At 53.5% G+C, this 105669-nt stretch overlaps 4 protein-coding genes across 7 annotated transcripts in view; 2 read left to right on the plus strand and 2 right to left on the minus strand.

Moving 5' to 3' along the window:
* The window catches only part of DDX54 (DEAD-box helicase 54), a 19159-nt gene extending 3903 nt beyond the window's left edge, over positions 1-15256 (plus strand). Inside the window, exons 3-20 of one of the 2 annotated variants that reach the window (XM_023733781.1) lie at positions 1745-1815; positions 2406-2594; positions 2715-2764; positions 4506-4547; positions 4665-4760; positions 6052-6173; positions 6276-6337; positions 6417-6548; positions 7777-7987; positions 8937-9071; positions 10082-10315; positions 10407-10480; positions 11103-11339; positions 11699-11841; positions 11925-12035; positions 12530-12634; positions 12798-12910; positions 14893-15256. In XM_023733781.1, coding sequence (XP_023589549.1) covers positions 1745-1815; positions 2406-2594; positions 2715-2764; positions 4506-4547; positions 4665-4760; positions 6052-6173; positions 6276-6337; positions 6417-6548; positions 7777-7987; positions 8937-9071; positions 10082-10315; positions 10407-10480; positions 11103-11339; positions 11699-11841; positions 11925-12035; positions 12530-12634; positions 12798-12910; positions 14893-15125 — 2360 coding nt within the window. In that variant the 3' untranslated portion in view covers positions 15126-15256. The remainder of the gene's footprint in view (positions 1-1744; positions 1816-2405; positions 2595-2714; positions 2765-4505; positions 4548-4664; positions 4761-6051; positions 6174-6275; positions 6338-6416; positions 6549-7776; positions 7988-8936; positions 9072-10081; positions 10316-10406; positions 10481-11102; positions 11340-11698; positions 11842-11924; positions 12036-12529; positions 12635-12797; positions 12911-14892) is intronic. The other variant, XM_023733782.1, reaches the window with a different exon arrangement.
* A 1367-nt stretch (positions 15257-16623) lies between these two features.
* CFAP73 (cilia and flagella associated protein 73) lies at positions 16624-21509 on the minus strand. Its single transcript, XM_004379058.1, has 7 exons — positions 21454-21509; positions 20971-21076; positions 20126-20230; positions 19613-19813; positions 18810-19031; positions 18372-18530; positions 16624-16686 (listed from the first exon to the last, which is right to left on the minus strand). Exons 1-7 carry the CDS (start codon positions 21507-21509, stop codon positions 16624-16626), a joined length of 912 nt encoding a protein of 303 aa, XP_004379115.1.
* Positions 21510-26402: 4893 nt separating this feature from the next.
* RASAL1 (RAS protein activator like 1) lies at positions 26403-54118 on the plus strand. Of its 3 annotated transcripts, none has more exons than XM_023733647.1 (21): positions 26403-26748; positions 30699-30755; positions 33123-33236; positions 33440-33501; positions 36488-36617; positions 38656-38737; positions 38837-38968; positions 40454-40542; positions 41107-41224; positions 41370-41523; positions 41887-41951; positions 42335-42447; positions 43782-43974; positions 46984-47121; positions 47703-47847; positions 49287-49459; positions 51235-51288; positions 51368-51503; positions 52514-52634; positions 53652-53716; positions 53979-54118. In XM_023733647.1, exons 1-21 carry the CDS (start codon positions 26684-26686, stop codon positions 54116-54118), a joined length of 2346 nt encoding a protein of 781 aa, XP_023589415.1. In that variant the 5' UTR covers positions 26403-26683. The 3 variants fall into 3 exon arrangements, with proteins under 3 accessions (XP_023589415.1, XP_004379181.1, XP_023589416.1); XM_004379124.1 differs by having other exon boundaries at positions 26547-26748; positions 51151-51288; XM_023733648.1 differs by having other exon boundaries at positions 26663-26748; positions 46981-47121; positions 51151-51288.
* A 1585-nt stretch (positions 54119-55703) lies between these two features.
* Positions 55704-93986, minus strand: DTX1 (deltex E3 ubiquitin ligase 1). Its single transcript, XM_004379059.1, has 9 exons — positions 93221-93986; positions 74461-75136; positions 61103-61164; positions 60461-60622; positions 59619-59680; positions 58581-58739; positions 58326-58487; positions 58135-58224; positions 55704-57022 (listed from the first exon to the last, which is right to left on the minus strand). The coding sequence occupies exons 1-9, from the start codon at positions 93477-93479 to the stop codon at positions 56798-56800; spliced, it is 1857 nt and encodes a 618-aa protein (XP_004379116.1). The 5' UTR covers positions 93480-93986; the 3' UTR covers positions 55704-56797.
* Positions 93987-105669: the final 11683 nt, after the last annotated feature.

Raw genomic sequence — 105669 nt, forward strand, 5'->3', positions numbered from 1 at the left:
AATCACAAAATGGAGGCCAACCACACAATTCTGGGAATCATGGCCCAGCCAAATTGATACACACATTTTTTGGGGGGACATAATTCAAACCATGACAGAGATTTACTGCATGACAAAATAGCATTGCAGACCAGGGGACAAGGTGGACTAGTTGGGCAGTGGTGTTGGGGACACCTGGCTAGATGTTTGGAAATAAAGCTGATCTTTCTCCCTAGCTCTTTACAGATCAGTAGTAGCTGGAGCAATGATTTGAATGTCAAAGTAAATATTTTTATAATCTTAGAAAGGAAAAGAAGGCCTTCTATGTGTGGGCACTGCTTAATCACACTTTTTTTTTTTTTTTTAATTAAGCACGCATTTGGCCCAAAAACACTATAAACAAAATTAAAATAAATGCCATATTTATAACCTGTGGGACAGACAAAGGATTGACATCCCTAATATACAAAGAGTTCTTACAAATCAGTAAGAAAAAGACAGACACCCTGATAGAGAAATGGGAGAAGGAAATGAACAGACAGTTCACAAAAGGAATCTATATGGCCAATTAATAAATCAAAAAACGTACTAAGCTTCATCCGAAATCAAAGAAAAACAAATAACATCTATGTATGGCAAGATTTTGCCTTTCTGAACGGCAAAGATGGAAGATTGATCAAAAAGTAGCTAAGACCGTGGTGCTTTCCTACCTCCAAGCTGTCCACTGTCCTCCCATCTGCACACACTCAAGTCATATTTAGTCTCCAAAGGCCACCTCCTCTCTCATGTCTCTCACTTCTCAGCACCCACACCTGCACCTGTCATGGGCCCTTGTCACTTAACACCTTTTTTTAAGTATATAGAAAATTTCAAACATTTAAAAAAACTAGCATAGTACAGTGAGTCTCCATGTACCCATTATCCAGCTTCAGCAGGTTGTAACAGTCAGTCTTGTCTCATGCATACCCTCCCCACCCCCTGGGTGATTCCAGAGCCAATTCCAGACACCCTACCATTGTATCCGTAAATTCTTCATACATACCTCTGAAAGATGCAACGCCTTGCCACACCTAAAACAAACAGTTCCAAAATTCCATCCAAGACCCAGTCTCTGTTCACAGTTCCCCGGTTGGTCACAACATTTTTAGACATTTCTAGCAATTTGATTGGATCAGAATCCAAATAAGGTTCACACAGTGTAATCAGTAGTTTTGTCTCATTTAATCTATACGTTTCTCCTTCCATCGCTTTTCTAAAGGGCCAGATGGTAAATATTTTCCGCTTTGTTACAACATTGTTGTGCAAAAGTAATCTCAGATAGTATGTAAGTGAATGGGTATACCTGTGTTCCAATAAAACTTTATTTAAAAAAAAAACAGGCATTGGATTTGGCCCTAAGGAACCAGGATGCAGGTGGGTAGGGAAGAGTCTGGGAAGTCCCCAAAGGCGGGAGGGGATTGATCCAGGCTTCCTTCCCTCCCTCCCCCTGAGGTTTGCTCTCCTACCAGGCCTGGCATCTTAACTAATCATAAAAACAGTTGACACTTAGCAGACACTGTGCTGCTGGAAACACTTAAGATGCCTCAACTCAATCCTCGCAGCCCTTGAAGGGAGGCACCATTATGGTCTCTAAGTTGAGGGCACTGAGACACAGAGAGGCCAAGCCACTTGAGTCGTATAGCTGGGATTCGAACTCAGGTCTGTCAAGGGTGAATGTTGGACGGGCTTCCCCAGGCCCCTGACTGACTTTTCCCATGTCTCCCAGGCTTGAGCTACCCAGTGTTCAAAGGCATCATGAAGAAGGGCTACAAGGTGCCGACGCCCATCCAGAGGAAGGTACGCGGCAGGGGCTCATTCCGGGGGAAGGATGAAAACCTGGCCCTCCTGTGTGGCCTCTTGACAGCCACCCTTATCCCAGCCGTCACATCTGTCACCTCTCTTACCTGGCTGAAGCCCCACCAAGTTTGCCCATCTTACCATGGAGGAAGGTGGGCCCAGCGTAGCAGAGGCTGAACCAGGCCTCTTTGCCCATCAAGCCTCCCCAGGGCTGCCTACTGCTGAGGCCCTGCCCAAGCAGCTTGCAGTGCCCCATTCTCACCCGGGGCTCACAGTTGCTGTCTGCAAACACTTGGTCGAGAGGGAGACAACGTTTCTCTGGGGTCCCAAGGACAAGGACTAGACAAGGAGGTAGAGTCTAACTGAATCTGAAGAATGTTCCAACAGTGGAAAGAATTGAGGGTAGTGAGCTACTCATCCCTGGAGGTGTGCAAACAAGCTCTTGCAAGAATGAGATCAGGGCTGGGTGACAGGCCCCTTCCCATTCACTGAGATCCCTAACTGGCCCACTTGAAGCTTTGAATCGTGGTGTTGGGTGCAGGAGCTGACCTCACCCCCCACCCCCACACCCTGCACTTGTTCTTCTCCAGACCATCCCAATGATCCTGGATGGCAAGGACGTGGTGGCCATGGCCCGGACAGGCAGCGGCAAGACGGCCTGCTTCCTCATCCCCGTGTTCGAGCGACTCAAGGCCCACAGTGCCCAGACCGGGGCCCGCGCCCTCATCCTCTCGCCCACCCGGGAGCTGGCCCTGCAGACCATGAAATTCACCAAGGAGGTGTGGGCACTGGGGTGGAGGACAGCTGGGCTGACTTGGGGACCAGTCAGGGAGCCCGGAGCAGGGAGGTGTGAGTGGGCTGTGTCATCTCCCCTTTAACTCGTCTCTCTCTCTCCACAGCTGGGCAAGTTTACAGGCCTCAAGACTGCCCTGATCCTGGGTGGGGACAAGTAAGAACCCCCCTGCCCCATTCCACAGTCACCACCATTCAAGCATAGCCCTGTACCACAAGGGTTGATGGAGCCCACGTTGCCTATTAATCATAGCAGCTTCTCTGCACATCGAAAACTAGTAAGGGGAAACACGCAATAATATATGAAAACAAATTGGCCACAAAGCACTGCAACTCAAAGATAGTGATGTTCCAGAAAGTGAACTGTGGGCTCATAGTGTCAGTTCAGCTTACTAGTGAGTAATTTAGTGTGTTTACATATATGTTTCTTTTTTTGTTGAGAATATACGCAGCAAAACATACACAGTTAACAGTTTGTACGTGTACAATTCAGTGACGTTGATTCCGTTCTTTGAGTTATGCAGTCATTCTCACCCTCCTTTTCTGAGTTGTTCCTACCCCATTAACATAAACTCACTGCCCGCTAAGGTTCCTATCTAATCTTTCAAGTTGTTGTTGTCAGTTTGATTCCATTAAAAAAAAACCACACCTGCTGCCATCGAGTTGATTTCGACTCATAACGACCCTATAGGACAGAGTAGAACTGTCCCACGGGGTTTCCAAGGAGCGCTGGTGGATTTGCACTGCCAACCTTCTGGTTAGCAGCCGAGCTCTTAACCATTGCACCACCAGGGCTCCGTATAGATAGTTCTTAAAAGAGCATAATATTCAAGGCAGACTTTTTTTACTAGTTTAGCTTGACTGTTACTTGGTTTTAAGAAGACTTCAAGGGATATTTTTGGTTTAAAGTTTAAAGATTATCTCAGGGCAATAGTTTCAGTGGTTTATCCACCCTCCATGGCTCCAGAAAGTCTGGAGTCCGTGAGAATTTGAAATTCTGTTCTGGGTGTATACATTTTAATACCTAATCGTGGGTTGTTTAAAAGTTGAATACACCAAAATTGAGGAATGTTTGTAATTGCTCAGATTTGCAAAATGTATTATTTCTTGACATGCTTGTACCATCCTTCCAAGGTAGCAGCTGCCACAGCTGTTTTACAGATCAGCAAACTGAGGAAGTGACGGGCCCAGGGCCACGCAATGATTCGGTAGTAGAGCTGAGCTCAGAACCCCATCTCCTGCTGCCCACCCCATACTTGTTCCACAGTTTCCCTCTCAAAGGACAGCCCTTCCTTACTCTTCTCTCAGAATGTCACTGTTGACAATCCCTCTTGATTCTGAGAGAGTATTTTGCTTCTCAGTGTTTATGTATGTACATTATTATTTATTATCTCTAAAGCTTGTGATTGTCAGGCCTCCCTGGTCTAGGCCTAGTCCAGGATTCTGGCTGCCACAGGTGTCCTGAGGATGTTTCAGAGGAGAACTAAAGTTAGGGGTGTGTGCCCAAAAGGTTTAATTAAGAACAAGCACCTAGAGATCCAGGGAACCTGGATTCTAGTTGGAGCCAGCAATTCCAGGGTTAGTTGCTAGGTGGCGCTGTGGGTCAAAGGCAGCGTTGTTGCTGTCTGGAAGAGTGGGATTGTGGTGGGGTTTGTGGCTGAGTTCACATCTTTGGGGAACTCTTTGTTGTAACCAATTATTTGTATGTTTCAACTTGTATTTCTTCTTGGGGCAATGCCTTTGCCTAGCAACTCACCTATAGCCTTTCCTCAGCTCCAAGCCTAGGGTCTGTCTTCGTGGAGATGGGCTATGGGGACTCACTTGGGCATTTGGTTATGGGATGGGAGAGAGACTAAAGACACCTGTCCTGTCAAGCTAACACCTCCTCTCCTTCCTAGAATGGAAGACCAGTTTGCGGCCCTGCACGAAAATCCCGACATGTGAGTTTGTGGATTAGGGATGATGCTCTGGGGTCCCTGCCCCAGATGGCCAATGGCCAGGGTGTGAGGGTGATGGCCCTGGCCCTGGGGTGACCTGGTCTGCCTACCCCCTTCCAGAATCATTGCTACCCCTGGGCGGCTGGTGCACGTGGCTGTGGAGATGAACTTGAAGCTGCAGAGCGTGGAGTATGTGGTATTTGATGAGGCAGACAGGTAAGGCTGCAGGTACACCTGTGCATTTGCATCAGCGTTGGTTACGAGGCCAAAAGGCAGAGGTGGGTGGTAGTGGCCAGGAGGAAGCAGCTCTGCCGGAAAGGACCATGAGGGCGAGAGCAAAGCAATATCTCCCCAGACGCGGGCCACAGACCACAGACAGTGCTAGAGCTGGTCTCTGGGGCTCCCTGGACCAATATTTTTTATTTTGCATTATTTTTAGGAGTATCAAAAAGAGTAATAAAACACATGATTTTTAAGTGATAAAAAATAGCAAAAAGCTAAGAGCACAGACTTGAGCCAGACGGGTGTGAGATCAAATCCCAGCCTTGCTACTTCCCAACTCTGTGAATTTGGGCCAATCACTGAAGGTCTCTGGGCCTTGGTTGCCCCAGCTATAAAATGGGGATGAAATAGCCCATACCTCATAGTGTTGTTGTGAGGATTAAATGAGCTCATGAGGATTAAAGGACAGGCAGTCCCCAGGTTACGAATGAGATTGTTCCGAAATCTGTAGGTAGCATTTGTAGGTGAGTTGGAATAGGTACATACAGTTCTTATTTAGCATCAGGTAGTCAGACGTTTCTCTTAGTATACAGTATGTATCTTATCTTTCTATACACGTAAAACACTTAAGCACTTCCAAACCATGCAGTGTTTTCATGAGGGTCACAAGGTCACTACCTTATTACGAACCATTGTATTTAACTCAAATTTTTAATATAATAGGTTTTATGGCAGTCATTTCTTAAGTACGAGTTGTTCTTAAGTTGGATGTTCGTAACCCGGGGACTGCCTGTACTTAGGACTGTGTCTGGGACAGAGTGAGTGCTGTTATCGTTTATTCTAATGTGAATTTGTAGGGAACGTAACTAAGACAACAGACTCAAGATTTCAAGGTTATTGTTGCTTAGAGGAGTCCCTGGGTGTTGCAAATGGTTAACCCATTCGGCTGCTAACCAAAAGATTGGAGGTTTGAGTCCACCCAGAGGCACTTCAGAAGCAAGGCCTGAAGATCTACTTCCGAAAAATCAGCCATTGAAAACCCTATGGAGCACAGTTCTCCTCTGACACACATGGGGTCGCCACGAATCGGAGTCGACTCCACAGCAGCCGTTCTCTGGTTTCCTTGCTTAGCGTGAGGTTGTCAAATACAGAGAGGGAACTGAATGAAAGAAACGTGTGAGGCCAACTACACGGGGCAGAAGTTGTGGTGGGACAGGGACAGGTGAGGCTGGGACATGGGAGCGGAAGCCCCCCTCCTGACCCCGTTCTGCCCTCTTCCCCGCAGGCTCTTTGAAATGGGGTTTGCAGAGCAGCTGCAGGAAATCATCGGCCGTCTCCCTGGGGGCCACCAGACGGTGCTGTTCTCCGCCACACTGCCCAAACTGCTGGTGGAGTTTGCCCGGGCCGGTGAGCCGGGGGGTCGGGGGAGACTGGGACCTGATGGGGGTCGGGGTCTGGGGGACTTGTCCCTCTGTCTCCCTCCCTGACCCTCCCCCGTGCCTACCTCAGGCCTCACAGAGCCCTCGCTCATCCGGCTGGATGTGGACGCCAAACTCAACGAGCAGCTCAAGGTGAGGGTCTCCCAGCCGCCCTTACCCAGGCCTGCCGCCATGACTCAGGAACCAACCCACACGGCCCTTCTCCCCACAGACCGCCTTCTTCCACGTGCGTGAGGACGCCAAGCCTGCTGTGCTGCTCCACCTGCTGCGCGCCGTGGTGCGGCCGCAGGACCAGACGGTGGTGTTTGTGGCCACAAAGCACCACGCCGAGTACCTCACAGAGGTGAGCAGGGCCCTGACTCTGCCGGGGAGCGGGGCGGGGGGTGTGCGGGGCGCTAGTGCCAGCTCTTGAGCTTGGGGCCGCAGTTCCACGTGCCGCCACCAAAGGGCAGCACCAGACTGCAACATGCACCTGGTCTCTACTTTTTTTTTTGTTTTTTTATCATGAAACATTTCAAACACATACTAAAGTACAGAAAATAACAGGTGAACTTCCAGCTACTTGTTATGCAGGTACAACGATTATCAGCTCCTGGCTAATCTTGATTATTGCCCCTCTAACCCCTCTATTTTGGGGTTCATCCCAGCCATCTTATCCTTTTGTCTGTAGATTTCCAGCATTTGATGTGTTTTACTTACTTAAATTGAGATAAAATTAGTGTGCAGTAAACCATGTAAAGTGCTCTGGTCTTAGCAAGTAGCTTGATGAGTTTTTCTACCTTTAGACCTAGAAGAAAACCTTGGCGATTGACTTATAAAAAATCAGCCACCGGAACCCCTACAGAGCACAGTTCTGCTCTGTCACGGGGTCACCATGAGTTGGAGTCACCGCCACAGTAACGAGTATATACGTGTGAGACCCCTCCTAATCAAGGTGTGGTGGGTCCCTTTCGTCGGTGCCTTCCAGCCTGGGTGAGCTACACCTGGTGTCTCTTATCTGCAGACACAGTTCACTGAGCTTCAGTCACTCGACACACATTTACTGGTGTTTCCTCTTTGCAGCTACTGGAGTCACCCACCAGTCAGACCAAAACCATCATTTTTAAGGAATAGTTAATGCTTCGCCAACGCTCCCCGTGTCCCAGGCGTTATTCTCAGCACTGTATGTATATTAACTCATTTAATCTTACAGCAGTGCTGCAGAGTAAGAACTATTACTCTTCTTAGTCTACAGATGAGGAAACGGAAGCACAGAGAGGTTAAGTAACTTGCCCAAGGTCACACAGCTTGATAGTGACAGAGTCTGAAATGGTTCAAGATGAGGCTTGTACCCAGGGGTGGCCCCTGTAGTTTTCCTAAGGGACTCAAACAGCCCTGCAGGGAGGTGACATAAGCCCCATGTGTACTGACGAAGACACTGACCGAGTCGTCCAGCAGAGCTGGGGTTCAAAGCCAGGGTGCCGGGCTTCAGGTCCGTGGTCTCATTTGCCACATGTGGCACCCCCTGCCGTGGCCCAGCCCCCTCTCTGCTCGTCTCCAAGGCTCTCCCTCACCTACCACCCTGTTTGCAGCTGCTGACGACCCAGCGGGTGACCTGTGCCCACATCTACAGCGCCCTGGACCAGACAGCCCGCAAGATCAACCTGGCCAAGTTCACGCATGGCAAGTGTTCTGCCCTCATCGTGACCGACCTGGCAGCCCGTGGCCTGGACATCCCACTGCTGGACAACGTCATCAATTACAGCTTCCCTGCCAAGGGCAAGCTCTTCCTGCACCGTGTGGGTAAGGGCCAGAGCCCAAACCGGGCGCCGATTTGTGGAGGGAGCTGAGGGCGCAGGGCTCAACCCTGGCCACTACAGATGGGTAAACTGAGGCCCAGGGAAGGGAGCAGTAAACGGGGGCTCTGAGGGATGCAGTCCAGTCATGATGCTAACAGGCGGCCGCGTGGCTCTGATAAGGGTACTCTTCGTCTCCTTGTGGGTTCGCTGGGCCTGGGCTTTATCTGTCACTTTCCTGCCGTGGTCCTTGCCCATGTGGCCCCTTGGCCCCCTTCTTCCTGACAGTTCTCTCCCTGAAGCTGCTTCTCTTCTTAGTTGCTCCCTTAGGTACCTTTGCGACTTTTTAAATAACATTTAAAGTAGTGAAGGCCCCGGGGTGGCAATGTTTGTGCTTGACTACTAACCTGCAGGTTGTCAGTTTGAACTCACCCAGTGGCACCACGGAAGAAAGGCTTGGTGATTTGCTTCTGTAAAGATTAAGCCAAGAAAACCCTATGGAGCAGTTCTACTCTGTAATGCATGGAGTCGCTATGAGTCGGGATTGACTCGATGGCGTGGGTTTGGTTTCTTGTTTGGTTTATGGTCACAGTCTAAATAACCAGCCCCCTATTGGTAGGCCTTTAAGTCATTTCTGATCTGGGGCTCTTGCCGTCAGCACTGCAGTAAACATCCTTGTGTGTGAATCTTTGTATCCTCGATTAATCCTTTTGGGAAAATTCCCAGAAGTGGGGATGCTGAAGACTTTTGATAACGATTGGAGTAATGCCTTGAACGTAGTTTTGCCAACTTTCCCAGAGTGCTGTGTGACTGTCAGCCCCCTTCCCTTTCGTAGATGGAGCCAGTGGCTCAGCTAGGTGGGGGCCTCGCCCCTGCCCACACCCTCAGGGTTTAGCACATGGGACTCGTGGCTGCGGGTGGGGTCCTTCTTGCCCTTGATCATCTCTTCCCCGCAGGTCGTGTGGCCCGGGCCGGCCGAAGTGGCACAGCCTACTCCTTGGTGGCCCCAGATGAGGTCCCCTACCTTCTGGACCTGCACCTGTTCCTGGGCCGTGCCCTCACCCTCGCCCACCCCCATGAGGAGCCCTCAGGTGAGTGGAGTCGGGGGCAGGGGTGAAGCTTACCCCATCCTGGCTTGGGGAGGAGGTGGGGGTGGATTTGAACACAGGAGCCTCAATTTTGTCATCTCTAAAATGGGACCATCAGAGTGCCTGCCTTGCGAGACTGGCAAAATGTTGGTAGTTGGTACTCCATTCTTTTTGCCTTTGTGTATTATCCGTAATAAAAAGCTAAAACAGCGAAAGACCACACAAAAGCGAACAGCAGACACTTTCCTTATAGGTTTGAGAGAAGAAAGAGATAATGTATTTATTTAGCACAGTGCTTGGCACACAGTAAGTCTCGATAACTGGTCTCTCCTGCTGTTACTGTTGCTCTTATTGTTGGGAAACCCTGGTGGTGCAGTGGTTAAGTGCTACGGCTGCTAACCAAAAGGTTGGCAGTTCAAATCCACCAGGTGCTCCTTGGAAATCCTGTGGGGCAGTTCTTCTGTCCTATAGGAGCACTATGAGTCAGACTCAGTGGCACCACAGAAGAAAGGCTCGGGTTTCTTTTTGTTGAGCCTGCCGCTGCCACGGACTCATTCGACAATCCTAGGGAAGTAATTTAACCTCTGTGAGCCTCAATTTTCTCATCTGAAAAATGAGGTTGCTGTAGAGATTCAAGGATCTAATGTAGGAGCCTACACACTTTTTCTTACAGAGCTAGATAATAAATATTTTGGGTTTGGGGCAGCTGCTTATCTCTGCCGTTGTAGCATAAAAGCAGCTGTAGACGGCACATAAACAGAGGATTATTGCTGTGTTCCAGTAAAACTTTATTTACAAAAGCAGGCAGCTGGCCTGTGGGCTGTAGTTTGCTGACCCCTGGTCTGATGATGCTGGCCGTAGGAGCCACCTCACGAGTGATGATTTCTTTCGTGGTCATGACTTGGTGACTGTTTCCCTAAGAATCAGGGGCCAGGAGAGGGCTGGGGAGGGGAGGCAGGGCCATGGACGGGTGGGCCGGGCCGGACGGCCTCTGACGGGCACTGTGCGGGCAGCAGATGCAGCTGGTGTGGACGGCGTGCTGGGCCGGGTGCCGCAGAGTGTGGTGGACGACGAGGACTGCGGCCTGCAGAGCACGCTGGCAGCATCACTGGAGCTGCGGGGCCTGGGCCGCGTGGCCGACAATGCGCAGCAGCAGTATGTGCGCTCGAGGCCGGCACCCTCACCCGAGTCCATCAAGAGGGCCAAGGCGCTGGACCTCACGGGGCTGGGCCTGCATCCACTCTTCAGTGAGTCCCTGCGTGGGGTGGCAGGTGGGTGTCGAGGTGGAGGGCGAGCCCTGCAGAGCCAAGTCGCAGCCTCATGCCTCCTCCCCACCAGGCTCGAGCTTCGAGGAGCAGGAGCTGCAGCGGCTGCGGCTGGTGGACAGTATCAAGAAGTACCGCTCACGGGCGGTGAGTGAGGGGCCAGGTGGGACCACACGCTGGCTTGGAGCAGCCTGGGGGCACAATGGCAGCTATGGTGCCTGTACTCAGATGGCGCCCCTAACCTGGGCTGGGATCGTGGGATTAAGCTTCTTAATCTGCATCCTGGGCCTCATCAGTGTCTTTAGAGACGCCCCTTGTTCTGGAACCATCTCTGCTGGCTCCAGCAGGTCCCCATCTGGGAGCCATCCCCACCATTTACAGATGGGTAGACTGAGGTGCGCGGGCCAGAAAGGGCCCAAGGCCTGTAGAGGCCTGACAAGCTGGCTTCTAATTGCCTCTCCTCCCTTCCTCATCTTGTCCCCCCAACCCACGGCACCTGTCTTGTGCTTAAGGAAGGGTACACGAGCTAGATCATTGTCAGGCGTGGGGCTAGGGGTCGTCCTAGCTGTGTGACCTCAGGCAGGTTATCACCCTCTCTGAGCCCCCTTGTTGTAGGATGGGGGTGTTGAGGGTACCCGCCTCGTAGAGCTGAGAGGACTTGGGGATCTCAGTGTAGCATCTGGCACCTGGTAGGCACCCGCGGAGCTGGTGAGGGTGGGGCTGGGGTGGAGGAGGCCCGTGGGTGAAGGACTCGGGGGTCTCCCTGCAGACCATTTTTGAGATCAACGCCTCTAGCCGGGATGTGAGCAGCCAGGTGATGCGCGCCAAGCGGCAGAAGGATCACAAGGCCATCGCCAGCTTCCAGCAGGGGCGGCAGGAGCGGCAGGAGGGTCCGGCCAGCACTGCCCCGAGCACCCAGGCCCCCAGTGTCCCAGCCATGAGCGACCCGGCCCTGGTGAAGAACAAGCCCAGTGGGGAGGAAGAGGAGGCCAGAGAGAGCGTGGAGGTACAGGCCCTGCCCTGAGGACCCGGAGGCCAGCCCTGAGGTTGCGGGGTGGGGTTGTCTCAGTGCCTTGCCTGGTTACAGCTAGGGACTGGACTGGAAGCCGGGGCTCGCCCGGTCAGCCCTGTCCGTGCCTGTCTCATCTCTGCTGGTCCTGAGACAGGGGTTGTGCCTCATGTGCAGATGAGGAAACTGAGGCTCCAACAGGAGACCTGGCCTCCCAGCTGATAATGGCAAGGCCAGGCTTTAATGTCCCAGGAGGCCTTGCCCCTGGCTGGCCCCTCGACTTGGCCTGGGCTGGTGGGTGGGGAGGCAGGAGGGCGCCTGGGGCTGCAGGCATGACACTGGGCCTTGGTGGTCAGGATGTCTTCACAGAGATTGTGGGCCAGAAGCGGCGGCGGCTTGGCCCCGACAGGGGAGTCAAGAGGCAGCGGGCAGAGGCCCGGCAGCAGGAACGGGACTTCTACGTGCCCTACCGGCCCAAGGACTTCGACAGCGAGCGTGGGTGAGTGGGGTTGGGTACCAGGGCTGGGTGGGGGGCTAGGAGAGGCCCTCATCTCCTCGTCATGCCTTCCCACCCTTCTGCAGCCTGAGCGTTGGGGACAGTGGGGCCTTTGAGCAGCAGGTGGCCGGGGCTGTCCTGGACCTGATGGGGGATGAAGCCCAGAACCTGACCCGCGGCCAGCAGCAGCTCAAATGGTGAGTGAGCTGGGGCATCAACTCCCCCTGGTGATACCACCCCCCGACTAGGACCCCCATCCCACCCCAGAGCAGGCCCTGTGAGATCACACACAGCAGGAACGTCGCCCCACCCAGCCTGTCCCTGTGAGACAGGGAGGATCCCTGTGCTGTCTGCACTTTTTTGCCGACTGGTGTTTATAGACAGGGCCTACAGCCCATTTTGCCCAAGAGGACTTGGCAGCGCAGATTAGTGATGGGACTCATTTGAGGGGTCAGAGAAGTAGCAGAGCAGGGATCAGAAGCCCCTACCCCTGACACAGGACCCCCAGCTGGTGCCAGTACCCTGTCCCCACACTGGAAGAGTGGAGAGAGGCAAGGAACAGGCCTTTATTGAGCAACTATTACATGCCAGCCCAGCCTTCATTTAACCCAGCCATCCAGGGAGTGGGGGTAGTGAGGACATAGGTCGCTCAGGCCCCTCTACTGCAGCCCCCCTGATTGCTCTCCCGCAGGGACCGGAAGAAGAAGAGGTTCGTGGGGCAGTCTGGACAGGAGGACAAGAAAAAGATCAAGACCGAGAGTGGGCGCTACATTAGCAGTTCCTACAAGCAGGACCTATATCCTCGTGGTCCATGGTCCGGGGAGGGGTGGGGTGGGGGTGCGGGAGCAGGGGAGGCAGAGGAGGGACCTGGCTGGGCTGGGAGGAGCCTGGCTGGGTGGGGCCTGCTTCCAGCCCAGGGCACAAGATCCCACAGGTAGCCTCCTTAGCGCATCTCCCAGCTACCAGAAGTGGAAGCAGAAACAGAAGATTGATGATCGGGACTCGGAGGAGGAGGGGCCATCTGAGCGGCGAGGCCCTGAGCGAAGAGGTGGGAAGTGGGGCCGTGGCCGAGGTAAGAGCAGGGTGGGGACTTGGGTGGGCAGGGCAGGGTGGACAGGTTGATGAGGAAATTGAGGCATAGAATTGCTAATGGCTCACACCCCAGAGTGTCTGATGGTGTAGGGCGCATCCCCGTGTATGTGGGTTAACTTCATTTCCCGTCCACACATACCTAGACCCCACCCACATCCCCACAGGCATCCCTCCCCGTCCCTAGGTGACATGGGCAGAGTTGTCTGGGGCCCAGGCATCCCTCAGCCTCAAGTCAGTTCCCTGTCCGGGGGTCCTCCCCTCTGCCTCCTTGTGTGCGGCTCCGTCTGTCCTCCTGTCTTTGATTTTCTGTCCCTTCCTCTCTCCAGGTCTCTCTGGGATCTGCCTCTCTCTCTTTCTGGCTGTTTCTTTTCATCTTTCTCTCTCATTGTGCCTATTTCTCTCTCACTGTCTCTCTTCTTCCGTGTGCCTGTTTCTCTTTGTGCCTCTCTGTGTCCTGTTGTGTGTGTCTGTCCCTCTCTCCTCTCTGGGTGGGCCCTGCCTCTCCCAGGCCCTCGCACTCGGCAGTCCTGGTCTCACCTGGGTGGGGCACACTGCACTGTGAACAGTGAGGGTGGTCTCAGATGAGGGGGCTGTGGGCAGTGCGTGCAGTGAGGGTGGTCCCAGGAGGTGAGGGGGCTGTGGGCAGTGAGTGTGCAGTGAGGGTCGTCCCGGGAGGTGAGGGGGCTGTGGGCAGTGAGTGTGCAGTGAGGGTCGTCCCGGGAGGTGAGGGGGCTGTGGGCAGTGCGTGCAGTGAGGGTGGTCCTGGGAGGTGAGGGGGCTGTGGACAGTGAGGGTGGTCCCGGGAGGTGAGGGGGCTGTGGGCAGTGAGGGTGGTCCCGGGAAGTGAGGGGGCTTCGTTGGGGAGACCAGCTGCTGCTCCTGTACCCGTTCTCCCTGGTAGTGTTTGTCGCTGTTGGGCAGTGAGTACGCTGAGGCCCAGGGGACACATCTGGGGCCACCTTAGTGATCATCTCTCTGGGAGCCCCAGAAAGGTCACTGTTGTGGGGAGGGGCCTGGCTAGGAGTGGAAAAGGAAAAAGCAGGGCTTAGTAGGGTGGCAGGGAGGCAGGTGGTAACTGCCCTCCCACAAGCTGGAAGAACAGGCTTACTTGGCACCCGCCTGGCTGGCTGGGCCAGGGCCGCTGACCTCATCACTGCCACTGTGCTGTGTGACCTTGGGCCAGGCCCTGCCCCTCTCTGGCCTTCTGTGATCTCTCTCCTGCCAAAGGGATGGTTAAGCGACAGCCTTTTTTCATCTAACAGGCCTAGAGCATGTAGTCCACAGAGACACTCACTGACTGTGGGATTCCCAGTGCCCAAAACAATCCCTGGCACATAGTAGATACTCAAGAAACCTTTCTTAGATGATTAAGAATAGGAGGAAGGAGCCCTGGTGGTACAGTGGTTAAGCACTTGGCTGCTAACTGAAAGGTTGCCAGTTCAGACTCACCAGCTGAAGCTGATGTGGCCGTCTGCTTCCGTAAAGGTGACAGCCTTGGAAACCCAATGGGCAGTTCTGTTCTGTCCCAGAGGGTCGCTAGGCAGCGGAATCTACTGGACGGCACCAGGTTTACACTTAGGAGGCACTGACTATGGACCAGGCCCTGTTCTGAGCGCTTCACATATATTAGCTTGTTCACACCTCATTAGGACCTCCTGAAGTAAATCCTGTTATTCCCAATTCACAGATAGGGAAAGGGAGGTCCAGAGAGTTAAGTAATTTGCTCAGGGTTCAAGAGGTCACAGGTGGGATTGGAACCTGAGCAGAGCTAGCTCGAGATTCCGCACTGTTGGGTGCTACACTAGATTGCCTAGCGTTTATTAAGTACCTACTGTGTGCTGGACACAAGGGCCACAGCAATGCACGTGGGGGTGGGGAAGCAGCCCAAGGAGCTTCTGGGAGGATGAGACATGGGGAGTCGACCCCAAGGCTCAGCTCACGGGATCCCTGTCCCTCCCACAGGTGCGTCCCAGCCCTGCACCCCGGGCCCCGCCGCAGGCCGTGTGCACTCTGAGCTCAAGACCAAGCAGCAGATCCTGAAGCAGCGGCGCCGGGCCCAGAAGATGCGCTTCCTGCAGCGTGGGGGCCTCAAGCGGCTCTCGGCCCGCAACCGCCACCGGGTCCAGGTGCTGCAGCAGGGTGCCTTTGGCCGGGGCACCCACTCCAAGAAGGGCAAGATGAGGAAGAGGATGTAAGGACTGGGACCTGGCCCTGAGGCCCTCATTCGGCTCAAGGTGGACTTCGGGAAACACTTCCTGAGCTTCTACTGCATGCCTGGCCCTGCGCTGGGCAGTGGGGGTGGGGGCTGCCTGAGGAGTCCTTGTCCACAGCAAGAAGTGCTGCAGGACCATTTCAGCAGGGTCTTGAAGGATGCCTAGGAGTTTGCCAGCAAAGCCAGGCAGGCCAAGCCCTGAGTTGGCAACTTGACTGCTGCTGCTTCCATGTGTGCTAGGTTCCAAGCCATGGCCACATGGTCTTATCCCTGAGTGCCTGAGCCCCAGGGATGTTTTTTAAATGTAATAAACCTTTATTGAGCACCCCTGGTGGACCAGAGTGCCCTGTCTACTCGGGGAGTTGGAACAGGGAGATACAGATACTAAAATTCCAGCTGAGGTTGTGGCAGGTAGTTGCAGAAGTGTGAACACACCCAGAGTGATCCCACCTGACCTCCCACAGCCTCCTGGGGTGGGCTCTGTTGGTGTCCCCATTTTGCAGATGAGTAAACTGAGGCTGAGAGGCTGAGGTGGTTGCCTCAGTGGGAGAGCCTGAAGCTGGTGGTCCCACTGCTTCCTGGGGACAGGCTGCAGCTGGGAGGACTGTAGGAGGGGGCAGCGTCTGGGGTCAGAGGGCACAGCGGCTCCTCTCTGGCCAGCCTCTGGCTGTGAAGGGGTTAACACTGCCCACCACACCCCGAGGTCAGAACCAGCCCTGCCCTCTCTCCTTCTGGCCTCCAGCTTGCTCCGAGTCCTCTCCTCCTATTTGGGGTCCTGGGAAGGTCAAGGGCAGCCTCTAGCGGCTGGATTTTCAGCACGGGGGCCCTGAGTCCACAGCGGAGGGGCCTTATGGGCTGGCACCATCCTAATGAATTTCCACACACCCTGACATGTGACCCTCCTGCTGGTCCTGAAAAAACCCCATTGCTGTCCAGTCGATTCCGACTCATAGCGACCCTATGGGACAAAGCAGAACTGCCCCACAGGGTTTCCAAGGAGTGGCCGGTGGATTCGAACTGCCAACATTTTGGTTAGCAGCCAAGCTCTTAACCACTGCGCTACCAGGGCTCCCCTGCTGGTCCTACTTATTTTAATTTGCCATGTGCCAGGTTCCATGCACCCAACAAATAACTAACTTGTTTAATCCCCCCAACTGTTCTGGGAGGGAGGGTATGGTTGGTCCCGACCCTGGTTTACAGGTGAGGCACAAGTAAGTCCTTGGTGCCAGGTCACGTGGTGGATTACGGGCCTGTAGGGACTGGCGCCCCACACGTACCCCTCATCATCACCATCACCGTGGGCCATGTTTATCAAGTACTTGCTGTGTGCCGGGGTCGTTTAAGCCCCACAACAACATGAGCAGGCTTAGCCTTCGCCCACCTCTCTGGTGAGGAAACAGCCCACACCCCACAGGAAATATGGGAACTCCTTTCCAGGGCCAGGTCCCCCATGGGGCCCTCTTCCCCACTGCTCACCTGGGTCAAGGTTCGGCCTTACGGAGGCTGGCCAGAATGCTGGAGAGGTCTTGGAAGAACTGCTTTACCTGGGGGACCCCGACAACAGCCAGAGTCACATCCCTGCGTCGCTGTCCAGTCCCCACCCCCTGGGAGTTGGACAAGCAGGGTTGGGAGGCTGGAGACCTGTTAAAGGACCAGCAGTGCAGTTCCCAGAGGCAGCGGTGAGGTCCTAGCCTGTATTCTGGGTTTTTAAAGCCTCTGGCCAAGCCTCCCAGATGGCCCTCGTTAGCAGACGTCTTGCAGGCTTTCTAGCTGACTCGCCTGTTCTAAGATGAATCTCATTTATATCAGTTCACTTTTTTTCCTTTTAATTAACTCACTCATGTTTGTTAGTTTATGACCTATCATCTTCTCTATGTCGGCCCTCTTTTGCTTTAATTAGCTTATTTATATGAGTTTAATGAACACCCTTAGACCCACTGCCAGGAACAAGGACTTGATGGGTAATTTACAACTATCTGTATGTTCCCCCTTCCCCAGTGTATCTGTTACTTAAATAACCATCTGAGAAGGAAATTGTCTCCACCAAAAATGGGAACAATAAAGATACACGTTTTCCTAAATAGGGGAGAACTGGAAAAATAATGCAATGAAAATGCAATTCAGCTGAATTCTAGCCAGCTGCTGCTCCCTGCTGGAAGGTGTGAGGCCCAGGTCTGGAGATGGAGTATTTCACGGTGACTAAAGGCATAGCTGGAGCCCTGGTGGCACAGTGGTTAAGAGCTATGATTGTCAATCAAAAGGTTGGCAGTTCAAATCCACCAGCTGCTCCTTGGAGACCCTATGGGGCAGTTCTACCCTGTCCTACAGGGTTGCTATGAGTTGGGAATTGACTGCAATGGGTTTGTTTTTTTTTTTTTAAAGGCATAGTCAAGAAGCCCTGGTGGTGTAACAGTTAAGCACTCGGCTGCTAGCCAAAGGTCAGCAGTTCAAACCCACCAGCCGCTCTGTGGGAGAAAGATGTGACAGTCTGCTTCTGTAAAGATAATAGCCTTGAAAACCCTAGGGGGCATAGACCTATAGGATCTCTATGGGTCAGAACGGATGGCACAACAATAGCAACAACAACAAAGGCATAGTTGACCATCTGTTAGTTGGTCGTACTGTGCTTATCGTGTGTTGCTGTGATGTTGGAAGATATGGCACCAGCATTTCAAATAGCAGGGTGGTCAGGTTTCAGCAGACCTTCCAGACTAAGACAGACTAGGAAGAAAGGGCTGCAATCTACTTCCAAAAATCAGCCAATGGAAACCCTATAGATCATAATGCAACATTGTCCAACTCAATTGCTTTGGACATGTCATGCAAGGAGTGAAAGCGTCGGGTTATTCAAAGTAAGTCTCTTAGTTTCTTACCAATGCTGCCACTGTTTGAGCTGTTGGATCCTGGGAGGAAAGAGGGGCTCATGGCATAACGTATGGGGAGGAAAGAGGGGCTCATGGCATAACGTATGGGATCCATCAGTACCTGCCCTGCACTAGGGAGAGCACCGAGACCCGGGGGGCACTTCACCTTCCTTCAGGTAGCAGAGTCACCGTCAAAATCAAGACTGGAACCCAGGACTCCCAGGTAGAGTGCCCCCAGGCCGCGGTGGCGCGCCCATATGTGGGACTGGAGGCGCTGGCCTCTGACCACAGAAGGTGCCACTCATGGTGGGATTTCTGGCATCGTGATGCTCCTGAGGAGGAAGGTAACAGAGAGGGGCCCTCACCTGCTCCAGCTGCCCCTCAGTGTCCTCAAGGTGCAGGGTGGGCGGCTGCCTCTGATGCTGGCACACTACTTGGAACAGGTTGAGCGCTGCCATCCTCGTCCGTCCCAGGAGCAGGGTCCTCTCCGCTGCTGTGTTCTGGATCTGAATCCACTTGGATTCCTGGTAGATAGCCCCCGACCCTTCTGAGGATCGAACTCGCGGCAAGAGGGCTGAAGCCTCATCCGCATCCACTTCTGGCCCAGTCAGATGCAGACGTGTGCTCAGGTTCTGAGAGGACCGGCCTCCGGTGCCCTACAGTGCTTTCCGATGCCTGAAATCCCCCCGTTAGTGCTGCTGCCCTCCGGGGTAAGCAATGCCCCTCCGTTCTCATCACCCCTAGCACTCCCTCGCGGTGTGAGGCTGGGGGTGCGGGAGCCCGCCGTCCCCTGGCGGCCGTACCCAGTGAAGTGTGCGCTCGCGGGCCTCTTCCAGGCGCTCCTGCAGCTGCGCGCGCCGCTGGCCTTGCTGAAGGACCTCCTCCTGCCAAGTGTCCTGCAGCCGCTGCAGCCGCGCCCGCGCCGCCTCCAGCTCCGCCAGCCGCTCGCGCTCCGTGCGCCTCAGCGCCGCCTGCGTGTCGGCCAGGTCGTCGAAGCGCGCCACCAGCTCGGGGACCTCCTGGAACTGGGGTGGTGGAGCTCGGAGGGGAAATCACACTGGGCAGTAGCACTCTGCCCTCCTCATCTCACTTGGCCCACTCTGCTCCTCCCAGCACCTCCTCAGTTAGCTCAACTGTAAAATGGAGGCATCGCAGGGCCCCTGCCCCGGAAGTGGTATTACAGGAGCCAGAGGGTCTGAGATGAGAGCCCTACCCTTCCCGACCAATCGAGACCAATTAAGCTTCACCACTTGTGGTTAATATTCATCCTTGATTTGTTCAACTAATATTTATCAGATGGCTGGGTGCAGCCCTCCCCACCTGCCTGCCTGTGTGACCTTGGGTAAGAGTTAGCTTTCTGCGCCTCAGTTTCCCCATTTGTAACATGGGATTGACAATAATAGGACCCACTCACTTCGTTGGGCTGTGGGAGAGGAGTCAAAGAGAGCAAAGCATGTCCCTGGCATACAGTTAGGGCTCAGTAAGCGGTGGGGCCTGCCATACATATAGTCAACGCTCCAGTAGTGTGCCCGCCCAAAGCCGTCCCCAAGGCCACCTGGCGCTGCACGGTGGCGCTGAGTTCCAACGCCTGCTGCCCAGGGCTCACCTCAGGCAGCTGCTCCAGCACTTGTTCCAGCAGGCGCGCGCAGGGCGCCAGGCGCTCCAGCCGGCGCTGCAGCCGCGCGCGCTCCCGCCGCAGCTCCTCCAGCTGGGCCCACAGCCGCCGCGCTTCGGCCTCCTGGCGGCGGGCGCGGTGCCGCTCCTCCGCGGCCCTGCACAACGCGCGGCTGCGCCGGGCCTCTGCTTCCTGGCATAGGGGCCAGAGGCGGCGAGCCTCAGGATCCGGAGTTTAGGAAGCTTGCCGCCTTCACGCCTCCCCGACACTGGCACCCGTTGCCATGGGTGGCAAACAGACAGCCTGCGGGCCACATTCAGCCAGGGCCTCTGATTTGGCTCCTTCACGCCTCCCCCTTTTTTAAGTGCTGCAAACTGTTAGTGCAAACTTCGTACCACTCCCTTTTGTATTACTAAGCCCACTTCTTTTATGTGACCTGTCTGGCCCTTAATAGGGTTTTGACTTTGTGACCCTTTTGATCCCCCCCCATCAGTCTCTACCTACCTGCAAGAACTTGCCAAAGCGCAAAAAGGACCCCTTTAGCTCCTGCTCCTTCTGTTCCAGCTGTTCCCAGCGCAGCTGTAGGGCTGCCATCGTGGTCTGGAACACCTGGGTGTGAGAAGAGGGGTGTCTGTTTGGAGGCTCAAGTTTGGAGGTTTAGGTTCACACTTAACCCCTCCCCTCTATTATCCCTGATTTTGTCGCTGCCCACCTGCTCAGACCTATCCATGCCCATCGCCCTCAGGATGAAGTCCAAGCACCCTCCTGCAGCCCCTGCTGCCAGGGTCCCTGCCCTTTGGGGCTCAGCTTACCCTTTCTCCTCTGATGCTGTCAAGCACTTGACCACTTTGCTTTGTCTTCACCTTCCAGACTTTGCACATGATGTTCCCTCTGTCTGTTTCTTCCTCCTCATCCTGTCCCACTTTGCTAGATAAGCTGATTTACCCTTCAGCAATTGGTAAGACATCACTTCCTCCAGGAAGCCCTCCTTGACTACTCCCATGTGGAGTTAGGGGCTTCCTCTGGGCTCCCACAGTTCCTGCCCAGTGCTTCCCCCATCATAGCAGTCACCACCAAGACGCTTGTCTGTCTCCCTCTCTAGACTATGATCCCTGTGAGGACAGCACTGTGGTGAGAACTCCAGAGCCCAGTAGGTGCTCACTGCATGCTTATTTGTATCAGTGACTGGTCTCACTTGATCTTTATTTCACAGATGAGGAAACCAAGGTTCAGAGTGCTAGTAGTTAGTAAGCTGGCTCTATCACTTCCCATTCCCCTTCTCACTGCCCAGTCCCCCACTCCCATTTTTTGTCTGGTTTCCCAAAGAATCTCAGGGAAAAGCAGTTCACCTCCTTCTGGGCCCGCAGGCCCTGGTCTGCAGCCGCCAGCTCCTGCCTCTTCTCCAGGAGCTGTAGCACTGGGGGGAAGTGGTGTGAATTCTGCTCTGGTATCTTCCTACAGAGGGGTGAGGAGGAGGTGGAGGTGAAAAGGCAGGAGTGGCTCAAAGACCCCACAGCGAGTGGGGGCAAAAGTCTTCAGACTAATTCCTTCCCAGCTTCATGTGAATGATTTCACCTCAGCTGAAAGTCACCTGGGTTGGGGTCAGGAGCAGGTTAGAGACCTGGGCTATTGTCCCAGCTCTGCACCTAACTTCCCTGAGAAAGCCTAGGGTTCCCCTCTGACCCTCAGTTTCTTCTTTGTGAAGTGGGGCAATAGTCTTCCATGAATTGTCCAAGGAAGCCAGAGGACTCAGGGGAGGGGACTAGGGGCTGGGCCACCCCACCCACTCCTGACCTTTCTCCAGATCTCTCGACCCCTTGCAGGCCACTCACCTCGGCAGCTTCTCTTGTAAGGCCAGTTGAAAATATTCCTCCCAGGGCACCGCCATACTTCCGTCTTTCTTTCTTCTGGCTGGGGTTTTGCACACGCTTAGGAGGGCCTGGGGGGCTCTGATGGAGGGAGGAGTAGCAGCTTGCTCAGTCCTCCCAGAAGGCAGCACCCAGCCCTGGTTGCCCGGGCAACCAGCGATACAACATTCCATTTCCTGGCTGAGGCCTGAGGAATCCACCCAGGAAGGAAAGGGAGAGGACCGTGGGGAGGGGAGCAGCCTCCGCCCCTCTGGGGGAAGCCTTAGATTCTGGATCTGAATTGGGGTGCAATTCAGACAGGGGTCTCTTGGCTAAGAATTTGCCTTGAGAGGTGCCCCAAGTATGGTCCAGCCCTGGGCTGTCACTCCCTGGAAAGGTGCTGAGGGTCTACTGCATTCCATCCAGCCCTTTGAGGTCCACACCCTGAGCTGGTGATGAGCTAACCTGCCCATGTCTCATGGGGTCCCCAGTCTGGGTAGGGCAGATAGAGGAGGGCCCTCAGTACCACCTAATGGAGATTGGCATGGAAGGGACAGGTGATCTGGACTTGGAGGTGGGGGCTACGTGCATGGGGAAGATGGGAGCGAAAGAGCTGACATAGTATCTAATTTAATCCTCGAAACAGCCCTGAAAGGGGTGGTACTAGGGAAAAACACTCAGAATAGTATAGCAAATACCTGTTGGTCTTCCGCCTGGAAAGGAACTCAAAACCAAACCTGTTGCCATCAAGTTGATTCTGACTCATAGCGACCCTGTAGGACAGAGTAGAACTGCCCTATAGGTTTCCAAGGCTGTGATCTTTACAGAAGCAGACTGCCACATCTTTCTCCCACGGAGTGGCTGGTGGGTTCGAACTGCCGACCTTTCAGTTAGCGCCGAACCCTTAACTACTGCGCCACCAGGGCTCCTTGGAAGGGAACAGCATGTGCAAAGGCCCAGAGGCAGGAAGGTGTGCCCCCCCCCCCTTGTTAGAAGGGAACAAAGGCCTGTAGGCAGGTGTGCAGAATTCTAGGACGATGGGGCAGGTCAGGGCTGGATGGGGCCAAGAAGGGGCCAGATTTGTGCTACAAGTGGCAGGCGAGGAAACTGAGGCCCAGTGGAGTTAAGTGGCTTCCCAGAGGATACCGGCTGAGAAGTGGTGGGGCCTGGTGTTTGTCTACCGCGCAGGCCTTGAGTACTGAGAATACTTGGAAGCTCGTGGCTTAGGGGAGAGGAAAAAGTCCCCACACTTGTCTTGAGAAGGCTAAAACTGTGGTTTCAGCTTTGCCATCAGCCAATCTACCCTCTCAGCCCTCAGTATTCCTCTCTGTTAAATGGGCTGTTGCCCCTTTATGGGCTCTGTCCTCCTGGGCTCCCTGCTGCCAGCTCAGCATCCTGACAGTCTCAGTCCCCACCTCCTGGGGGTGGGTTGGACTAGCTGCAGAGTGACAGCAGGACATGACTTCTCAGCTGGCCTTGCCCTTGGCCGCAAACCCACAGGCTCTGGAAATATCCACTGTCTCCACCCCTGTGTCTCACGCTTCAGTGGCTTCCCCCTTCCTACTTTTCCGTTCCAAGGAGCTGGTGAGGTGACCATCTGGGGGAGTAGGGCTGAGGAAGGAGGAAGCAGGAGTGTGGACTGACAGACAGACACTTGGTTTCCCAGCCGTGGGAGGAGGGAGGGGACTTAGAAGGCCCTGTTCCTCGGCAGCCAGCTTGCAGGAGGCGCTTTTGGAAATCCTGCTCGTTCCTCCCACTGCTGCCTCCTGTCCCACATGGCTCCCTGCCCAGAATCTTGCCTGCCCAGCATCACAAATGGAGCTTTGTGTTCCCAAGACAAAGAACAACTCCTCACCCCAACCTGGCCGGATCTTGGCTCAGAAGGGATCGTGCCCATTTCCCAAGAGGGGAAACTGAGGTCTAGAGATGGGCAGGTCTGTGGCACCAGAGGATGGGGTTAGAACTCCTGGTTTTGGGAGGTGAGTTGGCATAATTTGAGTCCTCATCCTAGGCACTGTTAGGGGAGAGGAAGGAAAGACGATGGCCTATTATGACAACGAGAGAGGCCAGCTTCCAGCTCTTGAAGGGAACTGAATTCTCTTTAACCCAGCAAGTGTGTTTTGAGTTTTACTTATGTGCCAAGCGGTGGGAGGCTTGGAATGAATCAGATATTGTCCCTGACATTTAGGAGATAAGATGACCATATAAATCACCATAAAACAAGGGAAGAAGACAGGTCACAGAGAGGGCCAATAGGGTGTGCGGGAGTGGGGAGGGGGGAAGGGGACAGTTGTCCATGTCTTCCCAGCACCTTGCTGAGGACTTCTCCAACGCCATGAGCAGAGCTAGTGGCGTTGCTGAACGCAGAGTTCAGAGGACCTGTGCCAATCGGCGTTCACAAGCTGGTAGGAGCAGGCTTCAGTACTCACTGCCCGTGCCCCCAGACCCAATCACCCCTCTCGGGTAAGGAGCCTTCTCTACTCCGAGTCTGTAAGCCCTGCCTGGGCCCCAGGCCAGCATCTCAGAGGAAGGGGGCCTTGGCCAGTCTCTGTGCCAGGAACGATGCCAGGTGCCTCAAACTGCTCTCTTGATTCATGGTCGAGACACCCCCTGTGAGAACAGTGAGACCCTTCCCACAGGGTACTCATGGTGCACCTTGTCCCTCTCCTGGGTGGATGGCCCCAGCAGGCTACACCGCTCTCTGGGCGGCTCTTGCCTCTCCTATCCCTCACTGGGGGGCTGACTTAAAAGACCTCAACCCCTTGCAGGTTTCAGGTCAATGCTTCTCAGACCAACAGGAAGTGGCCCGGCCATGCGTAAAATATGGGGAGTGTGGCCACAGCCCCAGGCAAACTGTGGGGTCAGACACCGGATATTTGACAGGTGACAGAGCTGGCTCCCTGGAGGTTGGGCTGGCAGAGTCGATAGCCTTGGTAATTCCTCCTGGGGAGGGGTGTTTGGGAATGTGACTTCCTGCTCAGTTCCTGAGACGCCTTGAGACAGCTGGTGGCCGTTTGGTTGGCATCCCAGGGGATCCCACAACTAGGCCCCCAGGTTCCACCAGGGGCCCTGGGGGTAGGGTGGAGCTGAATGGTTTGCCTGAGGCCTCTGCAAGCTCCCTGGAGAAAAAGGTTCAGCCAGCAACCCCCACCCAGGTTGGAGGAGGGTGCCAGACACCTGTCTTGAAGCCACAGCTACATAGCAAGTACCATTTTCCCTTTAGGTTGTACATTTACTTCGGGGAGGATCTAGGGCAACAGATAAAGATTACTGGGGTAGGGGGAAGGGGGAAGGTTTTAACTACCAGTTGAGGCCACCACTGTTCTGGATCCACCACTGGATAAGCCCTCATTCCCCACTGAAAGATGTCACAGTACTTCAAAACTTTGGGGCCTGCCCTGCTAGACCCATTTCCCAGACGGGGAAACAGAGGCCCAGGTCTCTCTGGGTCACAGGACACACCAGGCAGCGGTGAGCAAGGGAGAGAGTTTCCAGTTTCTGAATTCCTTACCAGGCTGGTGGGTGCATTGGGTGATGGGCCAAGGAGGGAGACTGGAAACAGGAGTTCGACCCTCTCTCAGAGGCTGAGCAGGGCATGTCTGGTCCTGCCGGTCTGGGTGTAGCCTCCTTCACTCATTTGGCAGGCGCCTTCCTGTTGGTGCCCAGCCCTGGGCTGACCCGATAGAGTCGGGCTCATTTCTAATCCTTCTAAGAGCTTTCAGGCAGGTAAACAACAAACCCATAGGTAGAAATAAGTGTGTGCAAGTGTCTGCCCTGGGACAGGCCCTCCCAGTCACATAATCTCATCTAAAACTTGGAAAATGTACCCACCTAGAGCTGTGGGAGTGGAGCAAAGGGAGGAAAACCATCTGTCCAGGGTGGGAGACATCCCGGAAGGCTTCCCAGAAGAGATGACATTTGAGCCATGCCAGGAAGGACAAGAATATCAAACACTTTCTGGTGCCTGTCACTTTTCTGAGACCTTAATTTGCATTACCTCAATTCTCTCTAAAGCCGGTGACGGAACAGCTATATGATCCCCATGGGACAAGTGAGAAAACCAAACAGAGACCCAGGGAGGTGAGGTGACTTGTCCAAGACCACACAGATACCAAGTGGTGGGAAGGCTTCAAACCCAGGAAGTCAAACGAATTACTAGCTGTGAGACCTGGCAAGTTATTTACCATCTCCAGAACCTCAGTTTCTCTCTCCATAAAATGGGGGTAACAGTACTTAGCCCATAGGGTTATGGTGAGGATGAAAATGAGATAACTGTGGTAAAGCGCTTAAAACAGAGCCTGGCACACAGTGTTCAAACAATTGTCAATGACTTGACGACTTCTATCATCGCTGTCGTGGCTGTTATCTTCAAGCCTCCCCTCCCCCTCCGGCCGCGGCTTCCTCCCCCGCAGAGCCAGCCCGTGACGCTGGAGCAGCCGCTTGCACAGTCTGGGTTTACTTGGAAACTAAAAGGCAAGGGAAGGGGGTGTTCGCGGCCCCTCCCTTGACTCGGAACGGACTCCAGGGAACGTGCGATTCTCTCTCTATAGCGACGTCTCCCGTCACCCGCTGAGACTGCTCCGGGACAGGGCGCGCAGGTCCGACCCGGGAGGCGGCGCGGGATGGTAGGCAGGAGAGGGCACGGGAGATGTGAAGGGGTCGCGGGGTAGGGGTGCAGGCAGGAGACAGACTGCCCTCTGAGCCCAATTCCGACGCTCCAGGAGCCAGTCGCCACACCCTTGATAACCACGAGCCCCTTCCCACCTCGCGGTCCCAGCCTCCCGCGCCTGTGGCTCCGTAGTGGGTGCGCTCGGACGCGCTGGGCTGGGGTGCCGGCAGAGGGCGCGCTAGGGGGCCCGGGGGTGGGCGGGGGACCCCACGGGAGGCGGGATTGAGAGAAGGGCCCTGGCTGCCCCCTCCCGCCCGCCCGCCAGGAGCTCCAGACGTAGAGGCAAGAGCCGGCGGCGCCCCCCGCACGCTTTGTCTGCTCTGCGCCCCGCTCCTACCTGTAGAGTCGTGGCGGGCGCCCCTTCCCCGGGCACCTGTCCCTTTCCCGCCTTCGGAAACCTCCCGCCCACCTACCCGCGTCTCGGACGGGTGGCGCTGGGACTCCGGGGCAGGGCGCCAGGGTCGCAGCTGGTGACATGTAGACGCCCCCGGGTCCAGCCTCGGAACCTGGGGGCCCTGCTGCCTGGAAAGTTTGGGGCTGGGCGCCATGGCCAAGAGCAGCTCCCTGAATGTCCGCGTGGTGGAGGGCCGCGCGCTGCCCGCCAAGGACGTGTGAGTACCCTGAGGCGCGCCGGGGGTGAGGGGCGCGCCGGGCATGGAGTGGGGTGGGTGGCCTTTCCGCGGGCCCAGACGGGGCGGTGAGGAGAGGTGGAGGAGGTTGGATCCTGTCTAAGCCCGGGTATTGGGGCAGGTCTGCGTGTGCCGGGCCCTAGCCCCAGGCCCATCGTTGTCTTGAGGGAGGGGGCAGATACTCCCCCACCCCTCCCGGGAAGAGAGTGGGGGTGGGGGAGTCTTTGCTCTTGGGATGTATTGAAAGGCGTCTTCCAGGGTTGAAGAGGGGATCAGACGGTCGATTCTGTCAGAGCTGGGGAGGGGGTGAAGGGGGACTTGCCTTAGTCCAGACAGATGTTGGAGATGGGGCTTCCCCAGGGCTGAGTGTGGGCTTATCAAGTGAACCCTGGGGAGAGGCCCCGGAGGGCCGGGAGCCAGGCGGGCCCCAGTATTCCTCTGTGTGCCTCTGGTGTTTCTGCTTGTGGAATGTCACCAGGTGGCTGGCCAGCCAGGCCTGCTGGAGCCTGGAGTCCTTTTGACCCAGAGGCTGAACCCTCAGTATGGGGTCTCCCAGCTGGGTGGGAGCTGTCACTGGATGCTAAACTGCTGGCGATCCAACTCCCCGTTGCAGCCCCTCCTTAGACGGGCATGATGGGGTTGGGGGGACCCTGGGCTCCCCTCAAAATGGCCCCTGGCTATGATTCCCCCAGCGCTGAATCAGCAGTTGCCGAATCAGCAGAATGGTGGTGGTGGTGGGGGCATCCCTTCTTGCTTGGCCTGGAGCCCAGAAGGGGCTCTGCGGCTGTCAGCACCTGGGTCAGGTGTGGGATCCTCGGCGGGATATTGATTGTGTGACTTTGGACCTGTTTCTCTCTGGGCTTCGGTTTCCCATCTGCACAATGGGAGCTCTGGGCTGGAGTCTCCAAGCTCCCTCCAGCTGTGAGGCTGGGGGTCCTGTTAGGATTTACCCTGTGGCCACGGTGAGCAGGAGCATGGATTTGGAGCCTTTGCCTAGGTTGGAGTGGGGCTTGGCCAAGCCCTGACCCCAGGCAGGCCCTGCTGGCTCCCAGCCAGGCGTGTCCTGCCTCTGGTTTCATGAACCCCCCCAACACTGCAGCTGTGTCAACGGTGGCTGCTTCGAGCAGTTTTAGCCCCCCATCCTCATCAGCCACCCCAGATAAACACGCACCTGAAATGGCAGCAGAGCTTGCTGTGAGAACGTAGCACCTGGAGAAGCCCCCTACTACCCTCTTTCTGAGATGTCCCCTTACAGCCCCCCAAAATCAGAGTCCCTGGGACTCTCAGGACAGTGAGGCTGGGGTGGGGCCTAAGGGGGTCCTTTCTAGAAACTGAGCTCCCATCTCACTGTGCTGGGCCAGGGGCCATGACGACTGGCTGTTGCGGCCCGGGCCGGATTCTGGCTTCTGGGGGGGTCTCTTGACCTTGGCCTGAGGGAGGAATTGAGTCATGCCTGGTTTCTGCACCTCTTGCCTTCCCTCTGCACTTACCCCCTGCCTAGTTCCTGGGCCAACGTGAGCTCTGAGGCGGCCCTAGCGCCAGAGCAAGGTGGGGAAGGGGCCGCTAAGCCCCAGTTGGGGTTCTGGCCACCTGCCTCGGTCTCCCAAGCTGTTGGTTTCTGTCTTCAAAGGGTTCTCCTCGGAGCATGCTGGGATCTCCAGGCTGGGGGTGGGGGTGGGGGGCTGTTCGAATGAGTGCCCTCTCCTCTCCCCCAAGGGAAAGGCCCTCAGACTCTGCCTGAATCTTGCCAGGTTTGGGGGGGGTCTGACCTGGCCTCAGCAGAGAATTTTAGAGTTAGTGCTATTATTAATAGCAGCTGTAAGTCATTGAGGGCTTACCATAGGCCAGGCCCTGTGCTTAGCATCTCATATGGGCCTGTTGGCATTTCCACTTCACAAATGGGGAAGCTGAGGCCCAGAGAGGCAAAGGTGTTTGCCCAAGGTCACCCAGCCGGGACTTGAACCCTGACTATTTCTACTGCACAAACCAGACTGGCCAGGTGATGGCCGAGGGGCCTGCTTTCCCACACTTGGGCTGGGGCAGGACCGTGGGAGAGAAGCTAAGGGTCTGGAGAGAGCAAAGGTCAGGAGGGGGCGGCCCCCCTGCCACCACTGCCCCTACCTGATGCGTGTCTGATAAGGCCCTTTTGCGTCACAGCCCCGGAGCTGATGGAGCTGACATCTGGAGCTCGGCTCCCATGAGGGGCCCAGGGGTCAGGCTCGGTTGGCAGGAGTGGGCGTGTCCCCAGCCCTTTGCTAGTGGAATCCCAGCCAATCTGCCCCCTCCATCTGCAGCTGGGGAAACTGAGGAAGCTCAGGGATAGAGAATCCAGACACACAGCGGGTTACTTGGCCACAGGGGCCCGGGGGTGGAGCCCAGATGAGGCTCAAAGAGTTACCCAGTCCAATGGGTTTAGGGTACAGCCCAGAAGGGGAAACTGAGGCCTGGGGCACCACACAGAAGGGAGTTCAGAGATGGAACCCAGAGAGGGATATGGAGACACAGAACATCACCCAGTCTGAGGGACTCCGTGATAGTAACTGAGCTGGAGGCATTGGGGTGCCAGCCAGAGAGGACTAAGGGAAGGAATCCAGAGAGGGAAACTGAGGCACAGGGCAGGGCTCACCAGCAGACAGGGCTCTTGGTGCCAGTGTTACTCTTCCCTGGAATTCCTGAGGCGTTTGAGTTTGCGGATCTGTGACAGAGAGAGGGTGGTGGAGGTAGAGAGGTGGGGGCTGGGGCATCTAGGGAGAGGGCCACAGTGAGGGGAAGGTGGATAGACAGGCGGAGGGAACATTGGTTAAAAGCATGCGCTCTGAGCCTCATAGAGCTGGGTCTGAATCCCGCTCAGCCGTTACTCCTTGTGTGGCAAGTACCGTCACTTCTCTGAGCCTCCCGGGAAACCACAACACAATCCTTCACTCAGAATATATCTGGAGGGCCTACTACTACATCCCAGCGGGGGCGGGGGGCAGGGAGACAGTGGTGACCAAGACAGATCTTCCCCCAAGAAGCTCACAGTCCGGAAGTTGGGAGGAGTGGAGACAGACTTTAGATGGGGCAGTGGTGGTCAGGGAAGGCCTCTCTGAGGAGGTGACTTTTGGGCTGAGATTGGAATGACGGGAAGGAGCAGGCTGTGACAAGATGAGGAACGTAGAGCCCTGGCAGAAGGAACAGCATGTGCAAAGGCCCTGAGGCTGGACTGAGCTTGGTGAAACACAGAGGAGGCCCATGAGATGGGGCAGGGACAGGAGGTGAGGGGCCAGGGTAGACAGCTTGGGATTTGCTGGTAACTCTTATTATGAAGAGGGGATAGAGGATGCAGTGGCTTGGGGTTTGCTGGCACTCTTATTATGAAGGGAGGATAGAGGATGCGGCGGTGCAGTGGCTACTCCAGGCTATCTTTCATCTCTCCTGTTGGTTGAGCTTTGAGGTCTGGGTCCCCTGCTCTGTGCCTGCAGTGAGAGGTTCAGCTAAGGTCCACCCCTCCTGACAGGGAGCAACTCGCTGGTCCCCTCCCCAGGGAAACTCCCATTGAAATGAAAGCTGGGGAGGGCAATGCTTACCCCAGAGAGTGGTAGTTAAGGCAGGTTAAGCTAGGGGGTGGTGAGGCCAGGGATGACTCCCAAGCACACGCTGTTGACTTTTGGGCTTCCGGGGTCAGGACTCTGGGCTGTCTGGCTGGCCTCCTGCCTCCATGTTCCATTTGTATGCGTGGAAGCCCAGAGAGGCCATATGTGGTGGGTCAGGCATGCAATGGGTGGGTTGTGCAGCCATGACATCTTCTGCTGGTCCCCTGGGATCCTGCCTCTCACCTGGACCTGCTGTGTGACCCTGGGCAAGTCCCCTCCCCTCTGTGTATAGTGAAGGTGGATTGGGCCCTACCCATTGCTGCCCTCTCAACATCCCCCTCCAAACCCCTCCTTCCGCAGGTCTGGGAGCAGTGACCCCTACTGCATAGTGAAGGTGGATGATGAGGTGGTGGCCAGGTGAGGAGTGGGAACACAGCCTGGGGAGAGGGGAGCACTTTTAAAAGAGGAGCAGGGCAAGGCAATGCTTACCGAGGGGGGCTTGTGGGTCTGAAAGAGGATGCTTTGTCCCTGGCCCCTCTGGGGCTGAATGGCTGGGGCTGCCACCTCCTCTCCTGCCCTGGCCCCATCAGCCGGCCGGTCACCCTCCCCCTCTGGACCCCACGATGTCCCTGCTGGCTCCCTGGGGCTGACTCAGCAGCTGCCAGCCCGTGCCTCCCACGGTGGCCTCCCTGGGGGCAGGCAGCTCACGCTTGGCTGGGCTGTCTGGTTCCGAGCCTGCTGGGTTCTGCGGGCACCTGGGTGTATGTGAGTGTGAGTGTGTGGGTGTTGGTGGGAACGCCTGTGACCACATGTGTGTGTCCCTGTGGGTGTACCAGAGTGACTGTGTGTGTGTGCATGCACATGGCTGCCCCGTACACACACGTGTGCATCGATGTCTGCTTATCTGGGCACACCGGTGCTGCTGGTGTGAACACATGAGGATGTGCAGATGTCTGGCATGTGAGTGAGGGTTGTGGGGGCACTGGGCTGGGCCGTGCTCAGCTCCCATCCCCACAGGCCGAGGGACGGCTCTCCGCCCCCACAGGCTGGGGGGCAGGGGAGCGGCTGAGGCCTCGGTTCCTATGGAGACAACAGGATTCAGGATGTTTCTGGCACTGGTTCTGGTCCAGATGGGAAGGGAGCTGGGGGTGAGGAGCCTGTGGGGGGCAGGGGTCCCCTATGGTTCTCCCTGTGTCCACACTTGTGACACAGTCCCCAAACCTGCAGTTTGAACTTCTGTGTGACCCTAGGCTGCTGTCTCTCCCTCTCTGGGCTGTGAGAAGCCTTCCAGGTTCCCAGCTGAGAAAATGTCGGGGTCGGGGAAGAGGGTGTTTGGGAGGAAGCTCTGAGGGTACATCTGATGGTGGTGCCCGTGGGCTGGGTGCAAGAGCAGGCAGTGTGTGCGTGCGTGCAAGTGCACACTTTGTTGGGGAGAGTGTGGTGAATGGGAGGAGGAAGGGAGCCAGACATTTGGGCGTGTCTTCGGTAGGCCAATCAGGTTCTTTGTTCCCTTTGGGTAAAGAGAAGTGCGTCTGCAGGGGAGTCAGGGCCGAGATGCTGTGTATGAGTGTCTGTGTATATGTGTAGATCCTGGGTGGTTTGGGACCCTAATTCTTCTGAGGTTCTGACTTGCCTTGCTGTGTGCTGTGAAGCTCTGAGTGCTCTCACGGTCTCCTAGCCCCCTACACTCCCCTTCCCCTTCCTGTTCCTCAAACTCACCAAGCTCATTCCTGCCTCAGGGCCTTTGCACATGCTGTTCCTGCCACATAGAATACTTGCCCTTATCTTCTCTACCTGCTTTGCCTGACTACCTCTTGCAGGAAGCCTCCCCTGACCCCCCCCATCCCCCTCTAGACCTAATCAGGGGCTGAGGTAACCCTATCACAGGGCTCTTCCCACTGTCTTAAGTCCAGAGAGCACCTGCCCCCTGAGGGGCCTCTGTGGGCCAGATATCTGCCCGGTCCACTGATTCCCCAGAGCCCAGCACACTTATGCAGTGAGGGTGAATGTTCTTGGAGTGAAGGAATGAATGAGTGAAGGAATGAATGGAATTGTGTGTGTGTGTTATCTGTGAAATTCCGTGTGCGTATATGTCTGGATCCCTGTGTATCTGCATCTCTCTGTATGTGAGTGGGTATGGGAGTGTGTCTGTGGGTCTCTGTGTGTGTCTGCATGTTCTGGGCATTTCTTTTGTCTGTGTTGTCTATCTGTGTGAATGTGTCTGTTTTCTCTGGGTGTGTCTGCACATGTCTATGTGTATATATATGTTTCTAGAAATTTCTGAGGGTGCATATGTATGCCTGTGTATGTGTGAACGTGTCTCTTTGTGTCTCTGGCTATGTGTGTCTTTTTGTCTGTGTGTGTGTGTGTGTGTGTGTGTGTGTGTCTGGGCCCTTTGGTGTGTATTGGGGACCTGGGTGTGTGTATGTGATTGTGTGTGTGTGTGTGCGTGTGTGTGAGTGTATTTGTCTCTATATCTGGGTTCATGGGTGTGTGTTTGTATGTCCCTGGGTGGATATGTATCTAGGTCCTGGGTGCGTGTGCTCATGAAGTCCTTGTCCTTGTTTTCGTGTGTGTGTGAGTATGAGGGTCTAGGTCCTGTGTGTGTGTGTGTGTGTGTGTGTGAGTGTGTGTGTGTGAGTGTGAGGGTCTGTGTGTGTGTGTGTGTGTGTGTGTGTGTGTGCGTGGGTCCTCCTGTGTGTGTGTGTGTGTGAGTGTGTCTGGGTACCCATGTGCGTGCCTGTGTGGTCCGAGGACCCCCAGCCCCTGCACCCCCTCTTACAGGACAGCGACCATCTGGCGGAGCCTGAGCCCCTTCTGGGGTGAGGAGTACACTGTGCACCTGCCACTGGACTTCCACCATCTGGCCTTCTACGTGCTGGACGAGGACACTGTCGGGTGTGTGACTGGGGCAGGTGGAGTGTGTGTGTTGGAGGCCCAAGACTGGGTCGCTGAGGGGAGACAGGACTGAGGGTCATTGCCCACAGCAAAGTGCCCACCCGCCCAGCCCTTGACGTCTATCCCACACCCCCAGCCCCAGGATTTGTGTGGGTGGGGCAGGGATCCCCGAATGGAGCCCTTACCCGTTGGCACTTTTGCAGACATGATGACATCATCGGCAAGATCTCGCTGAGCAGGGAGGCGATTGCCGCTGACCCCCGAGGTGGGTGGGGGACTCTGGCTCCCTGCCGGGCAGAGTGAGGAGGGGGTGGCTGTGTTAGAGTCCACGTGGGCATCTGTAGGGGCACAGCAAGTGTCAGGGGAAGCACAGAGCATCAGCGAAGAATCAGTTCTGCTGTTGTTTATGCTTTTAATTTTTAATTTAGTTCAATTTATTGAACGGTTAATTCATTTACATCATTCAATAGTCAAAAGGTACAATAAGCAGTGACGCTCTCCTTCTCACCCCAGCTACTCTGTCCCACTCCCCAGTGCTGCCAGGTTTTTTGTACGTACTTCTAGAGCTATTTTAAATACGTATATACAAGCAAACGACAAGAATAATAGCAGCAAACACTTATGTGGTGCTTACTGTATGCTGAACACTTTCTAAGTGCTTTGCATGTATCCACTCGCGCGATTATCATAATAACCCTGTGAGGCAGGTGCTCTTATTACTCTCACTTTACAGGTGAACAAACTGAGAGGCACAGAGGCTTAAATGACTTGCCCAAGATCACAAGTTACTAAGTGGTTGGACTGAGATTTGAACCTAGGTTGTTCAGTTCCAGAGTCTGTGCTCTTAACACAGTGCTATATGTTTTGTTTTTTCCTGTTTATACGAATAGGAAGTAGCCTATTACACTCACTGTTCTGTTTCTTGCCTTCTCACTTAATCATGTATCTTGGAGCTCTTTCCATATTGAGGTTCCTCATTCTTTGTCTGGCTGCATGTGGTTGGACCATCGTTTATTTGCCTAGCTCCCTATTGATAGGCACTTTCTTTGCCTACAATCTTTTTCTAGTTCAAACAATGCTGCAATGCATAGTCTTGTACCACATGATTTCACACATACGCAAGTTATAGCAGATAAATTCCAAGAAGTGGATTTGCTGGATTAAAGAGTACCCACATTTGCACGTTTGATACTAGTGTTAAATTACTCTCCATAAGAGGAGGTACCAATTTACTCACTCACACTCTTGCCAACAATTATCACAATTTTTAATCTTGTATCTGATAGGTAAAAAATTGCCTTTGAGTATAGGTTTATTTTACTTCTCTTTGAATAAGGTTGAAAGTCTTTTAGTATATTTAAGAGTCATTTTATTTTCTTTTCTGCTTATTGTCTGTTCATATTGTATGTGCATTTTTCCTTTTTGGGTGGTTTGCCTTTTCTTATTGATTCGTAGGAGCTCTTTACATATTAGGGAAATAAACACTTTGTGATGTTAGCTGCAAATGGTTTTTCTCTCTTGCCTTATATTTTGACTTTGCTTATAATTTTTCCAAGTATACGCATTTTTTCTTCTTCTGTAGTCATCTTCATTACATACATATTTTTTTGTTTTGTTTTTGGTTCTTGATTTTCTGTCATATCTTGAAGGCCTACCCAACTCTAGACAATTTTTTTCAAAACATGATTTCTTCTAGCAACAATTTGTTTCATTTTTTTACATTTAAATCTTTGATCCACTTGGAATTTATCCAGACATAAAGGATGGGGTAGGGACTGAACTTTATTATTTTTTATCTAGATGATTTCTAGTTGTCCCAACACCATTTATCGAATAATCTAGCTTTTTCTTCAGTGGGAATTAGTTGAGACCAACAATGTGCTAATCATCTTCGTATCATTGCTCCTATTTAATGAGGGCTTACTATGTGCTAGGAGCCCTGGTGGCACAGTGGTTAAGTGCTTGGCTGCTAACTGAAAGGTTGGTGGTTCGAACCCAGCAGCCGCTCTGCGGGAGAAAGATGTGGCAGTGTGCTTCCGTAAAGATTTATAGCCTTGGAAACCCCATGCGGCAGTTCTCCTCGGTTCTAGAGGGTCACTATGAGTCAGAATCGGTCGGCAAGGGGTTTTTGGTTACTGTGTGCTAGGCACAATGCTAAGTGCTTTACATTTAGTCCTTATAACACCCCAATGAAGTATGCACTAGAATTACCTCCATTTTACAGCTGATGGGAAGTGAAGCTTAGAGAGGCGAGGTGACTGCCCTAGGTCACATGACTAGACAGTGCAGGGGTGGGACTCGAGTCCAGGATGTGTCCACCTCCAAAATCTGTGTTTCTAACCTGCCCAATGAGCTGTAATGTGCCTTGAACATCTACCCAAGGGGGAAGAGTTAAATGAATGAAGTATGAGGCCTGGCTTCAAGGAACTCGATTGCAAAAGAAAAGACATTCACATAGAACAGGAAACAAGAAAAGGAGGAAACTGCCTGTGTGTCTGCAACTGTGTTGGGTGCTTTTTATTTTTTAAACAAGACTTTGATAGACTGGGACAGAAATGTGGGCGTGAGGGTATGTGGAACATGGCAGTGGATGAGGAGGAGAGGGCAGTGAGGGCTCGTGTGGTCAAGGAGGGCTTCCTGGAGGAAGGGGAATATGAGTTGGTCCTTAAAGGTGCTTTGGCAAAGACACTAAGGTGCATTTCTATGGATTCTCTTCTGGAGGCAGGTGTGGACCAGGTTTTATATGCCAGGCTGAAGAGTGTGATCTGTACCACTATAGCATGGGCCCTGGGGCTCTACTGCCTGTGTTCAAATCCTAGCTCTGCCGTTTACTCGCTGGGGGATCGTGGACAGGGCTCTTCCCTCCCTGTGCCTTATTCTTCTCATCTGACATAATTTCAGTCCCTACATTAGAAGGTTGACTGGAGAAGTCAGTGACTTAACACATTTTTAATCTTAATTGAATTTTTAAGTTACTACAATGCCTAGTTACATGGTAGGTGCTTAATAAATGTTAGTGTCTATGCCTGCCAAAGGAGCCCTGGTAGCGCAATGGTTAAGTGCTTGGCTGCTAACCAAAAGGTTGGCGGTTCAAATCCATCAGCAGCTCCGTGAGAGAAAAGACCTGGCAGTCTCCTCCAGTAAACATTACGGCCTAGAAAACCCTATGGGGGCAGTTCTACTTTGTCACATGGGGTTACTGTGAGTCAAAAATTGACTCGATGGCATCCAACAACAACAATGCCTGCCAGGGATCGACAGCTGGATCAACCTGAGCCGTGTGGACCCGGATGCAGAGGTGCAGGGTGAGATCCGCCTGTCGGTGCAGATGATGGACGATGTGAGGGGCCGCTGCCTCCGCTGCCACGTGCTCCAGGCTAGGTATGGTCATGAGGCGTAAGTGTGTGTTTGAGAATGAGCAGGGATCTCCTGGGTCTCCCCAGCTGCCCTTGTCTTTAGGACCTCCTTACTCCAGGGCACTTCTGGGCTCACAGCCAGGATCCCTGTGTGAGTAAACAGCTCCAGCCTCACCGGTTGCTACTTCCTGGGGGCAGAGCACAAGCAGATCTCCTTATCGAGTCCTCAGTAACCAGCAACAACAGGCCAGACGTTCAGGATGGCCAGACAGATGTGTGGAGGTTTATTAATCAAATTGTAAGTGACAAAAACGCAGTTCATACTGGCTTCAGCAGAATAACTAATTTATTGGCTCAAATGACTGACACGTGCTTCAGGCATGGCTGGATCCAGATGCTTGAACAGTGCCATCAGCAATTTGTTTCTGTTTTTTGGTTCTGCTGTCCTCTGTGTTAGTTTCATTCTTAGGCAGACTTTCCCCAGGTGGGGGGCAAAGATGGGCCCAGCAGGCTAGGCTGGCATCCTGCAAATTTAGCATCTCCAACTAAAAAATAACTTCTATTTCTAACCAATATCCTGGGGACTAATTCTTATTGGCTCAGTCTGGGGTGCATGATCATCTCTGAACCAATCATACTGACTCTGATTGGTCAGGCCTGAGTCACAAATCCATTCCTGGAGTGGAGGGTGGGGTCGGTTCACCTAAGTCAGGTGGTCTGGGAGTGGGGGAGGGGTAGGTACTGCCTCAAAGGAAAATCAGAAGGAGGAGGGATACAGGACCAGCAACATCCACAGATGTCCCCTCCAGGGGTACCAGCTCATGGGACATCCATCTTCCCTCTGGCCCACTCACCGCTCTGCAATGCCCTTCTCTCGTCCTCAGTATGCCCATCATTCTACCCCCTTAAATGCCTTCTTTTTTCCCTCTCATTCCCCCATCCCATCTGTCTGCCTTATTTTCTCACCTCACTCGCCCGATCCTCACTTTTAGGACAAACCTCGCCCAGGGAGGGGAGGACCTATATTTCTAGTTTGCTGTGTGACCTTAAAACCCTTCCTTGCCCTCTCTGTGACTCTGCCACAGTCTCCAGATTTCTTCTCCTAGCTTGAGCCCCAGCTGGGGTTCCCTGGAGTCTGGATGAGGGAGAGCCAAGGAGGCAGGGGACAGGTGAAGAGGCTCAGCACAAGGCAGGGGCTCCCTGTCTGCTCTGTGCCCACAGCCCCCTCCCCAGGCACGAGGCTGTGCAGCATCCTTGCAAGTAGGAGAGGGACTGATTGCTGTCGCTTAGCAACTAGGTTGGCTCCTAGGAAACCAAAGAAGGCTCTGGATGCCAAGCAGGGGTGGGAGAAGGGCAGGAGGAAGAAGCAAGCAGCCTGGGGAAGGTGTGTCCTTGGATTTGGGGGACCTCGGGAAGGAGGGGTGGGGGAGGCTGACTGGGGTGGGTCTTTTGGGTTGTCATGGAAACCAGAGTTAGGGGGTTCCTGCCTCATGACTTTGCTTCAGCCGTAGGCAGGGTGTAGGAATATGTTTGTTGAATGAATGACAGAGCCAAGAACTTGCTATCTGCCAGATGCTATGCTAAGCCCTTTACACACCTTATCTTATTTAATCTTTTGCCCTGTGAGCTTGGTTTGTTCTTACTCCCATTTTACAGATGCAGAAAACTGAGGTTCAGAGACGTGATGTGATTTTTCTCAAGGTTACCCAGCCTGGCATCCAGCCTCCTATCCAGGGGCTCCAAGGAAACTGAGGCTCCCTGCCCCCCAACTGCACCTTTGTTTCATGATGCAGGATTTGACTTTTCTGTGCCTCAGTCCCCTCATGTGGAAAATAGGGTCCTACTAGTGCCTCGCCATAGGGCAGATGTGAGGCAACAGGAAGATATCGGCTCTGGGTGGGCGTGATGACAGGGGCCCCTCACTGGTCCCCTGTGATGGAGCAGGTCATTACCTTGGAAACCAGCAGCATTTGAGTGATCTACTCTGGAGCCCCCCACCCCCACCTCAATCTTGGTCCCTGAGAGTCCTGTCTCCCCTCACCCCTTTCCTCATCTGTCTCCAGGGACCTGGCCCCCCGCGACATCTCTGGCACCTCTGACCCATTTGCACGTGTGTTTTGGGGCAGCCAGAGCTTGGAGACCTCGGTGAGTGGAGGCAGGAAGGGAGCCGGGAAGGGGAGGGGTGTCAGGGGTGGAGTAGGGGGCACCAGCGCCCTCCCTCACAGACTACCTCCTCCTCCCCAGACAATCAAGAAGACCCGCTTCCCACACTGGGACGAGGTCCTGGAGCTGCGGGAGCTGCCAGGAGCACCGTCCCCGCTGAGGGTGGAGCTCTGGGACTGGGACATGGTGGGCAAGAACGACTTCTTAGGCATGGTGAGTGCCCTGTCCCCGACACCCTCTGTGGTTCCCCCGTGCCCTCAAGGGGAAAGAAGGGGGAGATAGACTGAGCCTTCTGGGGCTGGGATGGCAGATGTGGATGCTGCCTCCTCAGGTTCTCCAGGAGTCCAGGACTGGCCAGGCCTAGGTGATGGCGCTCCATTGACCCATTGTACGGATGAGGAGACTGAGGCTGTCATGGGCCAGGGACCTGTCCAAAGTCACAGGGTGAGCCCAGATTCTCATTCTGGGAAGAGAACAGCCAGGACAGCTGTGTGCCTGCCCTGTGCTTCTCCAGCAGAACCTCATTTACACAACCCTCTGACAACCCTATGAAGCTGGGACTGTTGTTATTCCCATTTTACAGATAAGGAAACTGAGGTTCAGGAGGTCAAATGACTTGCCCAAGGTCACATGACTAAGAAATGACAGAGCTGGGATTTGAGTTCAGGTCTCTCTGATTCCAGAACCGAAGCCCTATACCAGGATCCACTGGGCTCAAGGCCTTCCTCTTGGAGCCTCAGCTTTTCCATCTGTAAAATGGATGTGATTTTTCCTGCCACTTAGGAATAGTGGATGTGAAAATGGCTATATACTCAGAGCTGGCATTTTTTTTTTTTAAAGGAGGCAAGATTAGAGCAAATCAAAGAGAGACTCAGTCATGCATTGCTGGTAGGATTTTAAAATGGTGCAGCTGCTGTGGAAAAGTCTGGCAGCTCCTCAAAAGGTTAAATATAGATTTACCATATGACCCAGACCACTTCTAGGTGTGCACCCAAGAGAGATGAAAACATACGTTTACCCAAAAAGTTGTATTCGAATGTTCGTAGCAGCATTAATTCATAGTAGCCGAAAAGTGGAAACAACCGAGATGTCCATCAGCTGATGAATGGATACGCAAAATGTGATCTTTCCATACAATGGAACATTCCTGCTAATTGGCATGGGCTTTTGTGGAGTGGGAGATGATGAAAATGTTCTGATATCAGCAGTGGTGGTTTCACAACTCCGTGACTGTACTAGAAACCATTGAATTGTATGCTTTAAATAGGTGAATTGTATGGTATGTGAATTCTCTCTCAATAAAGCTGTTATTTAAAAAAGACAAAGGGCGAGAGAGGGCTTGGGGCCTTCTGGACCATCTTAAGCTTTCTGATAGACGTAATGTGTCCGCAAACAGAGCTGAAAATACACCCAGTCCAGACATGTTTAAGTCCTGGCTGTCTCTAGCAGCTGCGGGACCTTGAGCCAGTCTCTCTGCCTCTCTGAACCCTCAGTGCCCCAGGGGGAGGAAGTAATCTGGGGCTGGGGCAAGGACAGGGGTACCGAAGCTGTGTTGGTGGGAGATGGTGGGGGGGGGGGCCTCTGGCAGGCCATGCTGCCTTTCCTTGGGTGAGCTGTCTGAGTTCTTCTTCCAGGCAGCGGGGGGTGGGGGTGGGGGGGCAGGGCAGGGCTCAGCTGAGGGCCCGTATGCCCCCACAGGTGGAGTTCCCCCCACAGGTCCTGCAGCAGAACCCACCCAACGGCTGGTTCCGCCTCCTGCCATTTCCCAGAGCCGAGGAGGATGCTGGGTAAATGTGGGGTCCGGCGAGGGGATCAGGCTGGAACCATGTTGCCAGCCCACACACTATTACCATGTCACTTCATTCCTTCATGCACGCATGCATTCATTCAACAAAAGTCTGTTGAATGCCGCTTAATGCGGACTTACATACGTCTAAATGAGTTCACCTTATATCCGCCCATCTGTTCATGTACAAACATGTCATTTCACATTATTGGGTTCTTCCACACCTTTCCATACCTGTTCACACTATCCACACCTGTCTACACCTGTTCACACTATCCACAACTGACTACACTGTCCATACCTCTTCATTCTGTCCATTCCTGTACACACTTGTTTATGCTGGCCACACCTGTTTGCACCATGTGGTCTGCAAACTTGCCCTTGCCTGTTCACACCTGTCAATACCTGCTCACACCTGATTTTCTGCCCACACCTGTTCACACCTGCCCCATTTTGCCAACATCCACGCAAATATCCTTATCTGTGTTCACACCTGCTTATCTGGAATATCCACACCTGGCCATGTGTCCTTATGCTCCTTCACCTGTGGTCTGGCCCTGGGCAGGAGGAACCTGGGGGCTCTGCGGCTGAAGGTGCGCCTGAACGAGGATCGTGTCCTGCCCTCCCCATACTACCAGCCGCTCACGGAGCTGCTGATGGAGTCTGTGCTGAGGCCGGCAGAGGTGGGTGCACCAGGCACGCGGTTCCACTTGGAATATGCAGGTGTCGGGCTTATGGCCCCCCCACTTCAGGGAACCCCACCTGGGCTCCTCTGCATTGAAGCCTCCGGGCCCTGGGCCACCTCTCCCACCTCTTGTCCCTGCCCAGGAGGATGCTGCTAGCCCCCTGGTTGTACTGGAGGAGGTGACCTTGGGGGACTGCCGCCAGGACCTCGCCACCAAGCTGGTGAAGCTGTTTCTTGGCCAGGGCCTGGCTGGGCCCTTCCTGGACTATCTCACCCGGCGTGAGGTGGCTCGGACCAGTGAGTTGCCCCCCGACTCCCAGACACTGCCCCAGGAGTCTGGGCCTGCAGAGGGTCCCTGGGAGAGGAACGGGGAGCCCTCAGGCAGAGGGTGGGGCTCCTGTGGGGGGTGGTCCCTGCTGTGTGCACCCCCAGCCAGCCTGGGAGCTCAGCCCTGGGCTCAGACCCTGGTTTTGCTACTCGTGAGCTGTGTGACCCTGGGCAACTCACTTATCCACTCTGGGCTTCTGCACTGTGACAGGGGTTGACCGTGCGGGTCTCCCCTGTCCTGAGCTGGAAGAATGATGACTTCCACCTTGGCTGGGTACGGTGAGCTGCGTCCAGCCTTCCATATCCCAGCAGTCCTTCCCCCTGTCCTCTCAGCCGACCCCAACACTCTGTTCCGTTCTAACTCGCTGGCATCCAAGTCGATGGAACAATTTATGAAGGTGAGAAGGGTTGGTGCGCCGTGAGGCCACTTCTGGAGAGGACCCCCTTCCCGGTGCTTAGCTGGACGCAGCGCTTGGCCAGCCTCAGGTGGCACTGGCTGGCTGGGCTGGGGTGTTGGTGGCTGGTGCCTGGCCTTGTTCCAGGCTGCACCTCCCATGGTGGCCCTGCCCAGCCCTTGGTTGTACCCCAGCCTCATTTTGAGTGCCCCACCTGATGCCCCCCAGCCTTGCCTCATGTGCCCTGGGGGGTGCCCCCTGCCCCAGTTCTTGGACATGCTGAGCCTTGCCTTGAGCTTCTCCCTGCGTGCCCCCCTGCCCCCGACTCATGGGCACGCCTCGGCCTTGCCCTCAGCTCTGCCCCGTGTGGTGCCCCCTGCCCCCAGCTCGTGGGCATGCCCTATCTGCACGAGGTCCTGAAGCCAGTGGTCAACCGTGTGTTTGAGGAGAAGAAGTACATGGAGCTGGACCCGGGCAAAATGGAGCTGGGCCGCACACGGTGAGCAAAGCTCAAAAGGGGTTCCCGACCTTCCCCCAGCCCCCTGTGCCCACCAGGAGCCTTGATAGGTGGGCCGAGCCAACTGCCACCCCACCCTAGGGGCACAGCTACTCAGGAGTTGCACAGATAACCTCAGAGCCTTCAAAATGAGCATGTAGTCCCTTAGGCTGTGTAGTGTAGTGGTTAAGTGCAGGACTCTGAAATCCACCTCCTCTGGGTTCAAATCCCAGCTCTGCCTCTTACCTTCCATGCCTGTAACTTCATCTGAAACATAGGTTCATGCTATTGACCTTGTGGGTTGTTACAAGGCTCATGAGTGGGTGTGAGAATTAAACAAGTTATAACCACAAAGCCCAGGGCATGGTGAGCACCCTAGAAGTATTATCTTTACTATGGCGGTGATGGTTTTATTATTCTATTATTGTTGTGGTGCTGAATTCTAATCTCAACTCCACCATTCATTTGCAAGGTAACCTCTCTGAACCTCAGTTCCCTCATCTGTTAAATGGGACCAGTCAGGCTACTTAGCCCATTGGGTTGCCTTTCAGATCCAATAATCCAGATCAATTGATCCGGATCAATTTCCAGAAGGCAATTCGTCCAGGGCTTAGCTTGTTGACTCCATGCTTTGCTCCCATGGAGCGTGCAGTCTGGGGGTGAACGAGACAGACACTAAATCTGTAGCTAAAGAAGGGAGTGAGATAATTGCAGGAAGAAAACTGCTAGTCCGTTCTCCACTCAACAAAATCATTGTTGAGTACCTGCTATGTGCCAGGCACTGGGCAAAGCACTGAGGATATGACAGGGAACAAATGGACACACATCCCTCTTCTGGGGGAGGACAGATAATAAACTAAAGAAGATTACTGGAGATGATCAGTGGACTAGAGGAGATAAAGCAGGGGAGGTGTGGGAAGTGCCAGCAGGCGGGGAATGGGGTCCTACAGACAGCCTCCAAGAGAAGGGGACATTTGAGCAAGGACTTGAAGGAGGTGAAGGAGGGAGTCATGGGGAGACCTGGTGGAACAGTGTTAGAGGCAGAGGGAAGAGAAAGTGCAAAGACCCTGAGGTTGGACCATGGGTTTGGCATGTCCATACCAGAAAGGCAACGAACCAGGGTCTGTGATGATGAGCAATGGCGGTAGGACAGCCTCCTTGAGGAGGAGACACTTAAGCTGAATGTGTGGGTAAGAGTGTTCCAGGCAGAGGGAACAGCATGTGCAAAGGCTTTGAGGTGGGAATGATCTCAGTGTGTTTGAGGAATAGTAGAAAGCCTGAGGTTGCACAGATGGATGCTGTGCTCTGAGGCTGAGCTGCCCCACTTGCTCCTCCAGGCGTATTTCCTTCAAGGGCATGCCCTCGGAGGAGCATGTGAGGGAGACCAGCCTGGGGCTGCTGACCGGCTACCTGGGACCCATCATGGACGCCATTGTGGGCTCTGTAGGGCGCTGCCCACCCGCCATGCGCCTGGCCTTCAAGCAGCTGCACCAGCGCGTGGAGGAGCGCTTTCCCCAAGCAGAGCACGAGGTAGGCATGGGGGACCAGGTGCTCCCATCAGGCGGGTGGGGAGACTGAGGCTGAGGAGGGGCAGTGACTTGTCCAGGGTCACACGGTGAGGCAGGGGTGGGACGAGGACCCAGGCTGCCTGCGCAGAAGCACTCTGTTCCGGCAGAAGTGGGGACAGCATTCCCGGAAGGAGTAATAATAATAATAACAATAGCAACTAACACTAGATGTAGCCCTTACCATGGCCCAGACCTTGTTCTGAGTGCTTTACATATTTATTACAGCCTCTAATCTTCCCATCCTCCCTGTGAGGTGGGTGCTAGTATTACTCCCATTTGACAGAGGCCCCGAGAGGTGAAGTCACACCTCTGGGAAGGGGTGGTGCTTGATGAGGAACCCAGGCAGGCTGGCTCCTGAGTCTTGCTCATAACCACCAAATAACAGAGTATGGCACAAAGTAAGTGCTTCTTAAATTGCAGCTATTACTGAGAGACACACACAGGCAGATAGCCACACCAGTCGGGCACATTTAGGGCTCAGGAGGAGACACCAAAAATAAAATCTAAAAATAAGTCCCTGGCGCCAAAGTTGAAAACTCAGATGCTGTGGGTAAATGAACGAAGCAGGTGAGATGTGGGACACTAGGGAGTGGTGGGGACTGCGGCAAACTGCAGTACCCACAGCTTATCTAAAGGGGGCAGCTTCCGGCTATTATTACCATGTAGGAATCCCAAAAAAAGAAAAAAAATTGTTGCCATCGAGTCGCTTGTGACTCATAGCGGCCCTATAGGACAGAATAAAACTACTCCATAGGGTTTCCAAGGAGCGGCTGGTGGATTTGAACTGCTGACCTTTTGGTTAGCAGCTGTAGCTCTTAACCACTGCACCACCAGGGCCCCACCATGTAGCAATAGGGTCCCATATTGCCAGAGCTTCTGAGTTTTTGTTTTTTTTTTTAAGCCAAAATTCTGGATTTTATGTGGGGACTCTCATTTTTTAAAATGTGGTACTAACTCACCTTTTAAAAAATCCACCTTGGCCTAATCGTTACATATTTGTGGTTGGACTGGCCCACGGGACACTAGTTTGAGACCTCCTGGCTTAATGTTCAGCACACCCACCGAGGTGACTGTCACTGTTCTTGCTTACAAATGACATGGGGGAAGAGGAAGACTTCTTACATAGGCCTGATGTAGCAGAAACGCACACTGGGATCTAACCTGCTGAATGGTGGAGCTGAAATGGCCCAATCCTAGAGCCGTGATTTACCTCACATTTCTCCCTACTTGTTTTTAGACGGGGGAACCCAAGGCCTGGACAGGTAAAGACCCTGGGCCAAGGGTTGTGGATTTAGACCTAGGTCTCCTGACTCCTGGCTGAGGTCTTTCCCCTCAGCCCTCTCTCCCCACAGCCCCTCCTTTTGCCCGAGGAGTGCGCTCTGGGTTCTAACTGGGACGTGGTTTGATTTACACCCCACTTTGCCGGGCTCTCACCTGAGCTGCTGGCGGAGGCATTAAGCGGGGCAGAGTTGTGGCTGGGAGGAGGGAAGGCAAGGGGGCAGCTTCCCAGATAGCCCAGCCCTTGTGGGAGAGCCAGTATCAGGGACACACCAGTGCCCCCCAGTTCTCAGCCCCCAAGGTGGGCAGCGGCCTTGGGCAGGGAGCAGAGACTTTCTGAGGTCCCCGAGGGTGGGTGGGATCAGGGGAACCCAGGGGAGCCCCTCTCTCTGCTGCTGTGACACGTTTCTCCCCTCGAGAAAGGAGGAAGTTAAGCTGATGTTGAAGGCTAAATTTACCCTGGAACCCGGCTAGGGAGGAGGTGGTGGCCTTGGGGGAAGCTCAGGGTTCGAGGGGAGCCTGGGGGAATGTGGGGTGACAGAGACCCTCCATCTGGGCAGCTCCGGGGCCCAGCTTCTGGTAGGGCTTGCTGTCAAGGCTGAAGTGCCCCAGGAAGCTGGCACACACCCAGAGGAGGGTATTGTCTCATGTGTGAATACAACCCCTAAAAAAACACGGGAGTGCATTCTCGGGCTAAATATAGCTGGCAAGTGTGAGAGGTGGGTGGTGAGCCAGTGCTGGGGGATCCAGATGCTCCCAGGATGGAGGCACACCCCCTCCTGGAGTCTCCTCGGCTGGAGCTGAGAGAACCCGCCTCACACAGAGGGCCACAAGACTCTACAGTTTGTAAGGGGCAGAGGCCGGGGCTGAGGAGGGCACATGGGATGAGTTCTGGAGCCAGCTGAACTGGGTTCACTACTGAGCCTCAGTTTCCTTGTCTGTAGAATGCAGATGACAAGACCTACCCCGCAGAGTTATTTGAGGGTTAAATGTGATAGTCCAAGCTTAGCTCCTGGCCTTCAGTGAGCACGCACTCCAGGGTAGCTGGCATTGAATGGCAGGAGAGCATGGTTAACAGCAGAGTTCAAATCCCACCTGAGTTCAAATTCTGACTCTGCCACTTATGGCCTTGGGCAACTGACCTTCCTTCTCTGGGCCTCAGTTGCATCCTCTGTAAAATGGGGATGATAATCCTTTCTAGGGTGAGTATGAAATGAAAAAATGTATGGAGAAGTGCCTGGCCTGCTGCTGTTATTATTACCATAAATTATACAGATCTGGGTTTGAATCCTCCTCCACTCATCAGCTGTGTGACCTTGGGTCAGTCACTTGACATCTCTGAGCTTCTGCTTCCTCATTTGTAAAGTGGGAATAATGATCATGCCTCCCTCATAGGCCTGTGCCCTTAGGACAGTGCCCGGCACAAAGCTGACTCTGAGAACCTTTGGCTAAATCTGAATGTGCAGGACTGGTCTTGTTATCCCATTTTCCAGGTGGAGAAACTGAGGCCTAGAGAGGAAAAGAGATTTCCAAGTCCGCAGACCTGCTCCTTGGCTGACCTCCTCAATGGTCTCCTGACCTACTCCATCCCCCTTCCCTTGCACCACCAGTCTCTAGCCCCTGTTGCCTCAGTTTCTCCAGCTAGGAAGTGGGCGTTGGGGGCACCCCCCTCACCTGCTGCTTCTTCCAGCAGGACCTGAAGTACCTGGCCATTAGCGGCTTCCTCTTCCTGCGATTCTTTGCACCTGCCATCCTCACTCCGAAGTTGTTTGACCTCCGGGATCAGCACGCGGATCCCCAGACCAGTCGCTCGCTGCTGCTGCTCGCCAAGGTGTCTGCAGTGGAGGCCCCCATCCCCAAAGCTCTCAGCCAGGGGAAAGCGTGGTAGGAACAAAGCTGAGGGGCTAGCTACTCAGAAAAACCACCTGAGACCCAGAGAAACCCAGGCATGAAGCACCATTATTAGCATTCCTCTCAGAGCGTGAAGGCATTCGTTAAGCTCTCCAATCTCCTCTTTTGAAGATTTCCTTCAAGGAGGAAAGTGGGAAACAGGCTAGCAGTCATTTACACTTTAGTGTGAATTAGCCCATCCTTTACAAAGTGGCAACATCTTGAGATTCTGATGGGTTCCAGAGTATGCATGATAGGATTGAGCAGTACTGGGTAGGGGAGATCTAGGTCTGTGGATGATGGGGTGTGACAGGGTAAGGACAATGGGTGAAGATTCCAAAAGGTGAAGGGAACAACAGATTTCCTAAGACAGGCTCTGCTATGGGTCTTCTCCTTTGCTGAGCACTGATTTGGGAGTCAGGACTCGAACTGTGTTCGGGGTCCAGAGGGGGGCTTCCCCTCCCCTGCCCTCTACCCCCCCCCAGTGACCTTGACCCTGGTGTCTCCTGCCCCCTGCTCCAGGCTGTGCAGAGCATTGGTAACCTGGGCCAGCAGCTTGGCCAGGGCAAGGAGCTGTGGATGGCCCCCCTATATCCCTTCCTGCTGCAGAGTATCTCGCGTGTGAGAGACTTTCTGGACCGGCTGGTGAACGTGGAAGCGGTGGGGGGTGAGTTCCTGGGCCCTGCCACACCTGGCTAGTCACCCACTGGGCCCTCAGGACCTGCCTTCCACCCTTCCCTCCTCAGCACTGAGAATGTGGATCCAACTAACACTTCCTGGCACCTACTATGCTAGGTCCTGGAGATGGACAGGGCTCAGGTCCCGCTCTCCAGGGCATTCCAGCCAATGAGGAGATGTGGGCAGGGCCATGGCACAGGGAGCATTCAATCAACAAGTATCCTGGTGGGGTGTGGTTAAGCATTAGGCTGCTAACCGAAAGGGAAAGGTCGGCAGTTCAAATCCACCAGCCTCTCTGTGGGAGAAAGATGTGACAGTCTGCCTCTGTAAAGATTACAACCTTGAAAACTCTATGGGGCAGTTCTATTCTGTCCTATAGGGTCGCTATGTGTCAGAATCTACTCCATGGCAATGGGTTAATATCATAGGCGGAAGGAGCCCTGGTGGCGCAAGGGTTAAGGGCTCAGCTGCCAACTCAAAGGTCGGTGGTTGGAACCCACCAGCCACTCCAAGGGAGAAAAGACCTGGTGATTTGCTTCCGTTAAAGATTACAGCTTTGGAAACCCCATGGGGCAGTTCTCTGTCCTATAGGGTCACTATGAGTCAGAATTGACTCCATGGCAACGAGTTTGGTTTAACGCTAAAAAATAAAGCAGAGAAAGGGGCTAGGGAGCACATGGATGGAGGTGGCAGGAGAAAATTCTAGATAGGCTGAACAGGAATGGCCTTGAGGAGGTGACCTCAGAGTAAAGACCTGGAGGAGGACAGAGATGAGTCATGAGGATCCTGGGGGAGAGTGTTGCAGGCTGAGGAAACAGCAAGTGCAAAGGCCCTGAGGTAGGCATAAGGAGCAACAGTGAGAAGTCCAAGTGAAGAGTGAATGGTGGGGGAGAGGAGGAGAGGAGAGGGACCCCAACCATGTGGGGTTTTGGAGACCACCGTAAGGATCTTGGCTTTTACTTGGAATGAAAAGGAGCCATGGAGGGTTTTAAGCAGAGATGGGGTTGAGTCTCTGTCACCATGGGGGGTCCAAGTTATGACACAGTTGAGTGCAAGTCATATAGGAGCAGCCTGTCCAAATGTGGAGCCCTGGTCATGGCATGGTGGGGTCCCTGTGGTACTAGGGAGGAGTCTGTGTCTTGCTCTTTGGGGGTGGAGAGATCCAGGACCCTCCCTGGGCTGGGCTCCATGGGGTGTGGCTCCCCCTGCTGGCTGTCTGCACCACAGACTGCAAATCCCAGGCCCCCCACCCCAGGCCTCAATGACATGATTCCATACGGAGCCAGTGGAGGTCAAAGGCCATCATGTTCATCCTTCTGCCTCCAGGGGAGCAGAGAACCAAGCTCATCCATGTGGGCACTGGGCCTGCTGGTGGGGCAGGTGGAGCCTGGATAGGGAGGGCTGACTGTCCCCCTCCCCATTTCCCAGAGGCTGGGGGCTCAGCCAGGGCCCTGGTCCCGCCCTCGGTGACCGTTCGAGAAGGCTACCTGCTGAAGCGCAAGGAGGAGCCCGCCAGCCTGGCCACACGTTTCGCCTTCAAGAAGCGCTACTTCTGGCTCAGCGGGGAGACCCTGTCCTACTCCAAAACTCCTGAGTGGCAGGTGGGGCCCAGCCCACAGTGGAGGGGTTTCCAGCGGCAACCCCCCTCATAGAGCCCTTCTTTGTACCTAGGGGGAAACTGAGGCCCAGAGCAGGGCAAGGGCTTGCCTAGGGGCCCATAGCAACTCAGAAACTCCCAGCTCTCAGGCTAGGCTCTGCTCACTGCTTGGGGCAAATGCAGGCACAGGACAGGGGCAGTAGTACACCTACACATGCTCCCCCTGCATCAGAATGTGCATACAGAGGTCCAGACACACCCTCCCAGGTGGGGACACACACAGGCACGGGCACTGCTTGGCCACCCTCACGTGTCCCCACCCAGATCTGTGCCCACACACTCTGTGGACTCACATGAAATCTGATGAGCTCACTTGCAGGACATGCCCGGCTGGGCAGACACATACATCCAGGCCTGCACTCATTCGTTCATTCACTCAGCAAGGCTTTACTGAGTGCCGACTCACCGCCCTGCACTGTTCTCCTAAGGCTGATGTTCAAGGTCAGTACCCATCCCTACGTATGCACATCCATAAGCTGTAATAGAAACATTGCAGAGGGTGCACACTCTTATTATCCCTGGTGGTGCAACGGTTAAGTGCTGGGCTGCTAATCAAAAGGCTGGCAGTTCGAAACCACCCAGAGGTTCCACGGGAGAAAGACCTGGCAATCTGCTTCTGTAAAGATTGTTGCCGTTGGATGCCGTCGAGTTGATTTAGACTTACAGCAACTCCACGTGTGGAACTGCCCCATAGGATTTTCCAGGTGGCACAGTGGTTAAAGCAATCAACTGCTAACCGAAAGGTCAGTGATTCAAAACCATCAGAGGCTCCACGGGAGGAAGATGTGGCAGTCTGCTTTCGTAGAGATTTACGGCCTTGGAAACCCTACGGGGTCACTATGAGTAGGAATCAAGTCAATGGCAGTGGGTTTGGTTTTTCAAATTTTTGTGGGAGCAGATACAGCCTAGAAAACCCTACGGAGCAATTGTACTCTGTTACATGGGGTCTCTATGAGTCAAAATCTACTCAATGGCACCTAGAACAACAACTTCGAGAAGTCTACTCCCTGGGTTCCAATTCTGGCTCTGCCACATACCAGCTGTGTGACCTTGGAAGAGTCATTCATCCTCTTGTGCCTCGGTTTCCTCATCTGCAAAGTGGGGAAAATAACAGACAGAACTATAAAGCACTTAGAATCGCATCCTGAGCTCCAGTAGGTGGTAGCCATTATTAATATTAAGGAGTCCTGGTGGCCCAGTAAAGTGCTCAGCTGCTAACCAGAAGGTTGGCAGTTCGAACCCACTCAGCAGCTCCATGGGAGAAAAGACGTGGCAATCTGCTCCCATAAAGAATACAGCCTAGAAAAGCCTATGGGGCAGTTCTACTCTGTCGATTACGGTTGCTATGAGTCAGAATCGACTTGATGGCATCTAACAACAACACTATCATCATCATCATCACCATTATCATTATTATAGAAGCGGAATCTGATGCCCAGAGAAATTGTCATGTGCTCAGGGGCATGAGGCTGCACTGGGGGACTCGGATGTGGACAGTCAGTGGACACGCTCACACAGCACAGACGCAGGGTTGAGTGTCCTGCCCCTGGGGGCACCCCCTGATACACACACCCGGAAAGCTGACCCTGGGCCCCAGTCCCCAGCACACCCGGCAGCGACTGTCCTCTCCCCCAGATGCGCTCCTCCATCCCGGTGTCGCACATCCGCGCCGTGGAGCGCGTGGATGAGGGCGCCTTCCAACTGCCCCACGTGATGCAGGTGGTGACGCAGGACGACGCGGGGGCGCTGCACACCACCTACCTCCAGTGTAAGGTGAGGCGCCGCAAAGATGGGGCCTGGGGTGCTTCCCTGGGGTCCCACCCTATGCACTGACGCCCCGCGTTTCCTGCAGAACGTAAACGAGCTGAACCAATGGCTGTCGGCCCTGCGCAAGGCCAGCGCCCCGAATCCGGACAAGCTGGCCGCCTGCCACCCGGGTGCCTTCCGCGGCGCACGCTGGACCTGCTGCCTCCAGGCCGAGCGCTCAGGTGAGGAGGCGGGGCGGCTGCAGGCTCCGCCTCCCCACCTGTCAATCAGCGGGTGCTCACCTCCTGCCAGGGCTGTTTGTGCAACTTGGGGCAAGTTACTCGACCTCTATGCCTCAGTCTCCACAACTGTGAAATGCGGCTGCTAATGGTGCTTAAGGCGCAGTGGTTAAAGAGCTTGGCTGCTAGCCAAAAGGTAGGCGGTTCGAACCCACCAAGCACCTCCGAGGGAGAAAAGACCTGACAGTCGGCTTCCTTAAAGATTTACATCCTTGAAAACTCTATGGGGCAGTTCTATTCTGTCCTATAGGGTTGCTATGAGTTGGCAGGGACTCAACAGCACTGGGTAATAGTGCTTACCTCACAGGGTTGTTCTGAGGATTAAATGAGTTCATATACGGTAAAGCTTAAAACATCGCTTGGCCCATAACAAATGTTCATTCAATGTGAGTTAATTTTTAAGTACCTACTATATTCCAGGCAGTTAGTGGCAAACAGACAGACATCATGCCTGTTTTCAAGGAAGACGAGTGCATAACCAGACAAATATAGTAGTGTTATAAGTGCCAGTATCAGGAAGAGGCCTTTGAGACTTCAGAGGGTGCCGTTGAGCCAGCCCCAGGGTGAGGGATCAAGGAGGGCTTCCTGGAGGAGGCACTGCCCAAATATGACTAGGAAAGAGTAGGAGTTGAGTGGCAAAGTTGGAGACAGGGATGGGGTAAGGAGGGGTGTTTCAGGCAGAGCATACAGCATGAGCAAAGGCGTGGAGGTGAGATGGAGTGGGCTGGAGGGCTGAAAAGGTTCTGGGTGGCAGGAGCCTAGAATGTGGGAGGTGGATGGTGAGGGCTGAGGCTACGGCTGGACTCCAGGGACCAGGTGATGGAAGCTTCAGGGAAGTAGCAGTTTTGGAGAAAGATTTTAGAGGCAGAAGTAGCAGGGCTTGGCAGTTGGCCTGGCCGTGGAGGCTTCTGGGAGGGGTGGAGGAGTCACCGACAGTGCTATGCCCCCCTCAGCCGCTGGCTGCAGCCGTACACACTCAGCTGTCACCCTGGGGGACTGGAGTGACCCTCTGGATCCTGATGCAGAGACCCAGATGGTGTATCGGCAACTGCTTCTGGGGAGGGACCAGCTCAGGTGAGTGCCCCCACCCGGCTCACATCACCCCCTATGACCAGCTGGGCCAGCCGCCCACTGTAGCCCCCCATGTTCATTTATTCATTCTTTCCATGAGCATCCCGGGGGCCAGGCCCAGGGCAAGGACAGAGTATTCACAAAGGCAGGGCTTGGAAACCTCCTTGGACTGGCTGTAACGCAGAGATGGATCTTGGGAGTTTAATAATAGCCAGGGCTCCAGAGACAGTGCCATAATTCACATGAAGTCCTGATCTCCTGAGCTTGCTATATGACCTTCAACATGTTCTTTCCCTTCCTGGCTTCTGGATAGCTGTTGTTCAGTGAAACTGGCTTGCCTAGGTTCAAATCCTGACCCAGCCACTTACTGGCTGTGTGATCTTGGACCAGTTGCTTAACATCTCTGTACCTCATTTTCCTCACCGGGAAATTGGGATAAGACTAGTACTTACCTCATAAGACTGCCCTGAGAATCAAATGAACTAACACAGGTAAAGCACTTTGTAGGTGCCCATCCACATACCTTTTAATAAATGGTGGTGAAACGGTTAAGCACTCAGCCGCTAACAGAAAGGTTGGCGGATCAAACCCACCCAGAGGCTCTGTGGGAGAAAGACCTGACAATCTGCTCCTGTAAAGATTACAGCCAAGAAAATGCTATGGGGCAGTTCTACTCTGTCACATGGGGTCGCTATGGGTCGCTATGAGTTGGAATCTGCTCGATGGCACCCAACACCATTGTTATTATGCTGTGTGACCTTAGGCAAGTTACTTTACCTCTCTGTCTGAGTGCTCAGTTTGTATAATGGAGCTAATAGGTTTGTTGTGATAATTAAAGGGCTTAGAACAGTGTCTGGCGCTCTATAAATGTTTGCTGAGATGAAGATGTTAACAAGGAGGACCCTGACGGGGAGGAGGGGGAGGAAAAACCTGTAGTCTCTCCTGCAACCAGCAGAGAATCCCTGAGGTAGGGAGCAGGATTGGGAAACAGTGCTTGTCCTTCTCCCTCTCACCTTCCAGGATGAAATTCCTGGAGGGTTCCAACATGGCTACAACTCTGAAGGCAGACACAGGGAAGGGCCTCAGTGTCACGGAAGGTAAGGGGTTAAGGAGGCCCCTTTTCTTTGCCCCCTGCTCCTCCCCCACAACTTGCCCATCACACCCTTTCTCCCTCCCTCCCACCCTCCTGTTTCCAGTCCACCATGGGTGAGGGATCTGAGTGTGGCCTGGGGGCTTTTGTCTATTTTCGGATTATTCAGGGCACAGGCAAATAACCCACTGGGTCTGGGCTATGGCAGTCTACCCTGGCCCGGATGAGTCACCAGGGCCCCCCTGTCTCCCTGCCAGGGGACTGTCCTGATGCTCTGGCCCAGCAGAGAACGGCAGCTACCCGCCTGCTGGAAGTGCTCGAAGACCTGGATCGAGCCCACGAGGAGTTTCAGCAGCGGGAGCGGGACCACGCTGCCTCCAGCCCCCTCAGACCCTGAGATGCCACAGCCCAGCCTGGAAGGAGGAGCAAGGAGCTGTTGGGCCCTTCCCAGCATACCCTGGCCCAGGTGGCCTGTCCTGTAGCATCTTGATGCGGTGGCTCGGAGTCTCCCAGAGATGTGCTGGGACTCAGAACCTGGAACTAGGGGCGCAAAAGCCCTCAGGCAGAGGACAGCCTTGCACTGAATGAGCCTCGCCCTCTGGGGTGAAGTGGACTGGAGTGGATGGGATAAGGAACCTGACTTATGTGACTGAGCCTGAAGCCTCTGCTTCACCCGACTGGCCTCTAATCACACCAACAAGGCCAGCCTGGCTCTGAGCTGCTGGATACAGCTGCACCTGAATTCCTTATGCCCATGTGAACATGTTTCCCCAGACAATACACTAAATGGGCTCAGCCCTTCCTGTCTTCATGTCTGCCAATCCCTATAACCGAGTGCACCTGCCCTTGGGCAAGGACCCCCAAACCACAAGCTTTTATCATTAGGCACCCTCAGGAAAAACTGGGGCTGAGAGTCCAGTGTGCCAGATTCAGGCCCTGGGAGACTCGTACATCTTGGGCCAGGCTCTTTTTCCCCTCTGTGGGCCTCAGTTTACCCTCTATAAAATGGGGGGGTAGTGAGTTTAGTTGTGTGGTTCTCAAAATGGATTCCACCGACTTGCCTCAGGAGCCAGGAAGTAGTTTCTCAGAATGTGGTTCAAAGCCCATCCCCTGGGGTGGGGTGACGTGACTGCGGAAAATGCAGATTCCTGGGCCCCACCGAGACCTACTGCATCAGAATCTGAAGGCGTGTGGGGGGCAAGAATCAGTATTTTAACAAGTTCCTCAGGGGAGGTGGGTGGCCATTAAGTTATAGAACAAGATGGCCGGGGTGTGGGCAATTTTATATATTAAGGTTTTGGTTGAGAACGAACCATAGAGGATAAAATGTTTGGGAACGGCTGGCTGGCAGAGCTGGAAGGGCCTCCAAGGACTTGTTTGAGGATTTGTGTGACTATAGGGTGGGATATAGCTGGGGCCTACCAAACAGGATCTAAAAGTAGATCCGAAAAGATGTGGCGCTATCCCGAGAACGGCCAGCAGAGGGCGCATGGAGCTGCAGCATCCTTTACAGTAACCCTGGCAACCAGGGATGTTGCAGAAGCTAGGATTTGGGGCTGGGAGATCCTGGGGTCTGCCCCTGTTTCTCTCTAGAACCTGCCCCTCCTTTTCAAGGGCAGGCGCTGGGTCTCTGAGGTTGCAATGAGCCAATCATGGTGTCTCCCAGATCCTCTGTATTTTCTCAGCTCTGGGCCTGAGTTTCAGCGAGCAGCTGTGCGCAATGCCTTGTGTTTGAGAACTGCACTTTCACCTCTGCTCTCTTGGGAACCGGGACTAGGAAGGCCTGCTTCCCCCACAATCATCCCCCGTCCTTGCCCCAGAACAAGAGAATAATGGGGCCCTCCACTCTGCCTCCACCTGCAGTTGCCCAAGGCTGAGAGAGGCAATAGCCCTAGAGTTATCATTTGATTGTAAGCCATTACTCCTCCATAGGGGCCCCAGGAACACAGCCACCCACCCCCTCCTGGCAGGAAAAGACCGGGTGAGGAGGAGAAAGACCATTTATTTCTCCACCCACAGTGGGACTGGTAGGTTTTCAAAAGAGCGATCGCTGGCGTCCCTTTAAATCTTGGCTGACTTCCGCGTGGCAGCCAATCAACAGAGGCGGAGCTGGTGAGTTGCCTGGGCAACAGGCCCCTGGTTGGCCGGAGACTATCAGCCACCCCGCTGCCCACTCCCAAGGAGAGGAAAATTGACTCTTTGCTGTCCGCTATGTTTTTTAAGCACGCTGGCCTAAGCTAGGCCTTCTCATCTTGCTCCTGAAGCCAGAAGCTCCAGCCTTTGGATCTCGAAGTTGGGAGTGATTTGGTGAAGAGGATGGAGTGGGGAGGGGAGAACAGTGCCTTTCTCTGGACAGACATATGGCCTGGGAGTGGGAGGCCGGAGGAAGGAGGTCAGCTCCCAGAAGGACAAAGAGACACAAGCGCAAAATAAGGTATCTCTAGTCCCCCCTCTCTGGCTCATCTCTCTGCAAAACTGCTCAGGAATCTGGGGGCTCCCACCCCACCAGCACACAAGTGCTCAGCAATGGGTGGCAGAGATGGGTGGTGATGCTACAAGGGCGGGTGAGGCATGGGGGCCGACTGAGTTTCCCAAGGCCCTGGCCCAGAGGCCCCAGCGGGTCCTAGGTGCTTGCCCCGAACCCTCTTTTTGCAGTCAAGCCTGTACAGATGCGATAGACACAGATGGGGATCCCCAATGGGCACCACGGGGTCTTCCCGTCTCTTCTCCCCTAGCTGGGGGTAAGTAGAGGCACGTGTGTGTGCGTGCATGTGTTCAACAGGACACGTGTGTTTGTGTGTGAGGGTGGTGGGTCTGTCTTTTTGGTAGGGAGGTCGCTGTGGTTTCTGGAACTCTCTCTCTGCGGCGCTCTCAGGGAACTGTGGATCGGAGCTGGCTAGCCTCATGTCCTCCCAACATCCCAAATCCCCTGAATGCTTCTAGCTCTTTCCGAAGCTCCTCCCCAGCCCTGAACTCGGGCCACCAGGACTCTCTAATCCAAGCCTTCCGCCCGGGCGGTGGAAGGCGTGTGCCGGACCAGGGGCAAAGCAGGAGGGAAGGTGGGCAGCCTCGGACCTCAGGCCTTGGCCGGAGCCTCGGACACACCCTGGGCTGTGAGCTCGGCCAGCACGTTGTCTAGGTAGCTGGCGTCCGGGTAGCCATGGCCCGTGAGGTTGGATCCGAACTCGGTCTTGTGGTGGATCTCGTTCCACACTACGGTGTCCGACTCGCCGGTGGTGTTCGACGTGCCAATGGTGAAGATGAGTCTCCGCTCCCAGGCGGTGATGAGCAACCGAAGCACCTGGAGGGCGGGGTGGGCGGGGTCACAGGCAGCCCCGCCCCCGTAGCTTGAGACCCTTGAGCCCTGCCTCCCCCCATCCCCACCTACTTTATGACTCCCTTAGCACCTACTAGAAGGAGCCCTGGTGGCGCACTGGTTAAGCCTAGGTGGGTAACGGAAAGGTCGGCAGTTCAAACCCACCCAGCGGCTCCGTGGGAGAAAAAACTTGGCGATCTGTTCCTGTAAAGATTACAGCCTAGCAAACCCTACGGAACAGTTCTACTCTGTCCTGTAGGATAGCTATGACGCGAAATTGACTTGATGGCACAAAACAACAGCGACAGCTCCTACTCACCACCACCGCCAGCTGCCGCTGAATCAATTCCCCCTCCAGGCGACCCCATGTGTGTCAGAGTAGAACTGTGCTGTGTAGGGTTTTCAGTGGCTGTATTTCAGAAGTACATTACCAGGCCTTTCTTCCAAGCCACTTCTGGGTGGACTCAAATCTCCAACCCGTCCATTAGCAGCTGAGTGTGTTGACCATTTGCACCTACTAAGCACTGAAGAATTCCCTCCTGGGATGGCCCAGCTCGGCCATTTCCTTCCCCTTTGAATTTTCTGGACTGAGTACCCTCTGAGCTTCCTCAATAAAGGCTCTTTTCAAGTTATGCACCTGTTTCTTCTGGGATAAAAGGGGGCTCTCAAACGGATGGCCCTCAGCTGTGTTTGGTTTGGTCACTGCACTGCATTATAAAGTCATAGCCTGGAGATTTCATATGAAAATGTAGTTTTCTGGCTTCTCTCGAAAAACAAATGAAAGTAAAATAGACAGTCTACATACAGTATGGTGGTTAAGAGTCTGGATGCCTGGGTTCAAATCCCAGCTCCACCACTTCCTAGCTGTATGACCTTGGGCAAGTTGCTTTGTTTCTTTATCTGTAAAATGGGGTCAGAATCCTTGACTTCAGCAGGTTGGTAAAGATGAGGGTGTGATGTACCCCGAAGGGCTGGGGACATAGAGGGGGGTTGTGGTTAATGCTGTCCAGCCACTGGTGCTGGGAGGGGTGTGAGAGCAGGGATTGGGGATAATGGAGACCCAGCCCCCTCCTGTGCCCTCACGATTGGGCACCCACCTTCCGGCCCTTCTCGTTGTTAGGCAGATAGCAGTGCCGCGGGAAGCCTCTGGCCGTAAACTTCTTGCCGGGGTTGGGATGCTCAGGGCCCTGTGGGGAGGGGCTCCATCAGGTCTGCAAGCGGGGACTTGAACCACAGAGAGGCTGGTGGCGGGTAGAGGCATTGGTGTCAGGGGGGAGTGAGGGCTCACCTGGATGCCTGTGGGGATGTCGTAGACGATGCGGATGGTCTGGGTGTCTGCGAAGCCGGGCAGTGAGTGGGGGATGAGGTGGAACTCCATCTTCCCGGGCGGCTGGGTGCCTGTCTTCTCCCCGTAGATGGCCTTGCAGGTGGGGCACTGCAAGCTGCCATCCTGGGGTAGGGGAGGCAGGTGGTGAGGTCCCCAGGTGTCCCAGCCCCTCCGGCCTCCCTGCCTGCTCCCCACCTGCTGCCCTGCCCAGTGCACCTTGTTGCCATTGGAGTACATCGCCACGAGGCACAGCAGGTGGTACATGTGGCCGCAGCGGCCCAGGCGGCCCACAAGCTCGGGCCGCACGCCCTTGTGCCGCAGCACACCCTCGTAGCCTGAAGCAGTGACCAATCGCTCCATGCAGATGGTGCAGTCCTGGGGACACAGAGGGGGATGAGGATGGGGAGGGTGGTGACACCCCCAGGCCATCGTGAGACTGGGTCCCCAGGCGGCCAAGGGCAGCAGACCAGCCCCTCTCATATCCATTTGTCAAAGGGAGAAGAACCCATTGCTGTCGAGTCAATTTCAACTCATAGTGACCCTATAGGGCAGAGAAGAACTGCCCCCATAGGGTTTCCAAGGCTGTAATCTTTATGAGAGCAGACTGACAGGTCTTTTCTCCCAAGGAGCTGCTGGGTGCGTTCAAGGCACTGACCTTTCAGTTAGCAGCTGAGGCTTAACCACTGTGCCACCAGGGCTCCTTAAAGGGAGAAAGGACCCCCCAATATATTGAGCATGAATATATGACAGAGGAAGAGATTTCTCCCCCCCCCCCCAGATGGACTAAAGACTTAAATATCAAGAGCAAAACTTTAAAACATTTAGTAGAAAATATGGGTGACAATACTGGGAACTTGGGGTAGACAAGACTGTCTCAACATGACACAAAACCATTAAGTATCAAAAGATGGATAAATGTTATTAAACCTAAGCATTGCTGTTCATCAAAAGACATCTTAAAGAAAGGCAGAGGGTAAATGGGGAGAGATTTGTAACACACAGAAAAACCAAAAACCAAAACCAGTTGCTATGAGTTGATTCCAACTCATGGTGACCTCGTATGTCAGATTAGAACTGTGCTCCATAGGGTTTGCAACGGCCGTGACGTTTTAGAAGTAGATCATTAGGCCTTTTTTCCCAGGCACCTCTAGGTGGATTCCAACCAACAAAAGAACCAACCAGGAATTTGAATCACAGGGCAGGAAGGTGGGGGCTGGGCTGCAGACCACACCCAGGCCCTACCCCCAGGCTCACCTCATCAGGTGGGTTCTTCACCTTCTGCATGTACCTTCGGACCACATCCTCAGGGTTCTTACCTGCAGGGACACAGGGGGACAGGCTTGAGGGGACTCAGAGTCTACCTCTGAGGGCTTGGCTCAGGATGGGGTCAGACAGTGGGGCCAGAGGCTATAAGGGATTGGTAAGGTCAGATGTCAGGGGTTGCTGGATGTTTGATGTACAGTCGTTCCTCTGTATCTGTGGGGGATTGGTTCCAGGTCCTCCACCATGGATACCAAAATCCTCGGATGCTCAAGTCCCTTATATAAATGGCGTAGTATTTGCATATAACCTACACACATCCTCCTGTATACTTTAAATCATCTCTAGCTTATTTATAATACCTAATACGATGTAAATGCTATGTGAATAGTTGTTATATAGTCCTGTATTGTTTAGGGAATAAAGACAAGAGGCTAGGCAAACAATGCTCAAACATGAACAATATGCAAACAAGGAGTGCTGGAGAGAGACAGGAGCTGTGAAATGAGAGGCTACAGCCGGGGATGCCTGGCACATCACTTCATTCCCGTGGATTCAGAGTACTGCTTGGTGCTGGGCAAATTCAAGTTTTGCTTTTCGGGACTTTTTTTGTCTTCCAAATATTTTCCATTCCAGTTGGTTGAAACCGCAGAGGTGGAACCCGCAGATACGGAGGGCCGACTGTAATAGGAATTGGTGGAGACGGGAAGAGGGGAAGACGAGCTAACACCAGGAGTCATAGATGGAGATGGAGTCATTCGTCCTGAGAAAGAATTGGAGCTGAGGGGTCAGAGGGGCTGGGGTCAAGGGGCAGAGGTTGAGTGTGGGAGGCGTACTCTTCTTGAGGTGCTTCTTCTTGGTCTTGCGGCACACGCCGGGCACTCCGGGCACGGGCTTGACGTCGCTCTTGCTCACGGGCGGTGGGTGCAGGATGGGCTTGGGGGCCCGCGTCAGGCATACTGGCAGCCCGGCCGCACACAACAGGATCCCGGTCATCCCTGGGGACGTGCAGGGGCATCAGGGTGGGGTGTCCACCCCGGCCCCCGCCCACCCTACACCTCCCCTCCCATTATTGGGGTGAACGGATGGGGCTGCTGTCCCCCCAGCCATGCGCAGGAGGACAATCTGCACCCGTGAGGTGGGGATAGGGCTCCTCCTCCAGGTCCCGCCCACCTGGTTGACCCTCGTAATCCTAAGGCCCTCAGTTGTGTGTGTGGCGGGGGTGGGGGGGTTTTGCCTCCCCCCTGGGTCCCACCCATTCAGCCCCATCCCAGACTGAAGTCAAGGGGAGTGCCTTCTGCGGCCCCGCCCCCTCACTCCAGGACCTCACCCACCAGCCCCAGGACCCCACCCCCTGCTGTCAGGAGGCTCAATGGTAGGGAGCCTTTTCTCCAGGCCCTGCCCACCAGCCCCGCCATGGGTAGAGTCGGCCTCCTCCTGGGCCCTGCCCATCTCCCCTGCCCCAGGCTGGACCTCACCTGCCAGGGCCGGGTGGACCGGCCCGGTACCATTCAAGTTCTTCACCGGGAGTGCGGGGACTCTGTGGGGAGAAGCGAACGGGCCACAGCTGGACTCTAGTCCCCACTCCAGGAGGTCAGGGACCCTGGTTCGCCTTCTGGCTGGGACTCCTGCTGTGTGATGCTGCACACACCTTGACTCCTTTGTCTGTCTCCAATGCAACATCTAGAATTATCACCAGGGAGTTTCATCCCTACTCTGACATCCTTCTATTATAGGATGGGGTGTGGCCAGGGCCTCAGCCTGACGTGCCCTGGTCTACGCTGACCCTTCCGTTCCCACACCGGCCCTCAGCACATATGCACCTGGCTCCAAACAGCTTCCTCTCATTGGCCACCGTGCCTGAAACCCAACGATTAATGATTTAACCATTCTGGCATCTCAAAGTTTGCTATATGGAGCACTAATCCCCATAAAAGGTTTCAGGAAAGAAGGACTCAGGGATTAAACAAGTCAGGAAACACTTCACTGTCTTCCTCTCAGAGATTCACAACATAGCTGAGCATATTAGAGGCTCTGATAAGTCCTGCAAAAGGAAATATGGTTAACAATGGTCAATCCAGGTTTTCCAAAGTCATTTAATGATGGAACATTTTTTCCTTCTGGAATATCTACGGATGTGAGTTCCTGTGACTAAGGCATTGTCCCCTCTTCAAATGAAGAGCTGCTGGGAAAATTCCTTTTCTCCCCTCCCCAAAAGAGATCTGGCTTTTGGAGCCACAGCCAGAACAGCTTTCGTATCTCGGCTCAACCTCTAGCCAACTCAGTGACGCAGAGCATGTCATCTCACCTCTGGTAAGCCCATTTTACAGATGGGGATAATATAGTATCTTTCAATGTTTGCTGTGAGGATTCAATGACATTCTGCATGTCAAGGCCCGAGGAGATTCCTGATACCTAATAAAGATTCTAATAGTATTAGTCATTGTCACCGTCACCATCAGCTGTGTAACCTGAGCTGAGTAATTTCATCTCTGGACCTCAGCCCACCAAGTCAGGCTGTAACTTCTCTCCAGCTTGGAGAGGAAACCATGAAGGTATTGCAGTGACCACCTTGATTTTCAGCATCCTTACCTGTAAAATGGGGATATGAATACACCGCCCTTACAGGGTTGCAGGGAGGGCCGGATGAGAACGTGTGTTGGGATGGGCCCTGCACTTGCCCAAGTGTTCATGACTTCAGTGCTTGGTGACGCGAGTGAACGGGCGCCTTGCTGTTGATGGGATGGAATCCCGGATGGGTAAGAGTGGATGAAGAGGAAGTGATCTGAAAGTCAGGGAGCAGCCCAAAGGGACTGGATGGGGGCAGTGACAGCACAGTGTCCCAGGGTGGGGGAAGGAGCTGCCATGGTCCCCTTTGCGTGCTGGCTGAGGTCTGAGCCTGGCCAATGCTGTCCTTGTCACCTGCCCCTGGCAGACACAGCTGTCATCAGAGAGCTTGGCTGGGGAGTGTCTACAAGTGAATGGCACCTTTGGCAGGTTGGGTCCAGAAACACATGCAAACACACCCCTGGGGAACACACACTACTGGGGGAACACATCACACCCACACGTACACAGATTCAGATATACACCATACAAATACATACACACACACACACAACAGGGAAATACCCTTCCACACATGTACATGTGCAGACACACAAACACATCAGAGCACATGTCATATATGCATATACACATAGGCACACACAGACACACTCAGGGAACACCCCCCCCCGGCCCATCCACATACACAGATTCAGACAGACACACACACACACACATATACCTGGATAACACTACACAAACACAGTCCAGGGAACACCCACACCCAGGTATGTGACACTCCCCACACTCCTATTTTATAGGAAAGCGTAGAGGGATTTGCCTCAAGCTTCTCCCCTTCCCTGCCCTCATTTATTCCCACTTTACAGATAAGGAAACTGAGGATCATAGAGGTTAAGTGACTTGCTCAAGGTTGTCACTTCAATTATAATAGTACTAAAACACCTTTACTGTAGACACAAGGAGCCCTGATGGCTGAATAGTTAAGTGCTTGGCTGCTAACTGAAAGATTGGCAGTTCAAACCCATAGCCGCTCCATGGGAAAAAAGGCCCGGTGACCTGCTCCCGTAAAAAATCACAGCCTAGGAAATCCTATAGGGCAGTTCTACTCTGTCACATGGGGTCGCTATGAATTGGAATCAGTTTGACGGCACAAAACAACAGCAGTGTAGACATACTGGTTAGTGTCCTCAGTATATCTAGGTCTCTCCCCCCCGCTTACCTTCCCTTCTGTCTCATGGGAAGAAAACAACCCTTCTCCCTCTCTAGGGCTATCTGTAAAATACGTGGAAAGAAAAATATTTATCACACATGCTGTTATTCTCTTGTCTCCTACCATGGCAAACATCACTAATTGATCAGCACACTCTCAAGCTGAGCAGAATCCTCCACACAGCTTTCCATGCAGCCACTACCCGTCGGTAAAGCCAGTTTGCTACCCCAGGTCTATCTAATGCTAAAGGCTGGTCCAGCTGGTGACCTGGTCTTGCTGAGTGAGCCTTTGGCCTGAGGGGCAGGCAGAGGGTACCCCAGAAAGGGAAGGTTTCAGATCTCAGCTGCCCTAAGAATTTCCGGAACCCCTTAAAAACCACAGAGCCCTGGTTCTGGTTCAAAACAGTCAGCCTTGCTCGTGGGAAGAGAGAGTTGTGAGTGGAGCGTGACTGTGGGGCTGTTTTTTTATTTACCCGTCAGCGAGCTGGGGGACAGTCCCGAGGTGGCCCCAGCCCTTGCAATCCACAGCCCCTCCGCGAGAACCCCGGGTAGCAGAGTTCCCACGCCGCGCCAAGCGTGGGAGCCGCCCGGGCCCCCTTTGATGTGGGACACGCGGTTTCCTCACAATCAGTGAGAACATCCTCCTGTCCTGGACAAGCGACCGCTGCCCACAGGCCTCCGGGAAGGCAGGCCAGCCTCTCATCGTCTGCTCAGCCTTCCTGGGGCCCAGGGATTACTCAGGCCCCCTGAAATCTACTCAGGCAGAAGCCAGGCCTGGCTTCCCCAGGGCAGGGATGGGTCCTGCTGCCACGCTTGTCTCCTCACTGCCTTTCCCAGCCTGCGTCAGATCCTGCCTCTCCTCTTCTCTTAATCCCCCCATGGCTCCCACCTCACCCAGAGTCCAGCCCAACCTCCTTCCTCTACATGATCTGGCCACCTCACCCAGAGTCCAGCCCAACCTCCTTCCTCTACATGATCTGGCCCTGCCTGCCCCTTGAGCCTCATTTTCCCTCCACTGACCCCCTCACCCTATCCACACAGCCACTCTGGTCTCCCTGCTGTTCCTCAAACATGCCAGGCATATTTCTACCTCAGGGCCTTTGCACTTGCTGATTATTATTTGCAGACATCATAATTACGTACAGGTAGTCCTTAACTTACGACAGGATTCTGTTCCCACGACTCTGCCCTAAGTTGGTTCTGACATAAGTCAAATATCTCTCTCTCTTTCCTTTTTTTAGTTTTCATTATTATTGCCTTTTATTACCATGTCTTTATAAATCTGATCTTTGAACATCTGTGAGTGAACATCTGAGAATGATAACATCAGCAAATTACGCGCTGCAACACTGTATGTAGTACATATTACTAACGATAAGACGGACAAAAAGAAAAACAACAGATGGTTCTAAGGGTGCTTTGTTGTAACTCGAATACATCGTAAGTCGAGGACTACCTGTATGAAGAAAAATCTTTAAAAATACCTTAGAATTAATAAGTGAATTCAGTAAGGTTACCGAATACAAAGTCAACGTACAAAAATGAATTGCATTTCCATATCCAGGCAAAAAAAAAGAAACAATTAGAAAGTGAAAGATTTTAAATCCTTCTGCCCAGAATAACTCACCCCCTCACTCAATACAGGTCTCTGCTCAAATGTCACCCTACCGGAGGGGCCTTCTGATACTGCTCTACTTTAGAGAAAGCCTGTCTTTGCCCTTGTTGTTGTTAGGTGCCGTCGAGTTGATTTTGACTCACGGTGACTCCATGTGACAGAGGAGAACAGCCCCATACGGTTCTCTAGGCTGTAATCTTTACGGGAGCAGATCTCTAGTTCTTTCTCCCACGGAGTCATTGAGTGGGTTCAAACTGCTGACCTTTTGGTTTAGTTGAGCGCTTAACCGTCGCACCACCAGGGCTCCTTGTCTTTGCCCTTACCTCACTTCTTTATTTTTTTTTTTTCCCACAGCACCAATCACTACCTGACATTAGAAAGTCTTTAGCACGGCCAGGCCGTGCCTCTGTGACCGCCTCTCCTCTCCCTTTCCCTCCATCTGTCCACCCCAGACACATCAGCTGTCCCTCTAACAGGCCGAGCACTATCCCCTCTCAAGGCCTTTGCATGGCTGTGCCCTCCATTGGGAAGGCTCGTCCCCTCAAGGCTATGAGAGACTCCCCCAGGGCTCTGCTGAATTGCCACCTCATCACAGAGGCCAGCAGTGGCCACTCGACTTCGACAGCAGTATACGGCACATAGTAGAGGTTCAGCAAACACTTGTTGCACGAATGAACTGTGGAAGAAAGGAACGAATGGATTCTGTGATTTTGCGGGGATGTTCTGAGCAGACAGACGACTTGTGCGGACATACCTCGGGCGCGTTCTCCCCATGCACACATCTGATGCCCTAGCGTCCTTCAACAGTGGCTAACTTTTTAAAGCATTGCTTTTTATTGTTGATTTCATTTTTGTCATTGATCTGTGACTTAGGAGACCCCATGTGTTACAGAGTAGAATTGCCCCGTAGGGTTTTCTTGGCTGTAAATCTTTATGGAAACAGAAGCCAGGCCTTTCTTCTACACTGCCTCTGTGTGGATTCAAACTGCCAGCCTTTTGGTTACCAGCCAAGTGCAAACCATTTGTGCCACCAGGGACCTCTTTGCACACATTTGAAGCGAGCCTTGAAGCAGATATCCCAGAGAAACATCCTCTAGTCTGCAGCCTCTCTAGTCCTGAGAGGCCCTGACTGAGAAAAATTATCTCTAGGATTAGTCTAGAAAAGAGGGAGGGGGTGTTTGGCTCTCCAGTTTGCCAAGGATGAGCACACAGAGATGCCTCATAGCTGCGCTGACTGGAAGGCATTGTTTGCAGGCAGGATGAGATAATTTGGGAAGATTTTCCTACTTGCTGTTCCCCACACTGTTCCCTGCCCTTTCCTGGGATGTCAGAGGCAGGTCAGGACCCCGGAGAACCAGGAGGCCATGCTGACATTCCCTGTAGGGCAGCTGAGTTTCCATCCCTCTACCTACGACTAGTTTCCCTGCCTGTCCCCACTCCCTCCATGTCAGGCCCCAGGCTTGTCACATGCTCTGATGCTAGTTTCCAGGTGCTCAGATTGGCCCTAGCCCCCTCAGGGCACCTGGGCTATCCAACAGCCCCTTGGCTCCCAAGTTCATGCCTCAGTCATTAGGGAGCATGCCATGTCATGGGGAGAAGGAAGCTGAACAGCACTTTGGGGGCCCCCATGCTCCCCTTCTTTCCTTCCTAGAGGTTCCAGCCAGGGCCTGGGCCTGCTCCTGTCACCTACCCCCTTCCCTTCTGGGGGGGGCCCACTCCACCTTGTGCCTGCCCCTCAGAGTCCTGGGGAACCCAGTAGCGGCCAAATCTCCACCCCACCCCCTCTACAGAGCCCTGAAGGGATATGTATCTGCGGCTGGGAACACAGAGAGTGGGGCACCCCGTGGGCCCGGGAGAAGCCCACAGCTACCAACAGCCCAGCTGTCGGCTGGTCCCAATCACTTTCCCTTGCCTCGCTCCAGTGCCCTGTCTGCCGGAGCTCTTATGGGGCTCAGTTCCCCCTCTGTCAAAGGGGACTGCTCATCGCTGCCCTGGTCCACCTCCTAGGGACAAAGGGCGCAAACGTCCCCTAGAGAGGACTAGGGGGCATTTGGGGCTCAGCTTTATCCTGACGCCTGAGGGCGCAGCACCAGCCTTTCCCACCCTCCTGGTCTCCAGGCCAGCCCTGTGCTCTGTGGGGGGAGCCAGGCAGGGCAGGGCGGGGAGGGCAGGATCGGTTCCCACGGCCTGGGGCGGCCACGTGCAGACAGGAGTGTGTGGTTTGGCCTCCCAGGCAGAAGAGCAGGAAATGCTTCAGGTGGGGGGGGGGTGCGGGTAGGATGGGGGTGTTTGGTTTGACCTTGTGGTGAGGTGGCTGGGAGAGAGGGTGGCAGAGTTACTGCCACTGCACCCCCGGGAGGCCAGGAAAAGGAGGAGGGTAGGCCAGCCAGAGGTCTGCCGGGCGACGGAGTGGGGGTGAGATTTTTCATTGTGTGCCTTTCTGTATTTTTAAATTCCTGAGCCATTTAAATGTAATACCTGCTAAAGAATTAAAGACACAAAATGTGGATTTTAGAAAATAAAAACATAAAATCATAGCTAGGAAAAAAAAAGAAAGGAAAAATCAAAACACACCCACCACAACAAAGCCCATCTCCCCACCGCCTCCTGCTTCAGCGCTCCTCCCCACCCCCAATCCGCAGTCTGCTCAACACCTACAGCAAACCTGTTAACACAAAGTCACACCAGTCTCACAACTGCCTCTGGCTCCTTCCTAACTAACGCAGAATAAAAACCAAAGTCTTCACCAGGGCCTCAGCCCCATTTCGTCTTTGGCCTCCTCTCGCACTGCCACCCCCTTGCTCACACCTATCCAGCCACACTGGCCTCAGATACAACAGGCCCACTTCTGCCTCAGGGCCTTTGCAGAAGCTGTTCCCATCTGGACCATGCTTCCCCCAGTTCTCAGTTCTCTGCTTGGCTTGCTTCTTGACCTACTTCAATCTTTGCTCAAATGTCATCTCCTCAATGGGGCCTTTCCTGACCTCTTTGTTTAAAATTGTACCTCTCTCTTCACTCCCTACACCCCTTCCCCAGTGTTTTTTCTCTATAGCAGTTACTACCATTTAACACACTCTATCATTTATTTGGAGCCCTGGTGGCACCATCGTTAAGAGCTCGGCTGCTAACCAAAAGGTTGGCAGTTTGAATCCACCAGACACTCCTTGGAAACTCTATGGAGCAGTTCTCCTCTGTCCTACAGGGTCACTATGAGTCAGAATCAACTCAATGGCAATGGGTAATGGATGATGCAGTGGTTAAGCACTTGGCTGCTAACCGAAAGGTCGGCCGTTCAAACCCACCAGCGGCTCCTCGGGGGAAAGATGTGGCAGTCTGCTTCCGAAAAGACAACAGCCTTGGAAACTCTACGGGACAGTTCTACTCTGTTCTAGGGTCTCTACGAGCTGGAATCAACTCGACTGCAACGGGTTTTTATAATTTATTTGGAGTCCCTGGGTGGTGCACACAAACAGTTAATTTGCTTGGCGGCTGCTAACTGAAAGGCTGGAGGTTCGAGTCCACCTAAAGGCGCCTAGGAAAAAAGCCCTGGCGATCTACTTCCAGAAGATCAGCCACTGGAAACCTAATGGAACACAGTTCTACTCTGACACACGAGGTCACTAGAAGTTGGAGTTGTCTCCACATCAACTGGTTTGGGTTATCACTGATTAATTTTGTGTTCACTGTTTGTCTCCCACTAGAATGTGAGCGCCATGTGGGCAGGGATTTTTGTCTGTTTTGTTCACTTCTGTCTCGCCAGTGCCCCGCACATAGTAGGTGCTCAATAAATATGGGTTAATTAATGACAAAACTGACGAGCATGTGCTATAAAAAGAGGTACACACCTGGGAAAAGATGGCAAAGGATCAATATCCTCAATGTACAAAGAGCGCTTCCAAATCAATAAGGAAGCAATAAACGGCCCAACAGACAGCGAAAGCAACAGAAAGAAAAATGTAAACGGCATCTCTTTTGTACCTATTAGACTGGCAACGTTGTAAAAGTCTTATGCCGATAAGAGGGAACCAGCACCCTCTCCCACTGCCGGAAGGGATTTAAATGGGTGCAGATTTGAAAAGGCAGGGCTCTGACATCTGGCCTTAAGCTGGTCCCATTTCACAGATGCAAAAAAAAAAAAAAAAAAAGGAGGCAATGGGCTCAGCTGGGGTCACACAGTGAGAGGAGATGCTGAGGCCAGGCTCAAACTCAGCCTCCACATGCCCTTCATGCCACATTCATCCACTCCCTGGGGTCCCTGACACTCTGTGCGATCAGGATCTGGTTCAGACCATGGAACGAGCCTGGGTGGCGCAAGTGGTTTACAGCAGTGCTGCAGAAGAAAGGCCTGGCAATCTGCTTCTGTAAAGATTACAGTCAAGAAAACTCTATGGCACCGTTCTACTCCGTAACACATGGGGTTGCCATGAGTCAAAACTGACTCAACAGCAGTGGGCTTGGTTTGGTTTTCAGACCATGGGGTTCATCACAGGAAGGACAGTAGGGGGCACCCTCGGCACCTTGGCCAACATGGCTTCTGGAATCAGATTCCTAGCTATGCAGTCTCAAGCAAGTGTCTTAGCCTCTTGGAGGCTCAGTTTCCTTATTTGGAAAATGGGGATCATAGGACTTGCCCCCTTAGACTTCTTTGAGAGTTAAGAGAGACAATGCATGCAGAAGTTGTGGTACAGAGCCTGGGACCTAGTGAGGACTCAGTAAATCGAAACAGGCTTGCATCTCCCCCCGCCCCCTCGTCCTCCCTCTCCTGCTCCCCACCACGTGGGGTGGAAACTCTGAGTCCATTCCTCTGCCCTACAGCTGTGTTCCAAAGTGCTGCTCTGCTCCACAGCTGTGTTCCAAAGTGCTGGTCGCTGACCTCTCAGGAGACAGGGCGGATCTTCCCCACCCCTGCAGGGCCCCCTAGGCCCTGGCTGCCAGCTGGCTTATGGCCCCATCGCAGGAGCGAACTGGCCGCCTGGGGAGTGGAAAAACCCCCTAGCCAGGTCAACGCTCTGCCCTCACTGGCTGTGTGACCTTGGGCCAGTCAGTCACCCTCTCTGGGCCTCCTTCCTGTTGCCCATCCAGGGCTGCAGTGAGGAGGGGGTGCACAGAGCAGTGTCAGAGAGCTCTGAGGGTTCCTCCTCCCATGCATGCTGATCACACTTGACAATTTTTAATGCATTTCCTTGCCCATCATCGGCTCTGTGCACATGCACTTCAGGGTGGTTTCAGTTCCATTTGGCAGATGGGGAAACTGAGGCCAGAGAGGCAACACTGTGTGTCCAAGGTGAATCTGGGCTTGTTTGAATCCAGCAGGGAGATCGGGAAGGTGGAGAGGAGATGGAGGGAAGGAAGACGGAGCTGCTGGGAGAGAAAGGAGAGGGCGGGCAAGAAGAAGCAGGAAACAGAGACAGGCGGACAGGTGGACACAGAGACAGGGAGACAGAGTCACAAAGAGATACAGAGAAACGGACAGAGATCAGAACACAGAGATACAAAAGGAGATGTGAAGAGACATAAGAACACTGAGAGACAGACCATGGGAAAGGCCACGTGCCCCGAGGGGCTAAGAGGGGATCTGGGGACCCGAGCAGGGGTTGGGGAGGCCTGGCTGTCTGGGTCCCCATGCCTTTCCCCTCACAGGCTGCACCTGGGCCTCAGTTGCCACAGCAGTGAGAAGCTTCAGCCTTGAGGAACTAGGGTCTACCATCCCCATCCCCTCTTTCCTCCCACCCCCCTCACCCAGCAACAGACTCCAGTGGGTCCTGCCCCACCCCCACACTGAGCCAGGGGTATTTTTAGCTGGGGTTCCTTGGAGATGAGGATTGGGGAGCCCTGATGCAGGCTTGTCTGGCTGGGGAGGGAGGCTCAGACAGGCCGGGTGAAAGTGGGCAGGGTCTGCATGGCTGAGGACAGATGAGACTAGTGTCTGGGCTCCGGCAGGGTGAGAAACAGCTCCCAGGAGGAAGGGAAGAGGGAGATGATGTAGATCAGGGGCACGTGGCTGGGGGAGCCCAGAGCTTTGGCAGATTAGAGGAGGACATGTTGAATGATCAGCACTCCCAAGGAGAAATCTTTCTTCTCCCCATAGCCCTCTTGAACTCAAGCATACTCTATAGCTCCTTATTGCTATCAGCAAGCCCAGGCTCCCCAGAGGAGCCCCCACAATCTGGCCCTGTACCCCTACTTGGGAAAAATCTTAATCCCCACTGTTCGACAAGCAAACCTCCATTCCTGGTGGTCTCCAGAATCTGCTGGGTCCGTTCTCACCTCCACCCCTTTGCACTTGCAGTACCCCTGCCTGGCATGCCCCTCCCTCGCTCACTGGCACTGCGCTCCAGCCCTCCTCACACCTCCAGCCCTTCCCTGAACATGCTGTGCCCTTGCCAGACCCCTTGAAGCTGCACATGCTGTTCCCTCTGCCTGGAACAGCATTTCTGCAGATCTGGCTACCTCCTCGTGGGGTCTTCCCTGACTGCCCCCCTCCCTACCGACCCTACCGCCCTGCCCAGCTGCCTCCACAGCAACCCACTCCCACCCCTGATCACGTACACTTACTCCATTACTTACTAAATATGTCTCCTCCATCAGACTGCTCACTCCCTGAGGACAGAGTACTCGTCTGTTTTGTGCACCTCTGTGAACACACCCCCACAGAACATATCTGGAGAATTAAGACCAGCCATCAAAGCTGAGTAATTCCCAGCCTGCTCTAGAGTAGGGGCTTTTAAAAAATTTGTCTGTGACTAAGGTTCATTTTACCTGACAACCCATTATACACAAGTGGAAATGACGTCAAAGGTTCCTGGAATAATTCTAATCTTTACTATGTAGGATGCATGCCGATATTTTCTATTCTATCCCATTCCATTCCATTCCAAGGAAATGCTGTTTATAACCTTCTGATTTCATAATCTGCTAAATCCTGTTGCCGCTGAGTCAATTCCGACTCATAGTGACCCTATAGGACAAGGTAGAACTGCCCCATAGGGTTTCCAAGGCTGTAATCTTTATGCAAGCAGACTGTCCTATCTTTCTCCCGAGGGGCGGTTAGTGGTTTGAAACGCCAACTCTTTGGTTAGCAGCCGAGCACTTAATCGCTGTGCCACTAGGGCTCCTATCATAATCCACTAGTGGGTCACAACTTGAAGCTTGAAAAAATATTGCCCCAGAGAGAAGGTTCTCAGATTCCCGCTGTGGAGGTCCCTGAAACTGCCCTGGTCCCTCCCACACCCACTCCAGCTTGGTGTCCAACCTTTCCTGTCATTCTGGGGCTCTCAGCCCCCTCTTTTAGGAACCAGGGCCAGGGTGCCATCTACAAGGAACCTCACCTGATACTCCAGCTTCCTGTGCTCACCAGATGGGTGAGTCCCTCTTTCATTTCCCTGGAAGCCTCCCCCAGCCCCCGCCAGGTCCGCCTGAGGCTGGGGTCGCATCTCCCCCTGTTCCATGGTGGCCCCTGAGGGAATGATCTGGAGAAGGGAAGGGTGAGGCAGGCAGGTGGGGTTGCTGCTGTCCTTTCCCTGGAAAATCCCAGCTCCCTTTGCCCCCCTCATACCACCCCTCCTCCCAGATCTGATGCTGGTTCACAAAAGTAGCCCTAATAATGGCCACTGCTGAGGTATTGAGACGTGGAGATGCTGTGTTCACACACACAGCAGCTCCACACAAAAGGGAGTCCTGCCCCCATTTCACAGATAAGAGACTGAGGCTCAGTGAAGGGAAGTGACTCGCCACAGATCACGCAGCTCAGTGGCGGCCGAGAGGAGCCGTGAGAATCTCAAAGGGACAGAAGGCAGCCAGGGCAGCTAGTTAGGGTTCCTTCCCCCCTACCAGGCCTCAGTTTCCCGTGGTGAAAGGAGAGGCCCGCATGTGGTAGCCTCAGAGACTTCATCTAGATCTGACCCTCGCTGGTCTCAGATCATCCTGGTCAAGCCCCCAGCCACACCACGGGATCCGAGCCAAGTTGCCCTCCTCCTGCTCTTCCTGCTCTTGGGCTCCACACCCACACCCAGCTGGTCTTTTCCCTTAGGGTCTGTCCCAGGCTCAAGCTCTTTGCTTCTCCCTCTCATTCCCACTCCTTCATGGCCTGCCCTCTGCTAAGACTGACCCAAGTCTGGACTCCAGGGCTCACTGGGGCCTGTGATGCCTTAACCCAGGGGTTTTCAAACTTGATACGGGCAGGATTCCCTTCCTAATGAAACCCTGCTAGGAAAGCCAATTGGCAAAAGAGATTCCCCAAAGGACTGCTCGGTTAAAACAGCCGAGAGGCTGGCCTGTTTGCTTGACCTCATGTCCTTATCCAACACTACCCCGGGTCACCGCAGGATTCTCTGGAGCCTAGTCTGAAAATAACAGTATTAACCCTCAGTAATGGTGACATAAAGAACCCTGGTGGCACAGTAGTTAAGTGTTTGGCTGCTAACCGAAGGGTTGGTGGTTCGAACCCACCAGCTCCTCCGAGGGAGAAAGATACGGCAATCTGCTTTCTTCCGTAAGGATTACAGCCTTGGAAACACTATGGGGCAGTTCTGCTCTGTCCTATAAGGTCGCTATGAGTTGGAATCGACTCAACAGTAGTGAGTTTGGTTTTTTTTTTTTAATGGTGACATTTCAGGAGGGGCCTATAGGAGAAATACTTTGGACAAGCGGCCAGTACTTGCTAGAGTCACCACATGAGATGGTGGGCACAGATTGGCAGACTGACTCAGAAGCCCTCTAAAAATTCTAAGATCCCACAGCCCAGACTCGGGAAGCCTACAGGTCTGGATGCCAATCCCTGCTTCCTCCCTGGTTGACTCTCCGAAGGCTCCCTACCTCTCCCACCCACCCCATCTGTAATATGGGGATGACAGGGTTGTTTGGAGGATTAAATGAGTTGATGTTCATAAAGAGTTTAGCAAGTAATAACTAACAAACAAACGGCAAATTTGTGCCATTGCTGTTATTTTTATGGCCCCACCACTTTTGAATTGTTACATTCTAGAGGTTATTTGCCCTCTTGCTGCTTCAGTTTCCTCCGCGGTGCAAACAATTAAAGGACTTGGTTGCTAACTGAAAAGTTGGAGGTTCGAGGCCACCCAGAGGCACCTTGGAAGAAAGGCTTGGTGATCTACTTCTGAAAAATTAGTCATTGAAAACCCTTTGGAGCATGGTTCTGCTCTGACAAACACGGGGTCGCCATGAGTTGGAATCAACTCCATGACAACTGGGAATGATGGTGGTACCTACCTCCCAGGGTCGTTGTGCATGGAGATAAATGAACGCGAACACGTTAGGGGGCTTAGTTAACGCTTGGTACAAAGTGAAGAAGACTCAGCAGACGTTATATTACTTATCACGATCATTATTGCCATTCTTCCATCCTGGCCCTAGTGGGCAGACACTCCTGGGCCCGGCCCCTGTCTGCAGGAGGCCCCCGTCCCCCATCCCCGGGGCCCGTCTTACCCTGGAGGGATAGAGGCGCGCGCGCTCACGCTGGTCGTGCGCTGGGGCCCAGGCCGGTTGAGGTTGTTCTGCCCGGCGGTGGGCGCGCTGCCGAGGGCGCTGGGGCTCCGCGGGGGCGCCCTGGGGGGCGGCGCGGGCTCAGTAGGGCCGACAGTGGGCGCGGCCCAGAGCGCTCCGCCGGCTAAGTTGGCGCTGGGGCGCACGGGGAGCGTGCCTGGAAGCCCTCCGGGTGGCGGATGCGGCGGGGCGCCGGGGGGCGCCTTGCGGCGCTGCGAGGCCAGGATGGCATTGGAGGCGGCACGCGTGCTGTTGACCAGCAGGCACTGCTGGCACGAGCAGGGCTGGCCTGAGCTGGCGCCCACGGGCCACGACTGCGACTTGGGGATGGAGCCGACGGTGAGCGGGTAGGCCAGGTCCAGGCGGCGGCGAAGGCGGCGGCGCCGGCGCGTCTGACGGTTCATCTGCGACATGCTGTTGAAGTAGATGAGGTAGCAGAAGCCGAGCGACGAGAGGTCAAGCCACGGGTGCTGCTTCTCGTAGGCGTTCTGGATGGTAATGCAGATGTCCATGTCGTAGGCTGTCCACGCTCCGCCGTCGTTCTCCCACTCCCACACGATGCCCTTGCCCGGCGCCGACGACGGGTCGTAGAAGTTGCGCCGCACGGGCCGCATGGTGCCTGTGGCCACAGAGGGAAAGGACGGGGCGGGGGGTGGGGGTCAGCTACAGACGCTCTCCAGATGGGGGAAGCAGGGAAGGAGCACAGGCCTGGAGAGGAGGGGAGGTTTAGAGGGGTCAGCATAGACCCGAGGGGAGGGGTCAATGCAGGTGGGGAGGGATGGGGGTAAGTACAGGCTAGGGTGAGGGTGAGGAGGAGGCAGGGATGGGGCCAATACAGGTTGGGGAGTGGGAGATTCCACAAAGCAGGTGTCAAACAGGGTGGGGGAGAACATCAACAAGGGAGCAGGGTAGTCAAGTCCCCCCCATTAATGTAATGGACATTGAGGGGAGCCCTGTGCTGGAGGAAGGCAGAGTGGGTGTGGGGTTGTTCAGACAGATGGGGGAGGTCCACAGAGGCCAAGACCATGCAGACAGGTGGCATGCAGCGCTTCCCTTCATTAGTTCATTCATTCATTCAATAATTCATTCATCAGTCTATCCATTCATTAGTTGAGTTTTATTAATTCCAGCACTAGTTCATTTATTCACTCAATAAGTCTTTCATGAGTTCATTCATTTATTCAGGCCTTAGTTCACACATTCATTTGTTCACGCTTTAGTCATTAATTCACATATTCATCAGTTCATTCATTTATTCATGGCTTAGTTCATGCATCCATGTATTCATTAGTCCATTCCTTCACGCCTGCAGTCATATATTACCCTTCCCATTCATACCTGCATTTATGCCTGCTCCCTTGTTAGCTTACTCCTTTATCCATTCATTCAATCCTTCCTGCATTCACAATCATCCCATTTAAAATTATGTACCCCCATATATTTCTCTTTCCTCCTCTCCTCCCCTGCTCTGTTTTCTCCTTCTGATGTACCTTATATTCTACCTCTTTATCTTGTTTCTTGTCTGTCTCCATCACTAAAACGTCACAGTCACAAGGGCAGGAACTTTGTTTTGTTCACTGCTATATCCCCAGAGCCTGCATATAGTAGATGCACAATAGATACTTGAATGAATGAATGAAGGAGTGCACACATTGATCCATTTGGGGTTCGGTTATTCTTATTCCTTCATTCCTTTTGTTCACCCTGCGTCGGTCCATTCCTTCGACCATTTCTGTATTTGTTTTTTCATGCATCTCTCGGTTCACCTGTTCCTTCCTTCAACAAACATTTGCTGCATGCCTGCTCTCTGGCAGGCTCCATGCTAAGTGCTCATTCATAACCCACAGAATAACCATGTGGTAACTGGCCAGGTAGGTATTAGTGCCCCTAGTTTAAAAGCGAGGGCTCTGAAGTTTTCCTCCCAACCACTGCTCTGTGTTTCCCAAAGCTCTAGGTGCTCCCTGAGAGCAGGGCTCCGCAGGAAGCTCTGGGTAACCAGATCAAGGTCCAGGCTGCAGGACTTCTCAGGGCCTTTAGCTGGCTCTGTGCACTGGGACCCGTGTGAAGAGATTCTTTTGCAGGGTTCCTTTGGCACACCTGCAGGACGGCTGCACCCTTGACTGCTCCTCAACTGTGGGCAAGTCCCTTATGTCTCCCTAGCCCTTGGTAGGCTCATCTAGAAAACAGTGGTGACTGGAAGGTTGTATCCCACAGGTCTGCAGCCAGACGGGTGGGGACCTTCACGGTCCTTCCCCAGGACTCCCCCTTGTTCAGGCTTCTCTCTCCTGATCACAAACTGACTATCCCTCATTTGTGTCCCTACCTAGGGTTCAAAGAGCTTTTCCTCTGCCCCCTCCTTTGTTGGGATCCCAGACACTGGGGAAATTGATGCATGGAGCTGTAGCTCCTGATATGAGAGAGGTGACAGGGAGGGGGTTGGTAGCCCAGCCTCAGGAAAGAAGGTCCTCTGGTGGCACAGTGGTTAAAGCACTCAGCTGCTAACCAAAAGTTGGCAGTTCAAACACACCAACTGCTCCACAGGAGAAAGATGTGGCAGTCTGCCTGTGTAAAGATTACAGCCTTGGGAACCCTATGGGTCAGTTCTGCTCTATCCTGTAGGGTTGCTGTGAGTCAGAATTGATTCAACAGGAATACCAAAAAAAAAAAAAAGAAAACCAAAAACCAAAAAACCAAACCCACTGCCATCGAGTCGATTCCGACTCATAGCGACCCTACAGGACTGAGTAGAACTGCCCCATAGAGTTTCCCAGGAGCACCTGGTGGATTTGAACGGCCGACCTTTTGGTTAGCAGCTGTAGCACTTAACCACTACACCGCCAGAGTTTCCTCAACAGCAATAGGTTTGGTTTTTTGGTTTGGGTTCTGTCTTAGTTATCTAGTGCTGCTATAACAGAAATGCCACAAGTGGATGGCTTTAACAAACAAATTTATTCTCTCACAGTCTAGGAGGCTAGAAGTCCGAATTCAGGGTGCCAGCTCCAGGGGAAGTCTTTCTTTCTCTGTTGGCTCTGGGGAAAGTTCCTTGTCATCCATTTTCCCCTGGTCTAGGAGCTTCTCAGCACAGGGATTTGGGGTCCAAAGGATGCACTCCCCTCCTGGCTCTTCATTCTTGGTGGTATGAGGTCCCCCTGTCTCTCTGCTCGCTTCTCTCTTTTATATCTCAAAAGAGATTGACTCAAGACACAACCTAATCTTGTAGATTGAGTTCGGACTCATTAAAATAACTGCCTCTAATCCTGCCTCATTAACATCATAGACTTAGGATTTACAACACATAGGAAAGTCACATCAGATGACAAAATGGTGGACAATTATACAATACTGGGAATCACGGCCTAGCCAAGTTGACACACATTTTTGGGGACACAATTCAATCCATAGCAGGCTCCAGCCAATCATATAAAAACTCCCCCAGGTCTCTGGATGGCCTCACTCAGTTGCCTGATCTATCACTTAAATTGAGTGTGTGGGTATTGATTTCTTCCTTGCTGATGGTGCTTCTTCCAGGGCAGACCTGAGAGGGGATTGTTGCTGTTGTGTGCCATGGAGTTGATTCTGACTCACAGAGACCCTATAGGACAGAGTAGAACTGCCCCATAGGGTTTCCGAAGCTGTAATGTTTACAGGAGCAGATCACCAGGTCTTTTCTCCCGCAGAACAGCTGGTGGGTTCCAACCGCCAACCTTTTGGTTAGCAGCCAAGTGCTTAGCCATTGTGCCACCAGGGTTCCAAGAGAGGATTAGTCAGAGAGAAAACCCTGGATCCTGCTCTGTTCCTAAGTGCTGGTCTTCCCCTCCCGGGGCCTCATTTTCCCCATCGGCAAAATGAGGGGTTGTGATAGATGACGGTCAGTTCTGGCCTGCTGAACTACCACCATTAGCCTCCAAAAGGTGCTACCCAGAAGGTGTAACCCACTAGATGGAAGGGAAGGGACGCCTTATTTAACAACCTCCGTGTGCCAAGTTCTGAGCTGAGCAGGGAGGGTTAGGGGTGGGAGGTATGGAGTAAAATGGTTGAAACAACTAAAGAGTCTCACAGGCCTTGTGCAAATCCCAGCTTCAAGCATAGCTTTAGTGTCCTCATCTGTAAAATGGGACTATTAAAACCCACCCCACAGGATTACTGTAGGACAAATAAAATAATGCATGTCAAAGGTGCTCAGTAGAGCACTTGGCATATAGTAAGTGCTCAACGAATGTTAGCTGGGATGGCTGTTATTGCTACATACGTTATTACCTACACTCACCCCCATCACCCAAGGCCTTGTTCATTTGGTGAACTCCTATTCATCCATCAAAACCCTCCATATGCCCACCTCTTCCAGGAAGGTGGTTCTGTTGCTATAGCTGGTACCTGCAGCTTTTTACTGCGTGTTTATCCTTGCACTGTAATCAAATTAGGTATTTGTTTTTGTTCTTAATCTCCCTCACTGGTCAGTGACTTTCTGGAGGAGAGGGCTGGATCAGATCCATGTCTATATTTCCAGCACCAGGCACAGAGCCTGGCCCAAAGGAGGCACCTGCAACTGAAGTGGACAACCTGCTTGGCACATGTCAGGGCTCAGAGGGAGTGGGAAAGAGGAGGGGCTGGTCTGATGCAGAAAGAGTGGAGTCGAGCAGATGCAGCCCCACCAGAAGGCCAAACCACACCCACACTGGGTCCCTGGGGTGGGGGATTCCAAGGCAAGTGAGGAGCTGGTTCCAGAGGTCAGTACTGGCCAGCTCTCCTGCAAAGGATTCTGGGAGCTCCTCCCACCAGGTCAGGGCCAGCCAGCCCAGGCGTCCCGCTCTCCAGGGCTCTATTTACCAGGTATCGATTTTCCTGCCTGTTTACTAGTAGTTATTAAAGGCTATGTCTCTGGAGTCCTTTTGAAATGAAATTGGAACCTGGAGAGCTGGAATAATTAGGGCAGCTGCCGCCCTCCCTGCTGGGCCCTGCACCCCACAGCGCCCGCTACTGCCCGCCTGCCCATCATCCACCACTCAGGCCCACGCTGGCTGAGGACCAGGCTGAGGGGGGCCGGCTGGTTCCCTGGTGACCTGGCTGGGCTGCGATCTCGAGATTTCCAGACGAGCGGCGGGAGGGCTCCTTCTCCTCCCCAGTGGCCTTGGCCTAGATTTTCGGCCAGAACAATGGGTCTTTAAGATGGGCCTGGAGGTTCTGCAGCCTGGGAGGCATGGCTGGCCTTTCTCTTCGACCTACCCTGCTGTGTGTCCTTGGGCAGGCCACTCCCCTTCGTGGCCTCCAGGATGCCCAGCTGCGCCGGCCACGAGGCTCTGAGTCCCCACGGCCATAGGGACCCGTGTCCAGCACGCATGCTTTTCTGGGTCTGTTTTTGTGTGTCTGCTTTTTTTTTGATCCCTCCTTCAGTTTCCTAAGAATGTTTAGTTGAAAAATTCCAGTCTTGTTCCAGCTGAGCTGAGGGGAAAGGGGCTTTGGGCCAAATGTCAGCTGCAAGGTTGAAGGGCCCCCTGAGATCAGGCACGGGGGCGGCAGGGTGGCTGTAAGCAGAGACGCTCCGTGCCTGGGGCAGAGACAGGGAGGGGGTGTAGGGACACAGAGGGGGAGCGAGAGAGGCAGAGAGAGACAGGCTGGGGCAGCGAGGGAGGTAAGAGGGACCGGGAGACAGAGATAAACACGGAGAGGCACACCCAGAGACAGAGAGAGACACACCTAGACAATAGAGAGACTGTCAGAGAGAGGCCAAGATCAAAATGGGAATTACTGAGCAGCCACACAAGGAGAAAGGCCCTGAGCCGGGGTCAGGGAGACAGAGTGGGTTTGAGAGCATGGAGAAATGAAAGACTGAGGGGTTGTGGAGGGTCAGAACAAGCAACCAAGACCAAGAAACAGAGAAGAACAGAGAGGAGAGACAAGGGGGGCAGAAAACAGCAACAGTGATAACTACAGAGCTAACACTTACTGAGCACCTACTATGTGCCAGATGCTGTGCTCAGCACTTTTCCTTGCACTAACTCATTCTATCCTTACATCGTTCCTTCCAGGGAGGTATTAAGATTATTCCCATTTTACATGTCAGGAAACTGAGGCCCAGAGAGGTGAAATCTTGAGAGGATGAGAGCAGAGGGCTGGAAATGATGCTCCATCATGGAAGGTCCAGGTTGGACTGGTTCCAAAGGGCTCAGCTCAGCCAGGTGATAGCCCAGTTTAGGATGCCTCCAGGGATGGGGAATTCACTACCTCAGCTTCATCCTCAGTTGTTTAGCTGTGAGAGGTTCCTGCCCTGAGCACGTGGCTCACATCTGAGCCCCTTGCCTGAAGGTGGGGTGTGGATGTGTCTCAGCCCCTCAGGAAGCTGACTCCATGGAGGACGGGAAGGGCCCTGAGCCCCCCTGCCTGCCCCTCAGCCTCCAAAGGGCTCTTCCCTGGGTTGAACTGGGGTCCTGAGGCCTGTCCTGACCCAAGGCCCAGCAGGGAACCCCTCCCTCTGGGGGTGGCTGCCTGGAGGGAAGTGAGCTCAGCTCAGGGGCCCCCAGACCATGACAGGAAGGGGAGCCCCGGGGGAGGCAGTCACAGGACATCCTGTCAGGTGGGGCAGTCCCGCTGCAGGTTGCGGCCTGGTCAGACCCCAAGGTGGGGGCCTGTGTGGGGTGGGGGTTTGCTGAGTGTGAACAGAGTACCCACTGGGCACCAGGCCCCAGAGAGGGACCTTAGCGAATTCTCCACCAGCTGGTGAAGTAGTAACAATTGCTCACACCAGGAGAACACACTTGTGTGGCCCAGATCCATGCTAACTCATTTAACCCCCACAACAACCCTCTGAGGTAGGAACGCTATCACCCCACTGTAGAGGAGAAGAAAGGAGCCCTGGTGGCACAACAGTGAAGCGCTCAGCTTCTAACCGAAAGACTGGCAATTCAAACATACCAGCAGCTCTGCGGAAGAAAGACCTGGTGATCTGCTTCCATAAAGATTACAGCCTAGGAAACCCGATGGGGCAGTTCTACCCCGTCACACAGGGTCGCTATGAGTTGGAATCGACTCGATGGCACGCGACAAGAGAGGTAAGGAGACGGAGAAACGGCAGTTTAGGAGCACACCCGGGGTTATCCACAGGAAGTGACGGAGCCAGAAGCTAAACCCAGGCCACCTGGCTCTACCTGCGCTTTTACTGCTCTCATCTACTCTCTTGAGCCTGTGTTCCAGAGGCGGCAACTGAGGCACAGAGGTCACGTAGCAGGTAAGTGACCAGGCTGCTCTGTCACCTTCTGGAATAGCCACCCTTTCCCTTCACCTCCACCCACCACCCCAGCTGATTATCTGAATGGCTGACCAACTCCCTCTAGCAACAACCACAACAGCAATAACAATAATGGCTCTGGTTTATCAAGTGCTTTCGCTGCATGCCAGCTAAGGGCTTACGCGCATCATTTTCCAGTCCTCACAACAGCCCTAGGGGTGTACATTATTATTAGCACCATTTGACAGATGGGGAAGCTGGGGCTCCTTGAGAGGACATGGAAGTCCCCCTGGGGGCAGTGGCAGGGCAGGGATTTGAACTGCAGCCTGTGGACCCAGAGTGCCTACCCCCTCCCATCCTGCAATCAATAATCCCACAGTGTTCTGTTTCCTTCCAAACCCTCCCCAGGGACTCGTCAAGCTAAGCTGCGGCCCATTAGCGGTTTCTGCACGTTTATAGTTGGCCCAGGCTCCCCAGGGTGTGCTGGCAGCTGGGCCAGGGCGGTGGGGAGGGGAGGGGAATGGAGGAGACGGCCCCCAGCCCTGCCCTGAGATGGTGGAGGGGCTGCATGACCCTCACGTAGGCTACCACCTTGGAATTGGCCTTGAAGGGCTCTTTCCCTGGAGAGGCTACCAAGAGCTGGAGGCTGGCTGTGCATGCCTGATGGTTAGCACGGGGAGCTGGGGGCTTCCCGGGCACCCAGAATCCCACACGCTTGCACTTTCAGACTCCCTGACACAGAAGTGATTGCTGAGAGTGGGAAATGGAGGGGTGGGAACAGAGGGCAGACAGTCCTCCACCAATTAGACTCCTCTGTGGCCTTGGGAAAGCAGCTTGACCCCTCCCAGTTGCTCTTTTCTCATCTGTGAAACGGACATAATAGCAACAATAGCAAACACTCACAGAGGGCCTACTGTGTGCCAGGCACTGTTCTAACAACTCTATGGAGCAGGCACCATTATCATTGTCTTTTACAAATACTGAGGCACAGAGAGGCGAAGTAGCTTGCTCAAAGTCACACAGCTATAAAGTGGCAAAGCCAGGATTGAACCCAGCCAGGATTTGAACTTCTCCCCACTTCTATGCCAACAACCTGGTCCAAGTCAGAACTGCTCACTTGGACTATGGCATAACCTCCTTCCTGGTGTCCCAGCCTCCACTTTTTGCTTCCTGTAACACATTCTTCACAAGGCAGCCGGAGGGATCTTCCATATACTCAAATCTGACCATGCCACTCTCCTGCTCAACACCCATCAATAATAGCTCCATAGTGCCCTTAGGAATCAATCTAAGCTCCTTAGCCCGGCCCTCAAGGCCCATCACAAGCTGTCTGCACATACTTTAGCCACATCAAGCTTCTAGTTGTTCTTGGAACACATCATGCATGGTTAAGCCTCTGTGTACTTGCACATGCTGTTCCTTGTGCCTGGAATGTCCTTCCACCCACCCCATCCCATCTTTCTCGCTGCAGAGTTCCTAGCCAATCTTTCTGGCTCCAGTTAGTGAACTTAACTGAAAGCTATACATGACTAGGCCAAGGCTGAAACTTGTGGTGGATTTGGTTTGGTTTTGGTCTATACACAGTATTTACATTTAAAAAAAAAAAAAGTGATTAACATTTAAAAATTGGGGGGTGGATTCCCATAAAAGTTCCTGTTTCAAAAATCTCACAATGTCCGAAGACGTGACCACAGGGATTCCCACCCCTCCGTGGCAGTGATTAGCAGGAGCTGTCTAGGCTGCCCTGTTCATGCCTTCGACAAATATTTATTGAGCGCCTACTGTGTAATAGGCACCTGAAAACAAGAGTCAAAACCTCAGTCCTCCCAGCTGCTTCACACATTTCTACCAGCTACTCAGGCCCTGGAAAGCATCTGAATTTGCAACCTCTTTGTAGATGGGGAAACTGAGTCCAAGAGAGAGGAAGGGATTTGGCTAAGATCACCTAGCAAATTAGAGACAGATCTTGAATGCAGGCCCCCTGACTCCCAATTCTACAGTACCAGGTGACCAACGCCTTAGCATGAATGGGCCAGTGGTCCCTGCAGGGAACCTGGGGGAGGGCCATGCTGACCCCCACCTGGGGAGGGTGAGCTGACACCTGCCTGGGGAGGGTGATGCTGACCCCCACCTGGGGAGGGTGAGCTGACACCTGCCTGGGGAGGGCCATGCTGACCCCCAGCTGGGGAGGGTGAGCTGACCCCCGCCGGGGCAGGGCCATGCTGACCCCGACCTGGGGAGTGTGACGCTGACCCCTGCCTGGGGGAGGGCCACGCTGACCCCCACCTGGTGGAGGGTGAGCCGACCCCCACCTGGAGAGGGAGAGCTGACCCCCGCCTGTGGAGGGCAAGCGGACCCCTGCCTGGGGAGGGCCAGCAGACCCCCACCTGTGGAGGGCAATGCTGACCCCCGCCTGGCTAAAGGCGATGCTGACGCCACCTGGGGAGGGCGAGCTGACCCCCACCTGGGCAAAGCCCATGTGGGCCCCTCCCCCCTGGGCGAGGGCTCCTTAATGGTGCAGTTTCAGGTAAACTCTAGCTTCCCCTGGTGTGCTTTGCTCAGAGTCAGAGGGAGAGGGGACAAAGGCCAGCCTGTCACCAGGAGAAAACGTGGCTGTGCTGCGCTGCGGCTGCTGGCAGGGCTGTCCTGGCCGCCAGCACTGCCTCCTTTGATTGCCTGGTCCTTTGTTCTGCACTTCAGGGCACTCAGATCCACGGCCTGCTGCCAGGCTCCCTCCTGCACCCCGTCACCGCCTGCCACTACTGCCAGGGCAGGTGGAGGCAGTGGCCTGGAGTGACTCCAGCGGCCCATTGGAGGTGCCCAGAGAGGGAGAAGCACTTCTCGAGGGTGGCAGAGCAAGACGTAGCCACACAGGACCCGGTGGGGACTCAGTCTCAGCCTGGTAGCTCCTGGAGTCCCTGGGTCAGGAACAGCACCATGACCTGGGAACCTACCCAGTGCCTGGCCTTCGGCATTACCCAGTCTTCCCCATCTGAACAGAAGCGTCTCGAGGGCAGGAGTCTGTGCCTACTGTGTTCACCTAGGACAGTGCCCAGCACATAGTAGGAGTTCATTAAATTCCTTTTGAATAAATGAACGCATTAATACTGCCCACAGGCCCATGAGATGGGCACTGTTGCTGGGCCCATATTACAGGTGAGGAGACTGAGACTCAGGGAGGTAGTGTGGTTTGCCTGAAGTCACACTTCACCTTTTCCCCAGGATTCCCAGTGAGGTGCTGGGAAGGGAACTGTGACCCTGGCCCTCACCAACAGGCTTCCCAAGGCAGCCAGTCCCGGGTTTCGGGACCCACATCCTCAGCTGATGTCTCCAGGGGCAGATGGAGGTTAGTAGGGGGGTGTCTGTGCCAACTGGGAGGCTGGGCAGGCTCTTGAGGGGCAACTGTCCCGGGGCCACCACTGGGTTGATGCCAGAACCGGGAAGGCCCAGGAAGACGGGGAGATGATGGGGAGGGGAAGGCCTGGGAGGCCCCTGGGGGCCCTTTGTACCTAAAGAACTGCACCTAGGGTGGGAGTAGGGGACCTGACTGCCCCCTCGCCTGAATGGGCACCTCCACCAAGACTAGTTCTGCCCTACCACCTCCCCTCTCACCTCCCCATCCTGGGCCCTCCTCATCATTCTCCCATCACCCCTCTATCACCTCCCATGATCACCCCTACACTTCCCGCTTCACTCTGTTTTCTCCTTCACACCTCCTCCGTTACACCCCCCATCTTGTCCCTTCCCCCACTGACCCCCGTCGCCTCCCATCCCTCCCCCCATCCTGCCCTCATCAACTCCCTGTCCCCTCCCCCACCGCAGCTCTCCTCACCCTCCATCACCTCTCCAATCGATTGCCTCCTCCATCACAGCTCCCGTCACCTCCCCCATCTCTAGGTCAGACTCCACAGCTCCCTTGGAAAGGCAGGAGGCTGGGTGTTGGGAGAGAGCAGGAAGGGACAGGGAGGTGAGAAGGAGGGAGGCAGTGATGTGGTGCTGTCCAAGGTGCTGGGGCCCGCCAGGGGCCTGGCACCAGGAGAGCCTGGCAGGCACCCTGCCCACCCAGCAGCGCACCTGGATCTGAACCTCTGCCCCTCCTCTTCCTAGTCTGGGCAGGTGGCTCGACGCCCCTCCCTTGAGCCTCACCTTTATTATGTACACTATGGGTTGTTGCCTGCTGGCTGGCCGCTGGAAGGAGGCCCAGACAGAGTAAGGAGGGCCTGGGTGGGCCCCTGCCTGCTTGACGGCCCCAGCTCTGGCCTCCCACATCTGTGATTAATGAGACTGATCCTGCAGTGTGGCTCTGGATCCCTGGGGTCTGGCTGCTAAAGGGCAGCAGCTGGCACCTGCCAGCCCCCGATGGGCCTGAGATGCCTCCCTTAATCCCTCCTCGCCTCTCCTCTCCCCAAATGCAGGTCTCCCAGGGCCTGTCACAGCTTCCACTGCCACCAAGCCCAAGGTGTCCTCAGCCTTTGTCCTCCAAGCTCGTCCAGCCTCCACGCCTTGGGTCACCCCGCTGCCTCCACCTGGAAATGCTCCTCCCTCCGTCTGCTTATCCAGTCTCTCAGGGGACCCCCTTTTCAGGAAGCCATCCCTCTCAGAGCCCCCAACCACACACTATCTACATCACCAGGCCAGAGGTAACTTTTACCTCTCCTACGAGGCATTTAAATCTTCTTCCTACTTGAAAATGAGTGCTTACTATGTGCTGAGTAATGTTCTCCATGCCTTTACCTACATGATCTCATTTAATCCTCACAACAACCCTCTCAGGCAGGGACTATTCTTATCCCCATTTTACAGATGAGGAAACTGAGGCTCAGAGTGGTTAAAGGGTTTGCCTGTGGCCACACAGCCAGCAAGGGACCAGAGCTACGTCTGTTGGCCTCCTGAGCCAGAGGGTTCACTTCTCATAACATGTATTTACCTCTGTCCCCAAGAGACTCTGAAATCGACTTTAGCAGGGGCCTTGTCCATCTCTCTGAGTCCCCAGGGCCCCGGTACTGAGCAGGCACCAATGACTGTCAAATAAATGTGATGATGGATTTACGGTATCAAAAGAGGTTCCTGGAGCCAGACAAGCAACGAGAGGCCCAAAGAATGAGTCTGTAAAGGTAGAAACGTAGGCGGTGTGACAGGTGGCTGTGGGGAGACTCCCACGTATGGATTAGCTGGACTTGTCACCACCCCAAGATGAACCCCTCCCCACCCCATATGTCAGGCACAGCCCAGCACCAGGGGCCTCCCAGCCAGTCTGGGAGAGGGCCCCCAGGGCATTTCCTGTAACCACGGAGCTGGGCCCTGGAGGACTCCTAGGGTGGCACTGGCTGTCCCTACCTTGGTAGAGACCCTGACAACAGGCCCCAGCAGAGCACGAAAGGGAGGAGGGGGAAGGGGACTCTCAGCCAGGGCATTGAATGTCACCTTGCTCTCCATCCCTGAGGCCTGTCTGGGCTCTGGGAGCCTGGGTTCTCGTTCTATCTCAGGACTGATTGGCTGTGTGACCTTGGCCAAGTCACTTGCCCTCTCTGGGCCTCAGTCTCTCCATCTGCACAGTGACCCGCCCTAGGAGTCTAAATTCTGGAGGTGCTTTCCCTGGGGATCACCAGGGCTGCTCCTCCCCTCTGGGTGGCCCCACCAGTCTCTAATAGCCTACGAGTGGACACCCCCTAAGGGCAGGGACCAGGGCTGATAGGCGCCCAAGCTCAGGGACAGGATACAGGCTTGGCAGATGCTGAAACCAGCCACCACCTGTCACTCTAGCCCAACAGCTTGGGAGCACCAGACACAGCTGGCTACTAGCCTGTCCCCAGCCTGGCCTCCCCCAGCCTCAGCTGTTCCATCTGCAGAATGGGCAGAAGGCTGCCACAAGTCCTTCCAGCAGCAGAGGGAGAGGAGAACGGGAGAGACCAGGCAGAAAGATGCTTTTCCTGCCCCCAGCCCTGTGAGACTAGGGCGGAATCTGGGAATGCCGGGAGGTGGCTGAGTCAGGTGTCTGTCCAGCTGTGTGGACAGAAGGAAACTCGGGGTCTAGGGTGACGCCCTTGGAGGTGGAGGCTGCTGCCCCAATAGCAGGGGTTGGGAATGACCCCCCGAGAGGCTGTGGCCTCCCATAGGGGCAGAAAGCAATTCCCAAACCTTCCCTCTATGGTGGTGGGGGCCAGCCCCCTCACCGAAAGACCCTGATGGCTCCTAGGCCCAGCTCAGCCACCCACTCACTGCTGTGCCCGCCCGGTCAAGTCCCTTAGCCTTCACTTTCCCATCTGTGCAACTGTGAATTATCTGTAGTAGGGGCGGCTCAAGACAAAAGAAGATGAGGAAAGCTTTAGGGAGACAAAGCACGTGGCCCAGCCAGGATATCACCAATATCACAGCACAAATGCGTAGCTGAGAGAAGCCTACTTCTGGCTCTCCCCTCCAGCTCTCTGCCTGGGAGAGCACCATTAGTGCGCCTCGGCCACCATCACGTGGCCCAGGGGCACAGGGGTTCTCCATCCATGTAGGAGGGCTCCAGTTTCCATCCCAGGCCCTGGGCTTCTAACCTGCAGGCCTTCAAAGGGAAACTCACCCACTGCGGGGAGCAGTGAAAACGGCCCAGTGGGAGAGAGGCGAGGGGGCAACGGCTGTGCAAACAGTCACCCCCATGGGGCAGGGGGCCTCTCCCCTGTGGGCAGAGCCTGACACCTGGGCCTTCTTCCTGTGACTGCGTGAGAGGCATATAGATAGGGCATGTGTGTCAGCCAGTATATACACATGTGCATCTCAGTGCATGCCGCGAGGAGAGCGCCTCAGCACGTGTGTGCGTGTGTCTAGGCACACATCACGAGGCATGTATTGCAGTATATACATGTTGAGTGTGTCTTGGTAGATTAAGAACATGTTACAGCAGGGATTGGTGAATTACAACCTATGCGCCAAATCCATTCACTGCTTGTTTTTGTACAGCCCATGAGCTAAGAACGGTTGTTACATTTTTAAATGGTTGGGGAAAAAAATAAGAGTATTTCATGACACATAAAAATTATATGAAATTCAAATTTCAGTGTCCAAAACTCATTTTACTGGAACACAGCTACACTCATTTGTTATGTATTGTCTACAGTCACAGAGTAGCTGCAATAGACATGGTATGGCCTCAAGGCCTAAAATATTTACCATCTGGCCTTATGAGGGAGCCCTGGTGGCACAGTGGTTAAGAGCTACGGCCGCTAACCAAAAGGTCAGCAGCTCGAATCCACCAGCTGCTCCTTGGCAACCCTATGGGGCAGTTCTACTCTGTCCTATAGGGTCACTATGAGTCGGAATCGACTCAACAGCAACAGGTTTTGGCCCTATGAGAAAAACTCTGCTGGCTCTTGTATTAGACCACTAGCAAAACTGGTGGGACACACTCCAACCTCCCACAAAAATTAAAGTTCAGTTCAATTAACTTATCAAGAATTTTACAATTAGAAAATCTAGATAGATGCTGTGTTCATTTCAGCACATACATGCAAGTTTTGTGTTTTACAACTTTATATTGTTTTTTAAGTGTGTTAGGACCTCTAAAGGTCTGAATTCCACTCCACTCATTTACAATCTGCAGGGTTTAGCACATGCTGGGCATGTAGTGAGTGATTAGTCAATGCTTGGAGATAAAATAGGCTCAGTTCTCTCCATCAACCCAACACCCCTGCTAGTGAAACGATGCTCTCGCCCATTTCATAGATGTGAAAACTGAGACCTGGAGAGGTGAGGACACCTGCCCAAGGTCCAACAGCCAGTCAGTGGCAGAGGGGTGTCTGGAACTCAGGTCTCCCACCTCCTGATCCAGGCTCTCTCCTGGACCATTAACAATGAGGACAAGATGTCCTCTCTTAGGATATATATATATTTTTGCTCCCAGTTGGAACAGGGTGCGGGGGGGGGACAAATTATAACATATGCGGTGGGGAGGCATCTTGCCCCTCCCTCCAGGGGATTTCCAGGCATCCTAGGTCCCTGCCAGCCCTAATAGGTTTCCTTAACTGGGGGGGTCTTGGCAGGTGCCCAGGAGCCCAGTGAGGGATGAGTGTTTTTCCCTTTTCCGGCAAACAGGGGACAGGTGTGGAGTGAACCGCTCTGGGGGGGTGGGGGGAAGTGACCAAAGCTAAACTGGGGGATCCAGAGAGGTTGAACCATAAAAGGCTGCCACTGCTGAAGGGGGAAAGAAGAGAGTTTGGGAGTCTGGGGAGCCAGGAACCGCGGTGGGGGTGCTGCATATAGAAAAAAACCAAACCTGTCGCCATCAAGTCAATTCTGACTCAAAGTGACCCTACAGGACAGGGTAGAACTGCCCCATGGGATTTCCAAGGAGCGCCTGGTGGATTCGAACTGCTGACCTTTTGGTTAACAGCCGAACGCTTAACTACTATGCCACCAAGGGGCCCTGAAAGGGGGCGGCAATCAAAGGCAAAGTCACCAACTTGGCAGCCTCAGGAGGGGCTATCCCTGCTTCCAACAGTTTAACAGTTGCCACTGAGTTGATTCTGATTCATGGCAACCCATCTGTGTCAGAGTAGAACTGTGCTCCACAGGGTTTTCAATGGCTGATTTTTCGGAAGTGGGTTGCCAGGCCTTTCTTCTGAGGTGCCTCCGGGTGGACTCAAACCTCCAACATTTTGGTTAGCAGTTGAGCATGGTAACTGTTTGCACCACCTAGCGACTCATTTCCCCCTAAACCCAGGCCCTGAAACATCCCTACACCTCAGCATTAGCTGTGAACCTGCAGAATGCCAAACCTCTGAGCCAAGGAGAAAACCCACCTCCTTCTGCTATCAGGGAGTCCCTGAGGAGTACAAATGGTTATCACACTTGGCTGGTAGCAAAAGGTTAGAGGTTTGAGTCCACCCAGAAGTACCTCAGAAGAAAGGCCTGGCGACCTACTTCTGAACAATCGGCCATTGAAAACCCTATGGAGCACAGTTCTACTCTGATACACATGGGGTGGCCACAAGTCAGAGTAGACTTGATGGCCACTGGTTTTGGTCTGCTATCAGACTTCTGCCCTCCGCTAGAGAAGTGTCTGGAATAAGCCAGGGGGGATGAAGCAGGGGATGCCCAGGCCTCTCACTTCTCCATCAGGGCCTCAGAAGCTGCTCTGGGAGAAAGGATGGGCTCAAGCACTCAGCGGTGACTTCGCCTACTCCCAGGATGAAATTAAAAGTCTTCTGCACGGCTGTCCAGGCTGTATGTCTGGTCTCTGCTCTAACCGCATCTTGCACAATCTTCCCCTCGTTCTCTGCACTGCAACCACAATGGCCTTGAATACACTCTGAACCAGCCCACCTCAGGGCCTTTGCACAGGCTGTTTCCCCTGCCTGGAACACTACCCCCTCACTCTCATTCTTCTGATCTCTGTTCAAACATCACTTCCTCAGATTAGCCTTCCCTGACCACTCCAACCCAGGTTTGTTTCATGCTATCAGAGCTGCTGTAAGTCTTCTTTGAGGGCACTCTACAGCGGGTTATGTGTATGATTATGTGCCTGTCTCCCTGATACACTGGGACCTCCTTGGGGCCAAGGACTCTTGTCTGTCTTGCTCCCTGCTATGCCCCAGTGCTTAGCACAGGGCCTGTCACTGAGCAGAAGCTCAATAAATGATTGAAGGAATGCATGAATGATGGGTACCATCAGGGTCTGAAGTCAGTCCCCGGAGTTATGGAGACAAGGATGGACTGACATGCAACAGCAATAAACCATTGGTTATTCATTTACCTGTTTCCAGACCTGGTGACCACCTGTAGGTACCAAGCCACATTCTAGAGCAGTGCTGTCCAAAAGATTTTGCTGCAATGATGGAAATATTGCACTGTCCAATATGGTAGCCACGACACACATGTGGTTACTGAGCACTAGAAATGTGTCTAGTGGGACTGAAGAACCGAGTTTTTAGTTTCGTTTAATTTCAATTAACCTAAATTTCAGTAGCCACATGTGGTTAGTTGCTACCATAGTGGACAGTACAGCCCTAGACAGAAGAAAAGCCACAACCGTCCTACTGTCCCCGAGGCTGTTAATGCACTTCTTGGTCTTTGGGGTCACACACGCCCAGGCTTCTTTGGCAGCTTCATGAGGCAGGATCTCAGGAGTTCACCATTCTTTACTGCCAGCAAGCTTGTCACAGAGACTGGGCACCAACTACTCAGGAAGATCTCCACAGTGATGGCAAATCTTGAATAAAACTTCAGAATGAAAATGCTGAGAGTAGGACCTCATCTTTTTTTATCACCTGTCACCACCAACACTATCAACACCACCATAGTGTCCCTGATACACTCACCGACACCTCCAAGCAATGACCACATCAGCACTACCACCCACTCCACACAAGCACCAAAACTGCCACCAACACCATTCTCTCCATCATCACACCACCCCCAATCCTACACTCAATACAGTCACCAACACCACAACCCACCGACGCCGCAATCAACACAACCCCCAACACTGTCGCTACCACCCGATGCCACCGCTGACGCCACCATCCGTACCACCACTGACATCACTACTGATACAGCCATCGTCGTTCTCCATCACCATCACCACCATCACACCACCACGACCGCCACTGACATCATCACCAACACAACCACGACCAGCTCCTCTGTCATTACCACCCCACCACCTCCATCAAACCACTAATACCCCCCACCTGGACATCATTACCACCACCATCACAACCACCCCTACACCACCACCACTTGGAGCCAGTATAGGATACCAACTAAAAGCTTTGGCTCTGGAATTCAACTGCCTGGGTTTAAATCCCAGCTGAGTTTAACTCATTCAACTTCTGCAAGACTCAATTTTTCATCTGTAAAATGGGGCTAAGAATGATAATACAATAATAAGACCTAAACCTAAAGCCGTTGCTGTCAAGTCAATTCCAACTTATAGTGACTCTATAGGACAGAGTAGAACTGCCCCATAGTGTTTCCCAGGAGCGGCTGGTGGAGTCGAACTGCCAACCTTTTGGTTAGCAGCCAAGCTCTTAACCAGTGTGCCACCAGGGCTCCAATAAGACCTACTGCCTGCAACTGCTGAAAAAATCAAATAAGAAGATGCCTGTACACTGCTTAAACTACAGTAATTTAGTACTGCCTTCTAGGTTCTGTGCTTAGCGAGCACAGCTGTATTTAGTCCTCACACAGCTGCGAGAGATAGTGATCGCATCCACTCATTTTGCAGATGAGAAAATTGAGGCTCAGAGACATAACACACTGGCCCAGGCCCCACAGCTAATATAGAATGCTGGACTGGAATCTGAGTCTTAAACCGGACTAGGCTAGACTGTCCCCTTTTTTGGGGAGTGGCTGGGTCAGCAGATTGGCCTTTCTGCAGTTCCAGGCTCCATCCTCAGAGATGCTGGGGGGATTTCAGCACCCTACCGTGAAAGGTGGTGGTGTCTGTGTCTCCACCCAGCCCGGAGGGTGACGTGGGTGGGTAGAGGGTCTGCTCACCTGTGTCTTGGCGAAATTGGTGCATGGACTGCAGGTCGATGATGTAGGGCACCAGCTGAGCGTCCACCTGCCCCAGGACCACGGAGCCGCGGGCGTCCTCCTTGAGCACATTCTCAATGTGGTGGCACACTGTAGCCGTGTAGGGCCGCCAGCGGCTGTGCTCATTCAGCCACTCCCATACCACCACCCGGGCCACGTTCTGCGGCGGGAAGCCCAGCCCGTTCACGGGCACCATCACACCCTGGCCTGGCCGAGACATGGCCGCCGTGGCTTCAGGGGCCAGGTCCCCACTGTTGCTCAGCCCAGCTCCTCCTGGACCTGCGGACAGGCAGGGAACGTCCTCTCTCCCCAGGGGCACAGCAAGGGCTGTCTGGCCTCCTTTCTAAGTCCGGGTCCTCTCTGGGGCCTAGAGGCCTCAGGGAAGGAGTGTGGGGTGGTGTTCCAGGCTCCAAGGACCCACTTCCACTCAGAGCTGTCTCAGTTCAAGGGTGCTGCTCTGGAAAGCAAATGTCTTCCTTACAGTCGGGGTGGGGGGACGTTGTTCTAAATTCCTTGGTCCCGTCGGCTCAGGTAAGAGAGTGAGGCCGCCCTTACTCTAGATGCAGCCTCTTCTCTGCCGCTGTCTGCTCATTTTTCCAGCCGCTCAGGGCCTGTCACCCAGGAGGCCCCGGCCCCAGCCTGCTGCTCGCTGCTGTGGCGCCCAGCCAGCCCTCTGCGCTCCCAACTGCGTCCCAGACCCTGCGCTGGCTCCAGCGGGGCTGCTCGCCGTGCCTGGGTCCGCCCCCCGACGGCTCCTGCAGAAGGGGATGTCTCTGCACCCCTGTCCCCTCTCCACGGCGTCCTGGAAGGCCTGGGTGGCCGCAGAACGCACGGGGGTGGGGAGGCGCAGCGCACCCCCGGCCCACGGGCCTGGGTTGCAGCTCCCGACTTGGGCTGGGGGCCGAGGGGGGCGGGGGCCCGTGGGCACGCCCCACCCCACTCGTGCTCGAGACCTGCCGAGACAAGAAGGGGAGAGGGCCCTTTAAGAGGAGAGCGCAGCACCCCCTCCCCCCTTCCCGGGAGAACGCACGGCTGAGAACAATGGGGAACGGATGGGGGGACAGTGGGGGGGGGGCTTCAGGGGGTCGCCCTGCCCGCGTTTCCTTGGGCCAGGGGCGCGGTTTTCTGAGGTGCCCGCCGGCGGCGCCCCCTCCCCAGCTCCGCGCGCTCCCCTCCCCCGGGCCCCCGCCCAGCCCGGGGGTGCAGGGTGCGGCGATGGGCGGCGCTGCAGGCGCGGCCCAGGGCCCCTCGGGGGTCGCGACACGGAGGGGGTGACGCCGCGAGGTGCGGCGTCTGCTGCCTCCCGCTTTGAGGGTGACAGCTCCCTTCCCCAGCCCAGCCCTCCCCAAACGGCGCGGGCCCTACAGGAGCCGGGGGTGGGGTCCCCGCGCGCCCCACGCTCTCACCGCCTCTCCTCTGCTCAGCCTCCCTCTTGGCTGGCGCCTCAGCCCTGCTGCCTCCCGGGCTCCCCCCGAGCGGGAGGGAGCCGCGGTCCTGCCTCTGCGCCCTGGCCCTACCAGGCCCCGCTGCCGCCGCGCGCCGACAGACTGCCCCACCGACCGACGGACGCAGGAGCAGGCAGCCGGACGCCGGGATCCCGCGGGTGGAAGGTGGTGGCTGCCGCGCTCGGGGGAGGGGCAGGGGCGGGGGCGGAGGAGGAGGAAGGGGAGGAGACACATCGCGCCCCGAGCGCCGCTGTCGCTGACAGCTAGTCCCGGGGCCCTAAATCCTGGGCTAGGCCCACTGGGGCCCCAAGCCTGGCGCGCTGCAGAGTGGGGTGTAGATGGGTCACCTGCTAGAATCTTAGTCATCTGTGCATTTCTGTCACTTAGTCCGGGACTAGGCATACAGTAGGTGCTCAATAAATGCTTGAATAAATGAATAAGAGCCAGAGGCTGGCTAAAGAAAGATCTTAACGCCTTCTGGCATCGCTTCCTTTTTCCTCCCAGTATTCTAGGGGGCGGGAGGCGCTGGCAAGGCCCATTTCAGAGCCAAATGAGATCAGGGAATCTAAAGTGTACAGATGGGGAGGCGGAGGCCCAGAGAGGGTAAGAGACAGGCCCAGGGTCACACAGCAGCTTAGAGCAGTGCCCAGAGGTGAACCCACATTTAATTCTCTAACAGTACCGAGTTAGCAAGCCTGGGGCCCACTTCCCCAAAGCACCTACCTGACTGGGTAGTGGGATGGGGACAGCATGCTGCCTCTCAGCCAGGGGGGACGCAGGCAGGGAGGCAGAGGCCTTGGAAGAAAGTCTCCAAACTATTAGAAATAAGGTCCCAAAAGGCAGGCTCACTTCCATCTTGTTCACAGCTGTATCCTCCAGTGCCTGCAAACAATAGGTGCTCAATAAATGATAGGTGAGCATTGGCTAGATGGAAGGGGAGGGAGATGGTGGCAGCAGAGTTAATGGGATGGCCCGTCCCTCCCACCGCAGCTTGGCTGGATGCAGCTGAGGACACACATCAACTGGGAGGGGGTGGACCACCCGGGGCCTGTGGGTGTTTAGATTAGGGAAGATGAAGGATGCGTCCGGGAACTCCAGCCTGGGCGGCCGATGGGGATCAGCAGTCTGTTTGGGAGCCTGTCTGGAGCGGCCCACGCTCCCCTGCCTCCCCAGGGCAGATGGTGATAAACTAGAAGAGGTCAGGGGCAGGTTGCTCAGGGGCCCTTTCCCAGAACCCAAGTGCCTTGGCCAGCTGGAGTGGCCTCCCTTCCCCAGGCTCCTGCTCTGTGCTGCAGGACAGCCCAGTGCCTGATGGGCTTTTCCAGAATAGCACAGCGATTCTGCTTGCTTGTGCTTGCAGCAGACCACAGAGAGAGAGTCCGTCTGAGGGCAGGGCCAGGTCTGCTGTTATAACAGCCTCATGGTGCTCTGGAATTGTAGCCTAGGGCCCAGCGATGGCTTTCAGCAGATTCTCAAAGGAGGTTGGAACCCAAGAGGTTCAGAGTCGATGCTTGACAACCTTATGTTACAGAAGGGGACCTGGGGACCCCAAGGTGGGGGACAGACTGGCTCAAGATCATTAGGGATTTAGCAGCACATTGGAAAGACGAACCCAAGTCTCCTGACTTCCTGTCTAATGCTGTTCAAGGCCTGACTGAATGTCACCTCCTCCAGGAAGCCTTCCCTGAATTTACCCCATCTTCCTCTGTGCTTCTTTGCCCATACCTTGATCTGACACCCGTATCACAATTAGCCATTTAAATTAAACCTGCCCCTGCTAGGGTGAGACATCCATGAGATCAGGGGCTGTGTCTTACTCATCTTTATGTGATTTGGCTGGTGCTCATTACATAATGGTTATCATTTATTGAGTCTGTTATGTGCCAGGCACTTACATGTTGTTGTTAGTTGCTGTCGAGTCGGCTCCAACTCATGGCGACCCACGTACAACAGAATGAAACACTGCCCAATCCTGCACTGTCTCCATCATCGTTGAGTATGCTCAAGTCCATTGTTACAGCCACTGTGTATTTTGAGTGCCTTCCAATCTAAGGTGCTCAACTTCCAGCACTATATTGCCTTTGCTATGTTAATGAGGCAGGATTAGTGTAGGGTGTATCTTGAGTCAATCTCTTTTGAGATATAAAACAGATTAAACAAGTGAGCAGAGCAGAGATGGGGTAAGATAGATACCAAGACACACGGAGATCTCCAAGGAACCAAAAAGCAGAAGCTGAAGAGACAAAGACCTTCCTCCAGAGCCGAATGAGAGAGAAAACCTTCCCCTAGAGCCAGTGCTCTGAATTCGGACTTCTAGCCTCCTGTTTTTGTCGCTGTTAGGTGCCATCGAGTCGGTTCCGACTCACAGAGACCCTATGTATAACAGGAGGAAACCCTGCCCGGTCCTGCGCCATCCTTACAACTGTTGTTATGCTTGAGCCCAATGTTGCAGCCACTGTGTCAATCTATCTCGTTGAGGGTCTTCCTCTTTTTTGCTGAACCTCTACTTTACCAAGCATGATGTCCTTCTCCAGGGACTGGTCCGCTGAAACCTGCCCACCATGGGTGACCCTGCTAGTATTTGAAATATCAGTGGCATAGCTTCAAGCCTCACAGCAACATGTCAACCCCTACAGTATGACAAACTGACAGATAAGTGGTGGTCTAGCCTCCTAAATGATGAGAAAATCAATTTCTGTTTGTTAAAGCCACCCACTTGTGGTATTTCTGTTATAGCAGCACTAGATGACTATGACAGGGTGTCTGCGGAAGACGAGTGGTTTGCCCGGGTTCCCACAGGGAGTAAGTGGGATTTGAACCTCAAACCATCTCTCATGGCATCATGCTGTCTGTGTTTGCTGAGCGACTAACGAATGGCTTTCAGCTGAAGATCTGGTGCTAATGTGGCCCTTACTGGCCCCCGTCAACTGGACCAGTCAGCCAAGTGGTCTGTAGAACATCTTACAGTCCAAAGCCCTGGTCTGGGCATCCTGGGAGAAAGGAATTCCAAGGAAGTGGAAGATTTACTTGGTCTTTAAAGAGCCATAGTCCACTGGGAGGATGGCGCAGACATTAATGGAAAAACCAAGAGAACAAAAGCAATCAATCATGAACTCATTTTTCATTCTCCCATCCATCATCCATCCATCCACTCATCCATCTATGCACCATTAATCTATACATTCATTCATGTGAGTACTCTTCCTTCCTTCCTTCTTATTTCCTTCCTTCCCGCCGCCTTCCTTTCTTTTTTCTTATCCGTCTAACTATCCATCCATGTATACATACATACGTCCCAAAAGTACTGGAGCTCTCCTATGTGCCAGGCACGGGGCTGTGTGCTGAGATTCAGAGATAATCAAAGCGGTAGGTTCCTGCCCTTTGGGCTCTCCAAGTACAGTGGGAGAGTCAGACATGAATCAAAGAATCGCACAGAGTATGATTACAAACTTTTGCAAAAGCCTTGAAGAAAACCTTCAGGATAATAAGGGGCCCTATTAGACTATAAGACCGAAGAAGAATTGAGGCCTTTGAATGTTGGTGTTGGTGAAAAATATTGAACACATCATGGACTGCCAGAAGAACGAACACATCTGTCTTGGAAGAAGAACAACCGGAATGCTCCTTAAAAGCAAGGATGGTGAGACTGCGTCTCATGTACTTTGGACATGTTATCAGCAGGGACCAGTCCCTGGAGAAGGACATCAGGCTTGGTAGAGGGTCAATGAAAAAGAGGAAGACCCTCAATGAGATGGATTGACACAGTGGCTGCAACAATGGGGTCAAACATATTCATGATTGTGAGGATGGTGCAGGACCGGGCAGGGATGTGCAAAGGCCCTGAGGTAGGAAAGAGCTTGATGTGTTAGAGGAATAAAGAGGAGGCTGGAGTGGCCACTGAGAACTGAGCAGGAGTGAGTGTGGGGCAAGATGAGATGGGCAGGGCCACCATGCAGGGCTTTGTGAGTCCGAGTATAGGTTTGGGATTTTATCCTAAGAGCCATGGGGATTTACTGAAGGGGATTTGAAGTGTTTGAAAGAATCTGAAAGTAGCTAATCTTTATTGAGCATATACTATATGCTTGTCCCTAGGTGTTAAAAACTGTTAACGATCTTGGCTGCTAACGGAAAGGTTGGAGGTTCTAGTCCACCTAAAGGCACCTTGGAAGAAAGGCCTGGAGATCTACTTCTAAAAAATCAGCCAGTGAAAACCCTGTGGAGTACAGTTCTACTCTGAGACACATGGGATCACCATGAATCTCAATCAACTCAAGGCAACTGCTGTTTCATTTTGTTTTGTTTTTTTTTCCTTTATGCCCAGCCCTGACCTAGGTACAGTAGGGTCTGGAGGGGAAAGAGTGCCCTGGTGGTGCAAGTGGTTAAGCATTTGGCTGCTAACCAAAAGGTTGGCAGTTCGAATCCACCAGCCACTCCTTAGAAACTCTATGAGGCAGTTTTACTCTGTCCAATAGGGTCGCTACGAGTTGGAATCAACTTGACAGCAATGGGTTTGGTTTTTTGCCAGAGGGTTTGGAAGGGGAAGAGGAGATGTGAGGACTGGCCTTTGGGGACACAGAACAAGATGAGTGAACTTGAAGACCATCCCAGGGGTCTTGTACAATTGGGGTACATGCCCTGGGAGGCAGATGCCACCCCAGCCCCCAGCCCCGCAGAGAAAAGTGAGTTAAGTCCTTTCTGAGCTTCTCTCCAGCCCCCTGCATTCTGGTGCTCGGCCCAACTGTGACCTTCTCTTCAGCAGCTGAGAAAAAGCATTTACATGGAAAACAGGAAACTGCCCAAGAGAGAAGGGCTCTTTGGGTGTCTTGGGGGACTGAAACGGGGCCCCCGGAACTCAGAGCTTTCTGCTGAAAATGGGGGACCTCTTCCGGGGAGGGGTAGGGAGTGGCAAAAAGTCTTTGACTGCCAACTGAGAACAGTCATAGCCCACAGCTGGTCCTCGTCAGCTTGCAGGGTTTGCAGGCACAGCAGCAGCCAGTCAGGCCCCAGTGCTGGTGGCCGTGTGTCTGGTCACGGTCGCTGAGAGCAACATTTCTCCACCGCCAGGCCCAGGGCTGGGCCAGGCTGCTGTGGCAGAATCTTGTTGACCGCAGATTCCTGGGACTCATCCCTAAAATCTAGATGCAGTGGGACTCGAGTGGGGTCTAGGCATCTATGGGGGAGATGCCCCTGACTGCATGTGAGAATCCCCAGGGGGTGTTTCAAGAATACACATGCGCAAGCCCCACCCTCTGAAATTCTGGTGTCATTGGCTGAGGAGGTCGAGGCATCAATAGTATTTAGCCAATAGGTTCTTTCTCTGGATTTAGGGGATGGAGACGCAGAGAGGGTTGAATCAGTCCATCTCCAGTTAGTTGAAAGCACTCAGGGCCCCGTTTGGGCCATTCTCTTACGCATTCAATCAGAAAATGTTTATTGAGCACTTACTATGTGCCAGATACTGTTCTCAGCACTGGGGATACAGCAGTGAACAAAACAGACAAAAATCTCTGCCCTCCTGGTGCTGACATGCTAGTAGAGTGGGAAACAAATAAGTAAAATACGTAGTGTATCATAAAATGTACGTGCTGCAGAGAAAATTAAAAGCTTATTAGACATTGCTGGTGGGGATGTGAATTAGTGCAGCCATCTTGGAAACGAGTTTGGCTTTATCTCCTCAAGCTGAGCACATACGTGCCTATGACCCAGCAATTCTGCTCCAAAGTGTATCAGTATACACGCTGGAGAAATTCTTGTCCAACTATAACATGTACTCACATACAGGAATGTTCACAGTGACCAAAACTGGGAAACAACCCAAATGGCAGGGGAGCAGATGAATAAACTATGGTTTATTCCCACAGTGGAATATTACACAGCAGGCAAAATGAAAAAACTATAACCACACACAGGAGCCCTGGCGGGGCAGTGGTTAAGATCTCAGCTGCTAACCAAAAGGTTGGCAGTTCGAATCCACCACCTGCTCATTGGAAACCTTACAGGGCAGTTCTACTCTGTCCTATTGCATTGCTATGAGTCAGAATCGACTTGATGGCAACAGTTTTTTTCTTTTTTATAGTCACACACAGCATTATGGATGACTCTCTGAAATAGTCAATGAAAAATTTGCCATTATATAAACACGATACCCTTTTTATAAAGCTAAAGTCAATCAAAAAATTATATCTATGTATCTGCCTATGTATGTTTGTACATATGTATGTGTGTATCCATCTATCTATGGGTCCCGGTGGTGCAAACAGTTGACTTGCTAAGCTGCTAACTGAAAGATTGGTGGTTCGAGTCCACCCAGGGGATCCTGGGGAGAAAGGCCTGGTGATCTACTTCTGAAAAATCAGCCATTGAAAACCCTGTGGAGCACAGTTCTATTTGGACACACATGGGGTTGCCATTGAGTCCATTTTTTAAAATCTATCCGTATAAGCACACATAATGCACGCATATACATGCGCCAAACTAAACCAAACCCGATGCCGTGGAGTCAATTCCGACTCATAGCGACCCTATAGGACAGAGTAGAACTGCCCCATAGGGTTTCCAAGGAGTGCCTGGTGGATTCGAACTGCCGACCTTTTGTTTAGCAGCCGTAGCTCTTAACTACTACAACACCAGGGTTTCCATATACACGCACATGCATATGTAATAATAAACTGTATAAAAAGGATGTGAGGCAGGTGAGTCCTTATCACCTCTCCCTCCTTCCCCAGCTCCTGAACAATCTAGGAGGCTTGCGGGCAGCTAAGTGAAGTGGGGTGCCGGATCCTAGGAACCCCTGCGCCTCCAGCACAAAGGGAAGGGACTCAGAAAGAACGGGGCTTAGAATTCGAATGACGTGAGATGTGCCCAGAGCGCAGTGCAGCCCAGGGAGGGGAAGGGGGGTGGGTTACGCAGAGCTGATCCATCAGGGGATATGGGGTGGGGGAGCCCTAACTCTTCCAGACCCTGGTGCTTTTTTTTCCTCTAGAAGTCGCCCGCCTACTTCTAACAGGGACTGTAGAAATGACACGGGAGTGGGTGCATAGCGCCTCCTGGTGGCCTCTATTTTAGGCCATTGTTTCTTAAGAATGCCAGAGGGATAGCCAAGTAACTTACTCAATTTCCCAAAAATGAAATAAGGGAGGGAGTATTGCTTCAATAAAACATCACCACCATGACGCCTCTGACTGTACGCGATGCTGTATAACTTGCAGAGGACCTCATGAAGAGGGATAGTTTTGAGTACAGAAGGCTTATGACTATCTGCAGGAGCCCTGGTGGCGCAGTGGTTAAGCGCTCGGCTGCTAACTGAAAGGTCGGCGGTTTGAACCTACCAGCTGCTCTGCGGGAGAAAGATGTGGCAGTCTCCCTCCGTAAAGATTACAGCCTAGGAAACCCCATGGGGCAGTTCCACTCTGTCTGATAGTATCGTTATGAGTTGGAATCCACTTCATGGCAACAGAGTTTAACATACTGTCAAGGAGCCCTGGTGGCATAATGCTTAAGCTGCTAACTGAAAAGTCTGTGGTTCGAACCCACTCAGTGGCTCCGCAGAAGAAAGACCGGGCAACTTGCTCCCTTAAAGATTGTTGTTGTTAGGTGCCGTTGAGTTGGGTCTGGCTCACAGAGACCCTGTGTACAACAGAATGAAATACTGTGTGGTCCTATGCCATCCTCACAATCATTGTTATGCTTGAGCCCATTGTTGCAGCCACTGTGTCAGTCCATCTTGTTGACAGTCTTCCTCTTTTTCGCTGACCCTCTACTTTACCAAGCATGATGTCCTCCTCCAGGGACTGGTCTGTGCTGATAACATGTCCAAAGTATGCGAGACGTAGTCTTGCCATCCATGCTTTGAAGGAGCATTCTGGTTGTACTTCTTCCAAGATAGATTTGTTCATTCTTTTGGCAGTCCCTGGTATATTCAATATTGCTCGCCAACACCACAATTCAAAGGCATCAATTCTTCTTCGGTCTTCCTTATTCATCTTAAAGATTACAGCCTAGAAAACCCTATGGGGCAGTTCTACTCTGTCACATGGGGTCGCTATGAGTTGGAATCGACTCCATGGCAATGGGTTTTTATGACTACTCGAGATACTCCAGCCCTGGTCCCCAAGGAAGACCCAGGCATTTGCATCAGACAAACCAAGTTTGCACCCTGGCTTCATCTTCGTTTTTTAACTTTTTATTTTAAATTAATTTTAAACTTATAGAGAAATTGCTATGAGTACAATGAATTTTTGAATACCACTTACTCAGATTCCTAAAATGTTAATGTTTTGCCAGGTTTGCAGGCTCTCTCTCTTTACATACATATGCTTTTTTTTTTTCCTGAAATATTTTAGAGTAAGTTGCAGACATGATGCCCCTTTACCCCTAAGTACTTAGTGTGTATTTCCTAATAACAAGAGCAACAAAATATTTTACCTAACAACAGTATAAAATCAAAATCAGGAAATTGATAGAATATTATTATTTAATCTACAGACCTTACTGAGATTTTTCTGATAGTCCCAATCATGTCATCTATAGATAGCAAAAGAAAATCCAGAACCATACATAGCATTTAGGTATCCTAGACCATTCCTCCCAGCCAACCCACCAACTGAATGAGCCCATGACACGAGTGAGCCCAGTCAAGAACAGTAAAACTGCTCAGCTGACTCACAGATTTATAAGAAATTATAAATGGTTGTTGCCTTAAGTCACCTGGTTTGGAGTGGTTTTTTTTTTCCAAGTAGAAATAGAACTGATACAGCAGTTGCATCAATCAGGATGCTTTGGGCTGCAAGTAACAGAAAACCCAACTAAGAGTTGCTTATACCATAAGGCCACTTAATTTTTAACAAGGAGTTCTGGGGTCAGCAGCCCCAAGTAAGCCCAGCAGACCATTGAAGCCATCAAGGTTCTTCTGTCCTTCTGCTTTCCCACCCTTGACATGTTGATACGGCGACCTTTGTGTTACCTCAGGGTCACAAGATGGCTGCCAAAGCTCCAGAAATCACCACCTCAGACAACAGTTCCCAAAACAAGGGAGGAGAAAGAAGACAAAAAAGGTATTTTTCTTATTCACTTCTCTCTTAATAGGAAGACAGTCTTCCCAGATCCCTTAGCAGGCTTCCCGTTATGTTTTATTGGCCAGAGCTGGGTCACATGTCCACCTCTAGACCAATCACTGGCAAGGGGGAACAGAATGACAGAATTGGCTTAGACCAATCAAGACTCATCCCCTGGGGCTGGGTGGATTTGCGGAGTAAGAAAAAAGGGAGAAATGAATGCTGGATAGGTAGCCAACAGCGCTGGCATGTAATTGGTTCCAGTTAAATATTTGAGAGTGAACCAATTGGTGACTGAAAGGTGGCAGAGTCCCATAAAGGAAGGCAAGCATGTAGATGGTTGGTTTGGATCTCCTTAGTAGGATTAGCTTTCATGGCGGACTTGTTCATGCCCTTGATGGTTAACAGGCTAGCTAAATGACTCCACCTGGCCAGGTAGGCAGGATGCCCAGCTATCGAGGAGGAAGTAGACATTATGAGCTGTTGTTCTTCCCAGCGGGGCAGATTATCCAACAGGCAAGGTAAGCACGGTGCTTACCTTGCTTACCAGATTATCTGTAGTGAACAATTTCACATTTTTCACCACATCAGAGACTGCTTCTAGGTATGGTTGGCATCTGTCTCTCTCCCAACCCCACAGCACCTTCCTACAGAATCTAAACCTCTTTTCAAATTTACAATCCCTGACAGGGATGGATTACCCAGTAAGCACAGGTAAGCCCGGGCTTACTTGTGCTTACTTACTAATCTGTAGTCCACAATTTCACATGGGTTTCACCACATCTTTGATGTGGGGTAGCGGGGAACAGGTGAAATTGTACACTACAGATTAGTAAGTAAGCACAAGTAAGCCTGTGTTTACCTTGTTTACTGGGTAATCCAACCCTGCTTCCCAGTGTGACAATCTGGGATCTAGATGAGCCGCTGACACCTGGCCAGCCATCTGCTGTCCACCTAGGAGCTGAGTCTGCAAAGGGAGGCCTGAAGGGAACATACCAGGAGAGTTCCTCCAGCTATAGAGCCGGGTGGAGGGAGAGAGGGAGGAAGAGGGGGCCTTGACTCCAAAGCTGATACCCAGAGAAAGATCAGGGATACCCTGAGATGGACTCAAAAGTTGAATTCTCATTCATTGGACCCTTTTTAAGCTTCTTTACATGTATTATATTAAGTCCCCCCTAGAAGTTTGCCCAATTCATAACACCCTCCATGAAGTTAGTTAGTTCTTTATCTTATTGTATTAAAAGCTTAACATTCCATCTTAAGAATCCAGACTTGCTGGACCTGCTGAGGCTGGAAGAGTCCCCGAGACTACGGCCCTGAGTTGCTCTCCAAACCTTGAATTGAAGCTGTCCCCTGAAGTCATCTTTAAACTAAGTGTCATGGATTAAATTGTGTCCCCCAAAAATATCTGTCAACTTGGCTGGGCCATGATTCCCAGTACCGTATGATTGTGTACCATTCTGTAATCTGATGTGATTTTCTTATGTGGTGTAAACTCTATCACTATGATGCAATAAGATGGATTACCAGCAGTTATACTGATGAGGTCTACAAGATTAGACAGTGTCTTAAGCCAATCTCTTTTGAGATATAAAAGAGAGAAGCAAGCAGAGACACATGGGAACCTCATACCATTGAGAAAGCAGTGCTGGGAGCAGAGTGTGTCCCTTGGACCTGAGGTTCCTGCGCAGAGAAGCAGAGAAGCTCCCAGACCAAGGAAAAATTGATGACATGGACCTTCCTCCAGAGCTGACCGAGAAAACGTTCCCCTGGAGCTGACACCCTGAATTTGGACTTGTAGCCTACTGGACTGTGAGAGAACATTAAAGCCATCCACTTGTGGTATTTCTATTATAGCAGCACTAAGATGGCTAAGACGTTATGTAACAATTTAGCCCAAAGAGTAAAGATT

This window comes from Trichechus manatus, unplaced genomic scaffold, assembly GCF_000243295.1.
Source record: "Trichechus manatus latirostris isolate Lorelei unplaced genomic scaffold, TriManLat1.0 scaffold00061, whole genome shotgun sequence".
NCBI lineage: Eukaryota > Metazoa > Chordata > Mammalia > Sirenia > Trichechidae > Trichechus > Trichechus manatus.

What these genes read in the sequence shown, in the direction of transcription:
- CFAP73 (XM_004379058.1), bottom strand. Translation starts at nt 21,509, where the DNA reads ATGGCGGTGCCCTGGGAGGAATATTTTCAACTGGCCTTACAAGAGAAG. An exon ending in TTACAAGAGAAGCTGCCGAG is followed by an intron (nt 21,077 to 21,453) that starts GTGAGTGGCCTG and finishes ACCCCTCTGTAG; the next exon opens with GAAGATACCAGAGCAGAATT. An exon ending in GCTTTGGCAAGTTCTTGCAG is followed by an intron (nt 19,814 to 20,125) that starts GTAGGTAGAGAC and finishes CCCCTATGCCAG; the next exon opens with GAAGCAGAGGCCCGGCGCAG.
- RASAL1 (XM_023733648.1), top strand. Translation starts at nt 26,684, where the DNA reads ATGGCCAAGAGCAGCTCCCTGAATGTCCGCGTGGTGGAGGGCCGCGCG. An exon ending in TTCCCCAAGCAGAGCACGAG is followed by an intron (nt 43,975 to 46,980) that starts GTAGGCATGGGG and finishes TGCTTCTTCCAG; the next exon opens with CAGGACCTGAAGTACCTGGC. An exon ending in CCACCTACCTCCAGTGTAAG is followed by an intron (nt 51,289 to 51,367) that starts GTGAGGCGCCGC and finishes CGTTTCCTGCAG; the next exon opens with AACGTAAACGAGCTGAACCA.
- DTX1 (XM_004379059.1), bottom strand. Translation starts at nt 93,479, where the DNA reads ATGTCTCGGCCAGGCCAGGGTGTGATGGTGCCCGTGAACGGGCTGGGC. An exon ending in CCAATTTCGCCAAGACACAG is followed by an intron (nt 75,137 to 93,220) that starts GTGAGCAGACCC and finishes CTGTGGCCACAG; the next exon opens with GCACCATGCGGCCCGTGCGG. An exon ending in CGCGCCTCTATCCCTCCAGG is followed by an intron (nt 61,165 to 74,460) that starts GTAAGACGGGCC and finishes TTCTCCCCACAG; the next exon opens with AGTCCCCGCACTCCCGGTGA.